Here is a 121,896-nt window from a genome sequence, read left to right on the forward strand (position 1 = left end):
TACTCAATCACCTGAAAATTGTCACCACTCCACTCATGGACCCATACCAATTTGCATACAGAGCCAACAGGTCAGTTGAGGACACTGTCAACTTAGCAACTCATCACATTCTGAACCACCTGGAGTCCGCAAACACATATGCCCGCATCCTGTTCATGGATTTCAGCTCGGCATTCAATACAATAAACCCGGCCATACTGTTCAATAAATTACTGGACATGAACATTGACCCATGCATTTGTTACTGGATTCACAGCTTTCTCTGGAACAGGAAACAGAGGGTGAGGATCAACAATAATACATCCTCCCCTCAGTTCCTCAGTACAGGCACACCCCAAGGCTGTGTTCTCTCACCCTGGCTTTTCTCCCTTTACACAAACCAGCTCACATCCCACCACAGCTCTGTCAACTTGTACAAGTACGTGGATGACTCAACCATCATAGGATTCATCACCAACAACCAAGAAACTGAATACCGTGCACAGGTCAACCAAGCAGTGACCTGGTGCACAGACCACGATCTCTTACTCAACTCATCAAAAACAAAATAACTCATCATCGACCTAAGACGCCAGCCATCCCCCAAAACTCCTGTGCTCATTAAAGGTGAATCCATCTTCATCACTGACACTTTCAAACTCCTTGGAACCCACATCAGCAACAACCTCAAATGGAGGACAAACGCAGACCACATCTATGGAAAAGCCCAGCAAAGACGTTTCCATCTCCGACAGCTAAGGAAGTTCAGAGTAAGGTCTCATCTCATGCTCCGCTTCTATACAGCCATCATCGAAAGCATCCTCACTTCATCCATCACAGTCTGGTTCGGCAGTCTCGACTCACTCTCCTGGAAGAAATTACAGCGCATCATAAACAGAGCATCCAAAATTATTGGCTTACCCCTTCCATCCCTTGAATAACTTTACCACAAACGGACACTACACAGAGCCCGCAAGATCATCTCTGATCCCACTCACCCTGCACACTATGCCTTTCAGCTACTGCCCTCTGGGAGGCGTTACAGGTCAATTGCCTCCAAAACAAACCGTTTCAAAAATAGTTTCATTCCCACTGCAATTAACTTTTTAAACTCTGTACGGTGAGGAAATACGAATAAGCATGGCCCTTATGTATTATGAAATGTGTCTGTTTGTATGTATATCTATGTTACAAGTTTAATGTTTGATGAAATGTTGGAACCTGTATCGAGCTGTACTGATAACAAATTCCACCAGCCTGGCTGTGTGGTCATTAAAATACAATACAAAAAAAAAAAAAAAAAATATGTTGGTTGGTGTTGGCAAGTTGGGCAAAAGGGCCTGTTTCCATACTGTATGACTCTATGACTTGATGAATTGTTGAGATTCGATGAGAACTTCACAGAGTTTAGATATGACTTTCCTAAAACTCACCATTGATGTTCATGTTCCTTGTATAAATTAGTCTTGTTAATTTTAGTTTTACCTCTAGAGAAACAGCATTGAAACAGGCCCTTCGGCCCACCGAGTCCACACTGATCATCAATCAGTTGTTCATATTAGTTCTAGTTCTGGGCCTGAAGAAGGGTTCCGACCCGAAACGTTACCCATTCTTTTTCTCCAGAGGTGCTGCCCGACCCGCTGTGTTACTCCAGCATTTTGTGTCTATCTTAAGTATAAACCAGCATCTGCAGTTCCTTCCTACACATACTAGTTCCATGTTATCCCACGTTCTCATCCACTCCCTGCACATTAGGAGCAATTTTGCTGAGGCCAATTAACCTAAACACCTGCTCGTTTTTGGGACGCTGCCTCAGGGATAAAGTACAAACTCCACACAGACAGCACCTGAAATCATGATCAAAGCTGGATCTCTGCTGTTGTGAGGCAGTAACACTACTCAGTTTTTGAGGCTCAATTCCACATCATTTTACAACAGTTCACTAATCATTGGGGTGATATGGAAAAGTGTGGAGCAGAGATGAATATAAATAGCATGACCTGATTTGGTCTATTCCATTTTGCCGTCAGATCAATAGGTACACTCTATTATCAGCAAAGAAAAATAAAACGGGAAGAAATATAAAACAATAGATTTTCTATTGCTTAATACAATAATTCAGGGATTTTCAAAAGAGCTCTGTAAATAAGCAATACATTTACATTTCATTGCCCCTTCAAAAATTGAATTTGAAGATTTCTACGTGAAATTCTTTCCTTTTCATTATTTATATATTGAAGTGAAGTCATTATAAAAATACAAAGCTGCATTCTGATTTAAAAATGTACTTATAGTTTACAGTCTGGCACTTGTTAAACCATGTTACTTACCCACAGCAGCAGTGGGAGTATCAATAACACAGAGACTGGCCTTTGAAAGCAAAACTGACCTGAATCTCACAGCCTGGCCCGTTACAGAAAAAATACACTGGTTTAGTCAGATATCAGCTTAAAACCTATGGTTGACTGATGGTTTTACTGTTTTCTTTTGCAACGTACAGCAGCTCAGAAAATGTTTAAGAAATATTAAATTGCTTAAATAATTTCTTTCTAACTATAAATCAGGCTCTGTGCTACCACATAATATAAGCATGCAAATTAAACATGCGTCTGTACAATGATTCCAATTAGATTTAAATAATGACTATTTATATTGAAACAGAATCAAATATATATTTGTACTGCACTTGGACCTTCAGGTATTTGAGGCCTGCTCTTATTTTTCCAATTGCACTAAATATATCTTCTCCATTAGGCTGAAAAGCTATTTTTCCACGTCTCATTTGTCAAAATGATTGGTGAATAGTGGGAGTGAAAAATGACAGCTTGAAGTCAAAGAGGAATGTCATATTGCTATTTTCTAATATTGAATGTGTTATATGGCCTTGTTTTGTGTTATAAAACAAATTCACTGGCTTGCACCTTTTTATGGCTATTTTCATGACCATGATTTTGTGGTATATTTTTCATTCGTTTTAATTTTCTCTTATTCTATGTCCATCTCCTTCATTATTTCCTTCACAATCTTGGAAGTTCTTTCTCTCGTGATTTAAAAAAAAATTTACTGGCTGCCTGAATTCCTGTTTCAATAAAAATCGCTAAAATATTTCCTTTGTCACATTATTCAATTTGATCAGTTCTACCTCACATTCTGTCCCTTTTCATTTCCACCTTCAATCACATGCTGATTTACATTAGTATTATTTAAATTGCTTGATGATTCATCCAATATCTCACTTGTTTTGAGTTCCTTCCTTCCACAGAAATACATATTTTAAACAAACAAACTTTGTTTGAAAGCTCCATGCCATGAAACTAAAGTAAAATAGAGGCTTTAGTGCCATTTCCTGAGGTCATCTGTTGCCGGCCCTGTTTTGTTCTGATCTTCCCTACCTATCAGTATGAAGAAGGGTTCCGACCCGGAACATCACCTATTTATTTTCTCCAGAGATGCAGCCTGACCTGCTGAGTTACTCCAGCTTTTTGTGTCTATCTTTGGCTTTAATGCCAGGCTGTGCTTACTCTACCGAAAAGAAATTCTACTTCTGGACTCCATAAACCATTTCTATTTAGTTTTCTTTAGGTAAAGTTTAGGCCTAATGAGATATCACGACTATAACTATAGCAGATGGCTCACATATTGAACTTCCATTGACAAAATGGAAAGCAGTTACTTACAATTACTTACAGCCCAAAGTTTTAGACAAACCTCACAGTGTCCAGGAACAAGACCACTAATGAGATAAGCTATGTAATGTTCATATACAGTAAGAGGTGCTATTGGCAGCACTCTGTGCCTGGAAATCAGCTCAAATTCTAGCCCTCTTGTTGCTGATAGCTGCTTTACTTGAAACCTGGGTGCCAGGCACCTGGCATGAGTGCAATAATGGATCCCCAAGGTACAGTGTGGAGAAGCTGCCTGTGAGGGCTGATGTTATAGGATCATAGTCAGAGTGTCATCCAACATGGAAACAGGCCAATCTGCCAACTTGCCCATGCCAACCAAGATGCCTCATCCATGCTAGTCTTACCTGCCCACAGCTTAACATCTGTAGTTGGTAAGTTACTGGAGATAATTCTGAGGGATAGGATATATGGGCATGTGGATGGGCAAGAGCTGATTAAGGATAGTCAGCATGGTTTTGTACGTGGGAGGTCGTGTCTCACAAAACTGATTGATTTTTTTGAAGGTGTGACCAAAAAGGTTGATGAAGGCAGAGCTGTAGATGTTGTGTAAGGCGTTCGACAAGATTTCTCATAGTAGGCTGCTCTGGAAGGTTAAATCGCATGTGATCCAAGGAGATAGCTGAATGAATAGCCAATTGGCTCCATGGAAGGAAGCAGAGGGTAATGGTGGAAGGTTGCTTCTCAGACTGGATGTTTGTGACTATTTTACTTCGGGGTCATGTGAGTGATTCCATGAAGAAGCCCCGCCAGTCCGCATGCGTATCATTACGTCATCCGCACTGGCGAAGCATCGGACTGGCAGGCAACTCATTCCTGCCAGCGGTAAGTTAAACCTGCAGGTAAGTTTCAATACTTACTAGGTTGTGTTTTTCCTGCAGGAACCTCTTCTTACAGAGGTTTCCTGCTGGATATACTAGCCCAGTCCGGTCGAGCCGCGGGGAAACCGGCATTGGGCTGTGGGAAGACCCAGGTCCAGACCGCAAACGCGGGAGCTGGCGGACGTCGATTGCGTTACTCCAGCCGCTGACAAGGCAGTCAGCGACTTCCAGACCGCGGAGGTTCCCGTGGAGGGGTAAGTCCTTGCGGTATTAGGGTGCCGACTGCACCGTGGCAAACCCGGGGTGGGGGGGGTGGGGGGGGAAGAGCCACTCAAAAACAAACCCGTGAATCGGGCCAGGAGGATACATCTCCCAATAAAAACGACGTCTATGGACGTCTGGTAAGATGGAGCACCTGATAGAAGGGATGGTCCATCACGACAGGCTCCAGGAGGAGCTTCATACCCAAGAGGTCACCCCAAGGGCCGTGGCAGCAGCTTCAGGTAAGGGCTGTATAGAGAAAATCAGCTCCAGGAACAGGAGCTTTATATCCATGGGTCCTCTTGGGGGACCATGGCAGCAGCACCTGTACATGGGCTGCATAATGTCTCCCTCATGAAGGAGGTTGAGCCTACCAGGGCAGTTTTGTTCTGACCCTGAGGTTGGAGGTATTGGAAAGCATACCCCAAGGCATAAAGCCAAGAAAGCTGTTTGAGCGCAGCACCAGCATGATATGCTCCAGCTAAAGGGACTTTATATCCTGAGTTTGGAGGTATTGGAAAGCATACCCCAAGGCATAAAGCCAAGCAAGGCTGTTTGAGCACAGCTCCAGCATGATTTGCTCCAGCAAATGGAGCTTTATATCCTGAGGTAAAGGTTGACCCTGAGGTTGGAGGTATTGGAAAGCATACCCCAAGGCATAAAGCCAAGTAAGGCTGTTTGAGCACAGCTCCAGCAGGATATGCTCCAGCAAAAGGAGCTTTATATTCGAAGGTCTCTTTGGGAAACTCTGGTTGCTGCACCTGGTCATGGCTGTCCAAAAAATTCTCTCTCTATGAAAGAGAGTACCAGTGGTCAGTGTAACCAACTTCAAAATTCTAAAAAGCATGTCTGTGGAACGTACTGGAATAAATGCGTATGGATACAAGGGAATTCTCGCAAATGAAGGTGGAAAATACCCGGAAGGGGCTAGAGTTCCCCTCATGCTATAAATGATGGGAATAAACAACGCTTCAGGGGTGACATTAAATAATTCGCTGAACTTTCTCTTGAGGTAAAACCTATTCAACAGGTAAAAACCTGGATAAAGAAGCAAAGCTGTCGGACCAATTGAGGTACCATTAAAGAGCAAAGCTTCATCGTTGCAGCAACAACACACCCCACGCCTTCGTTGACAGTAAACAGTTCACTGAAGTTGGTGGCAGCATGAAAGTTGGACAGAGGTCTTAAATCCGAGACCCAAGTCGGGTTCAGGGAAATATGGGACCATCTACAAGTTGGCAATAATTACACTTGTTTGTACTAATGATAATGATAACATGTGTTTAGTCTATGTGTTGTACGAAAATAGCATTTTCCCTTGATAAGGATGAAAGGGGTCCTAGTGGCCTTACAACACACAAATGGATGGGATCTAACCATGTAAAGCTGCACAATGCTAAAGTTCCAAGCACAGAAATTGTCCAGAGTTGTCTTTCAGGGCAGGCTCAGTATTATGGCCAGGACTTGCTTTCGGGACGTTCGGAAAATGACCAGAATTGTAGCTCGAGCAGGTACGGAATTCACAGGCGTGACCTGTCCATTGTGGAAAAGATGCAGAATGTCCTTTACTTCGCATCTGATTTCCTTAAGATGCTCCCATTTACGGAGATCATCTGAGACATTTTGAAAATTATCTGGATAAAGCAATAATAAACATTGCAAAATGGGTTACCTTCAGTTCCCAGGTTATTTACCACTTTACTAAAACCAATGTTTGGACTGCTCAGAGCTTAAAAACATTTGTTAGGTCTAAAGGATATTCTAACGCTGTATGTGGCTAAAAACAACTGTTTCAGCCTCAAACTATGTTCAAGAGAATGAAGGTTACACCAATTAGATTTATTCATTATTGGGATCACTCTTAACTATTAATTAGCCTGTGACTCCGCCCTGAGGTAAGAGATTGGAATTAATAGGAGCCTCGAACAATCTTGTTGTGATAAAACAGCCTTCAATTCATTAAGTATAATTGGACAATATAGTGGCTGTAATTCAGCTGTGCAGAGTGGTAATCTCAAATGCCATGTAGTTCTTGAGACAGACCTTATGCTTTTACCAGCTGAAGCTACCAAGGTTAATATGGTAGACGAACAGTATTCAGCGTTGCTCCAGTAATCTGGTCAGTAAAATTTCAGTTATATTATAACTGATGGGGCTCTGAGGTGGTAAATTATGAATGTCATCTAGTACAGAGGCGGAGGAGACTTGCATCAATTAACAATTATTCAGTTCTTGGTATAAACTACCTATAGACACTAGTGCATTCTATATGTTAAAGGGTTATTGAGTGAATCTGCATAATCTGCATGTTCAACGTCAAGTTGATACACTATGGTGGTGGCATATGTTAGGCACATGAGTGCAATCAAGACAGAATATCCTGTAATAATTTACCGAATATACGTTGGAATATCATCACGTATAATCAATGACCACACAAAACGGGTGTTGGATCACAGAGCATTTAATAAAATTATGGCTCAATGGAATACCGAATTGATATGTTTGTTTCCAGGCTCATTTACCGGTTGCAAAATATGAGGCATAACATACGCAAAAAATACACTCTCGCTACAAGGAGAAAGAAGTTATGTTTGTCTCCCTTTATTTTGCCTCATTAGTCGGGTTTTGCAATAAAGTCAGCAAGATCCCACTCTAGGTTGTCGTTCTGTCTGACTGACTGACCTATGCAGCTATGCTTCCCGCTTTGTCGGGAATAATAATACAACCTTTTACGGTTATTCTTAACATAAAACTTGCTGGTTTAGCCTGTGGATCAGGAAACCAGCCTCTGCATGATAAATCAATTATTGACATAGATTCTGAGTGGACCGTTCCTGCGACTCGGATTGTCAGACCAATTCATGTATGTGCTCGCTGCAAATGCAGGGATAGCACCAAGAAAGGAAAGCATTACATTTCCTCTTCAGGAAATGGGAAGTGTTTGTTTAAATACTTAAGTTACATCTAATACGGCACAGATAACTGACAGCTTGGAGTTCGTTTCAAATGGGTCTTTGACAAAAAATTATGTTATAGGACCATTAACTGTGCCCAACGTGCTTTCCCATCTTATTTACTGCAGCAATAGGGACCCACTCTGGCGGGTTTCACCCTCTAATATTGAGTTATAAAGGATATTTTTCACACAAGTTCTCCCAGGACAAGCACAGGGCAGTATGGGATATTGATGTGATATTAACACTATTTTCACCAGGGGGCTCCAGCTACATCCTTAGTTGGCTCGGCTCTCATAAGGTAGTTATCCTCATGGTGCTGGTCTCAGTCAACGGGTTCAGTCACTACATATTGTGACTGGATAGGATATTTACATCAGCAAATAATATTATGTTTTAATGTTTGGTTAAGCAGAGTAGACATGAAATCTCAAACTAGTTTCATGGCATACCTCATGAACCTTTGGTTATGGTCACATATATATAACAATACGTCAAGTTCACGAAGAGCTTAGAGGCTCGGAAATAGCAATGTTGATAAGTACAAAAAACTTTTAAAAGGGTATTGGGTTGGACCATCCCCAGGTGATTGAAACAGGGCTTGGCTCATATAGGAGTAGATACTGATATATTTTCGAGTCTCACTCCACCAGGACTGCTACAATATCAGCAGCAAGGGTTATGTACGTTCCGCTGGACCACATCCTGGCGACTGCAGGATGGGTGAACGAACTTCTGAAAATTTCATAATAACCTATGGCCAGACCAGGGGTATTTGCCAACTCTACTTAGGCTCAGTGGTTAGTTACTCCCGAATGAGAGGAGTTACTATTATTTATTCATTATGAATGTTTCCCTCATCTGTCAATGAAACAGCTGTGATTGTGGAGACTCGTTTCTCACGGCATGAAATCACAGAGCTTTGAAATCTTCACGGAATCACTCAAGTAAAATAGTAAGATTAAACGAGAACTTACCAGTTTGAAGTTTGACCTTTATTTTATGAGGAGCTATGGTGAGCGATTACGTGCCCTCCGCTCCAGGCCCTCATAATCACAAAGATCATCTGGTAGTTCTAGTCTTCTCTAAGTCTTACTATGTTACTTCGACTACTGTTATCTGTGATTTCACACCGCTGCTTTGAAGATTGATACGCAAGCAGACTGGCGGGGCTTCTTCATGTAATCGCTCACCGTAACTCCTCATAAAATAAAGATCAAACTTCAAACTGGTAAGTTCTCGTTTAATCTTACTAGTGATGTGCCTCAGGGTTCGGTGCTGGGCCCGTTATTGTTTGTTATCTACATCAATGATTTGGATGAGAACATACAGGGCAAGATTAGCAAGTGGTGAAATCATTGGACAAAGTCAGCATGGATTTACAAAAGGTAAATCATGTCTGACGAATCTTATAGAATTTTTCGAGGATGTAAATAGTAGCGTGGATAGGGGAGAACCAGTGGATGTGGTGTATCTGGACTTCCAGAAGGCTTTCGACAAGGTCCCACATAAGAGATTAGTTTACAAACTTAAAGCACACGGCATTGGGGGTTCAGTATTGATGTGGATAGAGAACTGGCTGGCAAACAGGAAGCAAAGAGTAGGAGTAAACGGGTCCTTTTCACAATGGCAGGCAGTGACTAGTGGGGTACCGCAAGGCTCAGTGCTGGGACCCCAGCTATTTACAATATATATTAATGATCTGGATGAGGGAATTGAAGGCAATATCTCCAAGTTTGCGGATGACACTAAGCTGGGGGGCAGTGTTAGCTGTGAGGAGGATGCTAGGAGACTGCAAGGTGACTTGGATAGGCTGGGTGAGTGGGCAAATGTTTGGCAGATGCAGTATAATGTGGATAAATGTGAGGTTATCCATTTTGGTGGCAAAAACAGGAAAGCAGACTATTATCTAAATGGTGGCCGACTAGGAAAAGGGGAGATGCAGCGAGACCTGGGTGTCATGGTACACCAGTCATTGAAAGTGGGCATGCAGGTGCAGCAGGCAGTGAAGAAAGCGAATGGTATGTTAGCTTTCATAGCAAAAGGATTTGAGTACAGGAGCAGGGAGGTTCTACTGCAGTTGTACAGGGTCTTGGTGAGACCACACCTGGAGTATTGCGTACAGTTTTGGTCTCCAAATCTGAGGAAGGACATTATTGCCATAGAGGGAGTGCAGAGAAGGTTCACCAGACTGATTCCTGGGATGTCAGGACTGTCTTATGAAGAAAGACTGGATAGACTTGATTTATACTCTCTAGAATTTAGGAGATTGAGAGGGGATCTTATAGAAACTTACAAAATTCTTAAGGGGTTGGACAGGCTAGATGCAGGAAGATTGCTCCCGATGTTGGGGGAGTCCAGGACAAGGGGTCACAGCTTAAGGATAAGGGGGAAATCCTTTAAAACCGAGATGAGAAGAACTTTTTTCACACAGAGAGTGGTGAATCTCTGGAACTCCCTGCCACAGAGGGTAGTCGAGGCCAGTTCATTGGCTATATTTAAGAGGGAGTTAGATGTGGCCCTTGTGGCTAAGGGGATCAGAGGGTATGGAGAGAAGGCAGGTACGGGATACTGAGTTGGATGATCAGCCATGATCATATTGAATGGCGGTGCAGGCTCGAAGGGCCGAATGGCCTACTCCTGCACCTAATTTCTATGTTTCTATGTTTCTATACAAAAGTTAGTGGTTTTGCAGATAGTGAAGATGGTTGTGAACGATTGCAGCAGGATCTGGATCGATTGGCCAGGTGAGGGGAGGAATGGTTGATGGAATTTAATACAGAGAAGTGTGAGGTGTTGAATTTTGGGACTGATTAGAGGTGTACAGATATTCTGGAAAGATAAGGGCTGTGACCTCTGTATTTTTTGCAATTTATATTAATGATATTGATAATTAAATAAGTGGTGTGATTAGCAAGTTTACAAAGGAAGTGAACGTTAGTGGAATTGTCGATAGTGAGGTTGGTTATCAAAAGATGCAGCAGGATACAGATTAGTTGGCAATTTTGGGCTGAGAAAAGGCAAATGGAGTTTAATCTGGACAAATATGAGGATTTGATTTGACTGGCAACATGGTAAGCACAGACATGGAGGGCAGATGCATATTTCTGTGCAAGATTGTCCTATCTTCTCTGAGGGGACTGCATTAGGTACACTCTTACAATGACTTACATTGCCCATGATTCTTTTAATAGCCAACATCCAAGCAGTGGAAGAAAGCTTTTGCTTGCTTGGTCAGGCAAAGATCAATGGGAATCACATTTGCTTTTGTTGGCACAGTGCCCTGTCTGGTGCTGGTGGTTTCTCTGTACCATCATCCTCCTGCTGCTCCATGCCTTTCAATACCCACTTATATATCCATGGTGATATTGGAGATAGAATACTGTAAAGGATTTGTCACACATATTAATCCATATAGCAAGATGCTCTTGACTAATCTGAAGTATATCTTTAACATGACGTTAGGTTATGTTAATCGTACATGGTGTCCCAAAAAGGAAAGAGTGTTAGTTGGCCGATAACAAAAAGTGTAAAGGTAAAAATCTAACAAGAGCAGCTAGTTAAGATGTACTGCAAATTTAAGAGAACTTTAATAAGCAACATAACGATTTTTACTTTGCAAAATGTCTTCCTTGTTTTAAATATTTTTCTCATGAAGAAGCAATAAGTCTGACGAAGGGTCTGACCCGAAACATCATCTATCCATCTTCTCAAGAGATGCTGCTTGACCCTCTGAATTATTCCAGCACTTTGCATCTTTCTTTGTTAACCAGCATCTGAGTTCCATGTGTCTCAACAAGAATGTACATTGGGCTTTTTAAGATGAATGTCAACACTGTCAAATGCATTAACACCCCTTTGCATTTCCCCCTTTAGTCTGGCTTCTAGGACTTTGAGAGAACTATTCTGTCTCATTCGTGTGATTTCAGATTCCTGGCTCACTTCCAGAACACTGCAACTCAAGTAATGCACCACAGGCACAGAAGACTTCTCTTTAAGCAGAGACCTTGATTTTCTATTCTGCTGCAGCCATGGTTGATCTTATTCTCAGTGCAGAGTCCAATCGTGGTTGGAAGTATGCTATTTTTCTTTAAGTAAGAAAATCTTGGGAAGTCCTAAATGACTCCTTCTTGCACTCTACTTTACTTTAGACATTAGAGATACAGTGTGGAATCAGGTCCTTCGGCCCACCGAGTCCGTGCCCGCCAGCAATCCCCGTACACTAGCACTATCCTGCACTCTAGAGACAATACACAATTTTGCCTCAAGCTAATTAACATCCAAACCTGTATATCTTTGGAGTGTGAGAGGAAACTGGAGCACCTGGAGAAAACCCACACAGTCATAGGGAGAACGTACAAACTCCATACAGTTTCTCTCCTGAGATAACACTGCCAATCCAATATTTTCACTAATTGGACCACGAATCTCCAAAAATCATTCTTATTATTACCTGGAGTATACTTTGACCAGATTTATGGTTCCGTTTATCTATAACTTATGTTCTGTGGTCAGATTGGTTCATTTGTGGCTTTTTCAGTATTCTTATGAATGCCATAGTTCTTCCATTTCTCTGATTGTTGCTTTTCTGATTTTATTTTGTTCCCTTTGATTCTTCGGCAGACAAATAAAATGTAGCATATTTGCATTTGGACCACCACACATCAAGTAAACATCCACGTTTATTGCAAGGCAGTAATCTTCTGGATTGGATTTCTTAACCCATCTGATTTAATTCCCATGATTTTAATGGAATGAATATCAGATGGCTTTTATTATGGATGCCCACTCTGTTCCACTTCATTTCCGGGCATGAAGTGAAGATAAAAACGCACTCCTATAATTGCACACATCTAAATTGTTTAATATAATTGCTTGCTAATCTATTATGCAAATAAAATTCCGTCAACTGGTTTGTTGTTAAATTTCACCATTAGCATAGTGACCTCGGTCTGATGGTTTATATAAACAACAGCAAATAACATTTTATTCAGAGAATTTGGATTTAGATTGTTTGCATGTGTATCTATAAATTTGCTGATGCACAGCACCACGAGGCATGTCTGTTCTTGCCACATCATCCATACCGGTCACTGGTTCAACAGAACTGTTGATCTGTATGAAACTAGACCCAATGGTATCTGAAATCAGCAGAACTTCCGGTGATATTTGTCTGGAACTCAGTCTTAATCTTATTCAAGGCAAAAGAGATTCCTCACTTTGGTCTGTCCCTACAGTAGAGATGCATTAAAGAAACACATATTGTCTGTAAGGTCTCTGTCATGAACTCTCTGCTCTGATCTCCCTGGTGCTTCTGTGATCTGTGGTGATCTGCAATGCTGTGCATCTCGGTATCTATCTCTAAGATACTGAAAAGATGGTTTGCAATTCAAACTCACCACCAAGTATTATATAAAAGAAAAGTTTGCGGTGTCAGTATAGTATTTCTCACTGTGGCTTTCTTTCACAGAGACAACTAAGTCATTGTTACAACAAAACGGAGAGCAGTTAGCAATGTAATGTAATCCTGAAAGTGGTACAGCCTTAAACAGCAGTGATTGTTAACAGCCAAGATTAAATACAACACCTATATTACACTGTGTACCCACCCAACATATTCCTCCACATGCTGCTACTGGAACTTTCCATTCAATCTGGCATCTGCAATGCATTGTCTGACACAAGCTCCTGTGCTTTCAAACTGCATTCCTTTAAAAACAAGGTACCTATAACCTGAACCGCCGAGAGATGAAGAAGGGTCTCGACCCGAAACATCACACATTCCTTCTCTCCAGAGATGCTGCCTGTCCCGTTGAGTTACTCCAGCATTTTGGGTCCACCTAGAGATGATATATCTAGTCAGCAATGATTTTTGCCTAGGCAAGTCGTTTCTGTTTCCCTTTGACTCGTTAGGTTTTCACCTCCCTCTGCATCTATTCTACTTGTGCATAGTATGATTTGACTGGATAGCATGCAGAATAAACTTGACACTATCAGTGGAGATACAAGGAACTGCATGTGCTGGAATCTTGAGTAAAACACATAGATTTAGAGGAATTCAGTGGGCGAGGCAGATTCTGTGGAGGGAATGGACAGAAGACATTTTGGGTTGGGGTCCATCTTCAGGCCGGTTAACTTAGTGTTCTGTTAATGTTGTCAGGTGAAGGGCAATGTTCTGAGTCTCGGTATGTTAATGTTCATCTAAATTCCTTTTTTAGGAGGAAAAAGACAAACACAAATTTTGACCATCGATTTATTAAGGAGAAATTAAGCTGAATTGCATGATGGAAGTTATATCTGCCTGTGATATTGTGGCCCTCAGGTTGAGTAGTGGCAATAATGGTAAAACTATCGCTGCTCACTAACACTATTTCATGAAATTGATACCAGATGAGGGATTTTTGTACATGTATACAAATCATACAGTTGCTGTCCATGTTCTGATATATCAAGCTGGCACCACAATTAGTTGACATTATTTTAACTAATGCAAATTTCAAGTGTCAATATGATGTGGCCCATAATCCATTTTCTCAGTTACATGAAATCAGTTGTTAATGGCACACTAAGCCATAATTACTGTATCTGACCCTAAAACATTGATTATATGTCTATTATTACAATTCAAATTATAATTTACATTTTTAAGGGATTTCAAAATAATTTTGAAGTTTGTTGATGATCTTTTGGCTTTTACTATAATCATAGGAATATTTCGATTTTTACTTTGTAATGTGAATAATGTAATCTGTCATTTTAAAATGAATTAACATGACTGCTCAGCCAATAATATGACATCTAGCTGTTTGGACTGTTGACATCAGCAAGCATCAGAAATGGGGAAGATCTATTCAGGGTCGTATGCTGTAAGACACGTGGACAGGTACATGGATAGGACAGGTTTAGAGAGAAATCGGCCAAATGTGGGCAAATAGAAAGTAGATTCGATGGGGCATCTTAGTCTAAATGGGCAAGTAGGGCCAGAGGGCCTGTTTCTGTCCTGTGTGACTCTACGACTCATAAGTTCATAAGTCATAGGAACAGATGTGGGCCATTCGGCCCATCGATTCCATTCCGCCTTTCAATCATGGCTGATCTATCTTTCCCGCTCAACCCCATTCTCCTGCCTTCTCCCCATAACTCCTGACACTCTTACTAATCAAGACTCTATGACTCTGTGACCGCTGTATCGTTGTGGTGAATTTATAATAGTTATCAGGCAGCGATTTGACACTGACTACAAATTCATTTACAATTTCTCATACAAAGATTGTAATTTAAAAAAAATGTGATTCTATTTGGTGTAAGTAACTGTTCATTTAATGGATAATTTTCCAAATGCATTCTTCTCGTGGGGAACAACACACTGATATATATTTGTGGAGAGTGATGTATACCAGCAATGGAATGCTGAAATCTCACAGCATTATTTAAATTGGAACCTTTACACATTATCCTAAAAATTGCATTTGGACATTTAATTTGGAAAATAAACTGGTACTGCATTAGGTGGTAATACTTCACACAGTGAGGTCCCAATCTCACATGATGTTTTCATATATTTTATAATGCAATGTTCTCTCACTCAAAAAAAAAAACTGGTTTCAATTTTATTGACATTAGGCTCCTGGTCTCCATTAAGACATTGTCCAAATGTACTTCAAACTACAATATGCAATTGTTCAGTATTCAAGTATCATTAAAGTTAATTGGATTGTATTCCATTACTACAATAATTGGATAATCTGATGATTTTAGACCACCAGTGAAAAAATGATTTAGGGGTAAAAATTCATGCTTGATTACATGTGTCAGCTATGTGATGGAATGGCTTATAGATGTTGCTCTCTGCTTCCAAAATTCATTTCCAATGAATTAAATTGCACCATATCAAATGTTAACAATTATGACCCAGGACTAATTACTACCACTTACCATTATATTCAATGTGCATGATTTATGCTCAAATTTACATGAATGTCAACACTGCTGTTGTGTACATAGTAACAAAAAAGTTTTTAAAAATTACGGAGGGACTATATTAGATTGTGACAGAATTACAAAATGGCTACAAGTTGGAAGAGGCCCATTCAACCTGCCAATTAACTATGTTCTATAAGAGGGCAATTCAACTATTTCCACTTCCCTCCTTCTCTTAAAAGTTATGCAATGCATGTTTTCAGGTATTTATCCATATCATACATAGCACATTGAACATACAACAGTACAGCAGAGGAACAGGCCATCGTTTGTATCCGTTTTGTATTCTGTAATTGAACAATTGTCTCTACATCCAACCCTAGCCATAACCATTCAAAGTGTGAAGAATATTTTCCTCAGGTTACTTTTTGACCATTTGCCAAACCCCTTCACTTTATGTCCCTGGTCCATCAAAAAGACTTGCTGGTTTATTGGTAAGTCATAGGTAAATTGGCTTCTGTAAATTGCCCCTAGTGTATAGAATGCAAAACAGGGATAACATAAAGTGTATATACCGATGATCGCTGGTCGGTGTAGACTCGATGGGCCAAAAGGCTTGTCTCTCCTCACTGTACCTCTAAACTAACTTAAATAAAAATTCTTGGCTGAAGATAAACACAAAATGCTGGAGTAACTCAGCGGCAACAGGCAGCATCTCTAGAAAAAAGGAATGGGTGCCGTTTCAGGTCAAGACCCTTCTTCTGACATTCTTAATCCTTCCACTGCCCTAAACAATTTCTCCCTTTAGGTACATACTTCATAATTTGAAATCTCTGGGATACTCCTCGCATTCTCTTCTGTTCCAAGAAAATAACTTCAGCTTCTTCATCTTGATCCTAGAATCACTTTAATAAAATCTCTTCTGATCCCTCTTGACACAGTGTCCCTGGAACAGGTGTCAGGATCGGCGCTGGAGGCTTGTTTATTTTTGCTGTTATTCAAAGCGGCAGTGTGCTACATTCAGCCTGCTTGCTCATTTACCTGATAACCGTGAGCACGGCAGGTAATTCACTGGTTTATACTCTCAGCCACGGAACAATTTCATGAGTGTATAATGACAATTAACCCTGATCTTTACGACTAAGTGCCAACCTCTTAAAGCAGAGGTGCACCTTATCTGCAGCAAGTGCCAAAGACATTCCGTAGCTGATGCTGAAGGGATTTATTAAAGACCATTTTCCAGCCATGTCCCAGAGGCATTGGTGCCGGAAATGCCGAAGAGAGTCCCCATTCTCCTGGATTCTACCAGGTCCTCCAGACACAGTCCCATCCTCCAGAAGATACAGAAGCTTGAAAGCACCATCAGACTCAGCTTCATCCACTCTGTTATCAGGCCTCTGAAGGGTCTTTCCATAAGCTGGGGTACCGTCTGATCCATTTTCATCCCATTGCAGACATTGGCCTTTATGTATGGAACTGATTGCACTACAATGTAGAGAACGATATTCTGCATTCTGTATTTCACTTTGCTCTATCAATTGCACTTTAGTTTGACTTGATTGCATTTATGTGTAGTATTATTTGGTCTGTTTAGATAGCCTGCAAAACAAAGTTTTTCATTGTACCTCAGTGTACATGACAATAATAAACCTAAACCTGCACAAGTAGCTAGGAACAAAGAAATGCAGATGGTGGTTAATACACAATAGGACACAAAGTGCTGGAATAGTTCAGCAGATCGGACAGCAAATCTGGGGAACATGGATAAGCGACATTTCGGGTCGAGACCTTTCTTCTGATTGTCTGAAACATCGCCTATTCATATTCTCCCGAGATACAGCCTGACTGAAACGTGGCACAGGGCCCACAGTAGCACAGTGGCACAGTACCTGCCTTACAGCACCAGAGACCTGGGTTCGATCCTGATTACGGGCGCTGTCTGCACAGAGTTTGTATGTACTCCCAGTGAATGGTTATTCTCTGGTGCTCTGGTTTCCTCCCACACTCCAAAGATGTACAGGTTTGTAGGTTAATTCGTTTCAGTAAAATTGTCCCTAGTGTGTAGGATAGTGTTAGTATATTGGATGATTGCTGGTCAGCACGGACTCGGTGGGCCTGTTTTCACGCTGTAACTAAAGTCTAAAATATTTCTAAAGTAAAGCTGGTGAGAGGAAGTAGCCATGAAGGCCATTTCCAGGAGCTGTGGCTGCAGGTGACAGACTTCAATGAGGACAACCAAGTCACTGGAGCCTCACACACTATTCTGCACTAGAATTTAAGGATAGATTCTCCTACAAATCTCTGAATGCATTTGGTCTCCTGCTGAGAGGCATTCTCTCCTTCTTGTTCCTTCTTCTCCTGACAATTTGACTTGCCACTAAATAGTCAGTGCCTGCTCCTATGAGAGTGTTTGGTACTGCACCAAGCATCTTGTTTATAATATTCTGAAGTTAAGAGTGCATCCTGCAGCACCTGGCGTCACTGTAGATTTTAGAAAGTCTGAAGAAAGCTGTAAATCTTAGTCACAGACTCACAGAATCATAGAGTCATACAGTATGGAAACAGGCCCTTCATCCGAAATTGCCTACACTGACCAATATGTCCCATCTACAATAGTCCCACCTGCCTGCATTTGGCCCATATCCCTCTAAACCTGTCCATATACCTGTCTAAATGCTTCTTAAACGTTGTGATAGTACCTGCTTCAACTACCTCCTTTGGCAACTCGTTCCATACACCCACCACACTTTGTGTAGAAAAGTTACCCCTCAGGCTCCTATTAAATCTTCCCCCCCCTCACCTTAAACCGATGTCTTCTGGTTCTCCATCCCCCCTACGCTGGGCAAGAAATTCTGTGCATTTACACAATCTATTCCTCTCATGATTTTGTGCACCTCTATAAGATCACCCCTCATCCTCCTGTACTCAATGGAATAGAATCTTATAGCCTACTCAACCTCTCCCTCTAGCTCAGGCCCTCGAATCTTGGCGACTTCCTCGTAAATCTTGTCTGCACCCATTCCAGCGTGCCAACATCTTTCCAATAACATGGTGCCCAAAATTGAACACATTTATTGTAGCACCAGTCATTGGAGATCAGTCAGCAGCTAACTTGTAAGTAGTTAATGCCTCCTTTCAAGAGTCAAGAACCAAGAGTGTTTTATTGCCATATGTCCCAAAACAGAACAATTAGATTCTCACTTGCAGCGGCACAACAGGTATGTAAACAGAGTGCGCAGTAGATACCATAATAGTTGTTGGGAAGAACTTACTTTAAATATTATTGGGTTGGGGTTTGGAGGTGGGTGGCACTTATCTTCTTCTTGATCAATGCTTGTTCAGTGCAAGATTAGGAGGAGGCATAAGTTGGACTGGGAGCTCCGGCATCAAATTAATGCTGATGGATGCCATGATCTGGATTCTCTGAATATGCCCTTACCAAGATGGTCGCCAGCATGGCCCATGCTATTGCAATACACACAATTTGCTATTTTGGGATCAATTCGGCACCATTGGGCTTAAACAAGAGGCATTCTCGAGTGAAATTTAATGCCATATTCCTTCAATGCTATTTTCTTCATACCGGCTCGAATTACTTCAATTATATCCCATTGCAATTCTAAAAGCTGTGAAAATATTATATCATACACTGAAAGTAACACAAATGAAAACAACACCACTTTCACATGTGTTAATAGGCATATATTTATGATTTGCTAAATTAGGAAACATCTGAGGACACTTTCCACATAATGTTTATCTTTGGTTTTATGTGTGAACAGCTGCACAGTAATATGGCAGAGAGCTGTCAGGAATAATATCTTTACCACTTGGAAGTCAATCAGTGTGTTAATTATTCATCTGACAGTTGAAATCAGACACTGACATCATCAGCAATGATGGTGGTGTAAGGTTGCCAAGGAGAAATATGTTACTGGTGCCATTTTAAAGATTTTGCATCATGTTACCATGGGACAGAGAAGGCAAATGCAAGTTCAGGTTAGTTGGAGCAGTATTTACTTCATGGAAAAGATGGAACAAATAAACACGAATTTAAATTTATTAACCAACCTGATCTCCCGGTCCTCCGCTCAGTCCGTATTAACCAACCTGATCTCCCGGTAGCTCAGCACTTCAACTCTCCCTCCCATTCCCAATCTGACCTTTCTGCCAGAGTGAGGCCCAGTGCAAATTGGAGGAACAGCACCTCATATTTCGCTTAGGTAGTTTACACCCCAGCATTGACTTCTCTAATTTTAGATTCTCCCTCCTTCTCCCCCCCCCCCCCCCCCCTTCCCATTCCCAGCTCTCCCACAAAGCCTACTGTCTCCGCCTCTTCCTTTCTTTTTCCCGCCCCCAGTCTGAAGAAGGGTCTCGACCCGAAACGTCGCCTAGTCCTTCACTCCTTCTCTCCATAGATGCTGCCTCATCTGCTGAGTTTCTCCGGCATTTTTTGTCTACCTTCGATTTTTCCAGCATCTGCAGTTCTTTCTTAAACATTGAAATTTGTGGAATGGTTTTGGGTCAGTGTTCTACCAGCAATAATGTAAGAAATAGAGTTTGAAATCTTTACTGCATTTTGAATGCTGGGTTTTCAGGTGGATCATATTACATTTTATTCTGACCGAATTTCTTATTCTCGTGGAAGCCATTGGTCCTTCCATCACTGCTCACATTCAACTGAAGTGAAAAGAGAAATGCATTCAAGGTTCTGTCCATTCTTTAGTTTAGTGTAGTTTAAAGGTACTTCTGTTCTCATTGGTAATTATTTCCATTGACGTAACCAATGAGATAAAAATGATATAAAGTCGAAGGAGCAGCCTCACCCCTGTGAGAATCGTTAGGGGCTCCTTGCCTATCTCCAGCTATCTGAACTATTTCCAGCACTTCAAATGAGTGGGTTTTCAAGATAAGATTAACTCAGCGGGTCAAACTGAGAGTCAGTGAGGAGGGAAACTAGAGGTACAGAACAAAGAGGTAGAGACCAAGGAAAGGCAGAGCCCACAATGGTCCATTGTTGGTTGTGGAAGAGGTAATAACAAAGGGATAGGAACAGTGAAATTAGCAGGGCAACTAGGGTGGGGGAGGAATGGAGAGACAGGGAATGTAAGGGTTGCTTGAAATTAGAGAAATTTAGCTTGTTCTGTACCTTTTCATACCTCAAGTTTCCCTCTCCCCTGAATCTCAGTCTGAAGAAGGGTCTCAAACCGAAACCTATTCCTTTTCGAAGGTAGACACAAAATGCGGGAGTAACTCAGCGGGACAGGCAGCATCTCTGGAGAGAGGAATGGGTGACGTTTCGGGTCTCGAACCGAAACGTCACCCATTCCTTCTCTCCAGAGATGCTGCTAGTCCTACTGAGTTACTCCAGCATTTTGTGTTTACCTTTGATTTAAACCAGCATCTTCAGTTCTTTCCTACACACCTATTCCTTTTCTCCAGAGATGCTGCCTGACCTGCTGAGTAACTCCAACACTTTGTGTCTATCTTTGGTGTAGAAGAGCATTTGCAGTTCCTTCCTACACATCAAGCTATGTTGCTGGATTCTCCACGGTCTAAGTGGGCAAAAAACACACAGGAACCTTCCACAGGAGTTCCAATGATTGACCTGTGTGAGATGACATGATGTTACCTAAACATTCAAAGTATCTGTGGCCAATACCAATGAATTCTAACAAATTTGCAGGGAACTAATGCAACATTTAATTTTTTGCTGCAGGCTTATAAAAACATAGGGACATTTAAAAAAAAAAGTAGTAGGACTTGGTAACGACCCCTCCAGTCTGTCCTGCCATTCAATAAGATCTGAGCTGATTTGCCAGTCTTCAACTCCTCTTCTGTGCCAGTTCCCCATCGCCCTGAATTCCCTGATCATAGAGTCGTAGTCATACTGCATGGAAACAAATCCTTAGGCCCAACTTGTCCATGCTGACCATGATGCTCCATCTACACTACTCCCAACTGCCTACATTTGGCCCATATCCCTCAAAACCTTTCCTATCCATGTACCTGTTCAAATGTCTTTTAAATGTTGTTATGGTACCTGCCTCTACTACCTTCTCTGGCAGCTCGTTCCATATACCCACCTATTCACTATGTGAATCTTTCAAAATGTATTTACTTCTACTTGAAGTATGCCAATGATCCAGCCTCCAGAGGGGAGAGAATTTCAAAGGATCAACATTCACGGCAAAACAAAGTTCCTTCATACCTTGCGAATCTTAGAACGATATCCCTTTTTTAGGGATTCTCCCACTCATGGAAACTTATCTGGAGATCAACCTGGTCACAACTCCTAGATATATCGTCTGTTTCAATCAGACCATCCTTTATACATCCAAACTCCTAAGAATGTAAATCTAATTTCTTTAGCCTTTCCTGCACTATACTCAAGGTGTGGTCTAACCAATTCCCTGTACAAGTGTGACAATATTTTCCTGTTTCCAAACTCTAACCCTCTTGTAATAAAGGCCTAATATTTTAATATCCTAATATCTTATTCCCAAAACAAGTGACTATTTTCTATTTCCAATTAAGTTATAGACATCAAGAGTCAAGAGTACCTGATTGTCAAATGTAACAAAAATAGAATGATGACGTTCATTATCTCACAATAATAAAAAGGATCCTTGGCATGTAATTTTCAGTGTGCAGAGAATCATGTGTGAGAGTTACTCACACCAGGAGTACAAGGATTAGCAATGCTCAGGAAGTAGGTAGCAAAAAGCAAAATACTGCAGCTGCAAGAAAGTGGAAGTGAAAATAGAAAATGCTAAAAATGCTCAACAGATCAGGCAAGATAGGTGGAGAGAGAAACAGAGTCCCCAAAGAGGGTAAGTTAGAAACAAGACACGTTTTAAGTTTCATGGAAAGGGGTGAAGAAAACAACAGGAATTATCTTTGAAAGGTTGGAGATGAGGAGAGACTGAATGACAAAAGGGAGTTGACCAAAAGAGCTGGTGAAATATATCTGGAGAATATATGAGAAGGAGACCACTGGAACCTGAAATATCAGGAGCGAAGAGAGAAAATCTGCTGGAATGTATCAATCCCAAATTGTTGCCTTCAGCATTGAGTCCTGAAGGACATAAATATTTAGTTTTCTGAAATTTAAGCTTTCTTTGCTGAGTTTTAAAGATTTGATTCTGTTTTAGTTTAGATTAGCAATACAGCATGGAAACAAGGCCTTTGGCCTACCAAGTCCACGCTGACCAACAAACACCTGTCCATATTAGTTCTATGGTGTCCCATGTTCTCATCCACTCCCTACACATTAGGAGCAATTTTACAGAGGCCAATTAATTTGCTAAACCTGCACACTTGGGGATGTGGGAGGAAACTGGAGCATCTGTAGGAAACGCACGTGGTCACAAGGAGAATGTGCAAACTCCACGAAGGCAGCACCCGGGGTCAGGATTGAACCTGGGTCTCTGGCGCTGTGAGGCAGCATCTCTACCGGCTGTTCTTCACGGTTTTTATTTACACATGAAAATGTATAACTGTGTACATTTGTAACTGCGAACATGTGTAAATGTGTTACTTAAAAATCACTTGATAGCATTGGCATCTATTTTTCACCCCCTAATTGCCTCTGGACAAAGACAATGAAGAATCATTAGTACAGGTGTCAGAGGTTATGGGGAGAAGGCAGGAGAATCGGGTTAGGAGGGAGAGATAGAGCAGCCATGATTGAATGGCGGAGTAGACTTGATGGGCCGAATGGTGTAATTCTTCTCCTATTGCGTATGGCTTTATGATATGTCCTAATCAATCACATTGGAGGAACTAAAGTCACGTAAAGACCAATCCAGGTAATAATGTCAGACCTTCTTCCTTTAAGGACATGAATAAACCAGATAGTTGTTCACAATCTAGGAAATTCATGGTTATAATTGCCAATATTTCTAATTAAAAAATTATTACTTGAATATACTTTCTCCAAATTCAAGGATGAGATTTGAACTCATCTCCGGATTTATGATTTGGGCTCTTGGGAGCCACTCCACCAGCAAATCCACAGCTATCTTGAAAACTAAACTGCTGGAGGAACTTAACGTGTCAGGCAATATCTGTGGGGGGAAATGGCCCAACGACATTTCAGATCAGAACCCTTCCTCAAACTGAAGAAGAGTCCCATCTTCATCTTCCCATTTCCTTCCACAAATGCTGCCTGATCCACTGAGTTCCTTGAGCAGTATCTTTACGACTCCAGATTTCAGCATCTGCAGTCTCTTGTATTTCAACAATATCATCTTATCATGCTTCAGAGAGATTTCAAAACTGGGTGGAAATACAATTTTCTTCAAGTTATAAAACCAATTTGGTCTCAAAGTGTAATTCAGTAAACAAATTCAGGGAAGAAGAATTGGTCAGCAGTAGTTAGCAGTCCTGAAGCGAACTTCATCCAGAACCATGTCACTGTCTCCTTCCGCTCCTGGAGAAGGCAGGAATGGGGTACTGATTAGGGATGACCAGCCATGATCACATTGAATGGCGATGCTGGCTCGAAGGGCCGAATGGACTACTCCTGCACCTATTGTCTATTGTCTATTGTATGAAGGAAGTGCAGGTGCTGGTTTTTACTGTAGATAGACATAAAATGCTGGAGTGACTCAGTGAGTCAGGCAGCATCCCTGGGAAAAGGAATAGGTGATGTTTTGGGTCAAAACCCTTCCTCAGACTGGGTAAGAAATAAATCCAGAGATATGAGTTCAAACCTCATCTGGAAGCTGGAGAACGTATATTCAAGTAGCAATTTTTCTTTTTAGAAGTATTCCCCAGACTGAGGAAGGGTTTCCACCCAAAAAGGCACCTATTCCTTTTCTCGAGAGATGCTGCCTGACCCGTTGAGTTACTCCAGCATTTTGTGTCTACATTATTCAGACATAACAGCAGGAACCATGAAATCCTGTGAGGGAGGGAAAAGGGAAGAGTCAGTATTGAAATAATTGACCTCGCCATCCAATCCTCCCACGACCCAGCCCTTCCCTCAATATACACGTACACACACGTATATACACACACGCACACACACAGAGCAAGATTAATGATTAAACTATCTAGCAGTGGAAATTATTTGTGTTAATGAAATTTTGAAAAGATTCTTTTACCTTAAGCCATGCTACGGTACAGCCAACCCTAACTTGCAGTATCAGTTACAAACCAGTTCTTGACTAGGCAATTGCAACTATGTTTGTTATTATCCAAGCTAATATGGAGTCTCTTGCTATCAGTCTGAAATTAGCCCTCTAAACTCTTTATTTTCCCAATGTTATGACATTCCTATATTCCAAAAAAAGATCTACTATTTTGGCCCACAACTACAGTATTTGATGGGAATATACAGGAAAAGATTAAGAACATTGTAAAAGTGATTTCAATTTTTTTGTAATTCCTGGATCTTAAAGCAGCGGTAATTGTGAAATCACTTAAGCTTGTTGTTAATGATAATATGGTACTACTTTTCAACTTAAAAAAAAACCAAAGACCTTGCTATCAAACCAGAATGTTAAACTGTGACACCCACCTGGGGGAATGACTCAGAGAGGCACCTCTGTAAAGAAAAATTGAATATTTAATCAACTCAGTCCTTTGCCTAGACAGAGATTGTTTTATCCTTTCACTAATGATATTCAGTCTGGAACTACCAAAGGAAATTGTCCACAAATGGAAGAATTGCCTTTGGGTTAATGATGTGTGCAGTCTGGATGAAATATAAAGTAGCCGACCTTCTTCATTCTTGACACTAGGTGAAGCATTGTGGTCTCTGGTGCTTCTGAGTCTTATTATAACCTAATAAAGCTTTTCTGTTTGTTTTATTTCTCAATCCACAGCAAAAGTATAATCTAAGATCTTACCTTTTTATACAATGTTTTAAATGCTCTTTACCTAAAAAGAGGGTGGCACGGTGGCACAGCGGTAATGGTGCTGCATTACCACACCAGAGACCCAGGTTTGATCCTGACTATGGGTACTGTCAGTACGTAGTTTGTACGTTCTCCCCGTGAACTGCGTGGGTTTTCTTTGGGAGCTCAGGTTTCCACCTACACTCCAAAGTACAGGTTTGTAGGCTAATTGGCCTCGGTAAAATTGTAAATTGTTCCTAGTGTAAATAGGATAGAGTTAGTGTGCGAGGATCGCTGGTCAGCGCAGACTTGGTGGGCCGAAGGGCCTGTTTCCATGCTGTATCTCTAAACTAAAACTAAACTAAATGTGTCATGCAAACGACCAAGAAGTTATAATCAAAAGTCATTGGGTATCTCCCACATGATCCTTTCTCTAGTCTGCTTTTTGCACAGAACTAATATTTGAATAATGTTATTCACTACAGATGCCCAGTGGTTGTTACTAGACCAGCAGCAAAACATTGATTCAGCGAGAAGAATTGAAATCGCACCGTGCCACTTGTGAAAATTAAATTTGAGTAATTAAGCAAATCCGAGAATTACAAAAAGTAAGTCTCAGTATTGGTAGTCACCAAAGTAATGGATTATTATTAAAAAACTGATTCATTGCCTTCATTATGGTCTACCAGTGTGGAAATATGAACCTCTTACCGACTCTGGTCTCTTTGTGACTCCAGACTCACCAACACAATTAACTGTTTACCGCTTCCTCAACGCAAGGGCAATTGGGCACAGTGACACAATTCATAGTCACTGCTTCAGAGTGCCAGGGTCTCGGCATCAGTTCTCTTCCTGGGTGCTGCCTGTGTGGAGTTTGCATGTTTTCCCAATGACTGCAATTTTATTTCCGAGTATTTTAGTTTTATCCCACATTCCAAAGTGGATGTGGAGAGGATGTTTTCACTAGTGTGAGAGTCTAGGACCAGAGGCCATAGCCTCAGATTAAATGGATGTACCTTTAGAAAGGAGATGAGGAGCAATTTATTTAGTTAGAGATTGGTGAATCTGTAGAATGAATTGTGCAGAAGGTTGTGGAGGCCAAGTCAAAGGACATTTTTAAGGCGGAGATTGACAGAATCTTGATTAGTACGGTTGTTAAGGGTTATGGAGAGAAGGCAGGAGAGTGAGTTTGAGAGGGAAATATAGATCAGCCATGATTGAATGGTGAAGGAGACTTGATGGGCCAAATGGCCTAAGTCTGCTCCTAGACCTTATGAATTTATGTTAGTTGGAAGATTATTGGTCACTGTTATTTGCTCCTATCGTGCAGATGACTGATAGAATCTGGGGAGAGTTAAGGAGTATGTAGGGAAAACAAAACAATGGGATTAAAGTAGAATTGGTGTGAACGGGTGGTTGATTGTCGATGTAGACTGAAAGGGCTGAAGGGCCTGTTTCCATGTAGTATCTTTCTGAGACTCTCCGACTCTCTCTGTCACTCGAAATGCCAGCATTGTCATTGAATATCCTATCAATGTATAAATTAAAGCAATGAAACATTTCTTCAGCGCACAATGGCCCAGCTAGTGGAACTGTTGCCACACAGCACCACAGACCTGGGTTCGATCCAGATCTCCGGTGCTGTCTGTGTGGGGTTTGCATGTTCTCCCTGTGACCACTTGGGTTTCCTCCTATCTCCTCCTACTCCCAAAGACTTGTGGGTTGGTAGATGAATTGGCCTCTGTAAATTGCCCCCAGTGTGTAGGGAGTGGATGAAAGAGTGGGATAAGGTAGAACTAATGTGAACGGGTTTGGTGTGGAATCGGTGGACTAAAGCTGTATCTTTCAATTCAATTCAATTCAAAAGCAGATTCAAGAAGGCTCAGAATAAAGGAAGAATGGCCTAGTTAATTTTCATTCAGATTTATCTTTGACCAGGTGTTGTTCAGTGCTTTGTTTTTCATTTTGATAACTTGACAAGGCCACGGAAAGAGGCAGTGACATGGTTCTGGATGATAATATTTGACCCTGGATGTACATAAAGTCAGAATAGGACAGAGAAATCAAGAAGCAGAATCATTGTCAAAATGATGAATATAATTACCGGCAGAGATGTGAGGAAAAGATTATACTTTAAATGGTCTGCAGTTGCATTAGTTAGATCACTATTCTTGCAATTATGTGTATAAATATGTTCTTTTTTTAGGGTGTCACTGGCAAGGCCAGCATTTATTAGCCATCACTGACTGTTCCTTGGGAATGTGCTTTCTCCTGAAACACTCTGCCATGAGCGGTGGCTGGGGCAGTTGCGATAGTGGCCTTTAAATGGCTTTTAAATAGATTCATGGATATGGAGGGATATGGATCATGCGCAGGCAGAGGAGATCAAACCTCTTGAACAAGGCAGCACCATGGCACAGCTGGTGGAGCTGCTGCATCACAGCGACAGAAACCCGAGTTCAATCCTCACCTCAGGCGCTGTCTAGTAACATCCTAAAGTGCACTCAAGCCGGGTTAATGGCATCCTTCCTACAGTAGGGTGACCAAAACTGAACACAGTACTCCGAATGTGGCCTCACCCATGTCTGTTACAAATGTAATATAATGCCCCAACTTCTATACGTAGTGCTATGACTGATGAAGGCCAATGTACCAAAAAGCTTTTATTTTCATCACCCTTATATGTTCGAACCTTGTAATTAACCTAACCTCTGGAGAGAGTTTAGCGGAGATTCATCGGGATATTAATTGGGTTAGAGGACTCCTGTCAAGTGGAGAAATTAGATAGGCTAGGCATGTTTTGCCTGGAGCAAAGGAGGTTGCAAGGTGACTTGAATTATTACAGACATAGATAGTGTAGATAGTCAAAATCTTTCTCCCATGGTAAGGGTATTAAAACAAGTGGATGGGGGTTTAAGATGAGAGGAAGGAGTTTTAAAGGCGATATGAGAAAAATGTTTTTTTACACAGCAAGTGGTTGATATCTGGAACTTATTGCCCGAGTAGACGGTGGAGTCAGATACAATCACCATGCTTAAGAGACGTGTATACAGGTATTTAAAGAGGCTAGGCAAAGAAAGTCTCAGACCTAGTGTGGACAAATGGAATGAGTGTCGATGGACAAAAAGCTCAGCATGGACGTGAAAGGTCAAATGGCCATTTTCTGTGCTGTACAACTTTATGGCCCTATGACTATATGACTCTAAAGGCACTGCTTGACCTGCTGAATATTTCCAGGATATTTTAAGCAAGTGTTATGCTCTGTTACACTTTTTACTAGTTACCCTGTATTGAACAAGTCTTTGGAGACTGATAGAATTTTATATTGAGAGTAATAGGATCATAAATCTTGTAAAAAAAAGTTCAATAGGAAGATATATTATTTGGGGTAAATTGGGGAATTAGAGAGAAAATATAAAAACGGCAGAGCAATGGCAAACATTCAAATAAATAATTCATTATCTGCTGTGAATATATATATATATATATATATATATATATATATATATATCTTATATATATATAAGAGGAATAAATATAAATCCCTAGTCAAGGCAGGAGAAATTATCAGTGGACAAGAAAATAGCAGCGATGTTAAAATGTTGCGTCTTTGTAGTAAAAGACACAAAGATCATAATAGAAATTGAGGGGCGTGATGGATCAAATGTGGGTAATTAAGTTAAAGTAAAGGAAAAGTAATGGATAAATTAGTGAGATGAAACATGACAAATCCCCATTTACACCCCACAGTTTTTTAGTGATAACTACAGATAAATTGTCTTTGATATTACAAAATTCCCTAGATTCTAAAAGAAACGCTGTGGATTTTTGAGGAGACATTTCTTCAGTCATCCGCAGACAGATGTGGATGCTCAGCCGTTTAGACATAACGATGGGATTGATAAGGAAATTAATGCTTTTGGGAATTGGATATGAAAGTGCACTTGAGATGATACAGCAGGCATGGGAAGCAAATTACCTATTTTCACTTTGGTTTATAATGTGCTTTCAACCTGTTGTCAAGTCACTGAGCCAATTTTCAGATGGCTCAGTCCGTTCTCTATGGATTAAAGCCTATCTCTTTCAAAAACCAGGTGTTCTGTCCTCATTTGTAGGTCTACTGCTATCTCTGCCTCCGTGCTGGGCACCAACTATGGCAGCACAGTGGCGCAGTGGTAGAGTTGCTGCCTTATGGCGCCAGACACCCGGGTTCGATCCTGGCTATGGGTGCTGTCTGTACAGAGTTTGTATGTTCTTCCTGTGACCATGTGGGTTTTCTCTGGGTGCTCCGGTTTCCTCCCAACCTTTATACATTAATTGGCTTCTGTAAATTGTCCCTGTAAAATGTGAAACTGTGATAACATAGAACTAGTGTACAGGTGACGTTTCGGGTTAAGACCCTCCTTCAGTCTGAAGAAGGGTCTTGACCCATAACATCACCCATTCCTTCTCTCCAGAGATGCTGCCTCCTGTCCAGAGTTATTGTGTCTATCTTTTTGTGTCTATCTTCAGATTAAATAAGTATCTGCAGTTCCTTCCTACACTAGTCATATGTTGGGCTGAACGGCTTGTTTCCATGCTGTATCTCTAAACTAAACTAAACTAAACTAAAGTAAACTCAACTAATTCAACCTGGATCTTGCAAATTTCCCTTTTTAAATGGAACAGCAATTGATAATCTTGGATCAGTTGGGATGATTATCACTGGAAGACAAGGGGCAACCATATAGAGGTTTAGAAAATTATGGGGGCATAGATAGGATAAAAATCTGAATCTTTAGCCCAGGACAGGGGAGTAAAGAACTAAAGGGTGGAAGTGCAGGTTTTAAATGAGACTAGAGAAATTTAAAGTAGGTCTGAGAGGTGGGTTTTTCACATAGTGGGTGGTAAATATCTGGAACAAGCTGTCAAAGGAGGTGGTGGATGTTGATACAATTACAATATTTAAAAGACATTCGTACTTATATAAGAAAGATGCAGAGAGATACAGGTCTAATATGGACAAATGGCATTAGCATAGCCATCATGGTTGGCATGGGCGTTGTGGGCCAAAAGGGCCTGTTTCTGAGCTGTATGTTTCTCTGATTTCATGAACAATTAATACTTTTAATGTATAAGTAATAAAACCAGGAATGCAGTCTTTAAAGAGCCTGTGCTTATGGGGAAAAGTAATAACTGCAGATCAAATGCCAAATAAGGATCTAAGTTTACTTTCATTGACCTCATGAGATATGATTAGTTGAGGTGGGGAAATTGCTAAATAGAAATTCAATGCAGTTTTGCACCAATAAATCTATTTTAATATGTTAGAAGGAATATTTAGCTAAGTGAATTAAACAAAATACAAATTTTCAATCCAACTATTAAATTTAAAAAATAAGTTAATATTGGGAGCAAATGAAATGTAAATAATGAGGGTGTAACACGCAAGAGTAGTTCTAAAATATTTAATAGAAAAGCATGTTTATAGTTTTTGATACAGATTAATGCCTAGGGAAATCATCTAACATTTTAATAAAGCAAACACATGCTGCCTTTCAAAATGTTTCAGAACAGAACTTGGAACAGATTATTGTGCTGTAATTGCTAAACAAGCATTTCCTTGCCAGAGGCTTATGCTTTGCAACAATGATCCTTTGTCATCACTTGTATACATTTCATAAACAAAGATCTGATTCCCATTTTTTAACAAGGTATTCATTTGTGTATCGTATGTGATTTCTTGATTTACTATAAAGTAGAAGTCAACAGGTAGTAGCAAGTTTCATATTTGTATAGAAACCTATTATGGAACTCAAAAGCAACACCCAATCCTTTCTGTGGATTATAGTATGATCTTTCACAGAGCCTCAAGTAATGGCATCGCATGAGGTAAATGACTGAAATCAAAATCAGATCCTCATTTGTCACTTGGATTCTACAGTTACTGACTTTCTACCAGAAGCAGATGCAATCTAAAACCGACATGGCATTTACTTGAATCATGGTGATGTGTCTCTACATTTCCTCCAGAATAATCCATGAACTGGATTCACTTTGATTTACCACATGTTTAAAGGCCAGATTTAAACAGAATCTATAAAGTCATTGATATCACCTCAAACATAGATACATAGATACATAGAAAATAGGTGCAGGAGTAGGCCATTCGGCCCTTCGAGCCTGCACCGCCATTCAATATGATCATGGCTGATCATCCAACTCAGTATCCCGTACCTGCCTTCTCTCCATACCCCCTGATCCCTTTAGCCACAAGGGCCACATCTAACTCTTAAATATAGCCAATGAACTGGCCTCAACTACCTTCTGTGGCAGAGAGTTCCAGAGATTCACCACTCTCTGTGTGAAAAATGTTTTTCTCATCTCGGTCTTAAAGGATTTCCCCTCTATCCTTAAGCTGTGACCCCTTGTCCTGGACTTCCCCAACATCGGGAACAATCTTCCTGCATCTAGCCTGTCCAACCCCTTAAAAATTTTGTAAGTTTCTATAAGATCCCCCCTCAATCTCCTAAATTCTAGCGAGTACAAGCCGAGTCTATCCAGTCTTTCTTCATATGAAAGTCCTGACATCCAGGAATCAGTCTGGTGAACCTTCTCTGCACTCCCTCTATGGCAATAATGTCCTTCCTCAGATTTGGAGACCAAAACTGTACGCAATACTCCAGGTGTGGTCTCACCAAGACCCTGTACAACTGCAGTAGAACCTCCCTGCTCCTATACTCAAATCCTTTTGCTATGAATGCTAACATACCATTCGCTTTCGTCACTGCCTGCTGCACCTGCATGCCTACTTTCAATGACTGGTATACCATGACACCCAGGTCTCGTTGCATCTCCCCTTTTCCTAATCGGCCACCATTTAGATAATAGTCTGCTTTCCTGTTTTTGCCACCAAAGTGGATAACCTCACATTTATCCACATTATACTGCATTTGCCATACATTTGCCCACTCACCCAGCCTATCCAAGTCACCTTGCAGCCTCCTAGCATCCTTCTCACAGCTAACACTGCCCCCCAGCTTAGTGTCATCCGCAAACTTGGAGATGTTGCATTCAATTCCCTCATCCAAATCATTAATATATATTGTAAATAGCTGCTACAAAATAGCTGCACACACATTTTATTTTCAAGAATCTAATTATTTTTAGATGGTCACCTCAACCAGGGGCCACAGTTTAAGAATAAGGGGTAGGCCATTTAGAACGGAGATGAGGAAAAACTCTTTCACCCAGAGAATTGTGAATCTGTGGAATTCTCTGCCTCAGAAGGTAGTGGAGGCCATTTCTCTGGATGCTTTCAAGATAGTTAGATAGAGCTCTTAAAGACAGTGGAGTCAGGGGATATGGTGAGAAGGCAGGAACGGGGTACTGATTGTGGATGATCAGCCATGATCACATTGCTTGAAGGGCCAAATGGCCTACTCCTGCACCTATTGTCTATTGTCTAATGCAATTAATTCGAACAAAAAAAATCAATCCTAATTACTACGTGAGTGGCAACAAGTATCCCTAGTAGCAGATACATGCTGTGGATACCATTCTGTATGATCCTGCAAAATAATGGCCTTTCCCTGCCCATCTTGTGATCTTCTTAATACTTTGAGATGTTTTAATTAAGTCTGCTGGGGGCACTAAATCTAGATTTCTCATGGCAGTCCCATTATTTTGACTGCATTGAGAATTTAGGAATGAAGGAGGTTATGAAATGGTCGCTTCCATGTTCTCGCTATAGTCTACAGCCACTGCATAACCTGATTTCACAACTTGGAGCAGGAGAACGAATGGTTGGCCATTACATAGAAGTGGATAACAAATAGTCATTTTACACCTGTCTTTTTCATACACACAAAATCTCTCACATTTCAAACCTTCGGCCAATGTACTTCATAACAAAGCAATTTACATTTCCTCTGCCTTTATCCAATTTCTGAAAGTCAAAAATATGCAAAAGTAAATCAGTCTTTTAGTGAATAATGTATTTTACTTCCAGTCCACCAAGAGATACCCTTATTGCAACAGCATCTTTACAGTAAAACTAATCTGTGTTTCAGATATCCTACTACCTCTAATGTTGTAATTAACTACTTCTAACGCGTGGTGCTGCTCCCGTAATACTATAAATGGGATAATGATTAGTCCAGATTTGAGCAGTTGTCAGCCATTATGTTCTTTGACACAGTTATGTTAGGAAGCTTGGGTAACAGCTACATTAAAAAAAACAGGGACAATCCACACCTTGTCACGTTTGAGCTACTCTTAAACATTTCTAGAACGATTAATTCTGTGAAGAATTATGTTACAGTACAGCAACAAGTATTCAAGCAACAATGCTGGCTGTGAGGAGCAGCTGGGGGTTATTCAGGTTGCAATTATGTCACCGGTGAATGGACAGTTAAGTTTGCATTCTACTCAATGTATTGCTAATGTTGTGAAGTCCAGTGATGTTTTATAGTCGGGCCTGGGCAGATGTGCTGACCAAGCCAGAATATCCAAATACTGTAGTAGGAAAAAAAGATTGGAGAAAGGAATGGCAAGCACAAATGGCCATTCCTGACACAAGCAGAAAGAAAAAGCAAGTTATCTGAAGTTTGAAGAATTCAATACTGAGTCCTGCAGAGAAGCCGAGATAAAATAATTTTGACATGACCTTGGTCCTTGTTATAACAGTGCAGGAAGTCGGGGAGGAAAGGGGATGAGGAATACAAATGACAGACAACCCAAAGCTTAGGGTCACTCCTACCAGCAGAGCACAGATGCAATGTGTAGCAATGTGTTACCCAGTCTGCGTTTGTTATCTCTGATGCAGAGAAGGCCATGTGATGAAAAATGAACACAGTAGAATCAACTAGAAGAATTGTGAATGAATCACTACTTCCCCTGCAATGATTTCTTGGATCCCTGGATGGTGGGAAGGGAAAGATTGAATGGAGAGATGTTGTAAATCCTGCAGATGTATGGGATAGAGAGTGGTGGCCTGGTATGGGAGAATGGCTCACAGACTCATGAAGTAAGTGGTCCCTGCCAAATGCAGAAAGGGAAGCAGGAGGGATGAGTCAAGAGTCAAGAATCAATAGTGTTTTATTGTCTTATGTCCCAGACAGAACAAAGAAATTCTTACTTGTGGCAACACAACAGAATATGTAAACATAGTTTACATTGACGGTGGGATCATGTTCAATCCAATCTTCCAACCTACCTCATTACGGACGCTGGACTTTTCTCCTTGCAACTGTACTGCTACAATGCTGTAAAACAGTTTTTTGTGCTATGCTATTGTCACTCTGTTACTGTCACTCTGTTATTTTTTTTGCATCACCTGTTGTACTTCTATATGGCTTGATTCATCATGTATAGTATAGTACAATCTGATTTATTTGGATAGCATGCAAACAAAAGCTTTTCATCATGCATTGGTACACATGACAATAATAGTAAACCAATCCAAATCAAAAAGTTAGTTTGAGACCACAAACTTTGTTTTGTTGTGTTATTTAACGGCTGATCTGCTGATAGAACGAATGCTTCAGTACTATTACACAGAGGCCTTAGGATGGGTCATAAATCAAAGATCCCAGATTAGGTCAAAGGTCAAATTCAGTGCAGTTGTCATAGAGATTGTGACATAACCATTGACTATTTACTCCAAGCAACAAAGCATAGAGATTCACAGCCATGGAGTCGTACAGCACAAAATAGATGTGGCCGGCTAATCACGAAGGACCAGGTGCATCAGGGCTGAATCCAAATACTTGGTGGTCTGCAAATGCCATAACCATAGAGTTTCTACACCTGCAGAGTTCATACGTTTATAAATTCATGTTCATAATTTATAGGAGCAGAATTAGGCCATTCGGCTTATCAAGTCTGCGCTGCCATTCAATCATGGCTGATCTATCTCTCCCTCCTAACCCCATTCTCCTGTCTTCTCTCCATTACTCCTAACACCTGTACTAATCAAGCATCTGTAAATCTCTGTCTTAAAAATATCCATTGACCTGGCCTGCACAGCCATCTGTGGCAATGAATTTGAGATTCACTACCATCTGACTAATACATTCTTCCTCCTAAAGATCTCCTTCCTAAAGATACATCCTTTTATTCTGAAGCTACGACCTCTGGTCCTAGACTCTCCCACTGGAGGCAGAGATTTCATTCATATAACTGTTTGAACACTCAGCCATTTCTGGATCTGACCTGTCAAGTTTCCCAATATCAGAATAGTATACCTTTAAATCTTGAGTTGTGCATGATCTTAATCTTAGCCCAATGTGCTTTTTTTCTTCTCCCGAGACGGTCTTCATGTTGAAATCTGTGCTCCCAAGTTGCATCTGCATGGGCTTAAATTTGCAGTGAATGACCCTTGACACCTGACACCTGGAAAACATCAGCAACACAAACATAGATCGTGACTGTAAGAGCCTCATCCAGTTTTGCTCATTTGGCGCAAACTCATCAGGAAATGATTGATAGCAGGATTTAATCTGATTTAAAAACACACAGTACTGAAAAACATCATCTTAATCCAATAAAAATGTCCCGGTTATATTTCCCTCATAATCATATCAATGATTAAAGAATTCTGAAGATCTTTTTAAATGGACAATGGGTGGCAATTGACCTAGACTATAAACCTCGTCTGCATACACTAAGACCCATCAGATCAGAGGTCAAGACCACATTTTCTCTCCTACAAAAACTTGCTGTTCAATTCATGCAGGCATCGCCTGGTGCAATGTTACTTCTGTTAGTGAGTATTGTGCTCCTGTGTTATTAAGTCTTACCACATAAAACTAAGAAAATAACAATGTGACCTATGAGCTTATTAAACAGCAAATGACTAAGTCCCCTCAAATATATGGCATCCCTATATCAAATGTCCGATGTCAAAACATGTGGGTGGCTCTCACTCATTCAACAGTGGTTAACTAAGTTGGACAATACTGTGAATCATGACAGATCCTCTCACATGGTAACAAACAGAATGGGGACATATTGCTTCCTTTTTACAAGACTTCTTCATGTGCTCACCTGCTGATGTTGACAATATCTTGGATCATATCGAAAAAAATAATTGCAGCTGTCATGAAGGTTGTCACATATCAACCAAATGACTAGTCCAAGCAATAAACCACTATTGACTCATTGACTAAAGCATATATGAGGGGGTGGGCCTTACAATCACCATTCGAAAAGCAAAGGTCCCCATCCATTCTATTTCCACTGCCTGAAACACTGCCTTCTGATAATAAAGTTTCAGGGCAAACCATGGAAAACATGGACCATTTTACGGGTGTTCTCCGTACAGAGCCTATGTTCTCCTTGTGTCCACATGGGTTTTCTCCGGGAGTTCCAGTTTCCTTCCACATTCTGTAGATGTACAGGTTTGTAGGTTAATTGGCTTCGGTAAAAATTGGAAACTGTCCCTAGTATGTAGGATTTTGGCGACATTTGCAAATTTACTAACTGTATTAGCTACATATGGTCAGCGGCTATAACCCTGCCAATTCTCTTGGTTGCCTCCTCAAAAACTCTCTCAGCATGAGGAGACATGATTTCCCATTCTCAAAGCCATGCTGACTATCCTTAATTTTTCCAGGTTTTTCAAGATATCCACGCCGTTGTGTTTGGCTGCCCGTCGTCTCCCATCTGGACAAAGCCCCGGAAAAAGCAACCTCAACCTCAACCTCAACCGCCCGTATGGCCTGCAGTCAATCCTGGCCTACAAACGCCAAACACTCCTGGACATCCGAGCCTCTGTCGTCGAATTCTTCATCCGAGGCCCCAGACAAAGCCCCGGACATAGCTTCCCCTATCGCTCACTCCTCGCTCGGCTCCCGGTGGGTGTACGGGCTCGGCCTTGCGGCCGCCACCGCACCCACCAAGCCAGGAGGCAGAGTAAACGTGTGGGCGCCCTGGAATGGTTGAAGACTCTCGCCCGCGCCTGTTCAACATCAGCTTACCTCGCTTACCTCGCCCAGCACTGTGAAGACGGATCTGGTCGGCCCTAACGCTCCATCCATCCATCGACGGTCCCTCGAGCCCAGGTATGCCTCTCTCCGGTCGATCTTCCCGGTCTGTCAGCCCGCAGGCTCCCAACCAGGCCATGTGTGAAACGCAGCGGCGTGGTCTCCCTGAACCTCCGCCCACTGGCGTGGGAGCCGCTACCGAACCACAACTTACCTGCAGTCCCTGCTAAAGTGGCTCTGATCAACGCGAGATCCTTGCTGAGCAAAACCTTCATCCTCAACGACTTCTTCACCGCACGTGTATTGGACTTCCTACTGGTCACAGAAACCTGGCTTAATCCTAGTGAGCTTGCTCCACTCATGGAACTCTGTCCTGATAAATGTTACCTTTTCAGCTCGCCTAGGCTCTCTGGTCGGGGTGGGGTCCTAGCCACTGTGTTTAAGAAACATTTCAACTGCTGCCTCCTGAACGCTGATCATTTCTCCAGTTTTGAACATCAACTAATTATAGTTGGTCTAATCTGTCCACTTTTAATGGATCTTATTGCTAGCTTGTGGCCCAAATTTGACCGATTCTTGGTGGCTTTAACATTCATGTCTGCTGTCTCACTAAGCCTCTTGTGAGTGAATTTATGAACCTGGTTGAGTCCTTCAATCTGACTCTACTTACCACTGGACCCACGCACAAACTTGGCCATACACTCGACCTGGTGGTATCGTCTGGTCTCCCAATTTGTAATACAGAAATTATTGAGTGCAGAAAATCAGAACAGAAATCCAACGCTTCAAAATTCCTTTGAACTTATGAGAAACAATCTTCTCAAATACCAGGTAGCATTAAAGTCTGCAAGAACACAATACTTTACCAACTTTATTTCCAAAAACGGCCATAACTCCAAGGTCCTTTTTAGTACCATTACCTCTGTCATATGTCCTGCCCCCAGTACCAGCTTAGCTGGCTCCCCTGCTAAGTGTGAAGAATTTACTACTCCTTTTTTCACCAGCAAAGTTAAGAACATCAGAACGAATATTTCCCCTCCCATCCGTGACCTAGCTTTCTCATTGGTCTGTTCTTCTAAATTAGACTGTTTCCAACCTGTTACTCTACCCTCCCTTGTAAAGCTGGTCACCACCATGAAACCTGCTACCTGCCCCCTCACCGTTGTCCCTTCTGCCCTTCTGAAGGATGTCATTGCAATAGCCGGTCCCAGCATCCTCGCTATCATCAACAGTTCTCTGTCCACTGGCACTGTTCCAACCTGCTTCAAGCATGCGGTGGTCTAGCCCCTCTTGAAAAAACATAACCTAGACCCCACCTTGCCTAGCAACTACAGACCTATTTCCAAACTGCCTTTCCTTTCAAAAGTCCTTGAAAAGGTAATTTTAAATCAACTTATGCCTTACCTACACCAAAATACCATAATGGAAACTTTCCAATCAGGTTTCAGGGCCCACCACAGCACAGAGTCTGCCTTGTTGAAGGTACATAATGACCTACTTCTCACCATTGACTCCGGCGACTGCAATCCTGCACCTTCTTGACCTCAGCGCAGCATTTGATACAGTCGACCACACCATCCTAATTGACCGTCTCCGGTACGGGGTTGGTATTGATGGCACTGCCCTGAGCTGGTTCGTCTCCTACCTCAAAGATAGGAGTTTCTCTACAAACATAGGCAACTCTTTCTCCTCCCCAGCTAGCCTTTGCTGCGGGGTTCCACAAGGCCCCATCCTAGGCCCCATTCTCTTCTCCCTGTATATGCTCCCCTTAGGCCAAGTAATTCAAAGGCACGGCATTACCTTCCACTGCTATGCAGACGATACACAACTCTATCTCCCCCTGAAACCCAACAGCCGTTCAAATCTACTTAACCTTATCCACTGCCTCGAGGATATAAAGTGTTGGATGGCCCAGAACTTCCTCCAACTAAACGAGAACAAGTCTGAGGTCATCCTACTCGGCCCCTCGGACTCCATCAAAATGATAGCTGCAGCCTTAGAAGCCTTACCCCATTACTCAAACCTCACGTCAAAAACCTTGGCGTGATATTTGACTCCGCGTTAAAATTTGACAAAAATTAAATGCCGTGGTAAAAGCTAGCTTCTTCCAGCTTCGGACAATAGCTAAAATAAAACAATTTGACGACCTCGAAAAGATCACCCACTCATTTATCTCCTCCCGCCTAGATAACTGCAACTCCCTTTACACTGGCAGTAGCCAATCTTCCCTGTCCTGCCTGCAATTGGTCCAAAACGCAGCAGCGAGACTCCTGACGGGCACCCGAAAAAGGGACCACATCACCCCGATTCTGGTCCCTCTCCACTGGTCCCAGCGCGGTTCCGAGTCAATTTCTAGCTCCTTCTTTATGTATACAAAGCCTTAACGGACTTGCCCCCACCTACATCAAATATCTGCTAATCCACCATACCACCTCCAGGTCCCTCAGGTCGGCTGACTTGGGGTTACTGGCCATCCCGCGGTCTAGGCATAAGCTCAGGGGCGACCACGCTTTTGCGGCTGCAGCACCGAGACTATGAAACAGCATCCCTCTTCCCATCAGAACTGCCCCCTCCATTGACTCTTTTAAGTCTAGACTTAAAACTTTTTTTCTACTCACAAGCCTTTCTTGAGGTCCTCTGAGGGAGTGCTGTATGTATGTATTTATGTATGTATTGTTGATCTATGTACCACTGTTTGTAGCACGTTAGTACCTGCACTAATGTAAAGCACTTTGGTCAATGAGAGTTGTTTTTAAATGTGCTATAGAAATAAAATTGACTTGACGACTTGACTAGTCAAACCTTACATATCAAAATAGTGATAGATCCTGTCCATCAGAATTCCCTCCAGTAACTTACCCTCCACTGATGAGAGGCTCACCGTAGTTCCCTGCCTTGCCCATTTAGCCCATCTTAAATAATGGTACAACATTAGCCATGCTCCAGTCTGGTATCTCCCCATATGACCAAAGAAAATGCAAATATGTCTGCCAGAGTTCAACAATGTTTTCCTTTGCTTAAGAAATATTTTGACAGGAACATGGATAAGATAGGTTTAGAGGGATATGGGCCAAACACAGGCAGGTGAGACTGGAGTAGATGGGACAGTTGGGCCGGTTGGGCAGTTGGCTGTTGGCGGTTGGGAGGCACGGAGGGTACAGCGGCTTCCATCCTCTCCCTCACCCTCCTGAGCAAGAACGAGAAAAGTACAGGAACGGACCGGTAGGCAAGCCGGAACGATAACCTCGACTCCACTTGCACCCGCCGCTCACCCCCACCCCTCCCTCTCCCTCACCCTCTCCCTCTCCCTCTCCCTCTCCCTCTCCCTCTCCCTCTCCCTCTCCCTCTCCCTCTCCCTCTCCCCCCCCCCCATAATGTCCAAGGATACGTTCAGTTCCCTGCAAATTTATCCACATTGAGATTCTTTAAGACTACTAGCACCTCTTTTGTAATTTGGATATGGTGCAACATATCACTACTCATTTCCCTCAATTCCATTACTATGGCCCTCAATAAGTACTCATTGACTATCTGGCCCATCTCCTGTGGCTCAACACATAGATGCTCAATAGCATTCTTAAGGGTATCTGATTCTCTTGTTCTTCTTTTGCTCTTAATATGGCTGTAGAATCTCTTAGGATTTTCCTTTATCTTGTCTGCCAGAGCTATCTCACGTCTTTTTTTGTCCTTCTGATTTCCCGCTTCTGTACATTCCCATATGATTTGCATTCTTCAGGGGATTCACTTGATCTCAGCTGCCTATATCTGACCTATGCCCCCTTCTTTTTTTTTTACAGGAATCTGAATATCGCTCATCAACCAGGGTACCCTAAACCTGCCAGCCTTGCCTTATGCCCTTTAGCCATCCTTACAAAAATGTTGCTTACAGTTTTGATCTCCTTACCTGAGGTATGACGGAATTACCCTTGACTGGCGTTTACGTTTAATTGCTGTGATGAGGAGGCTGAACTATGAAGTACAGTTGGACAGTATGGGTGCATTACTGAGATTCTGTCTGGAACCCTGTACCATTACCCAACCATCAAGTCTAGGTTAGTGGTCGACAAGGTGTGAAGAAGGGAAATAAAGCTCATTTGCTGCTTTGTGCATGCTCTTTTCATTTACATCTCCACCTCTGGCATCCCAGCTGGGTTATTATTAATCACCCAACAACTCATCAGATCTAGATAAGGATAAATCATTCAGTTCTTTATGTGACATGGCCAAGTAATGCTTATATTTATGCACAGCAGTGTGCCCTGGAGCACAACTGGTGTCAAACCCTTGGTGTTGACTTGCACGTGTTCTGTGCTATTCTATTGAAAATCCTATTAACACCAGGGCTATTATGTTTGCAGACATTGATTTATGACAATGATTTATTATTTTCTTACACATTTGTAACTTGAGATGCTTTACTGGATTTTAATACTTTAACTATTTACTGTTGGAGATAGGATATAGCCAAACTCCCACTCATGATGAATGTCACATAAATGGGGAAGGCACATAACCTGATCTGGGGCTGGCAATGGAATGTCTCTGTCTTCCTACACCATAGGCAAAATGTATTCAAAACCATGCATATGAGCCGTGAAGCCTCGGAACAACTTCAAATTTCGCTCAGTTTATCAAAAGTGTTACTATCATCAGCACATTAAGGTGCCAACTTTTATCTGATTTATTGAGGTGAGATGCTGATGGGATGCCAAATAGTTCCCCAAGGAGACATCTTCCGTTCCTGCATGTATTTTGTTAGCTGTTTACAATGTAGTTCTGGCAGAGGACAAGGAACAAGGATTTTATTCAACCACTTTGAAGCAAAATGGGTGAATACTTAGGCATGTGTAAGCCAATCTTCTATCCAATCCTGTAATGGACTCATTAAAAAAAAATTTAAAGTAGAGTATACATGAAATGATCTTGTCTCCTGCATGAACTATGTAAATGAACAAATAAATATCAGGGAAAAACACAAAAATGCTGGAGTAACTCAGCGGGTTAGGCAGCATCCCTGGAGAACACGATAGATGGCTTCTTTAGGAAGAAGGGTCCTAACCTGAAACATCGCATATCCATATTCTGCAGGATTGTTGCCTGGCCCGCTGAATTACTCCAGCGTTTTGGGGTTGTCCTTGATATATTTATTGACAATGGACGACGTTGAACATTGTTTTATGTTATTTTTGTTACTATGAGCAGGAGAACTCCACTGGACCTAGATATCTGGAACACTAGTAATTTGAATGCTTGCCTCTTCTCACACCTCCCTATCCCTTCCCCTTATCTGAATTGGCTTTTGGAAAATAAAAGAAGAATTTATCAGCTCATATATCTCAGCTTTGATTTAAATGAGATCAGGGACTCAAAATGTCTTTGCCATTCGTTTCCTAAGGGGCATCAAGCTCCTGGACCTGTCTATTCAGTAGTTACAATTAACCCCCAAGCACATTTTCTGTTGAACTCAATGGAACCTAATATCAGAAGTAGAAGTCAATGTATGATTGTTACCTTTTGCCTGTCTGGTGTACAATTGTCTCTATGCGTTCCTTTCTCTACCGATGGCCTGGTTCCAGTTTACACGTTTGTTTTGTGATATGCATGATGCTTCTGTATAAAGAATATCTACAAAAGTGCTGGAGGAACTTAGCAGGTCAGGCAGCATCTCTGGAGAATATGGATAGGAGATGCTTCGGGCCGAGACCCCTCATCAGACTTTTAGAATCTTAGAGACTCAGTGCAAAGGAGGGTCTTGGATATTGGCTCGTCATAAATATCTCAACATTTAATTCATTTTCATAGAATTTTGGTTGCGCTTTACTTAGCAACATCCTCCAACACAAATAGCTTAGACATCTGGGTCAATGGCCAAGACTGCTGATTGTGTAAAACATCAGACTTTATTAGAAGTGTTGGAAATGAGGCCACCTAAATGAAGGTTGCAGCCAACACCTGTCTGCACTCTTCTAACCTGCTGCACTCTTCTATTCAGCACTTCATGCACAGTAGACATGTGATCCTTCATAGATATGATCAGCTAGCTCCACAGCTATGGTCTCCTGGTTGATCCAGTGAAGGATCTGTTTATTTAAAGAAAAAATGCACATCAGAGACATCTTGCAGCCAATGTAAGAAATGTCATTGCTAGTGCCAAGCACAAAATGTTAGTGCTGATAAAGAACACTACTTACATTGTAAAATCCAGCCTATATGTTACTATACTCCTACTGTGAAATTTGATTAGAATCAGTCCTGCTGTAATTGTTCCATAAATACAATAATTTAGTGGTACTGCAGTTGGCAGCCACTTCATTTAAATGGATGAATAATTTAGGGATTTGATGCAAAGGGTAAGTACAAAGATAATATCTAATATCTAGCAGTAACTCGGGTGTTCCAACTCCTAAGAAATTGGATGGAAACATAATTACATATATTGGAATTATTTTCTAGCAATCTGTTGTTCAGAACTTTAGCTACTAACTTAATGTTAGCTATTTGCTATGTTCGATAGCTGGGGATCACCATGGTAGGACAACTGTAAGTAATTATATTTAAGAAATGATAGCATCTTATCTCTTCTGATTAGGATAATTATCCGAGAAGAACTTCACCTAACTAGTTCCAGTTTTTCTGCACAGTAAAAGTTAATTTTTGACTATGCTTTTTTCATAACATCGTGATTTCATTCAATTTCATTCTTCCTGGAACTAGTTTCTGTAAAATTCTTTCCTTGTCGGATGTATTGTTTGTACTGACAAATGTTCGAGCCTCGTTCATTAATGTGACAGAATGATATTAAGGTGATGAGTAGGTTTAAGTTTATTTATCCTATTGCATTTTGGTCATACTGTGAAGAAGGCAGGAAATTACTCAGTGCTAAAATGTATCTGGGAGATGGGTGCCACTGATCTTTATCTTTCCAACTATTATGTGGTTTTACTTCCAATGGGATATATGGTATATTGCACTGATTCTTTGCTCTGCAGGTTATGGTGTGATGAGTACATGTGTAAACATTAGTTGACACTGATGAAGGCAGCCAAAGAACTTCAAGTGCTAGTGTACTCCTGAAAACACCTTGTGCATTAGAACTATCCACTAAAAGCTGGCCAGATGGATAAAAAATAACAATTTCCTTCGCCAGTCTAAACCTTGAGGTAGAGATTCCATTTTATCCGGTTGTTTTAAAACACCTAAGAAGCAATCTATGGAGATTCCTACGAATCTTGTAGTACTTTGTTTTAAATAATAACAACATTATTTTTGCTAGCTGTCATCAGTCAGGTCAAGGGGTTGGTGAGTGGCTGCCATTAATCAGGAAATGTTTTGGTTACCAAAATATACAGCTATCTTCTTAAGTTGACAAGGATGGGATGAACATTTCACTATTTACAAAAAAACAGAAAAGATGTTGCGAGATCAAAATGAGAGAATGGGTCAAAAGTTTGAAAGCTTTGCAGTCTTTAGTTATGCTATATTTAAATATATGACAATGTGATCCCATCAAATTTTCATGTCGCTTTTTAAAAATTTGCAAAAATTATTGGCTAATAAAATGAAGCAACAAAATGAAAAGATCGATGAAGTCTTTAGAGATTTGAGTATGAACCAATGACATGACATTGACTATGCATTGTGATTATAATCTATAATTGTTTTATGCTTTGATATATAATCATTGGCTTCTCTTCCAGTTGTAATGAGTGTTTAACATGTATAAATTGGATACCATGCACTTCAGGTAACCACAATAATAATATATGCATTTCTGGAGCATGCTTTCTACTCCATATTTTTTTTAAGTTGTATGTTTTTAATATGGTCATTTCAAAAACATTAACCTTATCCTACTCTTAATTAGGGTTGCAATGCAAATCTTAGTGGTGAAATCTATTTTACCAAGAATATAATTGATAAATATTTGTTAACCATATCCATTCTTTAAAAATAAGTAGATAATCAAGATCATTCATGCGTAATAGTGAATATTAGTTCAATATGAGGTGATTTGCAGAGACATAATTGTTTGTGATTTTTCAACAGCTGTTTCTATTGGAATATTTGTATCTGAATTATATTTCAGAACATTATTTTCCAAATTTTAGGAGATAATATGCAATTATTTCCTCGTAAGGCTATAATCCCATTTCTTTCTCACAATCTGTTACTTTATCTTGTAATGACTAAATAATTTGCAATTTTTCTTCCCCCATTATATTTTGAGGATTGCAAGGGTGTAAAGGGTGCAGAGAAGATTGGCGAGGATGTTGCCAGGTCTGAGATGTAGGGAAAGGTTGAGCTGGCTAGGATTCTATTCCTTGGAGTGCAGGGGGAAATAGGGTGATTTTAAAGAGGTGTACGAAACCATGAGTGGAATAGATTTGGTAAGCGCACAGAATCTCTTGCCCAGAGTATGGGAATCGAGAACCAGAAGGCATAGGTTTAAAGTGAGGGGGGAAAGATTTAATAGGTACCCCAGGCATAACTTTTTATACACCAAGGGTGGTGGGTGGAGGGAACGAGGTGCTGGAGCAGGTAGTTGAGGCAGCGTAACATTTAAGAAAAATGTAGACAGGTATGTGGAAAAGATAGGTTTAGAGGGATATGGGACAAATGCAAGCAAATGGGACTAGTGTAGATGGGATATGTTGGTTGGTGTGGGCAAGTTAGGCTGAAGGGCCTGTTTTCGATGCTGTATGACTCTATGGCTCTATGACTCTTTGTTCCTAGCCTGAGCATTCTCCACATCACAGCTCGGGCAAGTTATTAACTGCAAGATTTCTATCACCACCGCACCAGAAAAACGGACAGAAATTAATTGGATAGTATCACCCTTAAATGTGATTTTTCCTTCAATCATGCACAGACTGGCCTATACTTAATGCCATTTCTTCTTCTCCCTCTTCACCTCCTCGTCTGAATATTGATTCTCAAACTTGACCTGAGAACATGCGACTTCCATCTAGAGAATGGATTTCATCCATTTATGATGTTTTAAGTGGGTGCTTCCATTTTGGCTGTCCACAAAACAAATTGTGAAATTGGGACACTCGTGCTTTAAGAAATCGCTATGATGGTTTTATACCTTTTAAAAGTGTTAGAAGCTAGTCTGTGTGTTCACAGAGGGCAACTGCTGCTGAGCTTGTGGCTGCTCAACCACTGCCAGGCTTCCGGTTAGAAACAGACATCCCACATCCCAAAGACATGTGGGTTGGTAGATGACCTGGTCACACCTGCAATACCATCACCTCCTTGGTTTTCTTGTGTAAGAAAGGATATACTGGCATTGAGAGGTGGTTCAAAAGATATTAATTTGAAAATTGATGGAATGAGAGGTTTGTCCGATCATAAGTGACTAAAGATATTGGATCCATATTTTGGAGATTAGAAGAGTGAGGTGTGATCTTATTGAAACAGGGTGGCACAGTGGCACAGCAGTACAGTTGCTGCCTTACAACGTTGGTTTGATCCAGGCTACGGGTAATGTCTTTACGGAGTTTGTTTATTCTCTGTGTGACCGCGTAGATATTCTCTGGGTGCTCCGATTTCCTCCCACAATCCAAAGACGTGCAGGTTTGTCGGTTAATTTGCCTCTGTAAATTGTCCCTCGTGTATAAGATAGAAGTAGTGTACAGATGATTGTTGGTCGGCGCAAACTCAGTGGGCTGAAGGGCCTGTTTCCATGTTGTATCTGTAAACTAAACTAAACTAAACTAAATATAAGATTCTGAGGGGACATGGCGGGTTAGACGGTGAAATAATCCCACTAGTGAAAGTCTTGAAAGGAGGTATAGTTACTAGGTAAGAGGATGGTCATATAAAATTGAGGCTTCCAGGAACTTCTTCTCACTGAGGGTGGTGAATCTCTATAATTCGCTCAATTTGGGATATTTAAAGAGAAAATGGATAATTTGTTTGAAAGATTAACAAATTGTGGAATATGGTGAACTGGGAGATATGACCCATGAAGGGCAAGGTAGACTTGAGGAGCTGAGTGGCCTATGCATGCTCCTACATTCTTAAGCTCTTATTCTTAATAGCTCCTAGTGTGTAGGTGAGTGTTATATCCAGGGGGAAGTTGATGGGAACATGGGAAGAATAAAATAGGATGAGTGTAGAGTTAATCTTGATAACTTCTTGACAGATCATGACTTGTTGAAGCCAAAGGGTTGGTTACTGTGTTGTATGATTCTAGGATTCTCTTCCAGCTGGTGTCTGGAACTAGGGTGTAGGGTCTCATGTTGAGGAGGGACTGGTTGTATTGTCTCACGTTAAGGAAACAACATTTTAAAAGAGAAGAAGAGAAATTTCTTTACCTATAACTCTTTGGAATTCTGTACTTCAGAGGTCTCTGGGTGTTCAGTAATAATGAAGAGGATATTGGGATCAGGCAAATTGTGGTTTAATTGCAGGTTAATCTGGAAAATAGCAAAGCGGAGCATCAAGGGACTACGTGGCTTGCTCCTCAGCCTGTTCCTTACAATCTTTAGGCTCATCTCATCCAATGCAAGGTGAGATCCTACCCTGGTCAGCTGCTCTCACGGTTCATGATTGGATTGGACAAAATTGATTGGACAAAAAGCAGTAAACACTGCCCAGTCCATCATCGGCTCTGACCTTCCTTCCATCGAGGGGATTTATCGCAATCGCTGCCTCAAAAAGGCTGGCAGTATCATCAAAGACCCACACCATCCTGGCCACACGCTCATCTCCCTGCTACCTTCAGGTAGAAGGTACAGGAGCCTGAAGACTGCAACAACCAGGTTCAGGAATAGCTACTTCCGCACAGCCATCAGGCTATTAAACCTGGCTCGGACAAAACTCTGATTATTAATAACCCATTATCTGTTATTTGCACTTTATCAGTTTATTTATTTGTGTGTATATATTTATATTATGGTATATGGACACACTTATCTGTTTTGTAGTAAATACCTACTCTGTTCTGTGTGCTGAAGCAAAGCAAGAATTTCATTGTCCTACACAGGGACACATGACAATAAACTCACTTGAACTTGAACTTGAACTTGATTGCTCATTGCATCCTCACTTTAGATATACAGCATTGAAGCAGGCCGTTCGGCGCACCAGCGATCATCCCGTACACTAGCAGTATCCGACACACTAGGGACAAATTACATTCTACAGAAGTCAATTAACCTACAAATCTGTACGTCTTTGGAGTGTGGGAGGAAAACAGAGCACCCAGAGAAAATCCACACGCTAACATGGAGATAGTACAAACTCTGTACAAACCCCATACAGGCAGCACCCGTAGTTAGGATTGAACCCAGATCTCTGGTGCTGTATGGCAGAAACTCTATCGCTGCATCACTGTGCATACCCATTGCACTAACAAGATTAGGTGCATCCTCCACTAAAATAGTTGTCAGTGTCTTGGTGAAGATGCACTGGGACACAATGCTATTGATTTGATTAACTGACCTTATCAGGATCACACCCTCTATCAACTACTGAACCCACGCGGAGCTTCTTTGCTGCATTGTTATAACGGTGTCATGAATGGCAGATGCCAAATTTATAAAATTAACAATTACCAATCAAGTAATAATCAAGTAGCAAATGATTTTGTAAGGAAGTGTAATAATAACTCTGAAATTGTTCATGGTTAGTCGCAGAATGATGAAGGCAAATGCGAACAAAAGTTTGTTTGGCATGCTCTTAAAAATGCAAAATTACCAAAGAGGATATCAGCCATCAAATGCACACAAATTGCTGGAATCACTCAGTGGGTCAGGCAGCATTTCTTGAGAATTTGGATAGGTGACATTTCGGGTCGAGACCTTTCTTCAGATTTCAGCCATATCGGGGAAAGAGAAGCCAGCTTTAAAGAAAACAGAAAAAGGCAATGAAAAGGAGTAAATTGCTTTCCCATCAAGACCAGAAAAACTTCAAGTTAGAGACGATCCATACAAGGAATTGTTCCTCAGTCATTTATTCAGACAAGTTGTACAGATTCAATGTATAATTATTTTAACTGCAATATCTCTTTTGTATAATCAAACTGGATATGAAACATGTCATCACAGGTTGAATCACTTACGTATAATAAACTGTTTTCTTTTCAATATTTGCTCCTTGGCAAACATCTTGATTTTTTTCTTTGAAGGCCTGCAGGATGGAATTGTTAAAAAGTTACAGAAAAGCCAGGTAACAGGGTTTGCAGTAAGTCAAAATGAATCTTTGACAGGATGAATTTTTCTCGTCAACTGAGTACCTTTGACGTACTTTGAAAATCTCATCATCATTGATGAATGCATGTGATTTTCTTCCTGGCAACTTTCACCTGGGATTTCAAGAGTACCTCTGGTTTCTTTAATTTTTCTCAGAAGTTGGGACTTCGGTCCATTTTACGATTTCCTGTGTTTTTAATCAGTGTTCAAGTTTGATATTTTGATGAATGAGCTTTCAGTGGTTGGATAGGAAATGTACTTAAAAATTGAAATATCAGCCTCCTAAACAGCTGTATTAGCAGGGCATTGTGTGGTCAAACTGAAAATGCACTGATGTGTGAAGCTGTCACTAACAATTTCCCTGTAGTTCATGAAATTCTTTTTACATCTCTTGGGCTAAATTTAAACGATAGTGGTTGATAATTACCTTAAATAAAGATCAAGGGTCAGGGGTATTCAATTGTCATATGTACTGAAACGGAACAATTAAATTTGTGCTTCCAGCAGCATAACAGGTCTGTAAACACAGTACTCAGTAGATAAACATAATAAAACAAACAAAGTAAGTTTAATAAATGTTTAAAAATAATATTAGTGTAAACAAAAGAAAAGCCCTTAGTCCCTAGTGCCACCTAAACAGCTTGTAGTTCGAAGATAGACACTAAATGCTGGAGTAACTCAGCGGGACAGGCTGCATCCCAGGAGAGAAGGAATGGTGTATTTCAAAGTTTAGTTGGTATTTGTAGTATTCACTAGCCTGATTGTTATTGGGAAGAAGCTGTTCTTGAATCTGTAGGTCATGGTTTTCAGTCTCTTACTGTATACCATCTTCCCAATGGCAGGAGTAAAATGAGAGAATGGCCAGGGTGCATGGGTCTTTGAAGACACTGGTTGACTTTTTGTGGCAGTGCATCCTATAGGTGCCTTCAATCATTTAAAGATGTTAAAAACTGAGATGGAACAAAAATATTAATAACAAGGTGGGAAAAGGAAGCGAACAATAAACTATCTTTCCTACTTCAGAAAACAATTGACCTGATTGCATAAAACCCAATATTTGCCCTTCTTTGAGCCTTACCATCCAATTATTCCTTCCAATTATTTAATTGTTTTGTCAATTAAACACATTGTACTATTTGGTAATTAAAGGTTCCTATGCAAATCAAACTAAATAGCGCCATTTAGAAACACATTTGAGTATTTGATAAAACAATAGTAATCTTCCTGACTAATATTTCATTTGAACTTCTATCCTAATTGTTTTTATTGAATTTTAAATTAATTGAGCATATGTTTAGAAGATAATCAATTGGGTTGATTATTTATATGATCATACCTCTTTAAAATGTAAGATATTGAATTCTACATGCTTATCTAATTTAAACACATAGCAAATTACTCAATTTAAAAGCTTTTAATTCCTGTGCATCCTTTTCAGAATCAATTATTAATAGTTTTAACAGTTTCAATATTTGTATTCAGATAATTGCAGAAAATGAAAAATAGCACACCAGAGAATGCATGATTGATTTTTTTCAAAGTAAAATTTCTATTTAAAATGTAGAGAACTTTTAATATAGCAAACTACCTTTTGAGCCTTCACAGGAGTATTATCAACAAATACCGGTCGCTAAGCCACAGAAGGAAAAATTATTAAAAGTTTGACCAAACACCTGAAAGAACAAAAGACAAGATAGGATTCAAAAGGATTTAGGTGAGCAATTCTGCATCTCATGGCCTGGCAAGCGAAGCTTGGGCTACTATTAAGAGTGTAATCAAACTTGGGGATGACCAATTGATCAGATTTTCAAAACTCTGGTATATCAAAGGGTTGCCAGGAATGGGGAGATTACAGAGATTGGGAGTTGGATGATCTGCAAAGCAAGTCACAAATGTTAAAATGGAAGCATTGATTAATGCAGTCAGTTAGTAGAGGAATGAAGATTACTTGGCATGAGTAAGAGTGTTTAAATGTCCTCAATATTACTGAGAGAAGAAAGATGGACCACAGCAAGGAACACAATGGTATATTCAAATCAAAATGTAACACTGATATAGTGTAGATTATACCTAGATAATTCATCTCTATGTAAATGATCATCTATAAGCCTAACTCTCGAGAGTGCCCTGACCAATTATCAACAAATACCGGTCGCTAAGCCACAGAAGGAAAAATTATAGACAACATAACAGATTCCACAATTGCAAAATATAATCTCAGGAAAATAGTTTGTAATTTATCTCTGAGATGAGGAGAATTTGATTTTTCTGTCAGAAGATTGTGAATTATTAGCTTGGAAATGTTCAAAGAAACATCAGTGAGATTGCATGGTGATATAAGGCATTAGTTCAATGTTGCAGGGGATTGAAAGTACGAAGAGTAGGTAAAGAATCATTGGTGAGAAGTGATGGTTTGTGCAGGCAAGTGTGACTAGAATGATCAGATGCAATTATGTTGTGTCCCATAATGGACCTTGGAATAGTCCGAAAGTGAAGCCCAATAAAATCTTGTAAAATATTTCTCATTGTTGAATGATCGGAACTTCATTGGTTTTGAAATGTTAGCCCTGCAATGCATCTTCCTGCACACTGCAATGTTGAACATCAGTCCAAAGAGTTCTTGATCTCCATCAATGTTTATACTTTCAACATGGAGTGATCCAAGGAAAGTACATTTTGGGTGGAGATCAGGGTTCTTAAACTAGGTTGCACAGATCAAGGAAGACAGCGACTTTTTATATTAATGCATTAAAGTTGTAGGATTTAGGAATCATCCATTGATGGCTAAATTTAGGGGAGGTAAACAATAATACCATAATGTATAGAGTTTGGGAAGGTCATGTTGCAGTTATATAAGACCACAGTTTAGAGTATTGTGTTCCGTTTTGGGCACCATGTTATAGGAAAGGTGTAGTCAAGCTGGAAAGGTTGCAGTGAAGGTTTACGAGGATGTTACCAAGCTATAGGGAGAGGTTGAGCAGGCTAGGACTATTCTTTGGAGCGCAGTTGGATGAGGGGGTGATCTGATAGAGGTACACAAAATCATGAGAGGAATAGATTGGGTAAATGCACAAAGTCTCTTGCCCAAAGTCGGCGAATTGAGAACCAGAAGACATAGGTTTATGGTGAGGAAGGATAGATTTAATAGGAACCTGAGGGGTAACTTTCCAGCTCAAAGGGTGGTGGGTGTATGGAACAAGCTGCTGGAGGAGGTAGCTGAGGCAGGAACGATCGCAACTTTAAGAAACATTTAAACAGGTACATGGAAAGAACAGGTTTAGAGGGATATGGGCCAAACGCAGGGAAGTGGGTCTAGTGTAGATGGGACATGTTGGACGGAGTGGCCATGTTGGGCCTAAGTGCCTGGTTCCGCGCTATGTGACTCTATGGCTATGATTCTATAATGTGAGGGAATTTTCTGCATGACATGGTGTCCTATGATATATGTTATCATATGTGTCACAAGGTAGGTTACATATGCATTGTGTTGGTTTTAAGGATATTAGTGTGCAGATGGCCACTTGGGTAGCTTTAGGGGTCTATGGTTCAAACAACCCCTGACTGAAATCATCAACTTATGAGGGAGTCCATTATAGGCCAAGCAGATGGCCTTTTGTTCTGGTGGGAGATGGGAGATACCATTCATTAAGGATTGCCCCTGAGAGCCTCCCATTTGCACCTCCTGCTCTCTAGGCTCTGTCTCATGTCCTTCAGAGTCGTGATCTGCTTGCTGCTTCATCACCAATGCTGGATTTTAGCTTTGGTCAGGTAGGTTATGCAGCATATTGCACCCAATGACCAAGTCTCCTCACCTCACAGACGTACATAGATGGTGCCAGCAAATTGGTGCAGGCAACAAAGTCTGTTTTTTAAAAGACGCATTCTCACAGCCATGTTGGTGTTTTGGGCTTTCATTGTACTGCACTCAGCTGCTATCAGTGTGAGAAGCCAGAGAAGTGAATGGTAGGCCTTGTTCTCCACAATCCAATCTTACCACCAGTTTTGCTGCTAACAATGTTTAGTAGTGAACTGGTTATGTTGATTTACAGAGGTCTTCTTCTTTTCGTGTCCATCTTGTTACAAATGTTGACCTTGCTGTCATCGTCCGTTCTGAAATGGACACAAGCTTCCGGCAACAATCAGTGGAAGCCATCACTTGTCGCAATAGATGATGGTGGAGGCAGAATTAGCTCAGGATACTTCCAGTTTCCAGCCCCGCAATCTTTGCGCACCAACGGCCTGTCACGGAACTGACGGCCAAAGTGGGACAGGCCCAAGACCCTGGCACGACGCAATGTCTCACCTTCAACGGCAGCAGAAGCAGGCCAACGATCGCTGAGCTCGGCCTGGGGCTCACAGCCATTGTGGTCCGTCTCCGCCCCCATTTCTACTCCCAGAGCGGGGCCAAGAAAATTGAAGATAGACACAAAATGCAGGAGTAACTCAGCGGGACCGGCAGCATCTCTGGAGAGAAGCCATGGGTGACATTTCAGGTCAAGACACTTCTTTTCAGACTGAAGAAGAGTCTCGACATGAAACGTCACCCATTGCTTCTCCAGAGATGCTGTCGGTCCCGCTGAGTTACTCCAGCTTTGTGTCCATCTTCAAATGACGTCACGCGCTCCAGACGGCTGTGCGTACGCATGTAATTGTGCCCGACCTTCGCAGGACCATCGTGGCTCAACGCGACCACGAGGTCACGTAATTTGCGTGCCAAGGACACGTAAGTGGGACTGGCCCTTAAGAAGTTCTTCCAGCAGAGTAACCACTGATGAGCAGCTAAATGCAAAGGAAAACATGTCCAGTTAATTACAGCGGCCTCTGAAGACTTTGTAAGATGTGCGAGCTGCCTTCAGTCAGTTCTGGAGTTACCCAGACGCATCAACCAATATCAAATCCCTTTAGATATGGGATAGCAAAAACAGCAAACTATGATTCTAATGTCCTTTTATATATTGTTATATATTGTATAATATATTTGAGTATATTTCCAGATATTTGATGTCTGAGGAAGACATCCTGACCCGGAACATTAACTATCCATTTTCTCCAACGATGCTGAGTTACCCCAGCATTTCGTGTCTATCTTTGGTATAGACCAGCATCTGCAGTTCGCTTTTTATTGTTTTATATAAAAGTATTCGATTCTCTCCAGTTTCTCTGCAGTTCTTGCTTCCGAGTTTTACTCCAAGTTATATCCATGCGGGTGGGATGCACGATTAGTGATGCGTTTGGCATGGAAAATGTCAAATTCCCCAACTTGGATCACACATGTGGATGAAGCAATCTTGCAACTGGTGTGAGTTTGGGAGAAGTGATTGATTGCATGATTTACTCCAGATAAAGTAGGATTTTGAGTAATTACGAGCCACAAATCTTACTGCAACCCTGCTTTCCTACTTTGAGATTTTAACATCGTTTCAAGTGGAAATTTGATCATATTGAGCAGATTTGGATCAATTACAAAATTTAGAGATGGCATTTTCAAATTTTAATCATTAGATACATCAGTGCCAAATTTTGGGGACCAAAGCCTTTCATTCCAGGAATTCCTGAAAAACTTCCAACCCTTAATTGGGTCAGGCTACTTTTAAAGCCAAGTGCCTGCTTTCAATTCCCTGACACTTATTGTCCAGCAGTGAACAACAGGTGCCAGGCATGCTCTGCTGAGGAATCCTCAGTGGCTGCCAACTAACAAGAAGATTTTTTGATGCAAATTGTTATAAAATTCCCTGCTATGAGGTCAAAGGAAAATATATATGCTTTTAACTCGAGAGTGAAAGCTTTTGGCCCATTGTTCATCCAATGGCAAGGAAGGAACCACAAAACTGGCCTACATGGATCTTCTTCTTGAGTATGGCGTGCACAGCCTAAAGTTGTAGGGCAACTAGTTCTATTTGATCTTATTTGATCGTGCACGCTGGGTTAATTGCATTCGTCGAAACAGGGCGGACCACGTGATGGTTGCAATCTTCCACCCCAACCACATGGATCAGTTCTGTTCTTGATTTGTGCTTCATTAGTTATCTCATGGAGGACAGCAGTGGCATTGAGGCAAGAAGTTCCAGCTGCACTAGGCTAAGGAGTGGAAAACAAGACGAGGTTGCTGCCTCTGATCCTCAGTGACATCTGCGGAAAAGATCCATGTGTGGGAGTTGGGTGAGGATAGTGTGGGGCTTTACTGTCACAATCCACATGGTAGTGGAGTTTGAAATGTTCACTGTTCATAATTGTGCACAAAGAGAAAACAACATTTCGGGTGTCACAGCAGTAGAACTGCTGCCTCCCAGTGCCAGAGACCCGGGTTCGATCCTGACCTTGGGTGCTGTCTGTGTTGAGTTTATACATTCTCCCTGAGACTGTGTGGGTTATCTCCGGATGCTCAGGTTTTCTCCCACAGTCCAAAGACATACAACTTTGTAAGTTAATTAACTTCTGTAAATTGCCCCCAGTGTGTAGGATGTGAAATCAAGAGCTAACGTGAGCAGGTGATTGATGGTCGGCGTGGACTGAGTGGGCCAATGAGCCTGTTTCCTTGCTATATCTCTAAACTAAGCTTGATTTAGGTAGGAAGCTTAGGTAGCCTGGAAGACATATTCATAAATGCATTGGGAAAATAAGATCAATATGATGGGAATATTTTTAAATTACACATGTACTCCAATTGAATCACAGTGAAATGGACTTGGATGATCAAATTAAATCGATGGCATGATTCTGAAGTTCAGATCTGCAAAGGAATTTAAAACATTCAAAATTACTACAATTCCTGTTAATTACAGGATAGACACAAAATGTTATTGCCAAGCTGAAATGGCTCCAAAATTAATGGTCTAAAACATTTTCTAAAATACCTAAGTATAGGAAAAACTACTTAAGAGCAATTCTTCAAACAGCAGGTTTAATTTAGTGGCAACTGTGCACTTTAGATTCTTCAGTGCGATTAATTCTTCTCCAGACTCATTCTACCATTTAAAGTCTGTCATGCAAAGGGATTTATATTGATTTAATTTATTCACAGCATGTGGGTATCAAGGTTGGCATTTACTGTTCATCCCTTGTCACCTCTAAAAACAGTCATAGTCAGCCTTCTTGAACCCATTCAACCTATGAGGTAAAATTATGCATTGTGTCATAGAGTCACATGGCATGGAAACAGGCCCTTCTGCCTAACTCGTCCATGCTGACCAAGATGCCCCATCTAAGCTAGTTCCATTTGACTCTTTGGCCCCTATCCCTCTAAGCCTTTCCAATCCATGTATCAGTCCAAGTTTCATCTAAACGCTGTTAGTACCTGCCTCAACCTCCTCCTGTGGCAATTCGTTCCATATACCCACCACCCTCTGAGTGAAGGTGTTGTCCTTCAGGTTACTATTCATTCTGATCCCTCTCACATGAAACCCATGTCCTCTGGTTCTTGATTCCCCTACAAAAGTGTATGATTACAATAGACACATCTTCCATATTTTTGTGGGCTCAAGTAGAAACTTTGTTTGAGGAAAATATTGGTGGCTGATGTTTTGGAACAGCGTGTGCCAATAAGCTGCCGTACCATATTTTGTGTCATTTAGCATATCTGCATTGGCCAAGAATAGGGAAATAGAGAAGGATTGGCCCTGATATAGTTCTGCATGGCCTGCTGCCATCCTCACTGCTTGCATTTCCAATTGTTACGAACCTACATTCTCCGGATTTATAAAGCCGATGTTATTGTCCAAGATGATTCTTGCCAGGCCCTTGGGACCTGCACAGCCTAAACATACGCAATCAAGTTACGTGGGTGGCCCGTGAAGCTTTGATAGATTGGAAAACTCTATCTTCAGCTTTGCCATTTGTCAAACTTTTTCTGAAAAAAAGCAACACAACGTGGTGGAGTAACTGTGGGTCAGGCAACATCTCTGGAGAAACTGGATAGATGACGAGGTGACGTCTCGGGTTGGATCCTTCTTCAGACTGATTGTGAGGGTGGGGTTTGGAAGTGAAAGCTGAGAGAGAGGAGAGGCAGGACAAACCCTGGTGAGTTATAGGTGGATACAGATCATGGGGTATTTTGACAGGCAGATGGTTAGACAAAGGCCAGAGAAGAAAATACAAAGCATGCGAGATAAGGATAGAAGTGTGAATTGTGAAGCCAGAGGAAGGAATAAAGGTGGAAGGGCAGTGGGAAATGGGTGCACATCCCGGTGGTTACACAGGATAGAGGGGAAATAAGTGGTGGTGCTTTTTTGGAAACCAGCATCTGCAGTTCTTTATTTACTCAATCTTTCTCAATGTCTCTGATGTTCAAAAACATTTTACAGTGAAAGAAAAAAAATAAAAATAAAAAATAAAGTCAAATGAGAGTACAAACCACTGTTGTATTAATCATATTTTAGTGGCATATGACTTAAACGTGGGCAGGTAGGATGGTGCATCTTTGTTGGCATGGACAAGTTGGGTCAAAAGGCCTGTTTCCATGCTGTGAGGTGGCAAGCTGGCACAGCAGTAGAATTGCTGCCTTACAGTGTCAGAGGCCTGGGTTTGATTCTGCCACGAGTGCTGTCTGTATGAAGTTGGTACGTTCTCCCCGAGACCTGTGTTGGTTTTCTCCGGATGCTCCTGTTTTCTCCTACACTCCAAAGACGTACGGGTTTGTAGGCTAATTATCGTGATAAAATTGTAAATAGTCCAGACCGAAAGGTCTGAATGACAATAAAGGATCTATCTATCTATCTATCTATCTATCTATCTATCTATCTATCTATCTATCTATCTATCTATCTATCTATCTATCTATCTATCTATCTATCTATCTATCTATCTATCTATCTATCTATCTATCTATCTATCTATCTATCTATCGTGTGTAGGATAGTGTTAGTGTACGGGGATCGCTGGTTGGCATGGACTCGGTGTGCCGAATGCCCTCTACCTTATTTGACTTTTCTTCGGCCAACAATCACCATTCAGCTGAGTGAGCTCATGACTCCTGTGTCAGTCTAAACTGGTCCAATATCCAAGGCACTGGCTGCAATAATGCTGGAGAACCATAGCGTGCCTCTGCTCCTTTACTAGGCATTTACGGTCAGACTCCAGGCCTATATATCAAACAACCCTCTGTATTTTTGTAGGCAATGTATCAGGGGCAGTTGAGGAAAGCTCCTTGTATGCATTTTCTGTGCAATGGCATATTTAATGCATATGATGCTCTGAACTGGATGTACCGGGTCTACAAGCCAAACTTACACAAACCACTCATGTTGCCATTACAACATGCTTTTTAAGGTACAAAGCAAGTTCTAGGTTTCATAGCCTAAACTGTGTGAGGTCTCCCTGATATTTCCAGGCTGCTACATTCCTAATGCTGAAGAAAAAGACGCCCTAATTCGTCTTGGTACACAATGTGATTTTGCAGGGATTTTATCCCAGGCTTTTGATTTCTGATGATCTTCCTCCAGCCACTCAAATATAACTAAAGGATATGTTGAGGTAGTTCCTTCGTTTCCATGGGGAATTCTGCCCTTTTTATCTGTGTTATGTCTCAGTGGAATCTGCGTCTTCGGGGAATATGTCTGAACCTTTTGCAGGCCTCGAACCTTCAGTACTAAACGAAGATGATTGATACCTGAGGGAGTTGATTACATTGTCAGTAGGATCAATCATTCCTGAAACCAAGCACTAAACAAAGGTAATGTTTCTCTTTAACCCAGTTGGGTATTGTTGGGGCCTCAGGCAAAACGGCTGCGGATTAGAGAAACATGACAGGAGTGGCTGACATTGCTCATTTGGTAACAAACTTGTCTTTGGGTCAGATGTTTGTGCGTTCAAAACCACTCAAACACAGATGGGGCTCAACGCTCTACTGAGGGAGTGCTACATTATTTACGATACCATCATTTTGATGGGATCTCAAGATTCCAAGGCACTATTTTGAAGAAGGACTTGTGGTTGCCTTGGCCAATGATTACCTCTCAGTTAACGTCACTTAAAGAGATTATTCAGCTCTTGTTTCATTCCTACTCACAATGAACAAATTGGACAACATTTTTCCTCAAAGATACTTTGATTTCAAATAGAAATATGTTATATATTTAGTATTTTTTGTTGTTTACTATGGTGTTTACAGACTATGATGTTTACATATCTGTTGTGCTGCTGCAAGTAATAATTTTGTTGTTCCTGTTCAATTTCAGGCACAATAAAACACTCTTACCTCTCTTGACTTCATTGTTCGAAAAGCACTTTGGGATACTCTGAACAGGGTGTTAATAGCTCTGTGTAAACCCAAGTTTGCCTTTCTTGCGGCAGAAGAAGAGTCTGAAGAAGGGTCCCGACCCGAAACGTCACCTATCCACTATCCCCAGGGATGCTTCCTGATCCGTTGAGTTACTCCAGTCTTTGTATCTTCTGTTGTAAACCAGTACCTGCAGTTCTTTGTATTAACATTCTGCCTTTCTTGTATTGATTTGTTGGGTTCTTTCTCCTCCTAGTCTTTATCCAAAGAAGCCACTTAAATCAACGGGATTCAGCAACTCCTGCAGCAGAGCCTGTTTGCTAATTCTTGTCATGATCAGATATGCCAAGATTTTATTTACATCAAAATAAACTTAAAGTCACATCTGTTACAATGTTGATTTGCCCATTAAGAATCTTATATTTAAAAATGTAATATTTCGTCCTTGGAACCCCTGTCTAACTAAATGATATTAAGACATCTGATTCTATTTTAAGATTGGCAAATACGATGGACAGATAAACTATGTCACTTCCATTGTGTGAAAGACTATTCCGGAGCTGTTTATTTCTGGAAGGACAGTCACATCCGAGAGCTCCACTATTTGAAGCTCGCTTTAGAGACCAGTAAGTTGCGTGGAATTGACCTTCACCTGCTTTTTCATCCTTTTCTCAGCTCTGTGTCTGATGCCGAGAATTCCACCAAAACCATCTGGCAGGTGTATTTTCATCTCTGAGGGCTGGCAGTTCATTTCCCAGCAAGTAGAGTACAACGCATCCATCATATGAAGAAGGGCCGCACAGTGGCGCAGCGGTAGAGTTGCAGCTTTACAGCGCTAGAGACCCGTGTTCAATCATGACTACAGGTTCTCCATGTGATGCATTGGTTTCCTCTAGGTGCTCCTGTTTCCTTCCATGTTCCAAAGACATGCACACTTGTTGGTTAATTGGCTTGTATAAATTGTCCCTAATGTGTAGAATGGAACTAGTGTGAGGATGATCGCTGGTCAGCGTGGTCTCGGTGGGATGAAGGGTCTGTATCTCTAAATCTAAAACTAAAACATACTTATTGTCCAATTTCACATCCCTCTATTCTCCTCTTCAAAATATGAGCCATAGATCAGCCATGATCGAGTGATGGAATAGACTCGATGGACCAAATTCCCTAATTCTGCTCCTATATCTTATGGTTTATGCCTAGACCTCTCTGGGAACTCATTGCTTTCACTGGGAAAATATGTACTTTATCATCAATCGACAAGTAGAGCCCTAGATGCTAAAAGTAGTTTGATATTTATAGGAAAACCATGGATCTTGCCTCCAATCTCCTGTTATTGTTGTAGATTAATTTTATATCCTTGAGTTTTTTTTAATAACAGTCTTTGAAATTCCTGGAACTGCTTCCAACTGACTGGATGCAGCTTCCTAAATCCTGGAGACAGTCTCTTGCATAGCTGTTTGTACAGGAAAGAGTACCCAGCCAACCAAATGTACAGTAATGGTGAACATTCATGGACTTGTCAGAGCAAGTTGGCATTTCAATTCACCAGGGAAGCAGCAAAAGATTTATGCTGTATGTTCTAGCCAGTCTCTTGAGATAGGCATGGTGGGTCCAATCATTGCACAGGTCGGCCTCAGTCTCATTTCAGGCTCCCTGGAGAGGCATCAACTGTATCAATCACTTTACATGCCCAAAGGGAGTTGATGAGTTCTTTACACAGCAAGCAATTTCATCACTTTCTTATTGCATGGCAAGAGGGACCTTTTTGTCAAAATGCCTGTGTTACTGGAGTCCAGGGTATTTGACTCCACAAAAAGTAGCACATGCACAATAGCAGGGACCTCGCGAATTGCAATCCCCACCATCCATGTGATCCTGTGATCGACACCATGGAGTCGTGGCCAAGGAGAGAGGGATGGGTGGGGAAAGGGACTGGGGAATAACACAGACCAAGAGATGGCAGATGAGGTGAGCAGATGAGGGCAGAGGTGCTGAATGACCCATATTCCTTCAAGTCAGGAGGATCCTTGCTACCCTGGAATCTTGTTCAGATAAACAACAAGGCCGAACGCCAATTGCGATCACATTGTGCTATGTGAGTTTAATGTGGATTGTGCTTTATGTGTGGGCTTGAGATCTGGATATACCATATGGTATGACCCTGGATATATTGTTGCATCATCCACTGCAGTTTATTGGATGCTGTTAGCCATCAATACTTGATGCTTGGCTGGAAGGTCTAATCTGGATATTTTTCCAGTCTTTAATATGTGCCACACAAGCATTAGGGTTTGTGCTATTATTGCTGAGCAAGTAATGCACTAATCCAAGAGTTCCCAACCCGGGGTAAATTTACCCCCATGGGGTACATTTTGCCTACCCAGGGGGTAAATTTGTTGATTCTGGATTTGTACATATTTTTTCTCATTGACTAACTGTGTTTGGTTCTGGTAAACCGGTATCTGTTCATCATTAGTTGTTCATAAATAAGTGAAATAACATTGTTATGTGCTATTAAAGTTGCTAGGGGTAAACGGGACAAAAAAGGTTGGGAACCCCTGCGCTAATCTCCCAAGTGTTCAAGAGAAAAGAAAATGGGATTGTCTAAATAGAGCTGTAATGATGGCAAGTGGTGGATGCACTGCACATGTTGGTGAGCTGGAAAGGAATGAGAGATCCTTGCCGTCTGCTCTGCCCATGCAACCGGTAGAGATATTTCTGAGATCAAATTAATATAGCAAGGTTCAGAGAGAGAACAGAGCAACATAGCCAAATGTGAAGAAAGGACAGAGCAACATAGCCAAATGTGAAGAGAGGATGGGAACTGCAGATGCTGGTATACACTGAACATAGACACAAAATGCTGGAGTAACTCAGTGGGAAAGGCATTGGCAAGAATAGGTTTGGACCCATATGAGGTACTAACAAACATAGCATGTGGATTGTTCGGATTTTGAAGTGACATTTTAATTCAGTGTGGCCAGAGAATTTTGTGAGGTGCACTATCTGCCATTAGGGATCAGTTTGAATCCAAGACCGCAAGAAATTGCAGAGGATTGTGGAGGCAGCCCAGACCATCACCCAAACTTTTCATTGACTTCATTTTCACCACGCTACCTCGGCTAGGCCACCAGCATAATCACAGACGAGTCTCACCCCAGTCACTCCCTCTTCTCCCCTCTCCATTCAGGCAAGAGTTACAGAAGTGTGAAAATGCATACCTCCAGATACAGGGACAGCTTCTTCCTGGCTGCTATTGGGCAACTGAACCATCTTCTCACCGACAGTAAGTGGTCCTGACCTCTCATCTACCCCATTGGTGACCTTTGAATTATCTTTAATCAGACTTTACTGGACGTTATCTTGCAATAAAGATGATACCCTTTATCTTGTTTCTGTACACTTTGGACAGCTGATTTTAATAATGTATAGTCCTTTGACCGGCTGGTTAGCAGGCAAAAACGACTTTTCACCGTACCTTGGTACGCATGATAATAAACTAAACTAAACATAGTTGTGATCAAGACAGGACCATGGGTGCATGCACGGAATAAATCCACAGGGATTGTAAAGGTGGAGTGGTCTACTTTCAGCTCACACGCATGTCCCTCAAAAGGTGAGTGTTGGTAAAGTTGCTCATCCTTGTTGACTTTGAGTGTATGGGGACAAAGTCCCAGTGGAGAGCCATCTTAAGCTAAGTGCATGGCTTCGGCCTTTTGACTAGGGTCCAGAGAGGAGGAGAATCAGAGGTTCAGTCCAAGTATGTGAAGACTGTACTCACAAGAGATTACTAAACAATTCAATAATGGACATCCAATGGCTGTCGTGGAATGGCAAGTAGCATGTTGAGGTGAATTCTTAAAAGTCTTGTAAATGCAAGGAGGGTGCTTTAATTGGTTGGGATGTCCAGAATCAGGGGTCACAGTATCAATATGAGAGATCAACTGAGTTGAGAAGAAATGTATCTATTCAGAGCAGAGTGGACTTCCCTACCCAAGAGGGCTATGCAGGTTCAGCCACTGAATATATTCAAGACAGAGATCGGTACAGGCAAATATACATATGAAATCATGATTAATCATAAGCTCATGATTAATTTGATTGTAATCTAAATTCCACATAACCATTTAACCCTGGTAACATTTCACCCTCCTTATCAAGTATCATGTCTGCCTCAACTCTGCTTTATGTAGGAAAGACCTGCAGATGCTGGTTTACGCTGAAGATAGACACAAAATGCTAGAGTAACTCAGCGGGACAGGCAGCATCTCTGGATAGAAGCAATGGATGACTTTTCAAGTCGGATCGGGTCTGAAGCAGGGTCTCGACCCGAAACATCACACATTCCTTCTCTCCAGAGATGCTGCCTATCCTGCTGAGTTACTCAAGCATTCCGTGTCTATCAAGTCTGTTTGAAATGGACAATCCCTTAATTTAGAGGGAAAATCTAGTTCTAGATTCTAGAGTAAACATCCACCCAGTTAAGACCCCTCAGGTGCTTGTATCAATCAAGTCTCCCTCAATCCTTTCAGCACCAGTGGATGTAAGCTTAGCATGCCCAACTTTCCCCATGAGATAATCCACCCATTGCAAATATCCAAAGAAAGATCCCAACTCAACTCATCACCTGTCCATTCCCTCTCCAGATGGTGCCTGATCCATTCAATTGCTCGAGCACTTTGTGTTTTGATCAGTCTAGTAAAGGGCCTGTCCCACTTTCCCAAGTTATTTACGAATTCTCCTGAGTTATTCACAAATTCTCCCGAATTTTGGAACTCGCAGAATGTTCATAACGAGTCCGTAGGAGGCAGTACGAGTCCGTGGATATATCGTAGCGGCTCATTATACCAGCCGTAGGTACTCGGGGCTATTTATTTACTCGTGGACATTTTTAATCAGGCTGGATAAAACGCCCCGACTTACCTGATGCCCCGAGTACCTACGGCTGGCGTAAAGAGCCGCTACGATATATCCACGGACTCCTACGGACTCGTTACGAACATTCTGCGAGTTTGAAAACTCGGGAGAATTCATGAATAACTCAGGAGAATTCGTGAATAACTCGGGAAAGTGGGACAGGCCCTTAAGCCTTCACCGAAGTGCATGCAGAGTATTAACTTCCTTATAAAAGGAGACCAATGCTATACACAGAATTTAGTTTAATTTAGAAATACAGCATGGAGACAGGCCCTTCAGCCCACCGAGTCTGCATGTCCAATTATCACCAGCACATTAGTTCCATCCTACACACTAGGGACCGTTTGCAGAAGCCAATTAATCAACAATCCTGCACGTCTTTTGAATGTGGGAGGAAACCAGAGCACCTGGAAAAAGCCCACATGGTCAGAGGGAGAACATGCAAACTCCTGTTGAAGTTATTTTGGTGGGAGAGGCTATCCCAGTCCTTGGAATGGGGTTATGTTTAAGAAGGAACTGCAGATGCTGGAAAATCGAAGGTAGACAAAAATGCTGGAGAAACTCAGTGGGTGAGGCAGCATCTATGGAGCGAAGGAAATAGGCAAAGTTTCGAGCCGAAACCCTTCTTCAGACTGAGAAGCGGAGGGGATAGTAAGGACTACCTGAAATTAGAGACGTTAATGTTCATACTGCTGGGGTGCAAACTACCCAAGCGAAATATGAGGTGCTGCTCCTCCAATCTCGAAATATGAGGTGGTCCTCACTCTGGCCATGGAGGAGGCCCAGGACAGAAAGGTCGGATTCGGAATGGGAGGGGGAGTTGAAGTGCTGAGCCACCGGGAGATCAGGTTGGATATTACGAACTGAGCGGAGGTGTTCGGCAAAGCGATTGCCAAGCCTATGCTTGGTCTCACCAATGTAGAGCAGCTGACATCTAGCGCAGCGGATGCAATAGATGAGGTTGGAGGAGGTGCAGGTGAACCTCTGCCGCACCTGGAAAGACTGCTTGGGTCCTTGAATGGAGTCAAGGGGCAGGTAAAGCGACAAGTGTAACATTTCTTGCAGTTGCAAGGGAAAGTGCCAGGAGAGGGGGTAGTACGGGTGGGAAGGGACGAATTGACCAGGGAGTTACGGAGGGAGCGGTCTCTGCGGAAAGCAGACAGGGGAGGAGATGGTAAGATGTGGCGAGTGGTGGGGTCACGTTGGAGGTGACGAAAATGACGGAGGATTATTTGTTGTACGTGACGGCTGGTAGGGTGGAAGGTGAGGACAAGGGGGACTCTGCCCTTGTTACGAGTGGGTGGATGGGGAGAGAGAGTAGAATCACGGGGTATAGAAGAGACCCTGGTGAGAGCCTCATCTATGGCAGAAGAGGGGAACCCCCGTTCCCTGAAGAATGAGGACATCTCCGAAGCCCTTGAAAGGGGTGTTGTGTCTTCAAAATGTTAACTGTGCAAAGAGTTGCTAAGTGGTCTGAATCTGGTACATTTTGAGCTGGGTGTCTAGAGGGAGGGCTGTGTAGATGTGGGCATGCCATTTAAAGAGTATGAACATCCTAGACATGATGTAATCTCAGGTTTGCACGTACTGATGCCTGAACAGTACACATGGCCTATGTTCAGCACGACAGGCTGAGAGCCATGTTGGCTGAGCAGTGAACACTGCTAACTATGCAGAGAGGGAAGGTCAGAGGCAATGACTCCCTTGTGTTGATAGGGTAAGAGGAGAAAGGGATAAGTCCAGTGTTCAGAGGGAGCCACAGTGAGAGCTGTAATGTGTTAAATCATGTGTAAGGATAAGAAGATGGGAAGCATTAAGGAAAAAAATAAATAGGGATTGCTAATTTTGAGTTTATGATCTGGGGACAATTTTTAAAAACATAATTGCAATTATTCCAAAAGTTAATAGGATATTGATCTATATGTTAAGCCTTAGATTATAATTGGTGTTGAGTAATGTATGTGTTTATTCATGGATATATATAATTGAACTTCATGATGTGAGGTTCATTATAAACAAAGGGTGCTGTAGAAGCCATTTATTACGTTTATTGGTGTCAGGGGCACATACTGTTGAGCTGTTAAGTCTAGTTTATTTTGTAGTGGTATTTTGGCGAAGATTATAACAGTAAGTTTGTGTTCAACCAGATTTATAGCTGTTCACCATGTATATATGTATTTTATAAATAATGAACGACCTATATAATTTTACACTGCATGCAAATAGTTGATTGATAGCATTGACAATATATGTAGATAACTATTGCTACCTTTATAACAATAACAATATATTGCTCTGTATATATTATGCAGGACAAATGATCCTATTCGAAAAGTAGCTGTTCCCTTGCCTGACTTTGGTTATTGTGGGAAGGCGGCGCGACTTTCGTCAGCAGCGGCCTCTGCAGTCCGTCTGCGTTTTTATTATTTTATGTCTATGTTTTTATGTAGTTTTTGTTATTTTTTGTTGGGGTATGTGTGTGGGTTGGGGTAACTTTTAAATCTCTCCCTGCACGGGAGACCCGACCTTTTCTTTGTCGGGTCTCCGTTGTCGTTGGGGCTGCAACGAGGAGCGGCCTCCAACAGGAAGACCGGGGGCTGTGGTGCCGACTACTCACCTCACCGTCGCGGAGCTGGCCGAGTCCAGAGCGGGTGGAGCTGTGGTGGACGCTGCTGCGACCCGACCCCCGGAGATTCGGTGGCTGCAACTGCGGGTTTGGCGGACAGTGACACCGGGAGCCCGCGGGTCCCTGGAGGGAGACTGCTTTTCAGGGCTCCCGCAACGGCGACTTCTCCCGCCCGAGTTGCGGGGTTGAAGAGCTCCTGGAGCGGGGCCTTACACCATCGTCCCGCGCGGCTTGGAATGGCCGCGGGTCTCTGCGAGCGCACGCCGGGGGCTCTAACACCAAGACCCGGTGTGCGACCTTGCATCACCCGGCGTGGCTTTAATGGCCGCGGGACAATCGCCATCGCCCACCGGGGGCTTTGACTTTGACTCTGACATCGGGGGGGAGAGTGCAGTGGAGAGATAAGTTTTTTTGGCCTTCCATCACAGCAATGTGATGGATGTTTATGTAAATTATGTTGTGTCTTGGGTCTATTTGTTTTTAATGTATGGCTGCAGAAACGACATTTCGTTTGGACCTCAAGGGGTCCAAATGACAATAAATTGAATTGTATTGTATTGTATTGTATTGCATGTTGTACTTTGTCAAACTACAATCACACCTGCTAACAGTTCATCTACACACTAATTATTTATTGTAATTAATTTGTAGATTAATTATCAGCTACTTTGCTCTTATCCTTCTCCAAGAGTGAATCAACTGAGAAATACATTTGGTGTAATTACATCCATTCTCAAAGAAAAAAATATCACTTACACTCGGTTTCTGTTAAAGGCATGCAGAATTCTCCACTTTGTACATCAGAAATGGAGGTGAGAACAATTACTGTAAAAGCTACCCCGAACATACTGCTGTTTCTGTCTTCCAACTAGCCAGCTTTGCTTAGTTTAGTTACAGCCAAGCTCATTATCAATATTCATTCAGAGTTTTGGCTGCAATTTGATCCTCTGCTTTGTACGTTTACTGTTCTTGCAGCATTTGACAGTTGCTTGCCTGGCTACAAGAGTAGCACAGATCTGTCACTGAAATGAAATGCAATAGCCAACACTCAATCACACGCTGTGTTATCCAGCCAGGCTCTCCTCACCGAAGCTGGATTGGTTGAACATTATATACTCCAATCTGGTTACCATTTTCAAAAGTGGTAGAGCACAGATATCAACCGCATCCAATGGCATTCACAGTCAATCTTTAAAACAGTGGACACATCTCATTAGTGTTAACAAAAATACATTATAAAGTTCAGTGTTTTTTTAGTAGACAAAAAGGTGCCAGCATGCACATAACAGTTCACAGTTGACTGCTGTACATTAATATAGTTTTTACCTTTATAGAGGTGCCGGTACGCTGTACCAACACGTACTGTCACAAAAAAAGCGCTGATAATGTTACAATTTCATTTGAAGTGAAAAGACAGGATCATCAGTTTCTTGAAGTCTTCGTATAATAATTTGTAATTTAACGTTAGCATATTTACATTGCTTCACAGAACTGTTTCCAGTGAAGCAGCTTCATAATATTAAAAAGGAGATTGATGGACTGGTGCTAATTGAGCAGGATTAAAAAAAAAGAAGGAATTGCAAATTCTGAGCGACTCACATTTGTAGATTTTGTTTTTTTCAATAGACGAGCGTTCTCTTTTAACTTGAAATTTCACAGACTGAAAGCCATCTGGCAGGGCTGTGGTAGAAATTGGAGTCATATTCACACATCAGTGGAACTACCTTTTGAGTAATGCATCTGCCTGGCTTGTGTAATCTCATCAAAAATAGACTCTGCTGTGATTGACAACCATCTTGTTATGTGTTGCTGAGATGAATAATTTGTCAGTCCCTGAGTGACAAAACAGCCCATGCGCAAAGACATAAGAGGATTGGTAAAGACCTGTCTCAAGTTTCATTTTAGCCTTGCATGCCTCAGCCTGAGTCCCTCTTGCCCTGTGTGTGGAAGATGACACCGGCTCGATTTCACTTTGTTGATTGACTGTTGAATGGACTTAGTCAAATAGCTTCATCATTGGGAGAGTCCTGGACAAACTTAGCACCCCCATCAGAAACATAAGTATTTTTGTTCAGGAATTATTCAATAAAGAAATGAAAAAAAATGTTCCCTGTTGCGGTCTAATTTTTTTTTTGTTTTCACCGTGGTCTTTATCCGGATGGAAGGTGAAATGTTCGCATTCTGCTAAAAGCTGAGAAGTTTTCACAATGAGAATACGAAAAAAGATTTTGTTATTGTGTAAATTCTAACATCTTGTTATGTGTTGAAATGGGCAGCACGGTGATGGCTCTAAATCTTTAATTCTTTGGAGTTAAAGCTGGTGAACAAGTTCCCCACTCCCGTGCATCACTCCCCATGTGCTGACATTCTGATGTCTTCTTTGACTGTCAGGTTAGATGTCTGGTGGACCCCGGGGCCTTTGACCTAGGTTGGAGTCGTGGGTTGGTTAGAGAATCAGATTGCAAGGCATTCTTTCACACTTCTAAGCACTTGACTCAAGAGGAGAATTGACACCTGTCTGTGAACTGCTTTTTATCTGAGAGATGGAAGCCGCTACATAATGGCATAGATTTTGACAATAAATACCGGCTGTCCTGGCATTTAGTTACCGGCTGATATCCACCAGCAATTCCGTGGCGGTGTTATGCCACATAAATAAGCAGCAGTGATGGATCTTGTTGAGATTCCCCAACTCATATACTGTACTTGGGAATGCTCTCAGTTCCTTCACCAGATTACAATCAGTGCAGGAGCCACATGCCTATTACGTTCAATAGCAAGTCTCAGGAAGGGTTCTGACCCAAAGCACCACCTGCGCCTTTTCTCCAGAGATGCTGCCTGACCCGCTGAGTTATTCCAGCAATTTGTGTCTATCTTAAGTTCAATAGCAATTGTATTCTGTGTGTTAGAGGTAAATGAAAACAAGGTTACCTCTTTTAATCATTTAGACTTTAGAGATAGAAACATAGATCTTAAACACAGATATTAATGATCTGGATGAGGGAATTGAAAGCAATATCTCCAAGTTTGCGGATGACACTAAGCTGGGGGGCAGTGTTAGCTGTGAGGAGGATGCTAGGAGACTGCAAGGTGACTTGGATAGGCTGGGTGAGTGGGCAAATGTTTGGCAGATGCAGTATAATGTGGATAAATGTGAGGTTATCCATTTTGGTGGCAAAAACAGGAAAGCAGACTATTATCTAAATGGTGGCCGACTAGGAAAAGGGGAGATGCAGCGAGACCTGGGTGTCATGGTACACCAGTCATTGAAAGTAGGCATGCAGGTGCAGCAGGCAGTGAAGAAAGCGAATGGTATGTTAGCTTTCATAGCAAAAGGATTTGAGTATAGGAGCAGGGAGGTTCTACTGCAGTTGTACAGGGTCTTGGTGAGACCACACCTGGAGTATTGCGTACAGTTTTGGTCTCCAAATCTGAGGAAGGACATTATTGCCCTAGAGGGAGTGCAGAGAAGGTTCACCAGACTGATTCCTGGGGTGTCAGGACTGTCTTATGAAGAAAGACTGGATAGACTTGGTTTATACTCTCTAGAATTTAGGAGATTGAGAGGGGATCTTATAGAAACTTATAAAATTCTTAAGGGGTTGGACAGGCTAGATGCAGGAAGATTGCTCCCGATGTTGGGGAAGTCCAGGACAAGGGGTCACAGCTTAAGGATAAGGGGGAGATCTTTTAAAACCGAGATGAGAAGAACTTTTTTCACACAGAGAGTGGTGAATCTCTGGTACTCTCTGCCACAGAGGGTAGTCGAGGCCAGTTCATTGGCTATATTTAAGAGGGAGTTAGATGTGGCCCTTGTGGCTAAGGGGATCAGAGGGTATGGAGAGAAGGCAGGTATGGGATACTGAGTTGGATGATCAGCCATGATCATATTGAATGGCGGTGCAGGCTCGAAGGGCTGAATGACCTACTCCTGCACCTAATTTCTATGTTTCTATTTTTCTATGCTGGCTCGAAGGGCCGAATGGCCTACTCTTGCACTTATTTTCTATGTTTCTATGGCAAACTAGCCAAAGATCCAGAGCAGACAAGTACTCCAGGTGTGGTCTCACCAATATAAATAAAGCCCAACCTCCCGATTTTCTTATTAAATTTCCCGAGAAATAAACAGGATCATTCCATTAGCTCTCCTAATTATTTGTTATATTTGCATACAAGACTTCTGTGACTCATGCACTAGAATGCCCACATTTCTCTCCTCAGAGCTGTCCTTTCACTTGGAATAATATGTCATTTTTAATGCTTTCTTGTCAATAGAGACAATTTAACATTTTCCTCTGTAAGGCTCCATGTCCGAGATCTTTGCTCGTCTATTTAACCTATTCTTTGTAGCCTTCTTATGGACTCTCCATAATTTTTCTACACGTCTTTGTCTCTTCGCAAACTTAGCATTACCTTTGATGCCTTTATTCAAGTATGTTTGACTAAAGGCATATTTGTACAACCTTAAATTGTACAAGGTTGACTTCCCAGCAGTGGTGCCTGTAACATCCAGCAACCCTGCATCATATTCTTAATACTTATGATAACCAAAAAAAAATCAATCTATGTTTTTAAATTATCTATCATTGCTTGGAAAGAGTTCTTAATTTCTTACATCCTTTGTAAGCCAAATTACATTCTAACTTCAATCATGAAAAGCCTAATTCTAACGTTTAGACATCATCATCTTCCGTTTAGAAATGCAGCATGGAAACAGAATCCACGCTGACCATCGATGACCTATTCACACTCGTTCTATGTTATCCTACTTTCTCTTCAACTGCCTACATGTTTTGGAGATTTGTTTTTGTTTTACGGAATCCAATCAACTTATAAACCTGCACGTGTTTGGGATGTGGGAGGATACAGGAGCATCCAGAGGAAACCTACGTGGTCACAGTGAGAATGTATAAACTCCACACAGACAGCACCTAAGATCAGGATTGAACCTGGGTCTCTAGCAATGTGAAGCAGCAGCTCTAGCAGCTTCGTCACTGTCTTAGACCCAACAATCAGCCCAGTTTCTCTGTATTGATCTTATCTGTTTTCCCTGATTTTTGCAAATCTTCTATAAAATCAATTTCTCTTCACAATGTAACAGAGATCCAATTGCTCCACTGATAGATTCACCGCCTGGCCCCAGGTAGTCAAGATGGGAGGAATTACATCAAAGACTCTCACCCTGAGCACAGGATCCCCCCTGGGTTGCGTCCTCAGCCCCCTACTGTACTCCCTGTATGCACATGACTGTGCGGCTAGGTTCATCTCCAACTCTATAATCAAGTTTGCTGTGGTGGTGGACCTGATCTCCGATAACGATGAGAAGGCCTACCGGGAGGAGGTGGCTGATCTGGCACTCTGGTATCAGGACAACTGCCTCCTCTTGAATGTCAAAAAAACTAAGGAGCTGGTCGTGGACTTTAGGAAGGCACAACATCTGAGGACATACACGCCACTGAAGATAAATGGGGATACTGTGGATAGGGTGAGCTGCTTTAAATACCTGGGAGTCCACATCACTGAGGATCTGACATGGACAACACACGCTACCACACTGGTGAGTAAGGCAAGGCAGCGCCTTTACCACTTCAGGCAGCTGAGGAAATTCAGAGTATCTCTGAGGATCCTCCAGTGCTTATACTCAGCAGCTGTAGAAAACATCTTGTCCGGAAACATCACAATCTGGTTTGGGAACTGCCCGGGACAAGACGGCTCTGCAGAGAGTAGTGCGTTCGGCCGAACGCACTATGGGAACTACACTCGCCCCTCTGCAGGAACTATACATCAGAAGGTGCAGATCCAGAGCCAGCAACATTATGGGGGACCCCTTCAACCCTCCAGCAACGGACTGTTCCGGCTGATACGGTCAGGCAAATGCCTCCACTGTCATGCTGTGAAAACAGAGAGGATGAGAGTTTCTTCCCAGAGGCCATTAGGACTGTAAACTCTTATCTCACCAGGGACTAACATATTGTACCAAACTACTGTTGTGTTGTGTCTTTTTAAAATTGCTGGGGGGTTTTCTCACCAGTATGTAATTACTGATTCTATTCTATTCTGTTTTGTAGTTTTTTGCACATTCTGCAGGCATTGCCACTTTCCATTTCACTGCACATCTCGTATGCGTATGTGACAAATAAACTTAACTTGACGACTTGATAATATGTCCTAAAGTGTGGTACTTATAATTGTTCACATCAGCAAGGTTCATAAATTCATTAGTTATAGGAACAGAATTTGGCTCTTAGCCCCATCAGGTCTACTCCGCCATTCAATCTATCTTTCCCTCTCAACCCCAATCTCCTACCTTCTCCCCATAACCCCTGACACTCACACTAATCAAGAATCTATCAATCGCCGCCTTAAAAATATCCATCGACTTGGCCTCCACAGCCATCTGTGGCAATGAATTCCACAGATTCACCACCCTCTGACTGAAGAAATATCCTCCTCATCTCCTTTCTAAAGGTACGTCCTTTCATTATGAGGCTATGGCCTCTGGTCCTGGACTCTCCCACTAGTCAAAACATCCTCTCCACATCCACTCTATCCAGGCCTTTCACTATTCGGCAATAGAACTGCAGGAGCACAAATAGGTAATTGTTGCGTAGAACTGCAGCGTACCCTCTATTCCCTTGAATCCAGTCCCCTAGATATAACAAGAAGCATTCCAGTAACATTTTTTGGTTATTCTCCATATACGTCAATGACCTTTTCTTAATAAATGCACATGGCCGCCAAGTTTCTTAGGATCTCTAATGCTTCGAGCATTTTATATTGAGGAAGTGCTCCTTTTTTTCCGCTTTAGATCAAAATTATTAAGGTAATAGTTGCCTTCCTTGAAATGCAATTAGCACAGTTTTGTCCATTCACTTAAATCTGTTGGTGCCTTGTTGGACTTTAATGCTTCCATCCACACTGCTTAGGCGTACACCTATTTATGTGACACCAATAAATTTGTATCCATGGCTTTCCTTTCCATGATTTAAAACATTTACAGACTTAATGAATGGTTACAACTCCAACAACAATCTTTATGTTGTATTATCATCATGCTGTGTAAGTGCATTTACTTTCTTAATACACTCTGTATATTCCTTCTTTACACTCTACAGTTCTGAGCTTGCCCAGTATTTTGGGAATGCCAAGAAAGAAAACATTGTTTTGCATTGTGCACAGCCAAGAGTTGGTATAATTAATCACAGATACCAGTTAAAATGTAGTAATTTACTCTGCCGATTAGGATGAAGGTCCTGGAATGCAGTTGTTAGTTTGAACATTCTGTATGTGCGTGTCACCTAAAATGGACTTTTACTGTTAATTTTTGATCGAGTAAAGAGGATTTCTTGCAGCTGTATCTGTAAATGAGCTACCCTGTTGTTTAATTCTGCAGCTGCTGAGGATACAATAAATTCTCACACCTAATCTCATTAAACCAAGAGCAATTGAAAAGCAGAACACAAGAACACACAAGAACAGGAGAAAATAGGAGCAGGAGTATGCCACCAAGCCCCTCAAGTCTACCCCTGCTATTCAGTATGTTCATAATCTGTGTTGGCCTCATCTCCATTTTGGGGTCAGTTTCACACAACCCTCAATTCGTCTATCTTTCTAATATTTAACTATCACCACCTTAAATATGAATGAGGATCTGGCCTTCGTCACTCTCGGGGGCAGAGATTTCCAGAGATTCACTGGCCTCTGAAAGAAGAAAGTTGATGCTCCTCGATGCATGCTGCCTCAGCAAAGCCACCAGCATAATCACGGACGCGTCTCACCCCAGTCACCCTCTTCTCCCTTCTCTCATCAGGCAAGAGGTATAGAATTGTGAAAATGCACACCTCCAGATTCAGGGACAGTTTCTTCCCAGCTGTTATCAGTCAACAGAACCATCCTACCAACAACTTGAGTGTGGTCCTGATCTACTATCTACATTTTTGGAAACACTCGGACTATCTTTAAACAGACTTTACTGGACTTTATCTTGCACTAAATGTTATACCTGTTATCATGTATCTGTACACCGTGGAAGGCTTGATTGTAACCATGTATAGTCTTTCCACTGATTGGATAGCACGCAACAAAAAGCTTTTCACTGTGCACATGCCAATAAACTAAATTAACATGAACTAAACCAAATTGTTTTGTAATTATGTTCCTCGTACATGACTCCCCCACTGGTGAAAATATCTCAACATCTATTCTGTCAAGCTAAGCAATAACACCCTCAACATTTATGAGCTCAAAAGAATGCAGATGCTGGAATGTGGAACAAAAAGCATAAAATGTGAAGAGCAATGAAGTGAGAAGTTGATTTAACATTGTGAGAATCCAGAAATCAGAGGTGCAAAGGGACTTGGGAGTGAGTGCTGGTGCAGGATCCCCAAAAAATTAATCTGAAAGTCGAATCAGTAGTAAAGAATGCAAACTCAATGCTAGCATTTATTTCAAGAGGGCTTGTATAAAAAACCAGGGATGTAATGTTGAGGCTCTACAAGGCGCTGGTAAGCCCGCATTTGGAATGATGTGGGGCAATTTTGGGCACCATATCTGAGGAAGGATATGCTGGCTCTGGAGAGGGTCCAGAGGAGGTTTACAAGAATGATCCCAGAAATGAGTAGGTCAACCTATGATGAGCGTTTGTCGGCGCTGGGCTTGTACTCACTGGAGTTTAGAAGGGTGAGGGGGGACCACATTGAAACATACAGAATAGTACAAGGCTTGGATAGAGTGGATGTGGAGAGGATGTTTCCACTAATGGGAGAGTCTAGGAGTAGAGATCATAGCCTCAGAATTAAAGGACCTTCTTTTAGGAAGGAGATGAGGAGAAATGTATTTAGTCAGAGGGTGGTGAATCTATGGAATTCTTTGCCACAGAAAGCTGTGGAGGCAGTCAGTAGATATTTTTAAGGCAGAGAAAGATAGATTCTTGATTAGTACAGGTGTCAGATGTTATGGGGAGAAGGCAGGAGAATGGGGTTAGGAGGAAGAGATAGATCAGCCACGATTGAATGACGGAGTAGACTTGATGGGCCGAATGGCCTAATTCTGCTCCTATTCCTTATGACCTTATTGTGCACGCCATTGAAGTGGGGCACTAAAATGGGAACACATCATGAGAACAACATCTTCTCATAATAATGTAACGCACTGCAAGACCTTCACAAGATTCTCTACAAACTCACAATTGCACCTACCTCTGATCTTGTGTAATAAGGTAATGGCACTGTTATTTTAACGTACCTGATGGAATACATCTAGAATATTGTAGTTACTCACAAGGATGACCAAGGGGTCACAGACACTAAGCAATTGCTCACTGAAAGTCAAGGTCCCCAGGAATATATTGTTTAGCTATTTAGAGATACAGCGTGGAAACAGGCCCTTCGCCCCATCCAGTCCAAGCCTTTGGTATGTGGGAGGAAACCGGATCACCAGGAGAAAACCCACGCGGTCACAAGAGAATGTGCGAACTCCATACAGACAGAACCCATAGTCCGGGTCTCGAGCTCTGTAAGGCAGTAACTCTACCATTTTGCCACTGTGCCGCCCCTTATTTAAGCACTAAAACAATAAATGTACAGCCACAATGTCAAACCTACAATAATCAATACAAAAACCATGTTTTAGTTTAGTTCAGTTCAGTTTAGTTTAGTTTAGATTAGTTTAGTTGAGTGACACAGCATGGAAACAAGCCCTTCGGCCCATCGAGTCCGCACCGACCATCAATCACCCATTCACACGAGTTTTATGTTATCCCACTTTCTCATCCACTCCCTACACATTAGGGGCAATTTACAGAGGTCAATTAACCTACATTCCCGAGTGTATTTGTGATGCTGTTGGTAGGAAGCCCATGCAGTCACAGGTAAATCGTGCATGCAGTCACAGGGAAAACAGCACCCAAGGTCAGATTCGAACCCCGATTGCTGCTACTACGAGGCTACTACTCCTCCAGTTACGCCACTATGCTGCCCCAAGTCAGATAACAGTGGGAAGAAGTTTTTCTTATGTCTGGACATCTGAGCTTTCATGCTCCTGTGACTTCACCCGAGGGTGGCAGGCATCCCCAACAATACCTCTAGCCTCCCTGATGCAAGGCACTGTGAAGACAGAGGATGGAAGCAAGTGATGAGCTAGTGATGAACTGGGTTGTTTTCACCTCTCACTACAGAGCAGCAGGACAAGAACAGTGGAGTTGCCGTATCAGGTTGAGATACATCCCATCAGAATGTTTTTATAGTACATCTGTGGAAGTTCAGCAGAATCCTATGGATATGCCAAATCTTCTCAGATGCCTAAGAAAGTAACTAGGCTGATGCACTTTCTGATCACCACATCAATGTGAAGAACCAGGTTAGTTTGCTGGTTTTATGTAAGAAAGACCCTTTCTTCAGAAGAATCTCAACACGAAACGTCACCCATTCTTTCCCGCCAGAGATGCTGCCTGTCCCTCTGAGTTACTCCAGCATTTTGTGAGATAGATAGATAGATAGATAGATAGATAGATAGATAGATAGATAGATAGATAGATAGATAGATAGATAGATAGATAGATAGATAGATAGATAGATAGATAGATAGATAGATATAAAAAATAATTAATTTTAATTAAGACATGGAGGTATTATATTATTATGATGTATTATATTATTGATGTTTTTGCTTTGAGGGACATTACATTTCTTCTTAAGACCTGAAGCAGGCAAATATCCTTGGCGTGACAGCAAAGAAAGATGCCATTGTTTACAATATGTTCAGCATTGTCTCTGTATAATTAATCACAGATACAAGGTTCTAATTCACTGCAGCTTACACAATTCACTGGTCAAATCCTTTCAGAAGCACTTTTGTCTTTTTTCACTGCTATATGTTTGATGCTCAGTCAATCTTGTAATAATTAGATACCTGCCTTAAAAGGTAACTAAAGCATAAACATCCTCCCTGCCATGATGATAGTCACCTCTGCAATGGACTCTACTTTACAAATCCATGTTGCTTCTCTGACCAACTAAAACATTCAACATATTCACTCAATCTGTTCACAAGTCATTTAGTAAGTTCGCAACAATGGATGCAAACTATATTTCCATGATCAAAAAGAATGAGATGGACAACTTTGCTAGTTAAAGAAACAGTTACTCAATGATAGATCTTTGGAATATTATAGCCGAAGAAGGGTCTCGACCCAAAACATCACCTATTCCTTTTCTTCAGAGATGCTGTCTGACCCACTGAGTTACTCCAGCTTTATATGTCTGGCTAGGACATCTACAATGTTCTTGCCTGCATCCTTTGAAACAATCTTAAGGAATTAACCAATCATTTCCAAAGATTTTCTGTTTCTTACTTACATTGGTCCCTTTATTGTTTTATTTTGCTTAGATTACTTTTGATGAGACCATGTCCCTGAATCAATAGTAGTTTTATTTAATGGTCCTGGATTTATCTTACTCTATAGACAATAGACAATAGACAATAGGTGCAGGAGTAGGCCATTCGGCCCTTCGAGCCAACACTGCCATTCAATGTGATCATGGTTGATCATCCACAATCAGTACCAAGTTCCTGCCTTCTCCCCATAACCCCAGACTCCGCTGTCTTTAAGAGCCCTATCAAGCTCTCTCTTGAAAGTATCCAGAGAACCGACCTCCACCACCATCTGAGGCAGAGAATTCCACAGACTCACAACACTCTGTGTGGAAAAAGTCAATATTGACAAAAAAATAACCATTCAAAATGCCTGATAATTTTTTATTTCCATTTATAATAGCATAAATGTTCATATTTAAGAAGTCCACAGTCATTCTGATTACAGGTCTTTGTACTTTGAAACTAACAGAACCAAACTCTGTGACGCTATATTTTAGGACTGCTGTTACTCTATATAGGTATGTTGCAAAGCCTACCTGAAGCGTCGCTGAAAATCTGCCGCTGCGGGTGTGCGCGATTTTGGCGCCGTTTAGAGGGGGGCGGGTTTAAAACGCGATTTTCTCTAGGCTGTTCAAATCGAAGATGTTCAGCCTAGTTAATTATTAACGAAAAATCGCTGGAAGACCCCGTCGCAAAAGCTATTATTAGTTTTAAAGGCCTCGTAAAATAGTTATAGTAGTTTAAAAATCAATCTCTAAACCCGCGACCGCCAGCAACCACAGGGTCTCATAAAGCAAACAACTGAAGGTATGCTGTATATTTTTACATTAAAAAGGGCTTCTAAAGATCCCTTTATACAAAGTTTAATATTGCGAGCAGCTCATTTTGGGCCCATTATATCCCGCAGTATTTTTCTGGGCATTTGAGGCACAAATCTACCGCAATGTGAACGTTCTAAACCAGCGCGTTCACAGGAACCCACTGGAAAGCTGATTTAAATGGGCATTTATTTACAGCAATTGAACACTAAATTCCTTCCATTTGGTCTATAAATTAATGTAAATGAGATTTAAAAATCATGTTTTATTGTGAATTATTTGTGAATATTATTTGGACATTTAGGCTATTTAAAAATGTTAATCATTTATTAAGAAATGGATAGATGTTTAGATCTAGTAATTGAAGTCTGAAATTAGCTACAATTAGGTAACTAACTAATTATATGCTTTAATTTCAGGTCATCCAAGTAAGATTATTTTATATTTGTTTCAGAATGCTTCAATCTATGATAACTGAAAATTTCATTCAGTTCTCTTAATTTTTAAGAAAGTTATGGGCTTTTGACTGTTCACGATCACAGCTTTTTTGTTATGTCCATAGAAAATCAATAGTGAACAAGATGCTCATTTCCCAGTATGAAAATGGCCATAACTTTTTAAATACTTGAGATATGAAAGTGAATTAGGTGTCAAATTAAACTTATTTTTATGCTTTATCTGATGGGATAAATTGCAGACTTGATTTTTAAAATCTCAAAATTTTGTAACATTGCTACTCTATAGGGTCTGACCCACTTACGCGACCTTTACAGGCGACTGCCGGCACCCGTGATAGGTCGCCGAAATTTTCAACATGTTAAAAATTCAGTGGCGACCAGAAAGGCGCTACGACTCTTTGGAGACCTCTCACTACCATAGACCTCTCACGACCATTCAGGCTGTATGGTCGTGAGAGGTCTCCTATGGTCCTGAGAGGTCTCCAAAGAGTCGTAGCGTCTTTCCGGTCGCCGCTGAATTTTCAACATGTTGAAAATGTCGGCGACCTATCACGGGTGCAGGCAGTCGCCTGTAACGGTCGCGTAAGTGGGACTGGTCCTTAATGCATCTTACTATTCGTGACTGGGGATGATGTTCCAGCTGTCGATGTGATATGATGCTCCCTGCAAAATTATGTCCCATGTGGTGTGAAACACTGCAGTGCAATCATGTTGCATCTTATGTGATGAATTGCTGTCCCCTGTGGTGATATGTGTGTTTTATTTCATTGTCTTTAGCATTATACTTTTTTCCCCTCAAATGCTTTCAACCAGGAGCATTTAAATAGGTGGCATTTTGGATGTCTTTTGATCTCAAACCCAAAGGGGTGGTCTATTGCTCCCTAGAGATTAAACAAGAGAAACAACCAGATCATGGGGATTGTAATTTATTGAAACCAAGCTTTTAAATGCTAAATAACTCATCAAGGGACACAAGAGTTATGGTGAAATAAGCATCTTGATTTTTGCTTAAAATTAAAGCAATTGGATCCCTTTCATCATCCTGAACCATATTTATTACCTTTTAATTCTTCAGGCTCCTTAAATGTGAATCATCTGTCTCAAATTGGAAATTCCAGGGTATTTAGTTGAAAAAGAACGCATTCTGTTAATGGGTAACTGAGATGCTTCAGGGTTTTATATCAGTAAAGAAGTAGTCGAACCAGCTGTTACAGTGAACAGAATATGCTGTGTGGAAGCAGTGGATTCAGGATTCCACTTAACAAATTCCCAACCTAGCTGCCCTGCTGCGAGGAAATGCCAAGTGGAAATCAGGTGCTTTCCGGAGGAGAGGTTGAGATGCGAGTGGGTAGGAAGTAGGGAAGGAAACCCCCTCTGGCCAAAGTCACACATCCTGACATTTGGATGCACAAAGACCTGGCTGCTTCATCTGCCCCTTCAGACCCAGTCCGTGACCCAGAGGACTAGGTAAGCATAAATAGCTTCCCTTTCAGTAGGGCCGAGGGTTACTTTTTAGATATCATTAAGATCAGTACAAAAAAACGACACAAACTTAAATATCCCTTTATTAATTTTTTTCAGCAAAATTCCTTTCACCATCATTTGACAAGATAAATCTACTGGCATTAATACAAAATCCTGCATGCCATTATGTGGTACCTATTTTGTTGATGACCGGAGCTAATCTGAAGTTGCTGAGTGATGTTAATAGTTCAATTCATCCTTTCAGTGAATTAGTTACAAAGCTGATTTTGTTTTGTATTAAAAAAAAGCTTTAACCACATTACAAATGTGTGATGTAGCATTAATATTATAGAACTATCTTTTGTATCCAACTTTAAATACAGGTAAATTAATGCAGGCAATATAAACAATGAATTTGGAGCATTCAACAGACCAGATTTCATTTTCAGTTCACTATTACATCGATTTTTTTATTTCTTATCCAATCGCTGGTACATATCAATTATGAATGCCCCTGAGGAACAGAATTGTAACTGCAATAGTCCTCTCTGGGCCTGCTCTTCCTGGAATCCCTCAATAGATGCCCCTAAGTTGATGGAAAAGTTTAATCTAACATAAGCAATCACATAAAGTATATGAGGTGATTCCTTTCAGTGAAATATAAAGGATGGTGCAACAACTGGGTTGAGGGTGGCTTGGGGCATTAAACTTCACAGTTCAGTCAAGCATGCGGAAGGCCCCTGTTACGTATAGAGTGATCAAATCCAGATGTTGGCGAGCAGTGACCTCCTTGACCATGACTTAGCTACATATTGAATGGCAGACAGCTGGTCAGTAGTGGGGTGAAACCATGTTATACCAGTGGGGTGTAAATTTATATACAATTTACAGAAAGTGACTGACATTGAACAAACAATGGCTTAAGTGATGAATCTGAAGTATTACCATTTGCACTGGGTTTTATCTGTAGCGGAGAATGTTTCCAAGATGAAAAATGTAAGAATCCGAAGAATAGTAACAAAGATATATATATAGTTTTCTTTAGATGTACATCTTATATTTATGTCAGGTTCTCCATTGTTCTGAACAAAATACTAGAAATGGGACTTGTTTTTCCTTCTTCCTGTGAGATCAAATTTCTTTTAAAGCCATCAGCTGAGCACAGTATTAGTCAGGGTTGATCAATGGCAGGAAACCAGGGATCATGTGTTAATAAATCAGAAATAGATACCACAGTTGAGCAGAAATATGTCACTAAACCGATAATAAGGGCAAGTTATTTGACAAGATTTTTGATTTACTTCAACAGGAAGCTCTGCAATAAACAAGTTTTTTTTAAAGACTAGGAGGATGCAGATCTCTCGGCCATGGCAACCATGTGCTTGTGTGAAAACAGACTATGTTAAATTGAATCAGAAATTCCCGTGCAGCCGACAGGACAGCATTTTCTTTTACTTCCTATTCTCCCATTCCTCAATCTATCACCTAATTAAGAACAGTAAGGGATCATCTTCACTGGATTAACCTTAACTAAATTGTATTCATTCAACATGTGCCCTTTTGATTATCTGGACCTTGTGCTGCTGCCTTGCGGTAAACTTTGTCTTTGTCAACACAACCCTATGGAGTTAATTAATTTCAGATGAGTAGAAAGAGATGGTTAAATTAAACATTCTACAATATTATTGGTAGGTTTTATTTTTTACGTTATTAATAAATCTTCTAAAACCATATTCTGGAAGCACACAAAATATTCATTTTGTTTCCAACCATCTTGTTTCATTGTAAATATTTAGACTTGAAATCCTGCTGATTATGCATCGTTAGTGAAGAAAAGTTTAATCTCTTAAAATTTTCCTAATCTAATCCTAATTTATGGTTGTCTGATTTTGACTGTGAATTTGCCTTCAGCTTTCAATATCATGTCACAATTTAACAATTGAAACCAGTGTGTGTGTGTGTGTGTGTGTGTGTAATTTAGTGCAAGCAGAGTGTCCAAACACTGTCTGACAAATTCCATAAACAAAAAGATCTAAACCACTTTTCAAGAACATCATTTCAATGCACCAGGATCATGTCAGAAAAGGTTTTGTTATTCTTTTTTCCAGTAGCCGAAGCCTTTGACTGTGTGGTAGAATTCACTTTGTCTTGCTCATTAATGCGATGTGAATAAGTTGAGGCAGTTGCAATTACATCAGTAGAAGTGAAAGTATTACATTATAGAAATATAAAATTTGATAGCAATAATACCTATAGTTTCTCCTATCCTCCTTCAATCTCCATCACATCTCAAAACAGTGGAATTGTTTTACCGTTCTTTCATCTACGCAATTTCCTTGCCTTTTGTTTCTTAGGGGATCGTTCTGTTATAGCTGGAACATTTCAATGCTTTTGTTTAATCAATCGGTAGCTTAAGAGATGTCAAAGAGGAAAACTCTATATGGATGACTGAAAGTCTGATTTTACTTGAGAGTTGTTGAAATAAAACAGGTTTCTAATGAGTGTAAGAAGACTGAGATTTAGATGGCAATTAGGTTGTGGTTTAATTATGGGTCACTGTGTAAGGTTTGGATCTATATTCATTTAACAAACGAGCAGGACTGGGAATGTGAGTTTCAGAGGGGGAAAAAAAAACAAATGATGCACCATTGTAAATAATCCTTTAAAAAAAATTTTTGATGGGGTATGCTGAAGTCCTAACTCTAATTAAAGGTATGTTCTCTCAGTGTCTATTTTATTTTTCAGTTAAAATAAACATCATGGAGCTCTGTGGCTTGAATAAACTGGCCGATGGACCTATGTGTACAGATTCATTTCAAGCATAACTAACATTGATTCAAGTAATGGTTCCTCCATTCAATGGAGTGTTTGAATCCGACAAAGGCTTTTTGACTACAACATAATCTCTGTTTCTCTTTCCACATATGCTACCTGCTTTGCTGAGTGTATCCAGCATTTTTTTATTATTTTGGATTACCAGCATCCGCAGTTCTTTGATTGTCATTCAAATATATTTAATGTTTTTTCCATCGTATCGTATCATAGGGTGTTCAGAACATTATGAATAGAACCAATAATAGCTATTTAGCCCCATGAGCCAGCGCTGCCATTTAAGAAGATTGCCATTAATTTGATAGTTGACTTGAACTCCACTGCCTATCCGACGCCCTTAATCATTCTCAATACAGTCCTAAATTCTAATTATCTCAACTTAGAATATATTTAAATTCTTTAGGTCTCTGTGATATCAAATTCCAAAGAATCACAATCTTTGCGTTCGGTGCTTGGCCCATTGCTGTTTATCATCTACATCACAGTCACGATGGCGCAGCAGTAGAGCTGCTGCCCTATAGCGAATGCAGCACTGGAGACCCAGGTTCAATCCCGACTACAGGTGCTGCCTGTACGGAGTTGGTATGTTCTCCCCGTGACCTGCCTGGGTTTTCTCCGAGATCTTCGGTTTCCTCCCACACTCCAAAGACGTACAGGTTTGTAGGTTAATTGACTTGGTAAATGTAAAAATTGTCCCTAGTGGGTGTAGGATAGTGTTAATGTGCGGGGATCACTGGTGGGCGCGGACCTGGTAGGCCTAAGGGCCTGTTTCCGCGTTGTATCCCTAAACTAAACTAAAAAAATCAATCATGATTAGCAAGTTTGCAGATGACACAAAAGTGGGTGATATTGTAGATAGTGAAGATGGTTGTAAAAAATTGCAGCTGGATCTTGATCAGATGAGCAGGTGGACTGAGGATTGGTTGATGAATTTTAATACAGAGTTATGTGAGGTGTTGCATTTTGAAAAATCTAACATAGGCAGGGCCTACACAGTGAACTGTTGGGCCCTGGGGAGTACAGTAGAGCAGAGGGATCTAGGAGTGTAGGTACATAGTTCCTTGAATATGGCATCACAGGAAGGTTGACAAAAAGTCTTTTGGCACATTGGCCTTCATCAGTCAGAGTATTGAGTATAGAATTTGGGAGGTCATGCTGCAGATAGACAAGACGTTGGTGAGGCCACTTTTGGAGTTTTTGTTCAGTTTTGGTCACTATGTTATAGGAAAGATGTTGTCAAGCTGGAAAAGGTGTAGAGAAGATTTATGAGTTTGCCAGGACTCGGGGGCCTGAGCTACAGGGAGAGGTTCAACAGGCTAGGACATTATTCCTTGGAGCGCAGGAGGATGAGGGGTGATCTTCTGAGAGGAATAGATCGGGTAAACACAAAGTTTAAAGATTTTTAAAGATTAACTATTAACATTTTCACTCAAAGGGTAGTGGGTGTGTGGAAGGAGCTGACATATGAGGTAGTTGAGGCAGGTGCCATTGCAATATTTACAAAACATTTAAACAGGTACATGGATAGGATAGGTTTACTGGGATATGGGCCAAATGCAGGCAGGTGGAACCAGTGTAGATGGGGCATATTGGTCAGCGTGGGCAGATTGTGCCGAAGAGCCTGTATCCACGCTGTACGACGACTAACTCTATGACTTCAGGAAGAAAATTCTTCCTCATTTCAGACATAACTGGCTGACCTTTTCACCCTAAGTTTATTGATCTCCCCGAGATCTAGATTTTCTCACCCACTTCGAAGCAATGGCCATGAAAGCACACGCCTCTACTTCCTTAGCTTCGGTGGTTCGGCATGTCTCCAACAACTCTCTCCAACTTCTACAGATGTGCTAAAGAAAGGATTTTATGGGGATGCTTCACAGCATGGTTTGAGAACACCAAGACCACAAGGAATTGCAGAAAATTGGGACACAGCCCAGATCATCACACAAACCAATCTCTCTTCCATTGACTCCTTCTACACTTCAGGCTGCCTTCAGGCAAGAGGTACAGATGTATGAAAACGCACACCTCCAGATTCAGGGACAGTTTCTTTCCAGCTGTTATCAGGCAACTGAACCATCCTATCACCAACTAGAGAGCAGTCCTAACCTCCCATCTACCTCACTGGAGACCTTTGAACTATCTTTAATCAGATTTTATTGGACTTTATATTGCACTAAATGTTATACCTTTTATCCTGTATCTGTGCCCTGTGGACGGCTTGATTGTAACCATGTATAGTCTTTCCACAGACTGGATAGCCGACAACAAAAAAAGCTTTTCAATGTATCTCGGCACATGTGACAATAATAAATGAAACTAAAATTAAACTAAACTAAAAATGGCATATCAGTGGAGCTGACCCCTCAGGAAGACAATAGAAACAGATACTGATAATTAATTCAAATACAAATAAGATTCCGTTCAGAAAATCATATTTTGTAATATGGTATACATACACAGAGTTGCTTGTATAATAACTATTGTTTACTGGGGGAAAGAGTTGAATTTGAAGCTGTGGGTCCAAAAGTTTTCTATCACTCTGGTTTGCCTCACCGAATATCTGGGGCTGATTGATCAAGATTGATTGCTGCAATTAGTGACCAACTTCACCATTGTATCATATGAGATGAAAGAAGATTAATTCAATGTACCATGGTTCAATGTGCCATGGTCTTTTATCATCCAGTATTTTCTCAGTTTCTATGCAGAGAATGACGTTATAAGCTAGGGAGGCACAGTGATGCAGCTGGTAGAGCTGCAGCTCACAATGCCATAGATCCAGGTTCGATCCTGTCCTCTGGAGTTTGACCGTTCTCCCTGTGACTGTATGGGTTTCTTCCGGGTGCTCTGGTTTCCTCCAACATGCAGATTTGTAGATTAATTTCCCCCTATAAATTGCCTTAGTGTGTAGGAAGTGGATGAGAAAGTGGGATAACATAGAACTAGTAAAAACAGGTGATTGATGGTTATCACGGACTCGGTGGAATGAAGGGCCTGTTTCCATGCTGTATCTCTGAATTCCGAACTAGAAGGGAGAGATTGTTCCTGCCAACATGACCCAACACTCATGCACCTTTCGAGCAGGTTTCGAGAAGAAAGTCCTATTTATGTTTTTACTTCCATATGGCCATGAAGGCCAAAATTAGCTTCTCTTTTGCACCACAGCAAAGTTTAAATATCTCAACCCAAAACATCAGTCATCAGGCTTAAAACAGTTTGTCTATCTTCAGGTCAGCGATGGGGATGTTTGCCATTGATTGCCCAATTATCAATTACATTCACAACTCCTCAGCAAATGAATCAGCTTCTACCTACATGAAGCAAGATGTAGAAAAAGCCTTCTACACAAATACAACCAAGGTTATAGCGTAAGATCAGAATCTTCTGATACAACATCATTTACTGGAAACATTAACTCTGTTCCTTCCTGCACATATGCAGTCTGTCCTACTTAATATCCAATACTTTATGTTTTATTTCAGAAACTGGGTATCCTGAACCTTCTGATACCCCAATTGAATTTGAATTTGAATTTGATTCCTTTATTGTCAATGTCTCTCCACCATCAGGCACAAGTCAGGCATAAGACACTATGGAATATTTTTTATTAACCTGGATGTGTTCAGCTCCTTCAACACTCAAAGATGTCACATTAACTTGGATAGGGAATGTAAACTGGATTTGGGACATCAAGAGCCATTGAGTGAAGTTATCATCTTTTAGAGAATGACTGAATACACAAAAACATAGAAACACAGAAAATAGGTGCAGGAATAGGCCTTTCGGCTCTTCAATATGATCATGGCTGATCATCCAAAATCGGTACCTCGTTCCTGCTTTCTTCCCATATCCCTTGATTCCATTAGCCCTAAGTGCTATATCTTACTCTTGTGGTGCGTGGGTCTCAAAAGGAAGCACGAAGTCCAGTGTTTTGAGAGGCACCTTTAATTATGTTCCTCCCGGTTGTAGGGAAGACCAAACAAGAGAAAGATGGCACCCAAACCCCTGGCTTTAAACCCTCTGGCTAAGGGCCGCCTCCAGACTGAACCACTCCCGTGCCGAGGGGTTCGACAGTATGATGGCACGACCCTTGGGAGCCGCCACAAGACCCCCCCCCCCCCCAGAATCAGAGGCACGAAACGCACCGGCGGGCGCACGACCCGGCTGGCCCGCGTGCGGAAGTCAGCCGATCGTGGGGCTGGCGGAGGCATAGGTGGAGGGACAGGTCGAGGGAATGGTCGAGGGACCGGCGGGAGGACAGGTGGAGTGACAGGCGGAGGGAGCCGTGAAGGGGGGCGCCCTCGAGGCTGAGGTTGGGCAACCAGCACCGGCTGGTCAATGTCCAGGTGTGCCGGCTTCAAACGGTCAATCGACACTGCCTCCGGCCGGCCCCCCATGTCCAGGACAAAAGTCGACTGCCCGTGTTCCAGCACCCGGAACGGGCCCTCGTACGGCCTCTGGAGTGGCGTCCGGTGGGCATCACGGCGCAGGAAGACGTATGGGCAGTCCCTGAGGGCTGATGGCACGTGTGGGCGAAATATTCCATGGCGGGACGTCGGGACGGGTGCGAGCCTGCCAACTCGCTCGCGAAGGCGCTTTAGGGTGGATGAGGGTGTTCCCTGCTGCCCCGGCGCCGACGGCACGAACTCCCCGGGCACCGTGAGTGGTGACCCGTACACGAGCTCCGCCGATGATGAGGCCAAGTCCTCTTTGGGAGCAGTCCGGATGCCCAGCATGACCCACGGCAACTCGTCCATCCAGTCCGGGCCGGAGAGTCGTGCCTTCAGTGCTGCCTTTAGCTGCCGGTGGAACCTCTCCCGTCCATCCTGACGCCAATGGAGCGTCGGGGGTCACCAATGTGGTGCGTGGGTCTCAAAAGGAAGCACGAAGTCCAGTGTTTTGAGAGGCACCTTTAATTATGTTCCTCCCGGTTGTAGAGAAGACCAAACAAGAGAAAGATGGCACCCAAACCCCTGCCTTTAAACCCTCTGGCTAAGGGCCGCCTCCGGACTGAACCACTCCCGTGCCGAGGGGTTCGACAGTGTGATGGCACGACCCTTGGGAGCCGCCACACTCTCTTGAATACGCCCAATGCATTGGCCTCCACTGCCTTCTTTGGCAAAGAATTCCACTCTGTGTCAGAGAATACCTCTAGGTCTAAACCTAGGTAAGGTGGTGTCTTATACACCATCCTAATCATGTTTCCCCTACCCCACTGGCACAGCATGGCTGCTGTGTGTACTGCACACCCTTCACACCCACTTCCCCTCACTCTGATCCGTACCCATTTCATGTTACATACCTGTTCCACTATTGCCAATGTTTTGCATTTTATCTCAACAAGCGGGCTTGCGGGCTAAAGGGTCACAAACAAGAATTTAGTTATAAATGTATAGCACAAGAACCGACAATGAGCATCAAGACTTTTAACCTCGGTAACCTTGTGTATATCCTACCTCACTGTTTTTCACCTCTGAAGCCAGGACCTTTTCGGAATGCTCCCAAAACCTTTCACGTAACTATCTATTGTCACAACTTCCAAAGGCCACCTAAAACCTTAGTTGTGAACATGTCTTCCTCGCATCTAATTCCTGCCCCGTTTCCTGCTTGCTGCTCTTTGGTCTCCTCATGTGAAGTTTAGGAGATGCTGTGGTGTGAAAGATGTTCTCAAAGTGTAAGTTAAGACCACAAAACTCACCATGAAGAAAATCACAGATGTAATGGCAGGTCATGAAGGCCTGGCTCTCGTCTGCAGTGTGGTCATGTTGCCTGATATAAAAGCCTGCAATTTGATCTCAGAGCTGAGCTCCATTCTCATAATTTATGGCATCAGCTGGACCCTTCAATTAAATTACTGCGGTGTTACTGACTCTCACCTGTGGGATATTCTATATGCGTTTGATTTGTTTAGCACCACACTGGGAAAGTTATGGCAACCATCATCATTTTTTAGTCAGTGTGATTTAATAGCATCAATATACGGAGCAAATTAGGTCATTACATGAGAGATTTGAAATTATTCATGAGGCGAACTATGAATTTTGCCTTTTGGTTTTCATTAAGTTGGATAGCTATTTGGAGTTAAATGTAATCATTGGACTCTGCAGTAATGTCTGCGTCCACTTCTAGAGTTGGCGTAAGAAGGCTAGTTGACCAACAGTTCTTCCACAAGCAGGAGGTAACTAATATTCTTCATGGTGTTGACATTTTATTTAGAGGATAAGTAATTGTGAACATGATTCAGCAATTAAGGTGACACAGAACAGGCCTCATTTTACATATCCTGATATGCCGGAGTTTTACCAACTGCCTAAAATTCTTTAAAGGGTTTTCAGATTAATTACAGCCTAACAGGGAACATAAACACAAACATGCACACAAACTTGCCTGCAAGCACACACATGGCACATAATGAAAAATAATCAGACACGTTAGTTGCACTAATTTATTAACAAGCTCTATCAATTTTTCCCTGAAACCTTTTGTCTTATGCCAAGAAAATAGAAAGTTCTCATTTCGTTCAATTTTTCCCCATGGTGATTTTCGGCGGGCTGGGTACAATTCCACAGGCATCCTCTCCCAGGTGACTAGTGTGCATGCATGGGCCTTGATCATCATTATCACAAACTCATCAATCATACGAGGCGGCACAGCAGAAGTTATCTTCACCTAGGTCTGTACATCAGCCACAGCAGGCGTTGCTGGGTAATAAACAGGACTGATGACCTGGCTGATTTACCCCTTCATAACCCCAGGGGTATTTAAGCCAATTACAGCACTTAACTGCCACCCAGGTTGCGATCAGTTAACTCAACACAGACAGAGGATTCGTGTTTGGGAGCTTCCTCTGCGACTAGTCTGGGTGGCTCAGCTGCACATTGGACAAACTTGTGAAGTTAATAATGGAGCTAGGAATAACCACCCCCTTAAAAGTTCCCTCTGATGTATAAATGCAACAAATTTATAGCTTCTGAGTACATCTTTAACAATTTATTCCTGCTATTCTTTTAATTGGAATTATGCACTACAATCCACTTCCAAGCCTGATATGAAATTGACTGTTTTGCACCTCGCCCTAGCCTCTTCTCTCACTGTCAGTCGGAAGCTCAAACTGGGGTAATACACCATTTTTTCATCTTCAGAAGTATTTTTCAGAACCAACGTTAAATGTGGCATCTGAACAAAAGCTGAAACAATTTCAAGGTTTCTGTCTGCAAAAAAGTTGAAATCAAACGGAGTTTACAAATTAATTTATTTTAGTTTAGTTTATTGTCACGTGTAATAGGTACAGTGAAAAGCTTTTGTTGCGAGCCAACCAAATTAATTTGGTCTGGCTTATAGTCAATTTATGGTTAAAATTTGAGTTTGGTCAGCTTTGAATACAGGACACAGGTGAAGAATGTCCATTGAAAAGAAAATTGCAAACCACGTGCAGATAGAGAATATTCCATTTAGAATAATATTGATTTTATTGTTTCACTGCAGTGACTGGACTAGATGCAATCAAAGGAGACTATCAATGTTTTTCTATTAGACATAATAACTGATGGACTAACATTCAGTGGAGAAAATCCTATGAATCCTGTTGGTTTTGCAGTCTGCGTGTATCCAATCTCTGGCAGTCTGGGTGTATGTGTGGGGGTTGGGGGGTGGGAGGAAGGCGAGACCATGCTATACTCCTGTGTGGTCCACCGGTGGGTTTGATGTATTAGTGTGTTAAAGGTGAGGTGGGATTTTTTTTTCAATGTTCTTGTACTTTATTGACAGTCAAATTCAGACTTCGTAAACCTTCCAGTTTTGGATCAAGTGATGACTGAATAATTTAGAAAATGTCTTAGTTCCCCAGCCTTATATCCGCTAAATATCATTTTGGGGTGGGGCCCTGCTGCTGATAATTGGATCTCATTGTTGTCAATTCTAATCCAAAGTGGATGAGTATGGGGCATTGGAGTCAAAGCACAGAAATGCTTGGATCTTCTGTGAAAATGCTAAATGTTGGACCTAATTAAGTATAAAAATTGAAATATTACTGGGTTTTTTTAGATAACACTCACATCCACTTTAGCGATGATAATGATCCTGAGTTCAACACCTTACTCAAAATGCAGCACCTCTAGTAGTCTAACAGCCCCTCAGTATCAGTTTCCACTCAGAAAGCAAGTTAAAACGTGACCGAACCCAATCAGACCACTGGCGTTGTTTCCACACTGTATCTCAAAACTCTAAATAATTAAAGGGTTAACATTTTCTGCAGAATTTTGTTTTACCTATTTAACCATCTTTAGTGATGTTTGGGCATTAAACAGAATCAAAATGAGCTTAGAAAAAGCATTGTATTTATTGGTCTATTTTTAGCCATATGGTCCAGTTGGAGATTAGGGATTTAAGAATGGTGCTTGTCATTATGTCCTTTTATACCTTATAATGAGCACCTCTGCAAATAAAGTCTTGTAAAAATTTAGCCAGAGATAACTATAATTAGGACAATAGATTTCAAGGTCAAGGTTTCAAGGTCAGTTTATTGTCACATGTACCAATTAAGGTACAGTGAAATTCGATTTACAATACAACCATACTAAAAAAAAAAAAAAACATTTAAAAAATAGTTTGTACCAATGAGCCTTCAACTGACTGACTTACTTCCTTTCACGTTTTAACGTTGCCAAAATACTTAGGCCAACCTATCTGAAATGTGACAAATATTTAAAACATAATTTCTCTGCTTCATTTCATCCTTTGCAATTCATTCACTCAATTCCTTCTTTCCCATGTCATTTATTTCTGGTAGTTTCAATTGGCCTTCATCATAGGTGATTGAGTAAGAATCTTCAAACCTCATATGTTTGAAGGCAATTGATGTCTAACAGGCTTCTAAGATCAATGTCTTTGAGGATAGAAATCTGTTGGTAAGCTTGGTTATTGGCTTGGTATTCGGAGTGTGCACAGTGACCCAATGCAGTTGGGCCTTATTTAAGGAGTACAATGACTAATACAAGTCATGTGTCTATCAGGTTCCGACAGTCGTAGCTAATACTCGACAACCCAAGCTTACAGTGATCTTCGTCTGACGTGTGTTCCTTAAGGCTACACAACCTACCCATAATCTTGGTGGGCGGCGCGACTTTCGTCAGCAGCGGCCTCTGCAGTCCGTCTGCGTTTTTATTATTTTATGTCTATGTTTTTATGTAGTTTTGTTATTTTTTGTTGGGGTATGTGTGTGGGGGGGTGGGGGTGGTGTGGGGGGGAGGGGGTAACTTTTAAATCTCTCCCTGCACGGGAGACCCGACCTTTTCTTTGTCGGGTCTCCGTTGTCGTTGGGGCTGCAACGAGGAGCGGCCTCCAACAGGAAGACCGGGGGCTGTGGTGCCGACTACTCACCTCACCGTCGCGGAGCTGGCCGAGTCCAGAGCGGGTGGAGCTGTGGTGGACGCTGCTGCGGCCCGACCTCCGGAGATCCGGTGGCTGCAACTGCGGGTTTGGCGGACGGTGACACCGGGAGCCCGCGGGTCCCTGGAGGGAGACTGCTTTTCGGGGCTTCCGCAACGGCGACTTCTCCCGCCCGAGTTGCGGGGTTGAAGAGCTCCTGGAGCGGGGCCTTACACCATCGCCCTGCGCGGCTTGGAATGGCCGCGGGACTGCGAGCGCACGCCGGGGGCTCTAACATCAAGAACCCGGTGTGCGACCTTGCATCACCCGGCGTGGCCACGGGACAATCGCCATCGCCCGCCGGGGGCTTTGACTTTGACTCTGACATCGGGGGGGGGGGGAGTGCAGGGGAGAGATAAGTTTTTTTGGCCTTCCATCACAGCAATGTGATGGATGTTTATGTAAATTATGTTGTGTCTTGGGTCTATTTGTTTGTAATGTATGGCTGCAGAAACGGCATTTCGTTTGGAACTCAAGGGGTCCAAATGACAATAAATTGAATTGTATTGTATTGTGTTGTATTGTATAACTGACTGCGGCTAGGGTGTGGAGAGTAAAGCAGAACTAGCAGAATTGAAACTGCCTCTGGCTGTCTGACCTGCTGAGTATTTTCAACATTTTCAGCCGAATTTACTTTAAAATTAAAAGATGTGTATTAATTCAATGTCGACTATTAGTAAACAATGTCATTGTGTCTTCACAAACTTTCATTCTCTTCACAAAACAAAAAGTGTTGGAGGAGCTCAGAGTGTCAAGCAGCATCTGGGGAGAGAATGGATAGGCAACATTTCGGGTCAGGACCCTTCTTCAAACTTCCATACCCTTGAGTTTCCATGGAGCTAGTGTTCAGCAGTCCTCACTGTTTTATTTATGGCAAGGTTTTTTTTTGAAGAGAAAGTAGGTACACATGGTATTTTTGTTTTGCCATTGCCTCAAGCAAACCATACAAGAAATTGCAGCATGATTTATATCATTATAGAAACTTAAAACACAGAAGACCATTTATCATAATTTATTTCTGCTTAAAAATTGGATTAAAAATTATGCATGAAAATCCTGCTGTTACTTGGCTACTAGCTTCTGGGACAACAGATCTGTGGGAATTACTTTAATCTTACTTTCAGGGCGGCATGGTGGTGCAGTAGTAGAGTTGTTGCCTTACAGCGCTTGCAGCGCCGGAGACCTGGGTCCGATCCTGACTACGGGTGCTTGTCTGTACAGAGATGGTACGTTCTCCCCATGACAACGTGGGGTTTCTCCGAGATCTTTGGTTTCCTCCCACACTCCAAAGACAAGCAGATTTGTAGGTTAAATGGCTTTGTATAAGTGTAAATTGTCCCTAGCGTGTGGGGATCACTGGTCAGTGCGGACGGTGGTGCGAAAGTCCTGTTTCCACGCTGTATCTCTAAACTAAACTAAACCAAATCAAACTAAACTAATCTAAACTATACCAAACTAAACTAAACTAAACATCTATCAATTTATACTATCAATTTATGACCATGTGGGTTTTCTCCTGGTGATCCGGTTTCCCTCTCACATTCCAAAGATGTACAGGTTTGTAGAATAATTGGCATTGGTAAAGAATGGTAAATTGTCCCTAATGTGTGGGATAGTGTTAGTGTACAGGATGATTGTTGGTCGGCGTGGACTCGGTGGGCAGATGGGCCAGTTTCTGCACTGTATCTTTAAAGTCTAAAGTAAAATCTAAAGCTGTCTGAATAGATACATTTCTCCTGAAATTCTTGCTGTATTTATTATGTTATACTTGGGACAGCATACCTGTTTTCTCCACAAAATTGGAAACATTTTCTTAATGTTTATGTATTCAAACCTTTTATAATATTAAAACCGTAAGCAGGTCCTCAAGAGTTGCTGTTGCTCAGTTATGCTAACGGTGGCTTGCTGTGCTCCACTCATGCCTCACCATTTCTAGGTTAGAGTTATAGGGTCATAAGGTCATAAGTAATAGGAGCAGAATTAGGCCATTTGGTCTATCAAGTCTACTCCGCAATTCAATCATGGCTGATCTATCTCTCCCTCCTAACCCCACTCTCGTGCCTTCTCCCCATAACTCCTGACACCTGTACTAATCAAGAATCTATCTAACTCTGCTTTGTAAAATATCCATTGACGACCTCCACAGCCTTATATGGCAAAGAATTCCACAGATTCACCATCTTCTGACTGAAGAAATTCCTTCTCATATCCTTTCTAAAGGAACATTCTTTAATTCTGAGGCAATGACCTCTCGTCCTAGACTCTCCCACTAGTGGAAATATCCACTATCCAAGCCTTTCATAATTCGGTACAGTTCAATGAGGTTCCCTCCTCATTCTTCTAAACTCCAGCGAATATAGGCCCAGGGCCATCAAACGCTCATCATAAGTTAACCCACTCATTCCTGGGATCATATTCAATTCTAAAAGTTCAGGCACAAAATAATTTAGGCCAATGTTTCAGTGATGGAGAGCTACACTTTCAGAGATATCATGCTTTGAAGCAAGGGTTCATTCCATGGTTTTATTCCTTGGAGCGCAGGAAGATGAGGGGTGCCAGAGGACATAGGTTTAAAGTGAGGGGGGAATTATTTAATAGGTTCCTGACGGGCAACATTTTCACACAAAGGGTGGTGGGTGTATGGCATGAGCTGCCAGCGGAGGTAGTTGAGGGCGGTACTATTACAACAATTAAAAGATATTTGGACAAGTACATGGAGAGGGCTGGTTTAGAATCATATGGTCCAAACACAGGCAGGTGGGACTAGTGTAGATGGGGCATGTTGGTCGGCATAGGCTAGTTGGGCCGAAGGGCCTGTTTCCACGTTGTATGAATCTACGACTATAAAGCATCCCTGCTCTCTCACATGGATGTAAAGGAGGTTACAATGCAGAATAAGACCTTACTTCAGGGCGACGGTCTTGAATGAGAGATCAGTGAGTAACCATCATAAAGATACTTTCTTGTTAGGTTTCCCGGCACCTGCTTGGGAATATCCCTTTAAATCATGCAGGCGACACGTATGGTGCAAATCTGCGTCTCTCTGGGCGACCCATATATCACTATTGGGCAGAAACAAGGAACCACAGATGCTGGTTTACAAAAAAAGACACATTGGAGACCATTGGACTATCTTTAATCGGACTTCACTGTACGTTATCTTGCACTAAACATTATTCATATTTTCCCCTTGATCATGTATCTGTACACTGTGGATGGCTCAATTGTAATCATTAAACTGCTGACTGGTTAGCACACAACAAAAACTTTTCACTGTACCTCGGTACACATGACAATAAACTCCTCAACTCAACTAAACTCAACTAAACTAAGTGCTGGAGTAACTCAAGTGGTCAAGCAGCATCCCTTGAGATCCCTGAATAGGTGATGTTTTGGGTTGGGACCCTTCTTAAGACTGAAGAGCATTACTGTGCATAGGATGGAAATTATGGAAGAAGTGTCCAAGTATTTGTTATATGTCATTAGGCACCAGGAGGAATATTTAAGGTCCTTAATGTGTCTCCAACAGGATTGAAAAGGTGGACATCGTGCTAGGGCACTTCTCAATTATGTTTATTCTTCTTCTCCTATTGCATTTGCCAACCCCCACCCCAAGTACATCAAATTCTTCTTCTTCTTCTCCTCCCCAAATTGGAATGCGTTAAGCATAAAAACATGGCTCTCCCCAATCCAGTATCGAAGTAACAAAGTATTCACCTAATATTGAAATACCACAGAAAACCAGGAAGGCAAATGATATGTGGGTGATTATTGCATAGGTTGTTGAGACAATAATAATTGTAAGAAGGAACTGCAGATGCTGGTTTAAACCAAAGACAGACACATAAAGCTGGAGTAGCTCAACAGGTCAGGCAGCATCTCTGGAGAAAAGGGATAAGTGACGTTAGGAGTCGAGACCCTTCTTCAGACTTCAGTAGAGGGGGGGGCAAATGTAAGAGAAAACTACAATAAATAGCAGGACCCTTAGGAGTATTGATGTATAGTGGGATCTTGGGGTGCAAGAACATAGCTCCCTGGAAATGGCCACATGGTTGGTTAGGGTGGTAAATAAGGTGCGCGACATGCTAGCCTTCGTCAGACAGGGTATTGAGTGTAAATGTTGGGAAGACATGTTGCAGCTGTATAAAACATTTCTTTGGCCACCTTTGGAGTATTGTTTTCAGTTCTGGGCATTACACTTGGAACGGATGGAAAAGAGTTTACTTGAATTCAAATCTGTAAACTATAAGGAGAGGTTGATCAAACTTGGGTTGTTTTCTCTGGGGTGAATAGAAGTATGTCAAATTATAAGGGGTAACGATAGGGTAGAGAATCAGTAATTCTCTCGGGGAGGAAATCTCAAATATTAATGGGCATAGGTTTAAGGTGAGGGAGGAAAGTTTAAAGGAGATGTGCAAGGCACATTAGAAGGAGAGTGGGAGTTTCCTGGAATGTGCTGCCAGGAAGATGGTAGAAGAAAATATGATAGCAGTTCATTTAATGTCGGATGGAACTGCAGATGTTGGTTTACACCAAAGTTAGACACAAAATGCTGGGGTAACTCAGCGGGTCAGGCAGCATTTCCGGAGAAAAGGAATAGGTGAGATTTATCATGTATCTATACACTGTAAATGGATTGATTTTAATCATGTATTGTCAAGGGTTACTTGAAATTAGAGAAATCAATATTCATACTGCTGGGTTGTAAGATGCCCAAGCGACTTATGAGGTGCTGTTCCTCCAATTTGCGTGTGATCTCACGCTTACAGTGGAGGAGGCCCAGGACAGAGGGGCATAAGCATTTAGACAGACACATAGAGGGATATGGACTACTTGCAGGCAGGTGGGAATAGTTTCATTTGCCATCATAGTAGAAGGTTAAATAAACCATTTTGCTTCTCCGTGACCCCACAACATAGATACATCCTTTTATTATCTGCATCACTTCTCTTCCTACCAATATGAAACATCTCACACTTGCTTCTCCTGGTTAATTTGTTCATTATACACACATTCCATGTGTTTATATATGTCAAGCTGTAATCTGAGGCATTTATCCACTTTATTAACCATGCTTCCAGTTTGGCCTTCAGTTTTAAAACTGTGCTGGATTCCTCAGCCATAGATGTAACAATTGTCCCACCAATGGAACACAGAATTCCATCTTTCCTAAATTTGAGTAAGTACTTCTGACCTTACTATCCAGTTCCAGTTTTGTAGCCAATTTGCCAAATAATTCTCCTGCTTTGAATAAACCTTTTCCTCAACAGTCCCCATTTGATTCAGCCACACAAAGTAATCTGGACCGCCCTTGTCCCGTATTTGACTGCTACTACTCGGGTCGAGGGGATTGTCGGGTCGGAGCACCGCGTCTGGCCCCGCCTCACCCGTCCCGACGTAGTGTAGTCCATGGATTGCAGCAGCAGTGCCTCGCCTGTGGCCCCGTCGGTCAGCAGGCCGGCCAGCTGTCTGACCTTCTGACCTCCGCTTACCGCCGACACCGCCACCCCTCCTTCTCATGGCCGATCATTGGTTCATGAGTTCGATGGGGTGCTGGACTTTGCGCGCGACGTCGTGCACCCCAGGCGCCCGGGCCAAAACTCCTCAGCTGGTCCACGGATGGGCTTTGTGTGCAGTCCAGCACCCGGGCCTTCTCATCATTCACCTAGCCACGGCCGAGTCGATCAATGAATTGCTGTCGGGAATTTGTCCCTTATTTTGACCTTTTGACCCTTATTTGGGAGTGAGAAAGTTGGCAACCCTACGGTCAACCCATTGAGTTAATCTAGCAGATTGATTGTTGCTCTAGATTCCAGCATCTGCTGTCCCTTGTGATTGAACACCATAGAACTATTTGTTCATAGGTCTCTTCAACACCACCTGAACTACCTTGCCCACATGCACACACATGCAGACAAATGCATCTCCGTCATGACAATGTTTATGTGCCTGAACAGGCCACCCAACTAATAGCTTTTCAAGAGCACTTATCATCATCTCAGGATGTCCAAAGCTACATTAAAGGTAATGAATTATATTGGAGGTGTACTCAGTTATACAGTGCCCTCCATAATGTTTGGGACAAAGACCCATCATTTATTTATTTGCCTCTGTACTCCATAATTTGAGATTTGTAATAGAAAAAATCACATGTGGTTAAAGTGCACATTGTCAGATTTTAATAAAGGCCATTTTTATACATTTTGGTTTCACCATGTAGAAATTACAGCTGTGTTTATACATAGTCCCCCCATTTCAGGGCACCATAATGTTTGGGACACAGCAATGTCATGTAAATTAAAGTAGTCATGTTTAGTGTTTTGCTGCATATCCTTTGCATGGAATGACTGCTTGAAGTCTGCGATTCATGGACATCACCAGTTGCTGAGTGTCTTCTCTGGTGGTGCTCTGCCAGGCCTGTATTGCAACCATCTTTAGCTTATGTTATTTTGGGGGCTAGTATCCTTCACTTTTCTCTTTGGCATATAAAAGGCATGCTCCATTGGGTTCAGATCGAGTGATTGACTTGGCCACTCAAGAATTGACCATCTTTAGCTTTGAAAAACTCCTTTGTTGCTTTAGCAGTATGTTTGGGATCATTGCTTTGCTATATAATGAACCGTCGGCCAATGAGTTTTGAGGCATTTGTTTGTACTTGAGCAGACAGGATGTATCTATACATTTCTGAATTCATTATGCTACTACCATCAGCAGTTGTATCATCAATAAAGATAAGTGAGCCAGTACCTTCAGCAGCCATTCATGCCCAGGCCATAACACCCCCACCACCGTGTTTCACAAATGTGGTGGTATGCATTGGATCTTGGGCAGTTCCTTTTCTCCTCCATAATTTGCTCTTGTCATCACTCTGATATGTTAACCTTTGTCTCATCTGTCCACACGACCGTTTTCCAGAACTGTCGTTGCTCTTTTAAGTACTTCTTGGCAAACTGTAACCTGGCCATCCTATTTTTGTGACTAACCAGTGGTTTGCATCTTGCAATGCAGCCTCTGTATTTCTGTTCATGAAGTCTTCTGTGGAGAGTGGTCATTGACAAATCCACACCTGACTCCTGAAGAGTGTTTCTGATCTGTCGGACAGGCGTTTGGGTTTTTTTCTTTATTATAGGGAGAATTCTTCTGTCGTCAGTTGTGGAGGTCTTCCTTGACCTGTCAGTCCCTTTGCGATTAGTAAGCTCACCAGTGCTCTCTTTCTTCTTAATGATGTGCCAAACAATTGATTTTGGTAAGCCTAAGGTTTGGCTGATGTCTCTAACAGTTTTATTCTTGTTTCTCAGTCTCATAATGGCTTCTTTGACTTTCATTGGCACAACCTTGGTCCTCATGTTGATAAACAGCAATAAACATTTCCAAATGTGATGGAAAGACTGGAGGAAAGACTAGGTGCTGAGAGCTCTCTTATAGCTGCATTAAGGAGGCATTTAAACACACCTGAGCAATTATAAACGCCTATGAAGCCATGTGTCCCAAACATTATGGTGCCCTGAAATGGGGGGACTATGTACAAACACAGTTGTAATTGCTACTTGATGAAACCAAAATGTATAAAAATACCCTTTAATAAAATCTGACAATGTGCACCACATGTGATTTTTTCTATTACAAATCTCAAACTGTGGAGGCAAATAAATAATGATGGGTTTTTGTCCCAAACATTATGGAGGGCACTGTAGATATGTAGGAAGGAACTGCAGATCGACATGTAATGCCTGTAATGTCATGAGTAGTCGCCCAAAGAGTCGTACCTTTTTCTGGTCATCGCTGGATTTTCAACATTTTGAAAATTTTCGGTGACCTACTGCGAATACGACGGGTACTGGCAGTCGCCGAAAAAATCACGTAAGTGGGACAGGCCCCTTAGAAAATTTGCACACTGCAGAATCCTGCAAACAGCAACATGGTAATCTGTTTTCACAGTGCTAATGGAGAGATAAATATTGACCGGAAAAGATGGCCTAAAAAATTAGCCATGGGAAGCACTCTTGTGTAAGCACTCCCCAGGATCTACATAATCCAAACTCTCTTGTGTCTCCGGGCTGCGGGTCTGCGGAGTGCGGAGAGGCGGCGTGCGGAGAGGCGGCAGTGCGGAGAGGCGGCAGTGCGGAGAGGCGGCAGTGCGGAGAGGCGGCAGTGCGGAGGGGCAGTGCCGACTTTTTCATCGGGAGCCTGGGAGCTCCAAACCGGCGCGGCCTTGTCGGCTTCGGCAGCCGCAGGCTCCAACCAGGAAGCGGCCGTTCCAGGTGGCCCAGCCGCCAAAAGGACTCTCCCGGCGCCGGGGCAAGACCACCCGGTGAGAACGGCCAGGGACATCGGGCCTCCGTAGAGGCAATTGCGGTGGCCTCAATAGGCCTGACTTTGGGGTGAACATGGGGTGGGGACTGGACATTGTGCCTTCCCCCACAGTGCTATCCACTGTGGGGGGATGATTTTTTTGTCTAATTGTAGTCCTGTAGGTCTGTGTCCAAGATGGCTGCCGTGAAGAGAGAGTGGACGCTGGCGCGCTTTGGCTCCCGCTGCTCTCTCTTCACACTGTGTTTAAGATTTTCTGTTTTTGGATTGAATTCTGTTTTTAATTTGTGTCTCTGTGATGTCTTTTTTACCTGTTCTATTCCGATGATATGTTTTTATTCCGATTACTATGTAAGGTGTCCTTGAGATGTCTGAAAGGCGCCCATTAGATAAAATTTATTATTATTATTATAAAGCAGTGAAAATAATTCACATGCATTTTTCTTGAGCAAAGTCAATAAAATATACTTTAATATTCTGCTCATAGAAACTCTATTTTACCTGACTCTTTAGTTTAGTTTAGTTTAGTTTAGTTTAGTTTAGTTTAGTTTAGTTTAGTTTAGTTTAGTTTAGTTTAGTTTAGTTTAGTTTAGTTTAGTTTAGTTTAGTTTAGATGAGGACCAGGCCTTCATCTCAAACACCATTACTTGTTTCATCACTTCGGGCTGTCTGCCTTCTACAACCGCCAACGTTATTGTACCCCAGCCCCCCACAGCCCGTTTTTACCTTCTCCCCAAAATCCACGAGCACAACTGCCCTGGCAGACCCATTGTTTCTGCTTGCTCCTGTCCCACGGGATTGATTTCCACGTAGCTCAACTCCATCCTATCCCCCCTGGTCCAATCTCTCCCAACCTATGTCCAATATACCTCACATGCCCTTTGTCTAATGACTGCTGCTTTCCAAGCCCCCATTCCCTTATCTTTACTATGGACATTCATCTACACCTCCATCCCCCACCAGGAAGGCCTTAAAGCCCTCCGTTTCTTCCTCGACCGCAAAACCATCCAATTTCCCTCTATTAACACTCTACTCCGCCTAGTCCTCACTCTCAACAACTCTTTTGACTCCTCCCACTTCCTCCAAGTCCAAGATGTAGCTACTGGCACCCGCATGGACCCTAGCTATGCCTCCCTCCCCTTTCTTGATCTCTCTGTCTCCAACACAAGAAATAGACTATTGACTGACCCACTGACTCCCACAACTATACTTCTTCCCATCCTACAAAGAGTCTATCCCCTATTCCCAATTCCTCCGTCTACGCCGCATCTACGCTCAAGATAAGATGTTCCATACTAGAATATCCGAGATGTCTTCATTCTTTAATGAATGGGGGTTCCCTTCTCCCATCATAGATGAGGCCCTCACTCATGCCTCCTCGCTCCCCCTCCCCCTAGTTGCAACAGAGACAGAGTCCCCCTAGTCCTTACCTTCCACCCCATCAGCCGTCGCGTACAACACATAATCCTCCAAAATATCTGCCACCTCCAACGGGATCCCACCACTAGCCACATTTTCCCATCTCCACCCCTTTCCGCCTTCCACAGAGACCGTTCCCTCCGCAACTCCCTAGTTAACTCATCTCTTCCCACCCAAACCATCCCCTCCCAGGGTACCTTCCCCTGCAACCGTAGAGGATGAAACACATGTCACTATACCTCCTCCCTTGACTCTGTCCAGGGACCCCGACAGTCCTTTCACATTAGGCAGAGGTTCACTTGCACCTCCTCCAACCTCAACTACTGTATCCGTTGTTAAAGATGTGGACTCTTATACATCGGCGAGACCAAACGCAGACTGGGCGATCGTTACGCGGAACACTTTCGCTCAGCCCGCGTGAACCAACCTGATCTCCCGGTTGCTGGACACTTGAATTCTCCTTCCCATCCCTACACAGACCTTTCTGTCCTCCGTCTCCTCCATTGCCAGAATGAGGCTAAAACCAAATTGGAGGAACAGCATCTCATATTTCGCTTGGGCAGCTTACAGCCTAGTGGTATGAATATTGATTTCTCGCACTTCAGGTAGCCCCGGCATTCCCTCTCTATCCCTCCCCCACCTGTCGCACTAGCTTCTCATTTTCACCCTACAAACAGTTTACATTGGCCTGTTTCCATTATCATCGTTACTTTTTTGCATATCTTTCATTTATTGTTCTATCTCTCCACATCACCGTCTATATCTCTCATTTCCCTTATCCCAAACCAGTCTGAAGAAGGGTCTTAACCCGAAACGTCACCCATTCCTTCTCTTCAGAGATCCTGCCTGTCCCGCTGAGTTAATCCAGTTTTTTGTGTCTATCTTTAGTATAGTTTAGTTTAGTTTAGTTTAGTTTAGGTTAGTTTAGAGATACAGTGTTGGAACAGACTCTTCGGCCCACCAACTCCAAGCCAACCAGCGATCACCTGTATACTAGTTCTATCCTACACATTAGGGGCAATTTAGAGAAGCTAATTAACCTACAAGCCTGCACATCTTTGGAATGTGGGAGGAAACCAGAGCACCCAGAGAAAACCCACAATGTCTCAGGGAGAACATGCAAACTCCGTACAGCCAGCACCCGTACTCAGGATGCGCCACTGTGCCTTCATGAAGAAACCAAGTTGAAGGGGCAAAGGTCCAGGTCAGTACCAAGGCTAACTGGAGCAAAGAGAAAACTAAGTAAACAGCAACAGTGATTAGGTGACACAGAACTGGGTTTTACAAACCAGAGACATTTTTTGTTCTGCACTTCTGAATTGTGCCAGCAAATGTTAATCAGTGCTGGTGTAACTTAGGGCTCTGCTCCGTATCTTCTACTTCATCCACATACTGAGAAAGGCTCAGTGTCATGCTGACACAGAGCTTTAGGCCTGCACTTGCTGCCCACTGTTTGTGTTGCTTTCATGAACTGGCATCCATCTGCAGCTGTTTAGAACTGTGCTGGTGGTCTGCAGCGGTTGGTGCGTCAACAGGCACAAGTGCTGAGCAGCATCTGTGGCGAATATGAACGAAGGCAATATATGTGAATTCCCTGCTCACCTAAGAAGCAACATTTGAATTACCCCTGGATTGGGGAAAAATATTGATTCCAAAATCCACACAGCTGGGAAAGAATGCTTACTTTCAGTTGAATTAGGAATCATTGCTGTTTTGTTTGCCTTAAAAAAGAAGATAGCTTAAATATGTGTCAACTACAAAGGGCATTTTATTTGAAAATGTTTTTTGATCGATACTAGCGAGTTTCATTACAAAACACTTTACAATGTCGGAATGAGGCAAACTATGATATTAAGCGTGGAACACATTAAATCCTGCCGCAAATGATCCTATTTAATTTAGTTTAATGAGATGTGATGTACCCTCGTTAAAAGGCCTAATGGAAGATTAAGTAAGGAACAGGCAGTACAAAACTCTCTTAAAATGCGAATTCTGGAAATGTTTTCTATTACTCTGTCTCCAGTAACGTTGACCTGCTACACCAGAGATCAGAATGAAATAGCTGTGTATCAAGGCTTCCAGACTTTTGAAAAGGATTTTCTTTTAACCTTTTCAGCACCAGGTTAGCATAGAAATTTCACTGCAATCATTTATTTTCTTGTCTATACAATTAGGCCCCAAATCAATATTTCAAATCCATTAGCAATCTGCAAATTAAACAAATTTGTAAATGTTTCAGCAAAAACTTAGTTTACCTATTTTGCTTTTAAACTATAAGATAAGTTTGTTAACAATGTTTCATTGCTCCATTTCCTATCATTGTTTCCAGTTTATAAAAGTAGGACATTAAATAATAATACTTCCAACAAAAAAAATACAACATTGACTAACCTTTCTTTGTGATTATCCTCTTACTTGTGTTCAGTGGTAGCACAAAGAAAATTGAAAAGTGAATGAAACAAATCCAACGAGACCAGTAGTTCAAAAAGTGACAGCTGGACTGGAATGATTGCTATGTTATTGGCTAAGCACAGAGATCATAGATAGCATAAACTAATGGAACTTAGCAGTTGCACGCACCTAAAGGCCTTGATTCATTGGCACCTTGGGATCAAATCCCAAATCCATTATTCTAAGTATAATCCTTTCGATATCTTTGTCTAAATTATTGTTTTGGAATTGCTTCAGCCATCCATTATTAAGACAATACATTTCTGTTGCATTGGTTCTTATGATATTTGTTCAGCAGCTGCTGATAAACTAACAGAATGAATTTTGGGACAGACCCTGACTCCTCATGTTACAAGTAAACAATTAACTTTACTCTACAACATAAGTAGTTACCGCGAGAATTGAAGAAGTCCTCTTTTCATGAGATTTGTCGACAACAAGGGATCACAGAGGTTATCTGCAACCCAGACAGATCAATAAGGAACAAGATCACATGATATGACAACATGCATCCATGGGACATACACAATTCTTCCATATAAGGCAGTGCTCCCCCATCCATCTCTTGTCTGTTTCATTCATGACCGTTTGTGGTGCTTCAATAGACAATAGACAATAGACAATAGATAATAGGTGCAGGAGGAGGCCATTCGGCCCTTCGAGCCAGCACCGCCATTCAATGAGATCATGGCTGATCATCCCCAATCAGTACCCTGTTCCTGCCTTCTCCCCAAATAGACACAGATTCCTTCACACACACACAGATCTTGTGGATCTCGATGGTTTAATGGTTATTTATAGTCACGTGTGCACTGCCCAGTGAAATTCCTTTTCCACAGCTATTCCAAATAATAAGTCAAATTCTGGTCTACATGCAGGAAGTATGGAGCGCCCTCATGCAGATAAGCCCAGCTAAGCCCCAGACTGCTGCAGGGTCTCCTCCGTCAGCCTCGACCGACACAACCCACGAGGTGATGTCCCTCTCGTAGCCCGCCAGACTTTGTGTCCTGGGGCCGACTTTGAAGGTGCTGGGGGATATACCCTGGTCCTTCTCCTACCATTCCACTCCTCATGTCCCTCGTCGCCAGCAACTCCGTCCTCCTCGACTGGCTGGTCTTTGGGGCCGAGCTCGGTGGCTTCCATGCTTCCCCTTAGCAGCCTTTGCCGTCAATATCATTACCCATACTGTACCATTGCTTTACTGTCTCTTTACCTTTACTGTCAATTTCCACCCTTATCTCCGTTTCATGTGGTCTCTTTCTGGCTTGACTACTTTTTTACATGTTTATGTCCATCTAAGGTTTAGGTTAGTTTAGGAATACTGCACCGAAACTAGTCATTCAGCCCACCAAGACCATACCAATCATCGATTACCCGTTCATACCAGTTCTATGTTATCCTACTTTCTCATCTGCAATTTTTTACAGAGGGCAATTAACCCATAAACCCGGACGTCTTTGGGATGTGTTAGGAAACCGGTGAACCATGAGAAAAGCCACATGGTCACAGAGAGAACGTGCAAACTCCACTCAGACGGCCCCAGAGGTCAGGATCGAACACGTGTCCCTGGCGCTGTGAGGCAGCAGCTCTACCAGTGCTAAATGTTCAATATACATGATAATATACAAACCGCCTGACCCTGCTGAGGTGCTCCAGCACCTTGTGTTTTACATGATAAACCCACCCATTTCTACAGCCATCTCCATTATCTTCCTCTCCACCATATTTCCTAAAAGGTCTCCATTCCCTTTTCCTAATGTCTCCAACTGTCATATTGGATGAGACTTTCCACATCAATGCCTTTGCGGTGCCATCCATTTTTTTTAAATTGTGGCTTCCCCTCCAATATAGTTGTCTCTCATACTTCCTGCTGCTGCTCTCAATCCCTTTCCTCATACCTGGAACAAGGATAGGGTTTCCTTTTTCCTTCACTTTCACCACGTTCAGTGGATCATCCGATTTTTTGCCATCCCCAATAAAATTCCGCATTGTTTTCATTTTCCCACCCCTTTCACCATTTGCTCCATTATCCATGGTTTGCTTATCCATCTTCACCAACTATTCCCCTTTTCGCACCATTGTCCCGGGGGTTGCAGCTGCTGTCCTTTCACCTCCTTGCTTCCTTCCCACCATCCTAGGACCCCAACAGCCCTGCCTGGTGAAGAGCAATTCACTTGCACTTCTTCCATTTGAATGCATTGTGTTCAGTGCTGAGATTGTGGTCCCCTCCACAGCGGAGAAACCAAATGCGGATTGGCTGACTGCTCTGTACAACATCTCCAATCAGTCCTCAAGATGATCATGAACTTTATGTTCCTTGTCATTTTAATTCTCTATTCCACAGACCTCTTTGTCTTCAGCCTCATTCTTCTGACTTCCAACAGCATCAAGGTAAGCTGGAGAATCAGAGGCTTACTGTCCATCTGGGTGCATTGCAGTCCCTCAGCACTTACTGAGGAATTTAACAATCTCAGGCAGCCACTTATTTTCTCTCTCTCCCTTTAAAGAAATGGCTGTGCTTTTCTTTTGCTGTTGTTCCTTTCTTTTCTTCTATATTCCCGTTTTAAAAGTAATTAAAGTTAATTTGACAATTTGACTGCCTTTTGTACCCTTTTCCCTCTCTTCCCCACAAGTTTAAAACATGCTTTAAAACATTCTGACATTTACAGATCCCGAGTCCTTGACCTGAAATGTAGTACAGTTTCTCTCCCCGCAGGCACCGCCTGGTCTTCAAAACATTTCTGGGTTCTGTTGTCTTTGTTTATGATTCAATCTCAGCGAGTAAATACGGTGAAAGATTGGCAATGTTGGAGGTTATATCACATTAATTGCTAAATAAGCAATCGTTTCACCATAGTGCTACTTTTCTGGACTACAACAAAGACCTTTACATTATTTGTGATTAGCAATCACTCCAAACACATTTTTGTATTCCATGTGTATTTAAAAAAGAAAAATAAATGTGTTTATTAGTATCTTATGTATTCTATCATACAATTTTGTAATATTGAAAAACTTATCAATATTAATCAATATGATACTGATTAACATGCTTCTGAGATAAATGCTACCTCATAATTTAACAGTGACTACTGTGGAAAAAGATTCTATTTAAATGTTCAATTTACTCTCTTTGATACAAAGACAATGGAATTTAGTATCAACTAAAATGGAAGTAAACATGTCCTGTTTATTTGGTTAATTAGTTGTCTGGCCACCACACACGATAATATATATAGCACAAAATGGTTGCCTGGATTTCTGCCAGTATTGCAGCAGAGTGCAAGAGTGCATTTACAGAGATTCCATTTGGCCTGTTTTCTCTGAGAAATGAGAACTCTGTTCAGATGTTAGAAGCGAGCAAAACCTCAAAGAGTGGGTTTCGGATAAACTGAAAGTTGAAAAATGTTTTTGAATTTGATTTGTATCCCATAGCTAAACATGGCGAGCAGCAATCAAGAGTAATTACGGGGGTGCTTAGCTGGTTTATTTAAATAACATGAAGTATCAGGAAGCATTGACAATTAGTCTCAAAGTAGTTCTTGTTATGGTTAGTAATTTTAAATGTGAATGTTTTTTAAGAATTTGGGTTTATTAAAACAAGTAACTGATGCAAAACAGAACACCTTAAAGTTTGGACGACAGCCTATTTAATGATAATCAACCTGCTATCAAGGGAGGTATGCACACATGGCCCAGTTTATTTAATGTGCATTTAATCCTTACAGTGGGTAGCATCAACCCTCTAGTGGTCAGTCTGGGCAATGCAGGGCTGAGCGAAATGTTTCTTTCAACATTGCCTTTGACATTGAGGCTGAAAGCATTGCTTTGAGTTCACTTTATCATTTTGCATTTCCTTTTTTGTCATAATTCTTCTGCCAGATTACTTAATTTGACAAGGTTTATACCTGAATTCTTCCCCAGTACCCGGGAAGAATCATTGGTAAAAAATCAAACATTGTTTAGCTTTCCTTTTGAACTAAGGGCTATAAACATGACAGTGAAATTGAACACTATTTTTATCATTTCAAGTGGGTTTGTTCACAACAAAGAGGGGATCAAAACAGGTAATAGCTGATGTTGATTTTCTTCCCCAAATTCTTTTTTTTCTCTGAGTAAATATAACCTGGGATGCGAAGGGCGGGGGTTGATGTTGGGGTGCGGGGTAGTGGGAGGGGGAGGGGGGGGTGGTTGTGTTAGAGGGGGGGAGGGGTTGAGGTAGACTTTGAATCTGACAGCTTGCCAAAGCGAGGAAACGTACAGGGCAGCCAGCCCCTTCAGACAGCTGCAATGTTTCATGGCGTCATGTCAGTGAATTTCTACAAGCCATACTGCCAGAGACCACAAGATGGTTTCGAACAACGGTTCATTTCATGAAGTTCTTGTTTTTTTTAATGGAAAAAAATGTCTACTGCTGAGTGGGCAGTATGCATTGAATTAACAGATTAATGAAAATGCTTCACTTGCATAAGATTTGATTGCTCCTTCTTGCAAAATTGCTTGCAGATTGAGAAACTGTGAGATTTGTTCCCCACTCTCCAACTCATTCCGCATTTGCACTTGTCAGTGCGGCCATTAAACAAAGTCAGTGGAGAAATTTAATTACAAAACCATTTATTTTATTGGAATAATAATAAATGAAAGCTACCTCAAATGCATTAGGTGGGTACAAAACATGTTCTCCGGATAACACCCAAGGGTAGTGAGACTGCTGTAAGAATAATGTTCCTTTCATGTGCAGGAGGAACCAATATTAGAAACAGCTGCCTTAAAGTCACTCTTTATTTAAGTTCAATTATAAAGTAAAGGACAACCACTTTAATGAAGGGGCTATTTATATTTGAAGTTACTCAGCTGTGGTGTTCAATCCTGGCTTCTTCCTTCACTCAAGTATATTATAGAAATCTGCCTGTGTTTGCCTGTAAGTGTCTGAAAAAGCTTAACAGATAGTTCTGTGCTGGTGTAGCTATGTTCTTTAATTGAGGCCTTTCCCACTAAATCAGAAATAGGTTCTGCTTTTACACTCACTGAAACTCTCATCTCACCCATCTCAGTCACATTTAGTTTTAGTTTAGTTTAGTTTCGAGATGTAGTATGGAAACAGGCCCTTCGGCCAACTGAGTCCACGTCAAACCTGTACACTAGCAATATCCTACACCCTAGGGACAATTTACAATCTTTCCCAGAGCCAATTAAACTACAAACCAGTACGTCTTTGGAGTGTGGGAAGAAACCAGAGCAACCGTTGAAAACCAGCGTGATCATGGAGAGAATGTATAAACTCCGTACAGACAGCACCCGTAGACAGGATTGAACCCAGGCCTCTGCTGCTGTATGGCAGCAAATCTACCATTGCAACACCATGCCGACCTTTGAAAAGTAGTTGAGAATACTTCATTTTTCAATTATGTCAAGAATTTTTCAGTAGTGTGTAATATTAAAAAAATCTTCTTTTACTTTTCTCAGGGAAGTAAAAATTGAGTGGTTCTATAGGAAGTATCCTTTAAGTTTAGACAATAGACACTTCACAGTTCCAGTAAGTGTTCTGTCAAGTCTTATGTGGTTGTAGCAGGCTAAACGTAGATATATCCCAATTGGTAATCTATATCTTTTTTTTTTAATAAACCACAGGTAGGAATTTAAGAAAGTGATCAGACTATGTTTGACACTGTCTGTGGTTTAATTTTATATAAGACTATAAAATCATAAGACCATAAGAGACAGGAGCAGAATTAGGCTGTTCAGCCATGAAGTTTCTCCGCCATTCAATCTTGGCTGATCTATTCTTCCCTATCAACCCCGTTCTCCTGCCTTCTCTTTGTAACCATTGACGCCCTTACAAATCAAGAACCTATCAAACTCCACTTTCAAAATACCCAATGACTTGGCCTCCACTGCTGTTTGTGGCAATGGATTCCACAGATTCACCACCCACTGGCTAAACAAATTCCTCCTCATCTCCATTCTAAAGGTATGTCCTTTATACTGAGGCTGCGCCCTCTGGTCCTACACTCTTCCACTAATGGAAACATCCTTTCCACATCCATTCTATCTAGGCCTTTTATTATTCAGTAGGCTTCATTGAGATCCCTCTTCACATTTGCTACAGAGAGGGGCAGAAACCTTATTAGTGCCATTCTCGGCATTGAAAGAAGCAAAAACCATTCTTGTTACAATGCTAACATCCCAAGGTGGAAATAACCTTTGGTGTATAATGAACTAGATATGTTGATTAAAAAGATATTGGAACACCTAATGTATTCATATGATGTTTAGTGGTTGACATTTACACATATTATTCACATGTCCCCTGTTTTAATAGAGATATTATCGTATTTAAGAAAACAAGGTAACATTGGCATAAAAAATAGTGTGCAACAGAAGGTCACCATCTAGAGAGTGGTTGCACCATCACCACAGGTCTTTGCAAATATAAGTGAAATTTTAACACAAATTTAAATGAAAGTCAAATTTATGATAGATATACTCAACAAATCAGGCAGTCTGGTGGGGGAGGGGGGGAGAAACAGAGTTCATAAAGGTCATGAGTGATAGGAGCAGAATTAGACATTCGGCCCATCAAGTCTACTCCACCATTCAATCATGGCTGATCTCTCTCTCCCTCCTAACCCCATTCTCCTGCCTTCTCCCCATAACCCCAAATATCATGGTTACTTCAATCAGAACCATGAATGTGTTTCTCTTTCTGGTTTTCTCACATAACCCACTGATATGCAGGTTGATAGGATAATTGCCCACTGTATATTGCCCCCTGTGTTGTTGGGTCATGTAATCATGTTGGCAACTCTTTCTCCTCCCCAGCTAGCCTTTGCTGCGGGGTTCCACAAGGCTCCATCCTAGGCCCCATTCTCTTCTCCCTGTATATGCTCCCCTTAGGCCAAGTCATTCAAAGGCACGGCATTACCTTCCACTGCTATGCAGACGATACACAACTCTAACCCTGAAACCCAACAACCAATCAAATCTACTCAGCCTTATCCACTGCCTCGAGGATATAAAGTGTTGGATGGCCCAGAACTTCCTCCAACTAAACGAGAGCAAGTCTGAGGTCATCCTACTCGGCCCCTCGGACTCCATCAAAACGATAGCTGGCAGCCTTGGAAGCCTTACCCCATTACTCAAACCTCACATCAAAAACCTTGGCGTGAAATTTGACTCCGTGTTGAAATTTGACAAACAAGCCAATGCCGTGGTAAAAGCTAGCTTCTTCCAGCCTCGGACGATAGCTAAAATAAAACCATTCCTCCAATTTGACAACCTCGAAAAGATCATTCACTAATTTATCTCCTCCCGCCTTGGTTACTGCAACTCCCTTTACACTGGCGTTAGCCAATCATCCCTGTCCCGCCTGCAATTGGTCCAAAACGCCGCAGCGAGACTCCTGACGGGCACCCGAAAAAGGGACCACATCACCCCAATTCTGGCCTCTCTCCACTGGCTCCCTGTGCCGTTCCAAATAAATTTCAAGCTCCTTCTTTATGTTTACAAAGCCCTTAACGGACTTGCCCCCACCTACATCAAGAATCTGCTAATCCACCATACCACCTCCAGGTCCCTCAGATCGGCCGACGTTGGGTTACTGACCATCCCGCGGTCTAGGCATAAGCTCAGGGGCCACCGCGCTTTTGCGGTTGCAGCACCGAGACTATGGAACAGTATCCCTCTTCTCATCAGGACTGCCCCCTCCATCAACTCTTTTAAGTCTAGACTTAAAACTTATTTCTACTCTCAAGCGTTTCTTGAGGTCCTCTGAGGGAGCGCTGTATGTATGTATTTATGTATGTATTGTTGATCTATGTACCACTGTTTGTAGCACGTTAGTACCTGCATTAATGTAAAGCACTTTGGTCAACGAGAGTTGTTTTTAAATGTGCTATAGAAATAAAATTGACTTGACGACTTGACTAATCTGGGAGAGGCTGATGGGAACATAGAACATAGAAAAAGAATGTAGCACAGGAAATGGCCCTTCTGCCCACAATATCTGTGCTGAAAATAAAGCCAACAGAAACTAATTTTACCTGCTTGCACATGGTCTATAATCCCCCCTATCCCTGCGTATTCATGTGCCTACCTAAAAACCTCTTAAACATCACTATGTATTTGCTTCTATCTCTACCCTCGGCAGAGTGTTCCAGGCACCCACCACCCTCTGTACAAAAAAACAGCCCTGCACAGCTCCTTTGAACTTTGCCCCTCTCACCTTAAAGCAATGACCTTAAAGATTTTGACTGTCTACCCTGTCTATGCCTCTCATCATTTTATATACTTCTATCAGAACCTCCAGCATTCTAGAGAAAATAATCCTGGTTTGTCCAACCTCTCGTTATAGCTAGTGCCTCCCAGTCTGGTGAACCTCTTCTGCATCCTCTCCAAAGCCTCCATGTTCTTCCTGTTATGGGGCGGCCAGAACTTCACACTAAATTGTAAATGCAGCCTAACCAAAGTCCAATAAAGCTGCATCATGACTTCCTAGCTCTTATACTCAATGCCCTAACTATAGTTTACAGGGGAAATATGTGAGATAAATGGGATTGTTGTATGAATCAGCCTACACCTGATGGTCTGAAATAATCTTCCTCCACATCATTAGTAAATATGGAATACGGCTGGGAGTGGTCTTCAAAACCTGGGAGAACAACGACACAAGACAACGATTATATCACTTCCAATTTAAACAATGTTTTGGAAGCAAGAAATGGACTAGAATTCCTGTTGGTGTAAAGCTCATTGATTTATGTTTTCTCTGAAAATCACTGTAGAGGGAAAATGAAAGACGAAGGCACAGGAGCACAAATCAGCAATCCATTTGTGATTTGAATCTGTGTTTCATTAAAATGAAACTGGGGGAAGCACTCAGTTGGCCAAAGCTTTTACCTCCATTCGAAATCCAACCTTGATTGAAGGGATGAAAACCCTGCCAGGCCGACTTTGCAGAAATCCTCTGGGGAAAGAGTTGAACCTGTCTCAATCAGTTCCTAGTGGGCATGGGTACATACCACAACAACACTCCCCATTTGGCACCAGTTGCCAATCATCTCAAAAGGATCCTTGCAGGAAAAGCAGAAGGATCACGTTTGTGAAAGAGTGGAAAGTATTCTGCCAGGGTTGATGGAGAGGTCAGTTTGAAGATGAACTGTCGCCTGTCCATTCTCCCCCCCCCCCCCCCCCACCCACCACAGATGCTGCTTGACCCGCTGAGTTTAATTTAGTTCAGTTTAGAGATACAGCACAGAAACAGGCCCTTCAGCCTAACGAGTCCTTGCCGACCAGCGATCTCCGTACTATCCCACACACTAGGGACAATTTACAATTTTTACCGAAGCCAATTAACCCGCATACCTGCATATCTTTGGAGTGTAAGAGGAAACCAGAGGACACGGGGAAAATCCCCATGGTCACAGGGAGAAGTACAAAACTCTGTACAGACAGCACCCATTGTCAGGATCGTATCCAGGACTCTGGCACTGTCCCACTTGGGCATCATTTGCGTGTCATTTATGCGACAGACCGGTAGTGACTGTCGCGCGAAAATCGTCTAGCAGTACGACAGACGGGCGCCATGCTCTTGAGGGCCCGTCTTCTTTTGGGAGCCATTTGCGATGTCGTTCATACTTAGTCCGATCTCCGTGGCCCAGTGAAAAATTTTCAAAACTACGCGCGCTTTATATCCGGGTGGTCAAGTGGTGCGGCGCTCAAATGACACGCAAATGGCATGCCGTGGTGCATGGTTACGGACGTTGACAAATGGTGATGCATAATAAATTAGCATAGGCAATGTTTGCGCATCAGCGTGCGTAACCATGCATCACCACGCGCTCCACGTACGCCATCAGTATGTCAGCGTACGCCATCAGTACGTCAGCGTGCGCAAGGGATACGTCACGCAGGCGGCGAGCGAGGATTTTGAGCATTCCAAAATCCTGGGGCACCACACGCTGCCGGCGGTCACTGCTTACGCCACCACGCCTCACCACGTGCCATGCACCACGTGCCATGCACGCGTCACGACGCGCCAACCAATTTTTAGGATGTCGCGTAAATGACGCGCAAATGACGCCCAAGTGGGGCAGGCTCTTAAGGCAGCAACTCTACCACTGCGCTACCACACTTCGGCACCTCCGGCACTTTGTGCTTTGCTTGAAGGGGAATTACGATGGAGCGAGTGAATAAATTCTGCATCCACCTCTGGAGATTAAGCATTCCTCAGGAAAAGCACAAAGGAAAAATGGGAAGAGACCTGTTCTGACAGGCATCTGCATCCATTGCCTCCTACCTGGAATTCTGGGGCTTATTCATACACAGAACCTTTTAAAAAATAACTGAGTGCCAGATGCTGAATGCTCTAAACCTGGATAACTCTACACTGAATTGTCAGCAGCGGCTAGATAAGCCAGATAATAGTTGGTCTGATTGATTATTTATTTTTAATTTAACTGTTTCCCAGAATTATTTGAGCCAGATGACATTTCTTGGCTGCCGAACTCTGCACATAGGTATGAGATGCAATGGCCTACAGACTCTGAGCTAAGCTGATTGATGAATTTTGCCAACTCCTCAGACAGCTGTTAAGATGATACAGGTAATTCTGTGGCAACTGCATCATCCGTTAGATATCTGCAGGTTAAAAAATATATGAACTGATGAGTTGAACAGCACAGGTAAGGTGGATAGTCACAGTCTTTCACACAGGGTAAGGGAGTCAAAAATTAAAGGTGGACGTTTAAGGTGAGAGGGGAAGGATTTAAAGGGGAATTGTGGGGCAACTTATTCACACAGAGGGTGGTGAATTATGGAACAAGCCACCAGTGGAAGAGGTGGGTACAATTGCAGTGTTCTGAAGGCAACTGGATAGGTACATGGGTTAGAACAGTGTTTCCCAAATTGGGCAGTACCGCCCCTGAGGAGGCTGTAGGATTACATTAGAGGGTGCTAAGAGGCAAGGGGGTGGAAGGGGGTGCTCGAGTTGGATGGGGCATTGGGCAAGAGAGGTGTCCTTATGTACTTGACATGCTAGTCTGAAGAAGGGTCTCGACCCAAAACGTCACCCATTCCTTCTCTCCAGAGATGCTGCCTGTCCCACCAAGTTACTTCAGCATAAATCATAGGAACAGAATTAGGCCATTCGGCCCATCGAGTTTACTCCAGTCAATCATGGCTGATCTATCTTTCCCACTCAACCTCATTCTCCTGCCTTCTCCCCACAACATTTGACCCGTAATAATCAAGAATCTTGTCAATCTCCACTTTAAAAATATCCAATAACTTGGCCTCCACAGCCGTCGGTGGCAATGAATTCCCGGCCTCTGACTAAAGAAATTCCTCCTCATATCCTTTTTAAAGGTAAGTCCTTTTATCCTGAGGCTGTGCCCTCTGGTCTTAGACTCTCCCACGAGTAGAAACATCCAAACCGCATCCACTCTATCCAGGCCTTTCACTATTTGGTAAGTTTCCTCGAGGTCCTCCCTCATCCTTCTAAACTCCAGCAAGTACAGGCCCAGAGCTGTCAAACATCCAATTATCCTCAACATCATTCCCATTAACCTCCTCTGGACCCACTCCAACGCCAGCACATCCCTCCTCAGGTATGGAGTCCAAAACTGTTCACAATACTCCATATGTGATCCAACCAGTGCCTTATAAAGCCTCAGCATCACATCCCTGTTTTTAATATTCTAGTCCTCTCTAAATAATTGCTGATATTGCATTTGCCTTCCTTACCACCGATTCAACCTGCAAATTAACCTTTTGCGAATCCTGCAAGTCCCTTTGTACCTCTGATTTCTGAATCTTCTCCCCATTTAGAAAATAGTCTACGACATTATTCCTTCTACCCAAAATGTTTGACTGCACACTTCGCTATGCCACCTCTTTGCCCACTCTCCCAACCTGTCCAAGTCCTTCTGCTGAGTCCCTGCTCTCTCCACACTACCTGCTCTTCCACCTACGTATCATCCGCAAGTAGATGTGGTATCTCAGACTCTTGCGAAATGTCTATCGGACTTTGGGAAGCTAATATCACTGGATCAAGTTCATCAGTTTTGTTAAATTAATTAAACTTAAAAAGTTGTAATTAGATTTTGGATAAATGTGCAATTAATTGTTACTGTTTTGAATTTTATTGTGTTATTATCTTCCTTAGTGGATCGTGCAAATCATTGTTCTGAATAATGCTTTTTATAAGGTGGGGTATGGGCCACTGGAGATGTGTTTATGGTGCCAGGGGGACAGTGGGCAGAAAAAGTTTGGGAACCACTGGATTTAGAGTGATATACACCACCGTGACCAGCCCAGATAAACGTCTTACTCAACATCGATGAAATGGGTCAAAGGACCTGCCTTCTGTGCTATATAACTCTATGACTCTCCACTGTAGTTTAGTTTAGTTTAGTTTAGGGATACAGTGCAGAAACAGGCTCTTCAGCCCACCAAGTCTACGCTGACCATCGAACACCCTATACAATAGCACTATTCCACACACTAGGGACAATTTACAACTTTACATGTCAATAAACCTACAAACCTGCACATCTTTTGAGTGTGGGAGGAAACTGGCAAAACCCATGCAATCACAAGGATAGTGTACAAACTCCGTACAGACAGCACCCGTGGTCAGGATCAAACTCGTGTCTCTGGCGCTGTAAGGCAGCAACTCTATCACTGCACCACAGTGCCAGCAGTGTGCTTAGTTGTGCTTAGTGCTTATCAGCTCAACATAAAATAGTAAGATTAAACGAGAACTTACCAGTTTGAAGTTTGATCTGTATTTTATGAGGAGTTATGATGAGGGATTACGTGAAGAGCCCGCTCAGCACGCATGCGCGGCATACTTCAAAGCAGCGGTGTGGAATCACAGATAGACACAGTTATTGAAATAAACATAGTAAAGAAAAGGAGACATCAGTTATCAGTTTGACCCATATTATTGAGGGTGGGAGCGGAGGGCACGTAATCCCTCATCGTAACTCCTCATAAAATACAGATCAAACTTCAAACTGGTAAATTCTCGTTTAATTTTACTATTTTACTTCGGAGTCACGTGAGTGACCACGTGAAGATTTTAAAGCTCTGTGATTTCAAACCGTGTAACAGTTATTACTTCACTCACTGCCGAAGTCCTTGAGGGAGGAAGTGTGTTATCGTAATCAACCAATGAATCTGTTGTAGAAAAACACAATGGTATTTTTTAACAATAACAACAAAGAAATTAAATTGCTCCCCTGGGCTTAAATTAATATTTGCAGTCTGTAAAAAAAATTCTGCAAATAAAGCAGGTTTTGCCAATGGCTTATTATAAAAAGTTCTGAACGTTCTTTCCCCCCACCATCCTGCTGTAGCCAGGATATGGTCTATAGGCACGTCCATTCTTTTGGCCGTTGACGTGGATGCTGCCCTGGTGGAGTGAGATTTGTACATGTTAGTGTTTATCCCAGCAGCTTTTAGCACCTGCTTGAGCCATCTCGAAATGGTTTGGCTCATCACCCGACCATAAGGATTTTTATGACTGACCCATAAGGCTTTTTCACTCCCTCGAATATTTTTGGTTGTGACTATGTAGGACAGTAGGTGGGTCATGGCACATAACCGTGGTTCTGGCGGGTAAGCCCGGAATTCCATGACTGGATTAGGTGTTCCTGGTCTGCTCTGTTTGATCAGTCCCTGGATAATGACAGAGATCTGGTCTGGAGCTGTGAGCATGCTGTCCAGTCGCAATAGGTGTAGTGACTGGACCCTCTGTGCAGATACAAGTGCCATCAACATGAGTGTTTTGAGCATAGATTGTTCCAGGTTGAGGGATCTGGCTGGTGGCCATCCCCTGAGGTATGTCAAGACCACATTGACATCCCATATATGGGTGTACCTTGGTCTAGGGGGTTAGAGTTGTAAATACCCTTCATTAATTTGACCACCAGCGGGTGGGACCCCATGGCCTGTTGTCCTGGAACTTGTTTTAAATAGACAGACAGGGCACTTCTAGCTGTGTTGATGGCACTGTAGCTGAGTCCTTCATCGTGGTGAAGGTTCGCCAGGAATTCCAGTACGTTGGTAACTGTAGCGGTTGAGTAGGTGGTCCCTGTATCCAAGCAGTACTTCTCCCATTTTTTGATGCTGGATAAGTACTGTTTTCTTGTGGATGTTCGGAGGGATGTCGTGGAATAATGGGAACCATGGCTGTGTAGGCCAGTCGGGTACTATCAAAATACCTGAAGCAGAGTCCATTTGTATTGTGCGTAGTACACGGCTGATGAGCAGAAGGGAAGAAATGCATAGAAGAAGAAATTTCCCCAATCCAGCGCGAACGCATCTACCGCTGCTGCCTCAGGGTCTGGTTCCCAAGCGACATACATAGGTACCTGGTGATTTAGCCTTAATGCAAATAAGTTGATATCTGGCGTGCCGTTTTGTTTAATCATCTTTGCAAACACTTTGGGGTTTAACATCCATTCAGTGTTGTCATTAAATTTGCGTGACCTGGTGTCTGCCACTGTATTTAGCTTACCTGGCAGGTAAGTTGCTGATAGCCAAATATGTCTTTCGACACACCATTGCCAAATTGTGTTGACCAATTTGTTGCATGATATTGATTTTATGCCGCCCATATGGTTAATGTAGGCCACCACTGTAGTATTGTCTATTTGTAACCGTACATGCAAGTGATGCATATTCGATGCATATGCTTTTAAAACCATAAAAGGCACCCAACATCTCTAGATAGTTAATGCCCAGTGTAAGTAGTAATGATGACTCTAGGTAAGTCCATCTACCACCTGTGCTGGATATGGAGTTAGTCCCTCCCCAGCCTTGAGTACTGGCATCTGTTTGGATAGCTAAAGTAGGGTTAATGATGATGATAGGGCTGAAACTATGCCAAACGTTTTCTGCCCACCACTGTAGTTCTAATATTGCTTCAGTGGGTAATTTCATGATCCGGTCATGACCTGCATGTCGTTTTAGTGCCTGTACCTTTGCTCTTTGTAAGTTTTGATAGTGCAAAGGTCCAAATTGTGTAGCCGGAAATGCTGCTACCATTTCCCCAATTACTCTTGCTACTTGTCGAATAGTTGGTCGCTCGTTGACCATTAAATTGTTGCATGATTGTGCCAATTCAGTTGTTTTGTCTTTTGGCAAAGTCACAGACATGTGGGCTGAGTTAATTGTGAAGCCCAAATAGTCCATGGTTGTGGATGGCTTCAACTTAGATTTACCTGGATGTAAGACAAATCCCAAGGTTTCGAACAACTGTTTGGTAGCTGACACAGCTGACATGCCAATTCCATGGTCTTGCCTACTATTAAGATATCATCAAGATATGCCATGACCATATGTTTTTGTCTTATTAATATTGCCAGGGCTGGTTTTAGTATCTTGGTGGATAATCTTGGGGCTGATGTTAATTCATCGGGTAATGCTTTAAACTGCCATAGCTGCCCCATCCAGGTAAATTTCAGGTAACTGCGATGATCCTTGTGAATGGGTACTGAATAGTAAGCATCTTTGAGGTCAATGCTTGCCATGAAGTATCCTTTGGAAATCAGTTGTTTGGCAGTAACAAACGTTTCCATTTTGAAATGTACATACTTAACAAAACATATTTAGTGAAGTTAAGTCAATGATGTTGCGACACCCACCATCTTTATTAGTTTTAGTGAATATATTTGACACAAATTCCAAGGGTTCATGTTTTGTTTTTCCCATGATACCCTTAGTGATTAGTCTCACCAGTTCAGCTTGTCCCTCTCGTTTCTCTTTAACTGAGAGGGAAAAGACCCTCTGGGGTGAACATTGAACTGATGGCAATTTTTCTAGTATAAATTGTATTTTGTATTCACTAATGCTATTGAGTATATACTTGTCACTCGTGATAGACTCCCATGCTTCCTTAAACAGGTGTAACTTCCCCCCTGTTAGTATTGCGCCCCTATTTTCTATATGCTG

The 121,896-nt window shown here is 41.9% G+C and overlaps 1 long non-coding RNA gene and 1 pseudogene across 5 annotated transcripts; one reads left to right on the forward strand and one right to left on the reverse strand.

Annotated features, from left to right (window-relative positions):
* Positions 1–6,036: 6,036 nt before the first annotated feature.
* On the forward strand, positions 6,037–6,177 carry LOC116976592 (annotated as a pseudogene).
* Positions 6,178–43,306: 37,129 nt separating this feature from the next.
* On the reverse strand, positions 43,307–105,923 carry LOC116976042. Of its 5 annotated transcripts, XR_004412859.1 has the most exons (4): positions 68,985–69,188; positions 49,500–49,567; positions 49,136–49,280; positions 43,307–43,512 (listed from the first exon to the last, which is right to left on the reverse strand). It is a non-coding gene; the product is annotated as an uncharacterized LOC116976042 (long non-coding RNA). The 5 variants fall into 5 exon arrangements; XR_004412857.1 differs by lacking the exons at positions 43,307–43,512; positions 68,985–69,188 and adding an exon at positions 105,880–105,923 and having other exon boundaries at positions 48,754–49,280; XR_004412856.1 differs by lacking the exons at positions 43,307–43,512; positions 68,985–69,188 and adding an exon at positions 68,142–68,395 and having other exon boundaries at positions 48,754–49,280.
* Positions 105,924–121,896: the final 15,973 nt, after the last annotated feature.

Source organism: Amblyraja radiata, chromosome 8, assembly GCF_010909765.2.
Source record: "Amblyraja radiata isolate CabotCenter1 chromosome 8, sAmbRad1.1.pri, whole genome shotgun sequence".
Classification (NCBI taxonomy): Eukaryota; Metazoa; Chordata; class Chondrichthyes; order Rajiformes; family Rajidae; genus Amblyraja; species Amblyraja radiata.